The following is a 107,020-nucleotide window of genomic DNA, read 5'->3' as shown; positions in this document are numbered from 1 at the left end:
GGCTGAGGGCAGCTCCTGCGTTGAGCATCTGCCCCCTGGTGGTTAGTGCACATCATAGCGACTGGTCGTTCCACCATTTGGTTGATTTACATATTAGGCTTTTATTATATAGGATAGCCAAGATGTGGAAGCAGCCTAAGTATCCATTGATGGATGAATGGATAGAAATGACGTGGTAATATATACAATGGGATATTACTCAGCCGCTGCGTTAGCCTGCTCACTCTCATCCTGTGACGCCTATGCCAGCTCCACCTCCTCCTCCCTTCACCTCTAGCTGCATTGCATCATTGTGACTCCACTACCATGTTCGAAGTGTGCCCCTGGTCCAGGGCTCCCTCTTGAAAAGGGGCTGGAGGTGCTGAAGGGCCTCATTGAGAGGCATCTTGGTGGCAGGCTTGAACCCCAGCCTCAGCAATCAATTTATGTGTCTCTCTCACATCGATGTTTCTGTCTCTCCCCCTCCCTTCTTTCTCTAAAAATCAATGGAAAAATATCCTTATGTGAGGATTAACAACAAAAGTCTCTTCTGTCACCAAATTTTTACCTCTGAATACATCCTATATAATAAAGGCTAATATGCAAATTGATCGAACGGCAGAACAACTGGTCACTATGATGCTCACTGACCACCAGGGGGCAGACGCTCAATGCAGGAGCTGCCCCCTGGTGGTCAGTGCACTCCCACAAGGGGAGTGCTGCTCAGCCAGAAGCCCTGAGCCAGGCTCATGGCTGGCAAGCGCAGTGGTGGTGGTGGTACCCTCTCCTGCCTCTGTGGCAGCGCTAAGGATGTCTGACTGCTCCTGGAGCGGGCCTAAGCCATCAGTCAGACATCCCCCAAGGGCTCCTGGACTGCGAGAGAGCACAGGCTGGGCTGAGGGACCCCTCCCCACCCCTGAGTCCATGAATTTTGTGCACTGGGTCTCTAGTATGTAAATAATGTTTTCTGTAAATAACCTATTTATTTTTTCCATTCTCTACAACTGGATAAGGTGTCAAGTCAAATCTGGTCTTGTTAACCCTACCAGACCGCTGTACCGATGTTCCGGTAATTTCTGAATCTGCTGCTATACTACTGTACCTAATTTTCGGTACTTTGCCTAGTACGTGAAAAAAATGCGTCACAAACTAAAAATAACCAACCAATCGTGGTCAGACCTCATGGTTAGCCATTGCAAATGTCTGCCCCCATGTGTTTGAATTGACTTTGTGTGGTTTGACGTGAAAAAATTCTGAAAATTCACAATGAAACGAGCGGCTGATGAACCAAGCACTTCAACAGGAAAGCGAAGTAGGTCTAGGCTGATCTCAGTCCAACAGGTGATCGATCCTTTGGTTGATTCAGAGTCTGAGGTGGAATACTGGCGCTAGATGAAAGGTAGACCTATTTTCCACAATGTCTCCAAGTTCCATCTTATTCTAACCACTTGTTTGCATGCAACTAACATTTTTCTATATCGTGTTGATTTTTTTCTCTTTAATGCTCAGGAGCCCAGATATAGGGGACAGTTAGGTTCAGGGCCTCAGGTCTGGTAGGGTTAACCTAGAAATACTCTTTAGGATTTTTATAACAAAGAGTTTTGGCTACTAATGCAGTTCTAAGAATTGTGTTTATAATTTAAATAAAAGTTATTTGAATTTCAAACATCACAGGACAATGCTTTCATCTGAACCACGACTGTTGTAAGTACCCCAGGGAATTCACACCTAATGCTACCTTTTTGTGTAGATGTAGTTTATTTTTCAGCCTAGAGCAGCCAGACATAAATACACTAGATTTAGCCGAAAAAAGTGCTCCAAGTAGCTGACAAGATATTTTGGGGGATTCATTTGCCAAACTTATTTTTTAAAATTATTTAAAAAAATGAAAAAATTTAAATTTATTGATTGGTTTTATAGAGAGAAGAGAGAGAACCATGGATGTGTTTCTCCACTTCTTCATGCATTCACTGGTTGATTCCGGCATGTGCCCTGCCTGGGTGTGGGGAAGCGTGGGCCTTGGCTGGAAAGTCTGTGAGGAGGAATCTGAAAGGTCGGGGGCCTCTGGGGACTTGCTAAAGGCAGCAGCTCCTGCCTTGACTTTTCCAAACAAGTCTGAGCCCCCGGGTGTTTTGCTAGAATCTTGTATGTTTAGATATTGAAATGTCCTTGCTTAAAGGACGCATGTGTCTTCTCAAGGATGCTTACTTGTTTGTGCAAAACATTTTTTCCTCCAGTATAAACAGCCTTATTTGGAACTTACTCCCTTAAAGGATGAAATGGCTTAAATCCCATGGATGTTGGATTCACCCAAGAAAAGGAAAAGGCCCAGCAGCTGGGAAACGGCCGTTTAAGCGTTCCCAGGACCTGTGCCCCCAGGCCACTCGCCGGCCCCTCCGCACTAGGGGCTTCATCACAGTCCCTTCCCCGCTGCATCTCGTGTTTGGTGGGTTGAAGGGCTGAGTCCAGTTCCTGGGCTGGGGGCTGTGCCGGGCTGGGGGCTGTGCCGGGCTGGGGCCTGTGCCGGGCTGGGGGCTGTGCCGGGCTGGGGGCTGTGCCAGGCTGGGGGCTGCTGTGCTGGGCTGTGCCGGACTGGGGGCTGCTGTGCCGGGCTGGGGCCTGTGCCGGGCTGGGGGCTGTGCCGGCTGGGGGCTGCTGTGCTGGGCTGTGCTGGGCCGTGGGCGGCTGTCGGGCTGGGGGCTGTGCCCGGCTGGGGCCTGTGCCGGGCTGGGGGCTGTGCCGGGCTGGGGGCTGCTGTGCCGGGCTGGGGGCTGTGCCCGGCTGGGGGCTGTGCCGGCTGGGGGCTGCTGTGCCGGGCTGGGGGCTGTGCCCGGCTGGGGGCTGTGCCGGCTGGGGGCTGCGGTGCCGGGCTGGGGGCTGTGCCCGGCTGGGGGCTGCCGTGCCTGGAGGGAGCCTGCCAGTGAGTGGCCTGATGGACCTTGGAGTGATGGAAGTATTTTATCCAGCCTGGTGATGGTTCCAACACTTTGCATTTGTTAAAACTCATCCAGTTGTACTTTACTGTATGTAAATTATACCTTAATAAATCTGACATTTAAAGAAAAGAATGAAATCTTGCCATTTTCAACAACATGGATAGACCTAGAGGTTATTATGCTAAGTGAAATAAGTCAGACAGAGAAAGACAGATACCATATGATTTCATTTCTATGTGGAATCTAAAATCAAAATAAATGAACAAACCAAACAAACTCAGTTACAGAGAGCAAATGGATGGCTGCCCGGTGGGCTGGGGGCTGGGTGGCGAGGGGGGGTTAGGAAATGCAGATCACCAGTTATGCACACGGTGGCACAGCAGTGACGCTCAGCACAGGGAGGGGGCAGTACTATTGTAATAACTGTGTGTGGTGCCGGGGGGCACAGACTGCGGGGTGACCCTTCATAAGGTGTGTAAATGTCTAACCCTGTGTGGTCACCTGAAGCTAATATCACATTGTATGTTAACTGTAATGGAAGGACACGTTTTTAAAACTTAAAACGACAAAATGATATTTTGAAAACCGTTAAGGGTATCTGTGCTGGCGCAGCAGGTTGTCTGTGGCGGGCCCCTGCGGGTGGTGGGCTCGCGCCCATCCAGCAGACCGAGGGGAGGCGCCGAAGCAGGCCCAGCGCCGCGGGGGGCCATGCCCCCGCAGAGGCCGCTGCTGCAGGCGGAGACGGAGGCGGAGGCGCAGTGGCTGCGCGGCGCCCACCTGCTGGGGGCAGACCCGCGGGCTCCCGCACCCACTGCACTGAGCAATGTGGACGCTCTACCTGTGTTTCCTGGGACATTGCCGAGTCCGAATCCATCCCCACCCACATTTCCCAACAGAACACTGCTGCCGCGGCAACCAGGGCCTGCCGGCTGAGCGCCAGGTGCGCTCTGTCCAGACCTGAGGGAGGGAGTGCCAGAGGCCAGGGAGCACCAAGCAGAGGGCGGGAGCCGCCAGGAAACCACTCAACACCCCCACACGCGCGGGCGGTGAGCGCTGCAGAGCGCCGGGCACCTGGCGGGCTGGCGGGCAGAGACCGGCCACTCCAACCCAGCTGGGCCGTCCCGTCCCCGTCCCCGCGGCCTTGCTCGCAGGGACCCTGGGCGCACCGGTGGACGAGGATGCGAGCCGCTTGGAGAAACTGCCCGGAGGGGCGGCCTGGGGCGGGGCGGGGGGGCACAGGCGCTGGCCACGAGGCTGGGAACGAGCAGTTGTTTCCGGTTTGGTTCTCTGCAGGCAGCATGCCGGCAAGCACTGTCCTCCACACCGGAGTCTGCGGCTGCAGGCTGAGCGCGGCCGGGCCCTCACCGCCCCGCGCGGCGGGGGAGGATCCGAGCTTCCGCTTTGGCAGCGGGACTCACAGCAGCGTCACAGCATCCGGGTCACCGCCGTGCAGGAAGGACACGCGCCCGGAGACGCCCCACACAAGCCGGGCTGCAAGTGGCACGTGCACGCGGAGCCTCATGGAAACGGGGCACCCCGAGCTCAGGGAGGACCGCACAGCCCTGTCCCCGGCGGCCACGGGGCCTCGGCGGCACTGAGGTCAAGGCCTGCTGGGTGGGCCGCCTTCCCCTGCGGCTCCTGGGCGCGGGGCTGGCGGGAGGGTGGGACGGCGCAGGCTCAGTCGCAGCAGTGACGCCGGCAGGAGGGGCCTGTGCTGCCGCCAGCGTCCTTGTGGGCCACCTGCATCAGGTGCGGTGACTCAGGTCTCGAGGGAGGGGGAGCTGGAAGAGCCGTCACATGCTGTTGGCCGCTGTCTTGGTTTTAAAATGTATATTTTTTATGGATTTCAGAGAGGAAGGGAGAGGGAGAGAGAAACACCAATGATGAGAGGCATGGATCAGCTGCCTCCTGCAGGCTCCACACTGGGGATCAAGCCTGTAACCTGGGCCTGTGCCCTGACCCAGGAGAATCGTGACCCCCTGGTTCATAGGTCAACCGCTGAGCCACGCCGGCCGGGCCGCGTGCTGCTGTCTTACCCAGTTTCTCTGGGAGGCCCGTTCCCGGCCGGGTGTCCTGCTTCCGCCCACAGAACTGTCACGGGTGAGCACCTAACTACAAAGGACCCAGCTGCTGCCACACGTCCCGCGGGCTCTTCCGCTCCAGGGCCCCCGCGCCGCAGGGAGCAGGCAAGGTGACAGCTGGGCCTCTCCACGGGCGTGGCAGGTGGCATCGGGCGGCACTGCCCCCTGGTGGCTAAAAGGTGTCCTTGTTACAGCTCTCCTGAAAGAAGAACATCTTTGAATTCCTGGCAGAACAGCCGGCCTCACGTCCCTCACTCCCTCCCCACAGACGGCCTCAGGTGTGGCCAGAGGCCTCAGTCTCCTGTCCTGTGTGCTCCCCCTGGGCCAGGAGGGACCCTGCAGGGAAGTAGCCTGCGGGCAGCAAGGAGGGACCTGGGCAGCTTTAACCCAGGACACCGTGAGAGCTGGGGTTTGAACTCACAGCTGACGGCTCCGCGCTGGGATCCATCGGGTCTGGCCCTGAGGTGGGGCCTCGCAGGGCCAGCCTCGGAATGCCTGCCTGCCTGGGTATTGGGAGGGGGCACGCTGCGTGGCCCGTGCCGCCTCTGGGGCCCGCCCAGCAGACCCCAGCAAGTGCTGAGGCCACAAGCACTGCTCTTGCCCGCACCCAACATCCCAACTGCCCGGGAGGTGGGGATGGCACGGGGACACGTCTAACCAGAGGCCTCTGCACCCACATCCCTCCGGTCCGTCTGACTTCAGTCTCCTGTGAGGGCCCCACCCCCAGGCAGAATGGGCCCGAACCATCCCACAGAGGGGCGCTGCCCGCAGGCCACGTACCCACACCTTCCTCCAGCTCTGCATCATGCGGCCGTGCTCCCCGGCCACAGCCCTCCAGGTGGCCAGCTCTCTGGTCCACTTCTCCTGGGGGGTCACCTCTGCAAGAGAGAAGGGACTCCAGGGCTCGGCTCTGCAGGCCCCGATGCGGGACAGAGCAGCCTGAAGCCGAGTGGCCTTGGGTAGGCCTTCACCCCCGAGGGCCTCACCTTCTTGCCCCCCTTGGGGCTTCTACAGCCAGTATCCCCCGCCCTTCCCAGGCCACCAGCCCCAAGTGCACCGGCCCTGCCCTCCCTCACTGGCACTCGGCACGGGCAGCAGCGGGCTAACCGCCCACACCCCTTGGGACCAGGAGGGACGCTGGGCCTCGGGCAGAGGGAGGCGGGGGAGGGGCTTAGGCCGCTGTGGCCTCCCCGGAGGGCAAGGAAGGACATCACCTGTGGCGGCTGCGCGGCCGCCAGCCTGGGCCTGGACTGTGAGGCAGTGACAGCAGGCTGTCGGAGGCACCGCCCTGAGCCAGCTTTCCTCGCAAACAAACACGAACTACGTCGCTGCTCTGGACAACATGCCACCAGTTTCAGAAATGGGGTCCGAGAGCCCGAGCCTTTGGCAGGAAGCGGAGCTCACACCTGAGCAGGCCGGGTGGCGCCCGACGACCAGCCCACGCCGCGGCCCTTGGCTCCGAGCTGCAGGCCCGCCGCCCCGCACAGCAGGCGGGACACACGGCACAGGAGTTGTCCCTCGCCCACCCTCCCGCCCCCGCCCGCCTCCCACACACGCGGGCAGGGGGGAGACCGCTAGCTCCCGTGCTGTGCCTGCGAGTTCTCCCACTCGCCGGCGGTCCGTGGCCGCCACCGAAGTCAGGCGCTGCTCTGTCCCAGAGCGTGACGGTCCACGTGCCAGCGGGGATAAGGGTTCCTGCCTCTGAACCCAGCACCTGCCCAGACGAGGCGGGCACAGGCCCAGGGCCAGGCGCCTGCCGCTGTCACCACAGCCACGCGCTGGGGGCTCTCACCTGGCTCTGAGTGAGCGTGTACGCCACGTTCAGCGGTGTTCTAATCCTGAGCACAGGCAGGATTTCACAGAAGGGAACAGAACAGAGGTTCCGGGGAGTAAACATTTACAATGATTGTTTCTGTTTCCCAAACCCTGAATAAAATGACAAAATTATCTATCTATCAATCAATCTATCAATCTATCATCTACCTATCTATCTATCATCTATCTATCCATCATCTATCTATCTATCTATCATCTATCTATCTATCTATCTATCTATCTATCTATCAATCATCTATCATCTATCTATCATCTATCTATCTATCTATCTATCTATCAATCTATCTATCAATCTATCATCTATCATCTATCTATCATCTATCTATCTATCCATCATCTATCTATCTATCATCTATCTATCTATCAATCATCTATCTATCTATCTATCTATCTATCTATCTATCATCTATCAATCATCTATCATCTATCTATCTATCTATCATCTATCTATCAATCATCTATCTATCATCTATCTATCTATCATCTATCTATCAATCATCTATCTATCTACCTATCTATCTATCATCTATCTATCATCTATCTATCATCTATCTATCTATCATCTATCTATATCATCTATCATCTATCTATCTATCTATCTATCTATCTATCTACCATCTATCTATCTATCATCTATCTATCATCTATCTATCTATCTATTATCTATCTATCTATCTATCTATCTATCTACCTACCTATCTATCTAAACACACACCTATACTCTTGAAAACAGTGACTCGGGGAGGAAACAGCACGAACATGGGAGGGGAAGCTTGCGGGCGGGCGGGGGGGGGGGCGGCGCACCGGGACACCTCCCTGGCAAACGCAGTGGCCTGGGCCGGCCCTGGGGACCCAAGAGGCAGCCTCACAGAATGGCCGGAGCCGTGGCAGCAGGCGCTCCAAGCCGCTGGCTCCCAAAGCTGGGAGCACGTGCCCCAGCCCTCCCCGCACCGCCCTGTGGAGCACCCCACCCTCGCCCAGAGGAAACGGGCCTCGGAGGCACGGCAGGGTCTCGGCAGCACGGCCGCGGGGCGCACAGGGAGCAGACAGGGTCACGGGCAGCACGGCCGAGGGGCGCACAGGGAGCAGACAGGGTCACGGGCAGCACGGCCGAGGGCGCACAGGGAGCAGACAGGGTCGAGGGGCGCACAGGGAGCAGACAGGGTCGAGGGGCGCACAGGGAGCAGACAGGGCCGAGGGGCGCACAGGAGCAGACAGGGTCGAGGGGTGCACAGGGAGCAGACAGGGCCGAGGGGCGCACAGGGAGCAGACAGGGCCGAGGGGCGCACAGGGAGCAGACAGGGCCGAGGGGCGCACAGGGAGCAGACAGGGCCGAGGGGCGCACAGGGAGCAGACAGGGCCGAGGGGCGCACAGGGAGCAGACAGGGCCGAGGGGCGCACAGGGAGCAGACAGGGCCGAGGGGCGCACAGGGAGCAGACAGGGCCGAGGGGCGCACAGGGAGCAGACAGGGCCGAGGGGCGCACAGGGAGCAGACAGGGCCGAGGGGCGCACAGGGAGCAGACAGGGCCGAGGGGCGCACAGGGAGCAGACAGGGCCGAGGGGCGCACAGGGAGCAGACAGGGCCGAGGGGCGCACAGGGAGCAGACAGGGCCGAGGGGCGCACAGGGAGCAGACAGGGCCGAGGGGCGCACAGGGAGCAGACAGGTCGAGGGGCGCACAGGAGCAGACAGGTCGAGGGGCGCACAGGAGCAGACAGGGTCGTGGGGCGCACAGGAGCAGACAGGGTCGAGGGCAGCACGGCCGCGGGGCGCACAGGGAGCAGACAGGGTCGAGGGGCGCACAGGGAGCAGACAGGGTCGCGGGCAGCACGGCCGAGGGGCGCACAGGGAGCAGACAGGTCGAGGGGCGCACAGGAGCAGACAGGGTCGAGGGGCGCACAGGAGCAGACAGGGTCGCTGGCGTTCCCACCACACGAGAGGCCCGTCCTCCCTCCCCCCTGGCAGCGACTGACCGTCTGCAGGGCCCGTGCTCCAAGGGTGGCAGCGGGACCCCAGCGCCCCCGGAGGGCACACAGGCCAGTGGAGGGGTGCGGGCACAGGAGCCCCTGGTAACTTCCTGACCCAGTGCCCCTCCCCGGGACCCGGTTCAGCAGCCTGGGCAGGCCTGGAGCGCTGCACCCCAACGCCCTTCCTAAGGCGCTCCCGGGTGTGAGGTGCCGGGCACTGACCGCACCGGGCAGAAAGGGCCCCACCGGAGCCATGCTTGGCCCCTGTCTTAAACTAGCCGACCATCGAGGGCCACGAGACTGAGGGAGAGAGAGGACAGAGAAACAAGCAGAACAGGCAGCTCGGAGGGAGGAGAAGTGAGAATGAGCCCACCCACACCTCGGAGTGAAGAGAGGACACTGTGCCAGGAAGCAAGAACGGGGTTTAACGAGCAAAGCACGGATGCAAAGCTCTTCCTGTGTCAGGTGGCAGTGAGCCGGGACAGGAACCGGTGTGCCCACTAAGAAGGCGCCAGGAGGGGGAAGCGAGAGGGCGGTAGCGAGGAGGTGAGGGCGGGTGGGGGTGGGGGCGGCCCAGCGGCCCCGCATCTTGGAAACAGGTTCAGAAAGAGAACAGAAGAGGGAGCGGAGGTTCAGGAAGACGGAGGGCGGGCTTCTGCAGGAGCTGGCGCCAGGCTGGGACCAGAGGCGCTCCGGAGGCCAAGGCCGGGGAGAGGCCGCAGGCGCGGCGCCGGAGCGAGGCCGGTGGGGCGAGTCATCACGCACCACGCGTGACTTTAGACAGAACTGCTTGCCCCGCCAAACTCATCTCAGCGTGCCGCCGGCCAGCCACGGGCTCTGCAGACTCTGCTCCAGGGCTGGGGGCCAGACCCCGGAACGCAGTGCCTGGGCCCGGACACAGCCCCGGTCCGAGGGGAGCCGCCCTCGCCCCGGGAGTGGTTCGGGGAGGCTGAGGACGTGACCCCGTATGACGGCAGAGCCTGGTGTGGAAGTGACCGCTCAGACCCGCGCAGACGGAGCTCAGCAGCCCCGCACGGGAAACAGAAGTACAGGAAGGCCCATCGGCCAGACCTTGGGCTCGGCCTCCGGGACGCCCACCCTCTGCGGGGGGAGGCCGGCGGCTGTGCATGGGGCGGGGGGCGCAGCCGTGAAAATGGACTTTCATCTTTCCTGTGAAAGGCAGGCTGGAGGTGGGCGCCCACGCCCTGTGGGAGACACGGTGGCCCGTGCGGGAGGGACCACGCCCAGGAGAGCCAGCCGGGCGGGCGGGGCCGCTTGGCGGGCGGGGCCGCTTACCGGGCTCCAGCACGGTGACCCGCACGCGGGAGGTCTGGCTCCCCGCCGAGGAGAGGACGGAGCAGCGGTACTCGGTGCTCTCGCGGACGGCGTCCCGCAGCCAGCTGAGCACGTGGGCCCTGCCATCGGGCAGCGCGTGGGTCTGCACGGGGACACACGTCTCCAGTTCGCGCCCGTTCTTCTCCCAGACAAAGTGAGTGTCCGCAGGACCTGGGGGCACACAGGCCAGCTCCACGCGTGTCCCAGGACCCAAGGGGGCCCACGGGAACGGCCCTGGGGCAGGGCAGGGGCTGGGCTGCCCAGATCAGGGGCTCTGCTGTCCCAGCTGGACCTGAAGAAGGACAGCGTGCTGCTCAGTCCCGGCCTGGCCCCGGAGCAGGCTGCAGGGCAGGCCCCCTGGGGTCCCCCGTGACCCCGAAGGAGCAGGCTCGTGCCCTCCCTGCCCATGGGACCTGCTGCCTAGCCCCCTCAGACGTCCTCAGAATGCACCTGCACAGCCGTGTCCCCCAGAGCCCGCGCCTAGGCCATCAGGGCCGCACCCCCTTCTCTCCCGGCTAAGCCAGTGCAGCGCGTGGGGGGTGTCTGTTCCGAACAGGGGGTTCTGAGCCTGGGAACTTCCATCCCGCGCCCTCCCGCCCCCAGCCCTGCTGCCAAAGGCAGGGCCTCCTCAGGCCACACCACTGTCCCCGCCACAAAGGCCAGAGCCCTGGCCCTGACAGGGCCTGGCGGGGCCGGGATGAGGGAGTGGGAGCAGCTGCCCGGGAGCTCCTGGGGGCCGGGGCGGGCGCAGGGCGCTGGGAAGGGCTGAGCCCGAGGGCCTGGAGGACTCAAGGGCAGTGGGGAACGGGCCTTTCTCCCACCCGGGCCCTTGCCGCTGGTCAGGGTCTTAGCTCTGCTGGGCCAGACTTGAGCCGGAGCATAGCTCCCGGGCTCCCTGCCTCAGGCGGGACCAGGGACGGGTGTCCAGCCAGTGCTGAGGGGAGGATGGTGGGCGGGAAGGCAGGGGGCAGAGAGCCAGAAGCAAGACCGGCTCTGGCCCGGGGCCGGAGCAGCCCGTGGGGCCGCCTTCTCATCCCCAAGGAGCAGATGAGCCCGGGCCGCGGGCGGTGCTGAGGCAGGCCCGCCTCCCCCTGCCGACGGCAACCGGGCCAGGACCCCGCGGACTGTGGGCCGGCTCCCCTGGGTCTGCCGAAAAGGACCAGCACAGGCTCACCCGCGGGTGCAGACCTGGTGCAGGCGGCACAGCCGAGGGGAGCAGCGATGGGCCGGATCCTGCGGTGTCTGTCCCTGCCGCTCCTGGTCACAGCACCAGGGCCGGGCCAGGCCGCACCTGCGCACCCTGCTGCTCCCCCTCACTTCTGCCTGGGCCCAGCAGGCACCCCAACAGCATGGACGAGGGGACACCCTCTAGCCTCCTTGCCCAGGAACCTGACAAATGCCTGATAGTCCGTGTGGACGCCACCCCTGCAGGTGGGTGGGCTGCGGGACCACCCAGCCCAGGGCTGCCCCGCCCCCGCCCCGTGATCACCCCACTACCTGAGACTCGGTTTTCCAAGGCCAGGTTCTTCCCACCGACCTGGACAGGATAAATAAAGGGCTTCGTGCAGGACGGCCGCAGAGGGAGGATTACTCCTGCCTGCGGTGGCCAAAGTGCGCTGAGCAGACACATCTGAGCCGAGGACTAACCAGCCAGCACAGACGGCAGCAGGCGTGTGTGGGTGCGCGAGTGTGTGTGTGCGCGAGTGTGCGTGTGCGCGAGTGTGTGGGTGTGCGAGTGTGTGTGTGTGTGTGTGTGTGGGTGTGCGAGAGCATCCCCGCCAGACACAGGGGGCGGGGGGCACACACTGTCTCAGGAGGGCGAGGTGGAGGGCAGAGACCAGCATGTGCTGAGTCTTTAGAAAGAGGGGGACTTCCACTTTAACCGAGATTCCTTTCGATGGCTCCCCAGCTCCACCAGGCCTCTGTCCCTTCCTCAGCAATCCTCCAGGGACAGGCCTCAAAGAAACTGCCTCCCCAGGGCAGTCAGACCCGGACCAGTCAGTCCCGGGAATGATTCCGAGACGATGACGGACCGTGTGGAGGAGAAGGCGCCGTGCCTGTGAGTGAGACGCTGGGAGGCGTCCGCCGGGGTCCGTCCGTAATGATGGGACAGCACTGTGACATCATCCATCAGGAATCACGTTTAAGAAAAAAATTAGCAACAGAGAAAAACTGACGTGATGTTCAATGAAAGAATACACGTGCGTGTGCACCTATGTACATGAATGCATAAATGTGTGCATGTACATGCGTGTAGACACATTCACATACATGCACAGAGAAAAGGCCTAGAGGTGCTCTAATGCTGCTGGTGGCTACCTCTGGATGGTATAATTTTAGGTCATTCAGATTTTGCTCTTTATACTTCCCCAGAGTTTCTAAATTCACTGTAAAAAACAATGCCTTTATAATAAAAATAAAATGCGATAGAGGAAAAAGAAATGTGCCGACTCGGAAGGAAATTCTGAACGCAACCAAGTACTATACGTGGCCCTGGCCGTCGCCGAGGACGGGCCGTCGCCGAGGACGGGCCGCCAGGGGCAGGTGCTCTGTGTGCTGGATCCTCATTGTTTGACTCCGTCTCTATAGCTGTGTGTGGTTTTGTTCTCTGCCCACAGGTAGCTCTCTCCACACACGCACGTCGTGCACAGGTGGACCGCATGTACTTGCTGCCTCTGCACACGCACATGCTCACACCTGACCCCACAGAGGTCCCGTACCGCACGGCGCCTCCCACCCCACGCTCCGGCCACTCCCCGGCTGCCAGGCATCGTGGGGTTGTAACTTCAGCAACTGATTCTCGTGAGGTGCTATGATCAAGAATGCGAGACTTTTCTGTGGTGGACACTGGAGTCAGTTCCAAAGGCCCGTCTCCTTCCTCACCCCCAGCACTGCCTGCTGATAGGATGGGTGCAGCAGCTTCTGGAGGGCTCCGAGGACCAGCGCTGGGCGAGGCAGTGGTGGCTGAGCTGACTCAGCAGCCCAGCCACATGGGCGAGGCGCTCTTTCAGGAGCCAACTCCCCACAGCCCCCCACTCCTGGGTGTGAACAGCGCGGGAGCCCCCTAAGCATCGCTGAACAGTCTTTAAATGTGTGGTAAACGCAGCAAAACATCAACATGTTAAAGAAGTACTTACGTTCCATTTATTCTTTACAAAAAACTATCCAACTCATTCTGAATGCAGAGGAAATCAGAGAGAGAGGGAGAGTGAAAGTTAGAACGGTCAGCAGGCCCCACCCTGTGACACCAGTGGGGACCCGGGCAGCCCAAACCAGTCGCCACGGGGCCGCTCCTGAGGCTCAGCAGGCGGGCGGCCCGGCTGCCCGAGCTGGCCGCGGGGGTGGAGCTGGCAGCCTCCGGTCCTAGCCTCCCTCAGGGCCAGGGCCTTCCTGCCCGTCTCCCCCCACCCCATTGTCCGAGGAGAGCAGTGGGGCAGAGCTGATTCTTTCTCACAAAACCAGAGCCTGGGAGCCATGGCCTCTCCCCGAGGAGGGGGCACCATCCTGGAGGTGGGGGCCCGAGAGCCCGAATGGAGGGGATGTGCTGGGCCATTGCCCAGGGGCGCCCAGGCAGCAAGTCCTCAGGGGCCCGTGCACGTGGTCCACTCTGACCCCCAGGCCAGTAGCCAGCGAGCTCGCCACCTCCCATTCCCGTGCCCAGGGTCCTGCCAGCACCCCCTGGGGGGCCACTCAGAGCACCAGGGCTGCGTGCACCCAGGACCCCCATGCCGGCCCCCCATGCACTCCCTGCAGGCCCCGGAGCCGCAGAGGCACAGAGGTCGGGCGGCCCCAGCGGGAAGGGAAGGTGCTCTCCGGGTCTCCAGCACCCCGGCTGCATCGCTCTCCTCCTCAGAGTGTCTCGCGCCCGTCACAAAGCTGCCTGGGACCAGCTGAGAGCAAACCCAGGTCCGAGCTCCTGGGGCCCGAGCCGAGCTGTGAGGGGTGCGGCAGGCGCCTGCACGGCCCCCAGCTCCATGGGGAGCCTTCTGTGGGTGACGCTGCTGAGGCAGGAGGCCTCCAGGGACCCAGGGTCAGCCCGCTCTGTCGTTAACAATGTGGATCATCACTCCACAGAGACGAGAGAGCTTCTGGGAGAACCACCCCAACAGGCACGCTCAGCACCGAGGCCAACATGGTGATGGGACACCCCACCCCACCCAGCCAGCATGGTGATGGGACACCCCCACCCGACCAAGCCAGCAAGGTGATGGGACACCCCACCTCACCCAGGCCAGCAAGGTGATGGGACACCCCACCCTACCCAGCCAGCATGGTGATGGGACACCCCACCCCACCTAGCCAGCATGGTGATGGGACACCCCCACCCGACCAAGCCAGCAAGGTGATGGGACACCCCACCTCACCCAGGCCAGCAAGGTGATGGGACGCACCTACCAAGGCCAACAAGGTGATGGGATGCCCCCCAACCCACCCAGGCCAGCAAGGTGATGGGACACCCCCACCCCACCCAGGCCAGCAAGGTGATGGGACACCCCACCCAGGCCAGCAAGGTGATGGGATGCACCCACCAAGGCCAACAAGGTTATGGGATGCCCCCCAACCCACCCAGGCCAGCAAGGTGATGGGACGCCCCCGACCCTGTGGCGGGCTGACCCTCCAACTCATGAGTCAACTACCCTCACAGCTCAGCCTTGGCCTTCCAGGAGCCCCAACACACACACACACACACACACACACACACACACACACCACCTCCACTTAAGAGCTTGGGGACCAGGATCCTCACGAGACCCAGGCCTCCTGCTGCCCCTCTGACCACGTGGCTTAAAGGGCTCCGATGCTAACACTGTAGTTAATATATAAAGGGCCTCCACACCTGCATATAAAATGCTAAAGTGTGTGTGATGTGTGTATGTGATGTACACAGTGTGTGTAGCATATGTGGTGTATGTATGCGTGTGACACGTATGTGGCGTGTATGCATGTATATGACATGCATATGTGTATGTGGGATGTGTCAACACATGTGCTGTGTGCAGTGTGATATACGAAGTGTGTGTGTGATATGTGCAGTGTGTTGTATATTTGTGTGGCATATGTGTAAGTGTATGGTGCATGTTTGTGGTATATGTGTGATGTGTGCAGTATGTGTGGCATGTGCAGTGTTTATGGCATGTGTGTGATGTGTGGGTTGTGTGCAATATGTGTGGTGTGTATATGTGTGGAATATGCGTATGAGATGTGTACAGTGTTTACGGCGCATGCGTGTGTGGTGTGTGCAGTGTGTGTGGCATGTATGTGTGTGGGGTGTGTGATGTGTGCAGTATGTGTGGCATGTGCAGTGTTTATGGCATGTGTGTGATGTGTGCAGTATGTGTGGTGTGATGTGTGCAGAGTGGTGTGTGTGTGTGTGTGTGTGTGTGTGTGTGTGAGAGATGTGCGGTTTGACCCTGAATAGAACCTAAACAGCACCCCCTCTGGATGGACAGGACACTGCAGCTCCCTGGGAAGGCAGTCCCCCCAGGATGCCCCGCCTCAGGTGTGGCCGCGGTAAAACAAGGGGCGGTCCCAGGTGGGGCAAGCGCCTCTGAGCGAACGGTGACCGCACAGCTGGAGCCCGGGGAGGGTGCTGCTCCCGCCTCCCAGGTCACGGTGCCCAGGTGCCGACCCTCCCGGCTCCTCCCTGCTCTGTGCAGCACAGCGTCCCCCCAGGTCCTGCCCTGGAGGCGCTGGCAGGGCTGGGAGCGGCTCCCGGAGCCCCTCAGCAGCCTCGAGCAGTGCAGGACCACGTGGGAGGCGAGGCCTGCGCTGAGTGACCCCTCACTCCTCCGCACTCGCTGTTCGGGGATCCCTCCCTCCCTCGGCCCCCAGCCCTTCCATAAGCTTTGCAACTGACGTCCCTGCACTAAACACCCACGTCTGAAACACCCAGAGTGCTTCTGCTCTAAGCCAGTCCCGCAATCTGCTCTCCCAGGCCCACTCCTCTCCTCGCCCCAGAGGCCGTGTGCACGACCACGCGTGCGCACACCGGCGAACAGGTAACACCGAGGACTCGCCCGTGCAAGTGCCTGGCTCCCAAGCTCACCTGTGTCCATCCGCCCCAGGTCACGGGAACCAGCACCGTCTTCCCCTTCCCCACTGCCTGTGGGGATGGGCCCGCGGGCTGGAGCGGCTCCTGGTGCTGCCTCAAGGGAACCACTGCGGGAGCGGCCGGGGGGCGGACCCGGGCCATGAGGACCCACCCCTGTGGTCTGGCTCCACTACCTCCATTCTCAGGCAACCTCCCCGCCCAGCACCGGGGCGCGCAGACCGCCAGTGGCCACAGGGCTGGTCCGGAGCAGAGGGAGGGCGAGCCAGGCTGGGGTGCCGACCCAGCGGGACGCAGGCAGCAGCCTGACATTCTTAGCGGCTCGGTGTTTATTTAAAATCTCAAAACTGAACGGCTGGCCGGTGTGGCTCAGTGGATTGAGAGTCAACCCAAGCACCAAGAAGGCACGGCTCGATTCCCGATCAGGGCACATGCTCGGGTTGTGGGCTCGATCCCAGCTAGGGGGCGTGGAGGCAGCCGACTGATGTTCCTCTCACATCGATGTTTCTCTCTCCCTTTCTCTCTCTATAAAATCAATAAAAACATATTTTTAAAAAATCTAAAAACTAAACAAACCAGGCTGTTTCATTCCTCCTCTCTCAGCAGAGGACGGACCCCCAGGCCTGTGACGTCTCTTCTCTTTGTGGCTATTTAGACCCGGGCTCCCAGGCACTGCCCGGAGCCTGGGACACGCTCCAAAGTGGGCGAGCGGCTGCCCACCCCAATGCCGCCCGTGAGCCTCCCAGTCCGCGGGCGCCCACTGGGCCCGGTCTTCCCACATGTAAACATCATCAAGCAAGTCGTGGACACAATTCCCACTCCAGAGGCCCTGAGGTTAATTCCTGAAATGCCCGCATGCCTCAGACCCACTGTTTTCAGACACAGACGTAACCCTACAGACCAGCGATTTCAGCCGAGGAGCCGCAAGTTTTCCAGTGTGCATACCTGACTGGTCAGGGGCACCGACTGCTTTTCTCTGAGATTGTCAGGTAGGAAATGACAACCATCCGGTGTGAATGAATCAAAATTACACCTATTTCTTTCGTCACAGTGGAAAAAAGTACTTTTGTAGTGCCACAGAACTTGTCATTAGTTCATACGTGCACGAGATGAAGAAGGTTGACCATCGCTGCCACAGACCAGTGACTGGCCAGCCGTGTGGCCAGAGGCCGGTGTTGGTAAACGCCGTTTGGTGGATGCACAGCCACCCCCACCCCCGGGCAGCTCACGGCCATCGGGGCAGAGCTGAGCAGGTGTGGCAGGAACCCTGCTGCGGAGCCTCGAACAGCTAACACGCAGTCTCTGCGGAAAAGCCGGCTGTCCCGGCTGTCCAGAGGCACAGCTACAGGCTGACCATGCGGCTCACTGGGGCTGCGGGGAGATGCAGCCGAGGCCCCTGCCCCCCACCCCACCTCGGCAGGCGCCCCGCTCACCTGTGGCCTGGCAGAAGAGGTGGAAGGTCCCCAGGGCAGGCACGTGCTGGGCCTGGTCGCTGAGGAAGGGCGGCAGCAAGGTGACCCGCAGGCGGCTGTCAGGCCCAGAGCCCGAGGCCAGCCAGGGGCTTCGGGGAGAGGAAGATGAGTCGGGGCCCAGACAGGACAGGGAGGACCCCGGAGGAGGGGAGGGCATAGGAGACGAGGCTGCGAGACAGAGGACAGAAAAGAGAGGGCACTGAGGCAGGAGTCGTCACGAGCAACGCCGCATGCAGAGACGGGCAACACGGTTAGAAAAGACGGGCCCACACGGTCCTGCCTGCCAGGCTGTTCCAAGAGGGGCCAGGAGACCCCACACCTGCACCCCCCACGGCCTCAGCAAATCACGTGCCCACATCAGGATATAAGCTTTTCATTTATTCGGTTACTTTTCAAATGTATACAATTCAAAGTAGAAAAATAAAAACAAAGTAAATCTTATAAAACACAAATGTTTACACCAACACAGTGGAACCCTATCACGCTGCCCGCACGGGACCAACATCCAGGTTACTGCTCTTTGCCACGGAAACGCCTCCTCTTGTGGGCGTGTGGACAGCGGAGGTGGACTGCGAGGTCCGTGCTGTTAAACCGCCCCGCCCGCCCGCCCCACCTTACAGACGCGGCGGCCACCTTGGTCCGTGGGCACGCCCGCCCTCCCTGCTCTCTCTCTCCAGCTGTGGACGCTCAGGTCGGCCAAGTGGGAAGGCTGGTGCATAAGAGGTGTGGAATGGAAGCCAAAAGAAACAGATGTCCGGGTGACCGGACTCCACGGGACAGGAGGCTGCGGCCAGCGGCCATGGGCAACGGATCGTGAAACACTCGTCCCTGTGCTCCGGGCCAGCCCGGCTCTCCCAGGGGCCACCGTCCTCGCTCAAAACCCTGCCGGTGGTCACGGGCAGTCCCCCACGCCTGCTCCTCTTCAAGACTTAAAACGAGAAAAATGGTACAGAAAGAAATCTTCGCTGAAAAGGACGCCTCCCTTGAGGAATAAAATGTTTAAGAAGTCAGTGTGCTCAAGAGGCGGCCTTGTCTGCATTTCTAAAAGCAGAGAGAACGCATTTAGCAAAAGTAAGTTTATCCCTGAGAATCTCCAGCAACGGAAGCCATGTCCTATCCTAACATACAACACAACCCAGAAGATGCGCATCTTCTAAATATTAAGACGTCTGCTTTAGTGACTTAAAAAATAAGTGACCTAACACTTCAACTCAAAGCAAAATCCTAAAAACAATTACGTGGAAGAAGAGCTTCGTGCCAACCTGGACAACAGGCGACCCGTGACCCATCTGATCAACCACACGTCCTTTCCACCCGGGAGTGAGGTGGCCTCTCGGGCTGCTCTCTGAGGTGGCGCTCTGGGCGGCCGCCCGGCCACCGCCCCGCCCGCGGGCACGTCTCCGGCTCCCACCGACCGACGAGGAGGCCCAGCTGGGACGCTCGCCGTTTTCCGAAAGGACAAAGAGAAACCAAGTCACGAGTTCACCCCAAGAGAAAAGACACAAGACTGAGGTTTGCGGAGGACGGGCTCCCAGCGGCACGGGACGAGGTGACGGCACCGGAACACAGGGCCCTCCGCGGCCGGCCTCAGTCCCCGTCCGCATCCGAGTCGGCGAACTTCAGCTCGCACTTGACGTCGAACGGCTTGTCCCTGCCCGGGAGCTCATCGATCCTCTGCGAGTCCTCCCTGTCGGTGGGCGCCCTGCTGGCCGTGGTGTCCTGCTCCGTCTCGTAGCCGGTGTCGGGGGCCGGCCTGGGCTGCCCCCCGTTCTGCTGGGAGAAGCTGCCCGGCTCCACCAGCGTCTCCTTCACGCTCTGCTCGCCGTCGGCGAAGTCCGAGGCGGGCTGCTTCTTCCCCAGCAGCAGGGAGGAGCGGACCTGGAGGCACCGGCCGGGCAGGAAGCCCTTGTAGCAGTTGTAGGAAAGGAGGCAGAGGCAGAGGACGAAGAAGAGGAGGAAGAGGGACAAGAGCAGGCGGTCGTTGCTGGACTTGAGGTACAGGGTCTTCTCCGACTGGACCTGGGGGACGGTGTGGATGACGAGCTCTGGCTCACAGGGTGTGCTGGCGGGCGCCGGGCCGGGAGGCGTGGTGAGCCGCCCCGCCGGGGTCTGGGGAGAGGAGCCTCGGACGGACCCCACTGACACGTCGGGGGGGATCCCAGCACCCTCTGTGCGGGTGGCCGGCGAGGAGAAGGCCCCTGGGGCCCGGGGGACCGTCCTGACCTCCAGCACGTGCTTGGCCACCACCTGCGAGACCGTCTTGTTCCTGACCCTCTCCTCCGACAGGCACTGGTACACCCCGCTGTCCCCTGCCGACAGGTTGAAGATGAGCAGGGTCCCGCCCACCAGGCTGTACTTGGGGCCCTCGGCCCTGAGCACGCCGCTCTGGAACCTCCACACCACCCGCGCCAGGTTGGACTTCGGGGAGCATCTGAGCTCTGCGGTGCCGCCATGCTTGAAAAAATGCTGCCGGAAACTCCCCTTACTTTCATCTGGAACATCAAAATAAACGTGCACAGCGTCAACAGCCTGCTCCCCCGCAACTGCTGTTACAGACAGCCAACACGCACGAGAGGACACAGGAGTTCCACCCACAGGAGCGACACGGACTCTTCCAGAACCACGAAGGAGATGAAGACATGCATGAGCAGAAAGCGAGGATGAGCCCTCGGTGGCAGCGCGGGGGCAGAGCCAGAGGCACCGCTGGCAGCAGAAACCCCGTCTCACGCCCTGGCTCCTGGGAGAGAACGCACCCGGGGGGAGGCTGGGCGCGGCCAGGCGCGTTCTGACAGCCACGCTCGAGTCAGACACGACGCGCTTTTGCTAGCGGCTACCGCACCCCGCAGCCTGGCACGCCCTCCTCCTTGACCTGCCTTCCCGTCCACAGCCTGGCCCCGCAGCAGTGGGGTTGCCCACGGGAACGCCACCCGCCTGGACGTGACGGCTGGAGGACCAATCCTTCCCGCGTGCAGAGGGGCGGGCTGTGCTCCAGGAGCCAGAGCCGAGGAGAGAGCACCTCCAGAGTGGGCGCCACGCGGGACGGTGCCTCCGGGACACACACACTCTGGGGGCCGCGCCCACCCTCCCCGCAACAAGAGGTCCAGAGAAGGCCACCAGGTCTGCCAGACACGGGCCCTCCGCTCCGGCAGAAAAAGGAAAATGCGCAAATGCCACAGCCCCAAAGCACCGTGAGATGGTCACGAGAAGGCCATTCCTCAAGGGAGCAGAGAGAACGAGCAACTTACCGGGGCAAGCGGACACCTCCCCGCTCATGTCCTGGATCAGAGCCCTGCAAGACAAGGGCGGAGTGGGCGCGGGCTCCCGCGGGAAGGCGGCGGAGCACCTGCATGCGCCCCCCACGCCAGTACCTGCCGGGGCTCTCGGCCTGGTGCAGGCCCACGCAGGCCGCCGTGGCTGGGCTCCAGGCGCAGTAGGGGTCCCGGGCCAACACGCAGTCCTCACAGGTGCCGTGCTTCCCACAGAAGGCCACGGGGGCCTGGACCACGCCCGAGTTGGAACCGGCATAGATGAACCTTCTGCCCTGTGGGTGTAAACTGATGAGAACGGGTGGGCCCGGAGCCAGCGTCCTGGCGGGGGCCCAGGCATCTTCTCCAGCCTCAGGGAGCCCCGATGCAGTGCTTCCTGGGGAGGAGGAGCCCCCGCGCTCAGCACTGAGGCGGGTCCCACTCCAGGTGAACCTGCGTGCAGGTGTGACAGCGCGAGCAAGCGCCCGGTTCGAGCAGAACCTGCCAACGCAGAGAGCACGGGCCTCGGCCCGGACCCTCCCTCGTGCCAGGCACCACTGTCACCCCGACCACCGGCAGAGCGCATCTCTCGCCCAGTCAGCCCCTCCGGGAGGGAGAGCCCAGCCGGCCACGCCAGGCCTCACTACAGGCCCGAGGCCACGGGGCACGACCTCAGAACCCGATGTGGGCACCGGAGCGCGGAGCCGTGTCTGAATCCTGCATGGCCCGGAATCGGAGGGCAGACAGAGGTCAAGGAGAGTGAACACAACGCCAGGAAGCGGAACAGGAGTCCGAGGCAGCCGCCTCACACGCTGCACTGACGCGGGAGGGCCGCGCAGACGGGAACCTGACTGCCGCGCTCTGAAGCAGGCTCGGCAGGCCCCTCGTTGGTGTGGGAGTGCCACCCTCTGACCCTCCTCCAGGGCCCGGGCTGGCAGACCGCTGGCACAGGCCACGGCCAGCTGATGCTTCGCCGAGCTTGGCTGGAACGAGGCCCCACGCAGGCCCCCAGCAGACCCAGGGCGCGCACCCCGGTGCTGGCGCTCACCCGCCTCTGCCCGGGAGCCTCCGTGTCGCCCGACGCCTGGTCAACATCAGAAGGCTCCACATCTACACAGATGCGACATGCAGCCGCCGCTCTGAGGGACCAGGTCTGAATGAACTCAGGTCCCTGGCGTGGCCCGACCTCCGGCCTGCGAGGCATCAGAGGCCACGAACCCTGCGTGGCAGGCACCGCCGAGACAAAGGGCAGGGCCCTCTGCACGCAGCCGCACAGGGAAAGCAGGCCCCGCGGCCGTGCACGTCCGTAGACACCTGGGCATCGAGGCCACGGGCCGCCTCAGTCTGAAGGAGTGAGGGTGTCCAGGCCACGGTGCTGGCGCCAGGGTCCAGGGAACCACCTGCTTGCACAGTGAGCACATTCCTGGGGCGCAAGGCCAAGGGCCACTTCTAAAGCCCGCAGCACCCAGGAGGACCCGCGCGAAAGCGTGTGCTCGCACACACAGCACTGGGGCCTGGGCTGCCGGGAGCCCCCGACACCGGGGACCCTGGGGCCCAAAATGACGTCACGGGCAGGGGGGCACCCACCGTCTGGCGCTCAATGAGCGCCGGCCAGCAGAGCCCTCCAGGTGAGGCAGTGTGCCTGGGGAGGGGCCTGCGGGACTCCCCGCACTAGCCCCTCTTTCTTGAGTTTAAAATGATTTCAAAATAAGACATTTTTAAAGTAAAGGAAAAACACCCCGACGACGGCTGCCCAGCGTCTGTGAGGTTCGCTGAGAGACCGGTCCTCTCCTCCAGCCTCATCGGCCGCCCCTCTGGGGACTGTGCCTCACCCACAGCACTGGGCTCACATGCCCCGGGCCACGCACCCCGGGGTGGGGTAGGGCGGATGCGGGCCGAGCGGAGAGGCTGTTTAGGTGCTCTCTCTCCTTTGCCAGGCAGCCGTCTCCCCACCGAGGGTCCTCGTGGACACGAGACGCCGCCGGCTCTGGGAGCTCACAGGCGTCTTCCCCAAAGCACTGGGAGCAGGAGCCCAGCAGGCGTCTGTCCTCCGTCAGAGCACCGTGGTCACGGCGGCCCAGGGTGGGGCAACCCACGTGCCCGTCAACGGGAATGGTCCCTCCGCACAGTGAGGTATGACTCAGCCTTAAAAAGGAAGGCTGACGGTGCAGCATGAATGAGCCGGGGCATTCTGCTAACCAGTCCCCACAGGACAAATGGGTGACTCCCGATGCAGGTTCCCAGGAGAGCCACGCTCACGGTGGGCAGCAGATGGTGGGTGCCAGGGCCCAGGGGGGTGGGTACTGCGAGTTGGGATTTAGTGGAGACGGAGGCTCAGATTTGCAAGATGAACGAGTTCTGGAGATGGATGGTGACGGCGGCATGACAGCGTGAGTGCGCGCGATACCACTGAAGTGCACACGAAACGTGAAAGTGGTAAGTTTTATGTGGTGTGTGTTTGTCACAATGAACAGGCAGCTGCCCTGCCGTCGGGGGAGCGGAGGGCTGTGCGGTCCTGCGTGCTCCCGCAGCCTGCGAGCCGCTCACCCGCTTTCTGCAGCAGGCCAGGCGCGATCGGTGCTGAAGACCTGGTTGGCGGGGAGCACGGGGGCTCTTTTCAGCCCTGAACACCCGCTTCCTGCCGCCCCACGGCACTGCTGGCACCCACCACCCTGAGCCCACCAGCCCGCCGAGAGGCAAGGAGGCCACGGCGTGCCGGAAGTCACACCTGTTTTAGGCAACAGACCATACCCAGATGCAGAAGGCTCTTGTGGGGTCAGGCAAACTGCCCCCCGGGTGCCAGGCTTCCTGCATGGCCAACCCCCTCCAGGCGTGGCCACGTGACCAAGTCCTGGCCGAAGGCAGGTGAGCACAGGACGGACCTGTAACCACCCATACCTGCCCCGCCCCTTCTCCCAGCTACGGACCAGCATCCCAGCGCCCGAAGCCTTGGTTTTATGCCGCAGGCCCGCCCAGGCCCCCGAACGACACTGAGGAGCAGAGCAGAGCCAGTTCTCACCGCACGTGTGCGCTGGGTGACTGACAGACGCTCACCAACGTGGAGGGCCCCAGGGTGCCGGCCCCGCCCCTGAGCAACATGTGCTGCCAGGACGGCTTCTGGGTCTCCTCTCAACAAGGCCAGCGGCCCACTGTTTGGAGCCGAGGGGGGAGTGGGTGCAGTGGGCCTGGCCCACGAGCTGGCTGGAGACTCCCGCCAGGTGCCAGGCAGGGCTGTGATGTTCCCCCCACCCCTGCCTGGACAGGGAGGGCTGCTGGGGTGCACTCACACCAAAGTGCTGGCCACAGAGCAGGGTAGGAGACGGCGAGGCTCCGAGACAGGCTGCGAGCGAAGGGTGTGCCTGCAGCCAAGGGGAAGAGGACACACGGCCCACCTCCAATTTCCAGCATTAACCCTGGCACTGCCAAGGCCCCGGGGCCCATCAGCCCGGGGTCAGAGCGTGGGGATACCCACAAGAAGTGAGGTCCTCGGCCACAGTCACAGAGTGGGGCTAGGCTAGGCTGCTCCTACATACGGTCTGCTGTCCCCCTGTGCACATGAGGGAACTGAGGCAGGACGGGCCTGCTCAGGCTCACAGTCAGGCGCTACGGGGCTGGGGCTTGGACCGGGCGACCTGGTGCTCGGCCTGCACTGTGCTGCCCACAGCTCCCCTCCAGCCATGAAATGGGCACACCTGCCGGCCACTGCGGGGGACAACCCGGGGGACCGCCTGCGGCCCACAGCAAGTCCAGCCCCTGCTGTTTCTGTTCAGCCCAACTGCTAATAATTGGCTTTGCATTTATAACTGGTTGAAGAAAACTCAAAGGAAGACTTGTGACGTGAAATGGAAATGTCATGACCTGCAAGCTCAGCGCCCATTACCGAGCTTTGCAGGAGCACAAGCAGGCTCGCGGATGGGCCACACGCCTGTGCCACGGCAGGACGGAGCCGCGTGGCCCTCAGAGCCTCACAGGCTTGACCCTTTCCAGGAGAGGCCGCTGACCTGGCGCAGGAGTCCGTGCCGTCGGGGGGCGGGGAGCGGTGCCGGAGGGAGGCCCTCTGTGCTGATGAGGAAGCGCAGAGGCAGGTACTGGGGGTCTCTCCCGCGCCACGCTCGGGCACGGAAGTGTTTTTGTTGCAGGCCAGCACGCACCGCACACACATCATGTGGTGCCCAACAACCCAGCGAGGTTCTGCCAACTTTCAGGAGAAAGTTAATCTCCCCAGACTGCCCTCTCTCTATCCCGACCCCACGGAGCAAAAGACTCTGTGAGAGCACAAAGGTGGCTCCTCTGGGCGAGATGGACAAAGGGCCTCTGGCCCAGCCCAGTGACCCCAAGACACGAGGTCACCGCCCCCCCAGCCCAGGGACTGCTGAGACACAAGGCCACCCCCCAGACCAGGGACCACGGATATGTGAGGCCACCCACCAGCCCAGGGACCCCAAGACGTGAGGCCACCCCCCAGCCCAGTGACAGTGAGCCTACCACCTCAGCCCAGTGACCACTGAGACACAAGGCCACCCCCCAGACCAGGGACCACAGATATGTGAGGCCACCCACCAGCCCAGGGACCCCGAGACGCGAGGCCGCCCCCACCACGCAGTCCCGTCACCTTCTGGGAGGACAGCAGCAGGGTCTGAACTGGCTCCAGGTCCTGGAAGAGCTGCGTCTCCTCGATGATGTGGACGTCGCTCTCCAGGCTGATGGCCTTGTGCAGGGCGCCCCGGTCTGCAAGGTCAGAGCCCGGTCAGTGACCCCGGAAGGGGGACGTGCTGCCAGAGCTGCCAACGCCCCCCTCTGCCTCTCCACTCCTGCCCTCAGCCGAGGACGGCGCTTTTGCATTAGAAACGGAAAAGGAAAAGCCATGGCAAAATGAACCACAGGAACCAAGTGGCATCGCTTCGTCCCGGCGTTTTATGAAGAATAAACTAAGGGCTCACTGTTGACACCGGCACCCTCACCAGCACGGCCAACACGGTGCCATCCGTCCAACCTGCAGCGGTTTCCGGGCCCCCAGTCCTCTGGGGCGCCATCCTGCACGGTGGCCCGGGGGAGGGCGGGCCCTTCCTGCTGCTCAGAGGCACGACTGGGAAGCACCCAGGCCGGCCCAGCTCCTGCCAGCTGCCGCGCCTGCCACTGCGCCCAGTCCGACACCCGTTTCCTAATCCCCGGGCCTCCGGGGAGCAGTGCCCCCTGCAGGTCAGGGCAGGCGGGAGGAGGTGCTGCCCACTCTCAGCCGGTGCCCTTGGCGCCAGCCCAGACTTACTTACCAGACCTGAATTTCCAGGGCTGGGCCAGGACCTGTTTCTCACCAGGGCCCAGGGGGTCTGAGGTCACGGACATGAAGCCACGGGTGAGACTTCTCAGAGGTGCACACTGCCCCGGGCACCTGGGAGGTGCGGGCTCCACTGGGCAAGGGCAGCGGGACTTACCAGGTTGTGACCAAGGCCCGGGACCCACCTGTGCTGACGAACATGACGTCGTAGGCAGTCCCGTCCAGGGCCTGGGTCCTGTCCACCACGATCTGGGTGTAGTTCACACCGCTTTTGACCAGCCGGGGCCTGTTGCCTGTCGGGGTCACCGAGTCGTCCATCAGAGGGTGGTCTTTGACGAACTGCAGCGTCTTGTCGGGCAGACTGAGAGAGCTGGAGAAGTTGGCGGCCCGCGCCTCGCGGTCGATGCACTGCAGGGAGCAGACCGGCCGTTACCAGTGACACACGGACGTCGCGCTCCGCACAAGGCCGGGCCCGGGAGGCGCAAAACCAGGGACTCCACAGTGGATTTCTTGAAAACGGGGAACCAAGACGGCCCTTCCCTGGATCTGAAGACAGTTGTGGCATGTACAAGTGCAACTGTCCTTTTACCCACAAGATATAATTACGTTTCATGATACATAACCAGTGAGGCAATTTTTATCTATTTATCAATGAAAAGAAGGGCTCAGATTTTGAGGTTAAAAAATAAACACTTCTTCTGTGACAGCTCTCCCATCAGAAGAGAAGACCGGTGAGAGAAGTGGAAAAACGGTCCATTTCCAACCAGCACGAAGGCGCAGGAGTGTCCTGGCCCCCGCCCTGCACAGCAAGACCTGGGGCCCCAAGAGAACGTGTTTTACTGAATGAGGAGCCTGAGGACACAGCAGCTGGTGTCGGAGGAAAGGCAGTCCGCGGGGCCACACGCCCAGGCACAGGACGAACGGACACCCCCATGCTCGGGCACCCCCACGCCCGGGCACCCCCATGCCCGGGCACAGGACGAACGGACACCCCCACGCCCGGGCACCCACACGCCCAGGCACCCACACGCCCGGGCACCCTCACGCTGGGGCACAGGACAAACAGACACAACTGAATCCACCTAGAAACTGGTTTCTACACAAAATGCACCACTTTTAAGAGACAACGCGTGATTCATGTTAGTGAATGGAGAGTACAGCTCATCTCTTTGCCAAGAAATTGTGTATGTCTCTACAGGAAACAGAAAGTGAAACAGACCTAACTATATCATGCACAGCTAATGCCACAGAACAGCCCTGCAGCCGGAGGAGACTCCAAACAGCGGTCACACGCGTGCCGAGGACGGGACACAGGAGGAGGACAGAGTGCCCGTCGCCCTGCCCAGTCCCAGGGGGAGGCCTGCTCCCACGGAGACACACTCAAACTCCGCGAGGCCCGGCGGTGTGCGAGGCGCAGGCCCAGCACGGCTGGCCCCACACCAGGTGCCCACGGCCCGGCCCCTCACTCACCGCCCCGGGCCTGGGCGAGGGCACCGGCCCGCTGTAGCGCACCCACTTGGTGTGGGACTGCTCCACGGTGGCGCTCTGCATGTACTTCCCGCGGGAGAAGACCGCCTCGGCCGCGGACAGGTTGTAGGCGCACACGGCCGACAGCCCCACGTTGTTCCTGGGGAGGAAGGGCCATGTCATTGCCGGCAGGGGCGGCGGTGAAGCGCCCACCCCCTCACCCGCACTCACAACTGCGGGGTGAAGACCCCGTACAGCACGGGCTCCTTCAGGTCCGGGGCCCTCAGGACGAAGACGGCGCGCAGCACGTTGAAGAAGAGGCTGCCGTCCGGCCGGGAGCAGAGCAGCCTGGCCTTCAGGAAGGTCGTCCACTTCTTCTGTAAGGTCCGCAGGCCGCCCTGGTCGCCCTGAAACGCAGACGCGCATGGCAGACGGGCAGACGCCCCATGCGGGTGCCCAGCCGGCCGGGGCCCGTGGCGGTGCCTGAATGAAATGCAGCCCCGGCTGCAAGGGAAGCCTCTGCAGACACCCCGTGAGCCCAGCACCCTTCCCCGCAGCTCGGGTTGTGGGTTCCCCCAACCACAGAACCCCGCCCGCTGGGGAAAAGCCGCCGGGGCAGCCGGACGGTGCCGGAACCTGCCCACGCTTGGCGACAGTGGCCCCCTTGCATGGCCGCCCGCCCGTGACCTGCCCACGAGGGGCCTGGAGCCAGGAGCAGCCCACGCACTGGCGCCCCAGTCATCCTAGGCCAATGGGTGTAGGTCTGGTCTCCCCAAATGTTCCTCACGGGAGAGCAGGTCTGCACTCCCTCCCTACCCCCAAGTGTTCGCGCAAGTGCTTTGGACCTGCCAGGCTCTCCATGAACACGTCAGGGACCATGGGAAATCGCAGCTGCAGCGACCTGGCCCTGAGACTCAGACACGTGGGTGCAGAGGGAACGAAGCCGAAGCGTCCTCACCCGTCGTGGACGCAATAACCACGGGCCCTGCCCGTCTTTCCCCCGGAGGAAAGCCCCAGTTCCCGCAGCCTGCGGGTGCTCGCTCCTGCTACCGGGCGGGTCTGAGGACGGGGCGCCCAGGGCAGACCCTCTGAGGCCAGGGGGCCAGTCAGCGGCCACTCAGAGGAGCCAAGCTCCGATGCCCGAGCAGAGGGACCGCCCACCTGACCTCTGAGCACTGAGCGGGGAGTGTGGGGCCTGGGCGAGGTGCCGTGTGCACAGGTGGAACCAAGAGAAACGGGAGCGGCCTCACCTTGCACACCCGCGCGACCCTGGGGATCATCAACTTGGAGACAAACTCGTACTCCACAGACACCTCCGTGAAGAAGAAGTAGACCCTGTCGTCCCCGCCCTCGGCGCCTTCCGGGCTCGCTCGAATCACTTCGGCATGGACGAAGCTGGGCTCTGCAGGGAGAGACCGGTTATTCCCAACACTGAGGAGCCGGCCCCTGCACGCAGAAGGTCCCGGCATGTCCCTGCACACATGGAGGGACCTGCGTATGTCCCCGCACACACAGAAGGTCCCGGCATGTCCCCGCACACATGGAGGGACCCGGCATGTCCCCGCACACACAGAAGGTCCCGGCATGTCCCCGCACACATGGAGGGTCCCGGCATGTCCCCGCACACATGGAGGGACCTGGGTATGTCCCCGCACACACAGAAGGTCCCGGCATGTCCCTGCACACATGGAGGGTCCCGGCATGTCCCTGCACACATGGAGGGACCTGGGTATGTTCCCGCACACACAGAAGGTCCCGGCATGTCCCCGCACACACAGAAGGTGCCGGCATGTCCCCGCACACATGGAGGGACCCGGCATGTCCCCGCACACATGGAGGGACCTGGGTATGTTCCCGCACACATGGAGGGTCCCGGCATGTCCCTGCACACATGGAGGGACCTGGGTATGTTCCCGCACACATGGAGGGACCTGGGTATGTTCCCGCACACATGGAGGGACCTGGGTATGTCCCCGCACACATGGAGGGACCTAGGTATGTCCCCGCACACATGGAGGGACCTAGGTATGTCCCCGCACACATGGAGGGACCTGGGTATGTTCCCGCACACACAGAAGGTCCTGGGCACGTCCCTACACATATGAAGGGACTGCCCCTACAAGACACGGAGGGTGCATGTCTTGCCCAACCACACTCAGGGTCTGGAGTGATGAGGGTGCCCATCTCGCCCTCCTCAGCCTAGCGGTGCCCTGGATGTGGTTCTGATGCATACTCGCCTGACCCACCCCCAGAACTCGAGGCTGGGCCTTCCAACCGGCAGGCAGCCCGGGCCCAGGAGCCAGACCCCCGCCCCCACTTGTGGAGAGCCGTGAGCAGATGTGCATTTGCTGGTTAAACAGCTCGTGCCTCAGACACTCCTGCCCGCACAGAGGAGGAGCCGCCGTCTCTCAGACCGCCCGCCGCTACGAATCCAGCTGAGAGTCCAGGAGGCTTCAGGGCCCAGGCCTGCTGGCCGGCACCCACGAGAAAGGCCTCGTGAGTGGCCTCGAGCCATCTGCTCCATGAAGGTGACGTGGACACGTGCCGCCTGAGGTGACACGATCCCATCCCAGGCGATGTGACCGGCCTGAGCTCCCTCAGAGCCGCTCCGTGAAAGCCGCTGCATGTCCTGGGCGCGAGGAGGTGGCCTTACGCAGCCGTACAGTTGCTCCGTGGACGCCCATGGAAGCCCCGGAGGCTGGCTGTGCAGCCTGAGCAGGCCCAGAGCGCCCACCGCACCAGTGGTGAGAGCGTGGGGCCCACATGAGGCTGAGCCGGAAGAAGGTTCTAGAAATATAGCCCGTAGGGCAGTCCCGGCGAGGCGGCTGCCCGAGTGGACACACGCCTTGGGGGACCCGCTGCTTACCGTTGAGCCAAGGTATCGCGTACTCCGTTCTCAGAGGACTGTGGGAGGAGTTCCGGGAGATGATGGGCTCGCTGCCCAAAAAGTTGTATGACGTCCCAGAGTACAGCTCTCCGTCTTGGCCCAGGAGAGAGGAGAAGGGCGTCAGCACGGTGCGGGGGCGGGGAGCTCGGCACCTCACTTTCCTTCGCCCGGACACCTGCTTCCGTGCCTTCCCTGACATGGAGTCCTAGGCTCCTGGTCAAACTGCGCTTTATGAGTCAGGGACAGGAAAGAGCACAGGGACAGCGGGCGCACGTGGGCCAGGGCCTCCCTGCCTCCGTGCGAGACCCTCAGGGCTCAGCCACAACCCTCTCCTCCCGGGAGCGCGACTCCACGTGGCCACGTAGCCGAGGGTCTGCCAAACAGGCAAGAACAGCCTGGGGCAGGCCGCGCTGGCTGGCTCTCCTCTGAGCAATGAATTCAGGAGCCGAGCAGGGTCTCTGCAGAGGCGCCGGCGCCCTCTGGGGACGGGCTCTGGAAGGGACGCAGGGGACCCGAGAAGGGGAGGCGCCGTGTCCTGTCCTGTGCGTCTCAGCGTGCCAGCACAGCCCTGCCCGCGACAGGCACCGCCGACTTACCGACCATCACCGACGTGTAGCTCTGCGCCGGGTCGAAGGGACATCTTCCTTTGCCGTCTTCGTTTCTCCCCAGGAACTGAAAGGACGCCAGGTCCTGCAGGCGAATGGAAAGAAAGTGTCATCGGACGTCTGCACTGTCAGGCGAGGCAGCTCTGCTGCGGCACTGCTTTCCGAGGGAGCGCGCATGCGCAGCGGGACGCCGCCCGCTCCTGGCTCTGACACCCTCAGGAGCCAGTCAGGAGCCCTGCCCGCACCCTCCGTCACGATGGTCTGCAGACAGGGCTCCGGGCCGAGGGAGGCAGAGCCTGGGTTAGGACAGCCGGTGCCGAAGGCAGCCCTCGCTGCCGGAGCCCCGCTCTCGTTAACGCGGCCGGGGCCTGGCCTCACCAGGTGGTCACAGGCTGGCTGGAAGGCGTTGGTCCCACACACGTAAAGGGCAGTGGTGCCAAGCGGCTGGAGCACTCGGATGTAGTTGAGACATTCGGTCTACAAGGAAGAAGAACGCCCAGTTAACCGCCACCAGCGTCCACCGGACGCCCTCCACGTCCGCACTGGTGGCACCGTCCACGCCCGAGCTCGGAACCCGCAGCGGTGCCGACCCGGCTCCTCGACACGCAGCTCTGCCCGTGCACTGGCTGTGCCCTCTCACCCGGGCCACAGTGCCCATCTTCCCGCACCAGCCCCGCCCTGCCAGCTGCGGGAGAGCAGGCGTGGAGACCCCGCCCCGCCCCGGGCGAGCCTCCTCTGCCGCTGGACTGACCGAGGGCTTTTCCCTGCAGTGCCCACAGGCAGCTGTCAGGTGCCAGGAGGCGTCACTGCAGTCGCTAATTTGTACCCAGAAGAGATGGGCTGGCCACAGCAGCAGTGAAAGCTGACCCCACAGAAAAGCAGTTATGCCCACTGGACACAGACCATGCCCTGGTGCCAGGCCTGCGGGGGCACGCTGTGCAGGTCCCTCGGCCCTCCTCTCGGCGGGGCCCCACCCTCCCGCCCCAACCCATGAAACTGGAAACGGCGCTTGGGGTTGGGCTGTGTCCGGCCGCCCAGCCCAGGGGAGAGGCTGGACTTCGGAGGGCTGAGCTGGCGCCACATCAGAAAGGCCGCAGGGAAGCCAGGTGCCACTTAAGGACCCACTCGCTATTTTAGGTGCAATGTGCTTGGGCTGTATGTGCTCTCGTCTGAAGTTATGCCCACGGGGGAAGCTGTTTTGCGGTGACTGCCTTAGATCTGGTTGAAGTAATTCGTGCCTCCGGCAAGAGCGGGAGGGACCACTGCGCCCGCCGGCGGGCGGGCGGGCTCTGCTGTAATTTAGCTTGAAGACAACTCGGCGGAGCCTGCCCTGTTCCCTCGTTTCCTAAAGGAGCTTTAGACACAGCGACCTAGTGACAGCACGTAGCGTTTTGCTAAAAAGGTTTAGCAAAAAAATACTGGTCTTTCATTTAAAAAAGTTTTGTTTTGAAAATAGCCAACAACTGCTGAAATTTACCATAACCGGCTCGGCTGTCCTCACCAACTACCACAGAAGATGGGGCTCTGAGACCCCCAGACTGACACCTGCCCAGCTCCGGTGGGTGGGGTAACCCAGAGCGACCGACACGGAGCTTGGCCCGCGCTCCCCGCACGGCCAGCACACGGAGGTGCCAGCACCCCCTGGAGAGGGGCAGATTCCCGAGGGAGGAGAGGTGCCCCAAACCCAGGGATCCTATGGCAACCCTCCAGGCACCAGAAATCCCTTCCCAGAGCCCAAGTCTCAGGCCCCATGAGTAATTTCAATTCAGTTAAACTTTAAAAAGCACTCCTCAAATCCCACTCTGTTGGATTCTTTCTTTGAGGGACCCAGTTTGGAACAGAGGGGGCGGTGAGCCGTGGGAGACCTGACTCAAGGCCCAGGCTGCATTCCAGAGGCAGCAGTGTCCGGGTTGAAGCGGCCAGCATTCACCTGGGCTTCTGGAGCAAAAAAAATAAAAATGAAAAATTACCTGTTTTGACTTCCCCTTTTCTGCGCATTTGGCTTGTTTATCTTCCGAGACCTTCCAGTATGCCTGTGGGGGAATGGGAGTCACTCCAGTGCACAGCTCCGTCTGGAAGCAGACGCTTGCACAGAATGCAGTTGACGAAGCCGCACGGCAGGGCCGACGCCTCCGAGACGGAAATCCGAGACTGCACGCGAGGCCGAGAGCGGACGAGGCCGGGGGGGTTCTGACCGGGACCCTCGGCTCCCAGTCCGCGGGGCCTGGAGGGCCCGCCCAGGCCCGTTACTCACTGCAAGCAATAGCAGACACTACGCCACTGAAAGTGGGCGATTACACTTATCAACAGGTAGACTGGAGGTGCTTTCAAACGTCAAGGAGGGTTTCTTTTTTCCGTTTACAGCGACTTCTGAGTCCAAGGGAAGAAGCCCTGACGCTGCTTCCCTGTCCGCACAGCTCACAGGCAGGGCAGCTGCGTCTGCGCGGCTCCTGCCTCTCACAGCAGGCGGCCGGTGAGCAGCGGTCCCTGGCCCTCCAGATGGAGAGCCAGGACCGAGGGCTTCCACCCCGCCTCTCCTTTCCCAAGTTGCCCCATCTCCCCAAGTGCTATTCCAGGATTGATGCCAAATATATGTATTTTCTGCCAGAGAATCAAAGCCGGCCGTCCAGGTCAGGAAGCGCGGCGGGGGTCCCGTCCTGGGGGCGGGAGTTAATAACCATGTGTCCTCTGCACTAATGGCTTCCGGCGGGCCCGTGTTCTCAGAGAAATGGAGCCCGTCAGACACATGGAAGCAGGACCAAGTCCCATTTCCAACAGCAGCTTCCTTCAGAAATGAGGCTGCAGGTAACTTCATCATCATCTACGGCCGTGGTCGGCAAACTGCGGCTCGCGAGCCATGTGCGGCTCTTTGGCCCCTTGAGTGTGGCTCTTCCACAAAATACCACGGCCTGGGCGAGTCTATTTTGAAGAAGTGGTGTTAGAAGAAGTTTAAGTTTAAAAAATTTGGCTCTCAAAAGAAATTTCAATCGTTGTCCTGTTGATATCTGGCTCTGTTGACTAATGAGTTTGCCGACCACTGGTCTACGGGAATGCACGAAGGCGGGACGTGACCTCGCTCACGGGTGTGGCTTCCACTTTTTCCTCTTCTGCGGAGAGGAGGCCCGGAGGCCTCTCCCTCGCCCTGGGCCACGGCGATGCCACGCAGAGCAAGGCCAGCTCGGCCCCAGCACCGCGGGCCACACCTGCACCTCACTTGCGAAGGGCAGGGACCAGAAGCTCAGTTACGTGTCTAACAGAGACTGGTTCCATGCTAGACTGTGGAGATTGGGACAAAACAAAACAGAACATAAAGGGAGTGCCGTGTAGCAGGAAGGACACACACGGGACCTGGCCACCTTGTTTTCTGAGACTGAGAAACGGACCCCAACACTAAGGCCGCTCAGGCCAGAGAGGCTGCCCTGGTCAGAGAGGGGGCCGTCTGGGCCTCAAGTGAGGTCCCAAATGAATGCCGATGATCAAGGGGCTTCAAACACGTTTAAATCCACGAGTCCATGGTAACGCTAAAAAATCAATAAAAACTCACGGTCTCCCTTTAGATAGACGTGACTAGCTGGCGACAGGCATGTCCCCTTTATTTATTAATTTTTTTTTTTAGAGAAAGGGTAAGGGAGATGGCTAGAAAGATAGAAACATCGATGAGAGGAACATCACCGATCGGCTGCCTCCTACATGCACCCCTACTGGGGGTGGAGTTCCTGGGTTGACGCTCAACCTCGGAGCCACACCGGCCAGGCCGTTTCCCCTTTAAAGGCAATTCCTGGCTCACAAATGGAGAAGGAAAACTTTGGAAAGTCCCATTTCACAATCCTGGATGCACAGGTGCTCTGGCCTGCAGTAGTCGAGGCCGGGAGGAGCACCTGCCTCGGCGGCGGCCCCCAGGACTGCAGCTCTCCCAGCAAGGGGACCCAGGGCGGTCCGGGAAAGGGCCCGAGGAGAGTGCCGGGGCACGGTGGCCTGATCGCCACTGGACTCAAACTGAAGAGTCAAACGTCACTATGGGCGCGTCTGTGGAGCTGAATGGGGCTACGCGACAGCACTGATTTTTGGATGTGATCATGGTGTTTGGGTTATTTTGAAAAAAGGAGTCTTTCCTTTAGGAGATGCCCAGGGAGACACTTAGAAGATGAAGACTCTGTGTCTGGGTTTGGCTTCAAAGCCTCGTGGGGTGAGTGGGGATGTGGGGGAGGACGGGCCAGCCCTGCCCCCGGAGCCGGGGGGAGGTGGCGAGGAGGGGGGGTGGAGGGTCCGTCACGGCACTCCCTCTGCTCCTGTGCACCCTTAAGATGGTCCTTGATAAGACCTTCAGAAACCCCAGCTGAAAGAGGTGGTTCCCGGTGAGGATGTGGGGGCACCCGAGCTGGGGCTGTGTGGACACAGCAGGAAGGAAGCTTCCGGATGGCAGGGCCCGCGGCCCTCGGACAGGAGTCTGTGAGGCCCGCCAGGGGGCGAGCACGGCCAGGAAAGGGCCTGACGCCCGGGGAGGAGCCCGTGTGCCGATTGGAGGAAACACTGGAAGGGTCTGCAGCCCAGACCGCACGGGCAGGGCGCCCGGGCCATACCTCGTGCCGCTTCTGGGAGACGTTGAGTGCGTTCACAGCAAACACGGCTTCCCGGGCGCCCACGTACAGGGTGTCCTCGTCCTCGCTCAGCAGCAGGGCCGAGTAGTTGAAGATGCCCGGCTGGTGAAACTGCGCCAGCTGCACCTCTGGGGAGAGGGGGGCGCATCAGGCATTTCTGAGCCTGGACATACCTGAGCACCTGTCTCACTCAGGGTGGCCACACTGCCAGGGCGGCGTGGACCCACTGCCACGGAGGCCGGCCCGCCAGCCCGAGCTCGGGCACCTCTGGGTGGTGCAGACCCGCTGAGGCAGCCACCAAGTGCGTGGGACCCCGGAGAGGCCCCGAGCCACCGCGCTGAGCAGTGCGGGGTGTGGCTCCCTAAAGCCCACGGTTTGAGTTCCAAACGGTGCACCCAGCGTGTCTCAGGCAGCGTCACCTCCCAGGAGCACGACCTCGACGTGTGCGAATTCTCGGGAGAGTGACCCCACTGCAGCAAGGCCCTGGCACCATGACCTTGTGACCTCCCAGGAGACGACTGGCCAGGCACCTCAAGCTGCTGACCGTGGCAGCTCCCTCCCCCTCCTGCCGAACGCTTACCTCTGGGTGTTGAGTCACCCACAGATTAGGTGCAGACAGAATTTAACTATTTAGGATTTTCTTATTCAAGAAAAAACAGAAAGATCTACCTTTAATAAATCGACTTCAATGAATATATCCCTTAACCAAGCATTGTTCAGGGATAACCGGCACAAGCTGGTAACACGGGAGAACGGGCACTCGCGCTTGCGAGGCCTATCGGAGCAGAGGCTGTCTGGAGCAGGAGGAAGGCATGGCTGGCCACCAGGTGACACGGAGATGCCGGCACTGCTGCCTAGGGAGCGGCTTCCTACCCACCCAGCACCAATGCGAGTGCTCTCAACTTGGCTTTCTGTGTCCCCACGCTCTGCTTTCCCTCCAGAGCTAGGAGTTCACGCCTCCTGCTGTCTGAGAGCCCGTGTGGGGACCGAGGCACACGGATGAAGGCCCCCCGCACACCTGCTGCCCGGAGCTGTGCGGGCTCCCCTCGCTCGGCCAGTGCGCCTGGAAAGCTGGGGTCTCGGTCCCCAGACACAGCTCCCAAGAGGAAATGAATACAAAAGAAACTAATAAACAGCGAATGGGAACCACTGGCCAGAAGCTCAGCTGCACGCAGTTAGCATCCTCCAAACAGACACAGTGGCTGGTGCCCGGGCAGCGGGCACTGACTGTCAGCAGGCACGAGGCGGCTTCCTTCAGGGGCCTGACTTAGAGACCAGGTCAGCCGGCCCCTGCAAGCCCAGGAGTGTCTCCAGTTGCCGAAGCATCTCCCGCCGCGGCGTACAGGCCGCCTGCTCACATACAAGTGCAAGAGCGCAGAGCCAGCGGCCAGAGGTGTGCACATATGGGCACGCATGTGGGCACCACGAGCAGATGCCGTCAGCACCGGATGCACTTCTGTCCTCACCTCTGTGCTCCCAGGTGATCCTAGGTATGGGTGCAAATGCCACCGCTGCCCCAAACACCATGGCGAGGGCGGTGAGCGGCCCCCCAGCGCGGGCACACATCCTCCTGGGCAGGGGCCGCGGCAGGGCTTCAGCGGCAAATGCCTGTGGGCAGCGAGGCCGCTGCAAGTGTCCGGTGGGTCACTTAGAGCCCCGGGGCCCTGACCCGCAGCACTGCCTGGAGCTGAGGGGCACCGTGACCCCTGAGGACCCACATTTCTCAGCACGCTTGGGGGGTCAGGTGACTCGCGCCTCTGCAAACGCCACGGGCCTCCTGTTCTTGAACAGCGGGCTTCTTTCCGACCTTCCGGAGCAATCTGGAAGAGAACAAAAAGGAAGGGCTGCCAGTCAGGACGCGTGGCAATGGTGCCTGATTTCTATGCTCAGTATCTCCCACACCTCGCCAGTCAGGGGTCCGTCTGCGGGGTCGCAGGGAGCTCCGAGGGGGACAGACACCGCACCCCAGGTGCCCTGGAGCAAAGCCAAGTTGCAGGAGTCAGTGCTTCCCGCCCTGAGCTGCCAGGATCACAGGACAGACAGGGGTGCAGACTGGGACAGACGCCGCCTGGCTGCCCAGCTCATGCGACGGAAGGAACAGTTTCCGTTTCCTCGGAGACTCCGGCTCCCCAGGTCCTGTATGCTTGTCCAGAACGACAGCCCGCGTGGAAAGCGAGGGGGCAGCAGAGGCTGAAATGTGTGGGTGCACACACGGCCGCGTGTGACCTCGCCCTGCGGGGGTGGGGCCCCATCCCTCCAGCCTTGCAGCAGTGGTCCTGGGCTGCCTGTCACCGAGAAGCACCTCGCTGAAAGCACGGCCTGCGGGGCTGGGGTCCCCGGCCTCCTGGCACCCACACACCACCTGCCCCTGAGCTGTCTGCAAGGTTCCCTGCAGTGAGCCGCAGGCCAGCGGCTTCAGGCCAGCGAGAAGGCCGTCCGGTGGGGGTTTGCCCCAGGGCCCCCCAGGACCGCAGTGACACTCAGAGATGGACCCCCGACTTCTCAGGAAGGAGCTCCAACCACACAGCACCGAGCAGAGGCCGGCCCCTTGCCCAGCACAGCGGGAAGCACGATTAAGTTACAGCGGAACCCACCCTCACTTCCAGACACTCTGCCCCAGGAGGCTCCAGGGGCCCACCGTGCTCCCCTCCTCACTGAGCTCCCTCTTCCCCAAATGGTGGGGCAGCGCCCCCCCCCCCCCCCCCGCCCCAGCCGAGGCCCGGGAGTTGGCCGTCACCACCCCCTTCTCTTCCTCCCACCCCAAGCCAACACACTCCAGGTCTGTCAGTCCAACTGACATCCAGGCTCCTCTCCAGAACCTTCCCCTCACCCATCATCACCGCTAGGCTCCTGACTTGGGCACGCCTCAGCAACAACTGAGGGACAGCCAGCTTCCTCACTCACTCCCCCACGGAGGCCCCACACCTCCCATACACAGCACTGGTCCAGCCTTACCCCCCCCCCCCCCCCCCCCCCGCCACACACACACACCAGGCCAACCCAAACCTCCCAGAGGGTCTGGAAGAAGTTTTGGCTTCTGTTCACCCATTCAAGTCACCGCCTCCAGGAAGTCCTCCAGGGCCCTTCCCTCCTCCCACCCGGAAGTCACCTTTTGCGCTCCCCTTGCTCCCTCAGCGTCCTTGTCTGGCCCCCAAAGCCCAGCAGGCAGGGCTTACTAGGTCTTCTTTTCTTTTCTTTTCTTTTCTTTTCTTTTCTTTTCTTTTCTTTTCCTTTTCTTTTCTTTATTTTTACATGAGGACATGGGGCTCAGCTCTGCTTCATGAGGGAAGCACTCACGGGGACTTTCACTGCAGGTGCTTGCCACTGGGGAGCCTAAGGCACCACGCGGCCTCCTCTGCTCCCGCCTGCCTCACCCGGCCCCTCTGCACTTCCTCTTCCTGGCCTGGAGGCCCACCCGGCCAGGCCCCCCGCCACCCGCATCTTTCCCCATCCTGACCAACTGTTGGAACCGACGTCAGGGAGCACCCAGTTCCTCACTCTCTCCAGGGACTGGCACATGCGGGGTGGGGGGGCACCCCTTTCCCACAAAGGCATTACCGTCAGCTTTTCAAGTCCTGCAGTGTCGCCCAGCTCCTGGGGTCCGCCCCGGTAACGCGTGGCTGTGCACCAACACAACTACGCACCGACAGCGCCCGTCTGCACGCCACACCCACAGCCAGGGCTGACCGAACTCTAAGTGCAACACCCGATGCGCAGGAGGGAGAGGCTGGGAAGTGGCCCCAAGGGCGTGCTCTCTGCAGAGGGGCTCTCCCCAGGGGGAGGGACACTCGCCCTCGGCCCTGGCCTTGGGTGGGGACCTGCCGTCCTGCCCTCCGCAGGGGAGTGAGGCACCAGGTGCTCCAGAAGCCCGGCCCGGAGAGGTCTCTCGCTCTGCGCTGTGCTACCAACGGGAGCCGCTCCTTAAGCAATCCGCGTCCCGCGAAGGCGAAACGCCCCGCAGGAACTCCGCACGGCGCCGGACACAGGCTCCGCGACGGCCTGAGCAGACGCCGCCGGAAGCTTGGGCACCGGCGGGTGCCGCCTCGGTCGTCCCAGGCCCCTGTCCAGCACCACCACGCCCATCGAAGCAGCGCCCACCTCCGTCCAGGCCTCCCCTCGCCTCCGACCCCCACCCTGCTTCCGTTCCTGCTGCCAATGGCGCAGATGGCCGAGCTCTGTCCCCGCGTCCAGGCCCGCCATTCTCACGGTCAGGATCTGGATTTACCTGGGATGCAGTGCGGCCACCTCACGAATCCTCAGCTTCCCCCGGGGCAGTTCTGACCAAACTGTGGGGTACGGGGGGAGACGGGGCGGGCTGTGCGTGTGGGGTACGGGGGGAGATAGGGCAGGCTGTGCGTGTGGGGTACGGGGGGAGATGGGGCAGGCTGTGACTGTGGGGTACGGGGGGAGATGGGGCAGGCTGTGATTGTGGGGTACGGGAGGAGATGGGGAGGCTGTGTGTGTGGGGGGTACGGGGGGAGATGGGGCAGGCTGTGTGGGGTACGGGGGGAGATGGGGCAGGCTGTGCGTGTGGGGTACGGGGGGAGATGGGGCAGGCTGTGATTGTGGGGTACGGGGGGAGATGGGGCAGGCTGTGCGTGTGGGGTACGGGGGGAGATGGGGGAGGCTGTGACTGTGGGGTATGGGGGGAGATGGGGGAGGCTGTGATTGTGGGGTATGGGGGGAGATGGGGCAGGCTGTGCGTGTGGGGTACGGGGGGAGATGGGGCAGGCTGTGATTGTGGGGTACGGGGGGAGATGGGGCAGGCTGTGTGTGTGGGGTATGGGGGGAGATGGGGCAGGCTGTGATTGTGGGGTACGGGGGAGATGGGGCAGGCTGTGTGTGTGGGGTATGGGGGGAGATGGGGCAGGCTGTGATTATGGGGTACGGGGGGAGATGGGGCAGGCTGTGATTGTGGGGTACGGGGGAGATGGGGCAGGCTGTGATTGTGGGGTACGGGGGGAGATGGGGCAGGCTGTGATTGTGGGGTACGGGGGAGATGGGGCAGGCTGTGCGTGTGGGGTATGGGGGGAGATGGGGCAGGCTGTGTGTGTGGGGTATGGGGGGAGATGGGGCAGGCTGTGTGTGTGGGGAATGGGGGGAGATGGGGCAGGCTGTGATTGTGGGGTACGGGAGGAGATGGGGGAGGCTGTGACTGTGGGGTACGGGGGGAGATGGGGCAGGCTGTGTGTATGGGGCATGGGGTGGGTGCATGAGAACTCCATGCACTTTCTGTTCCATTTCTCTGTGAATCTGAAACTTCCCTTTAAATAAAGTTTATTTGGCCCTGGCCGGTGGCTCAGTTGGCTGGAGCATCGTCCTGTACACCAAACTTTTTTGGGTTCCATTCCTGGTCAGGGCACATCCGAGGTTGCAGGTCAATCCCCGGTTGGGGTGCATGCGGGAGGCAACCAGTTGATATTTCCCTCTCATACCGATGTTTCTTTTTGTCCTGTCTCCCTTCCTCTAAGTCAGTAACGTATCCTCGGGTGAGGAAAATAAATAAATAAATGGACCAGCTCGGAGAGTCCTCCCCGCACGTGTGCCCCCGCCCGTGCGGGAGAGGGGAGGCTGCTGCTTCCTTCGCCTCCGGCATCCACACGGAGCTGCCTGGTTGGAGGGAACCGGTCGGCCAGGCCCACGACGAGGACGAATTCCCCCTCCGGTCCCCGAGAGCAGCCACTCCTCTGGGCAGGCCAGGACCGGCGCTGCAGCCAGGCTGAACGCCCAGACAGGGCGACGGGGCCATCCCTCTTTGGATGGGGGTGCCCACACAGGGCTTTATCCCCACTCCCCCAAAAGCCAAAGAAACGGCACGGAAAGGACAGAGACCCTGAGGGTGACGGCGGGGAGAGGAGGCAGCGTGAGGACAGGAACGGACCTCGGAAGCTGGAAAGTGAACAGATGAGCACACCCGGCGGTGGGTGTGCTGGCAAACCTGAACGGCCGGCTCGGGGTGGGGTCCTGCCCTGCAGCGATGCCGATGTCCGGGTGCGAATGCTGCTTCCCAGCTCCCGACGGGGCCCCGGGCAGCGCAGGGCGAGGTGCATGACAGCATGTGACACGGGAGGCAGGGAGTGTGAGCGCGGACGTCACCGTTACTTTTAACTGGGGACCCGTTGCAGGAATATTTCCTGCAAGACTTCTGGCGGGCTTCCCTCCCCCACAGCCACCTCTCCCGCTGTGGCGGGCCCGCCCCGCCCCGCCCACCCAACCGGGCCCACCCCGTCCCGCCCACCCAAACGACCGAGCCCGCCGCCACCTCAACCTCTGCAGCCACGCGGGGGACACAGCCACTGCCGCTGCAAGCCTCGCCCCGCACTCCCGACCCTCGGCGCCCGCTGACGCAGCTGCCTCCTCGGCTGCACGCCCCATCCCGCCCACCCGCCCGCCCCACCACGCGCTGCCACGCCACGCCCTGCCCGCAGCCACCATCGCCTCCGAGGCCACTGCGGCCTTGCACACCGCCTGCCACTCCCAGCCCGCCGCCTCCGCTGTGCGCCCCGCCCACCGCCACTGCAGCCACCGCCGCACACACTGCCCGCCACCGCCTCCGAGGCCACCGCGGCCGCACACACCACCCACCATGCCCCGCCCACTGCCACCACGGCCTCAGAGGCCACCATGGCTGCGTGCTCCACAGCCGTGCCACCACCCGCCCGCACAGCCGCCTTGCTTTATGCTTTCTTCACTCCTCCCTCCCTCAGTGTATGCAAATTAACCGCCATCTTGTTCGCTCTGATTGGCTGGGCATAGCGAAGGTATGGTCAATTTGCATATTACTGTTTTATTAGATAGGATAGCTTACTGAAGTGTCCATAGTTCAGTTTTTGGTAACAGCTGTGTTCACCCCTGTTGGTAATCAACTGAGTTTGTGGACCAGAGTGGAAACCAGAGTCAGTGAGGGGAGAAGTCACGAAGAAACAGCCCCGGGAAACGAACGGAGCTTAGGACTGAAACTTTTGACTGAAGGAAGGACATGCTCCGTGAAGGACTGGAGGGGAGTTTCCAGAGGTTGGGCGACGGGACAGAGATGAAACCGGGGAGAGAAACGACAAGGAAGCTGGATCGGATCAGGGACCCGCATCTAACTGACAGGAGCTCCAGGAGAGAGAAAACAGGAGGGTTTATCAGGGAAATAATAAAAACGCATAAAGACGTATTTACACGTAATAAAAGGAAAACGCCCAGCACACAGGGACACAGAAGCGCCAAGCAGCACGACGAGTGGCAAAGCCCTGCTCCCGGCACGCCGTGGGGAGATGGAGACGCCAGGAGGCCCGGAGCTCCGAAGCCTCTGAGCCACGTGATACTGCGCGGAGGCACAGAGCCACGTGATGCTGGGCGGCGGCACAGAGCCACCTGATGCTGGGCGGCGGCACAGAGCCACGTGATGCTGGGCGGCGGCACAGAGCCACGTGATGCTGGGCGGCGGCACAGAGCCACGCCGATGCTGGGCGGCGGCAGTGCCTTAAAGTCCTGAGGGAGGAGGATTCCACCTAAAATTCTCCATTGAGACCATTATCCATCCTATGAGTGTCACACGCAACATGTGTCAAACATGGAAGTTGTCTCTACTCTCACTTCTTTCTCGGAAAGCGACTTAGGATACGCTCCACCACCCCAGGAGCTTTCCCCAGGCCTCCCGAGGAGGGCAGAGCGGGGACAGGGGGCAGGTGTGCGCCTGGAGGGTGGGCTAAGGGCGGAGGCCAGGCCCAGAGGGTGCAGGAGAGGTCACCCGGAGCCGTGGGCTTGTGTGAGGGGCAGGGCAGAGTCTGGCAGAGTCTGAGGCGAGTTGGTAGCCCACACCCAGACAGAAAACGAAGTGCACACACTCAGCATGAAGCAGCCGCCACCCAAGGGAAGGCAAGAAGTGGGGCGTGGTGGGAAGTGTAATCAGCGTGTCCCGATCACCGCCCAGCCGGGACCAGCCCTGACGGCCCCATAACAAAATCTGCGGCAACGCCATAGGGAGGGTGGGGGCGAGTGAGAGGACCCAACCCTCACCTTCCATCGCGACATCTCATCCAAAAGAGAAAATCAGGAAATATCAGCACAAGCAGTTTGAAGGCAGACTCCCCAAAAGGCTACAACAGCTCAGCTGGCCGCCGCCGGGACAAAGGGACAGGACCAGAGGAGGCCCCTGTTCGCACACCCTGTGGAAGAACTCTTCACTTTGAACCTCGTGCACGGCCCGCCGGCGGGGCCCAGGGTTTGAGTGTCGACCCTGAACCAGGAGGTCACGGTTCAACTCCCGGTCAGGGCACATGCCCGGGTTGTGGGCTCGATCTCCAGGGTGGGGCCTGCAGGAAGCAATCATCAATGATTCTCTCTCCTCACTGATGTTCTATCTCTTTCTCCCTCTCCCTTCCTCTCGAAAATCAATAAAAATAAAAAACAAATTAAAAATTTTCCATTTAAAAATCACGTGTATTGATGGGGCTGATACAAATTAATGGAACTGTTAGAGGAAACGCATGCCCAGGTTGCGTGCACCTGGGAGGCAGTGGCTCCGTGGGAGCTGAGCTGCAGAGGCGCCGGCGGACGGAAGCGCCGTCTGCACAGCCGTGCGGGCCCCACACGGGCAGGAACCGGATGACGTGCTCGACCACAGCTTCCAGGCTGGCAGAGCCGGCCTGACAAATGCCCAGGGTGCTGGGTGGAGGCGGGGGCCTGCTGTCCCCGTGGGCTGCCCACACCGGTTTAGGAGAAAAGGGAACACGTTCTTCTTAAGTCGCCTTTCGCCGGGGCCAACGCTGACCCATTAGGACCGGCGCTCCCTCCGGAGGCAGAGCAGGTCTCTCTGCGGAAGCACGCAGGCTTCCCCCGCTCTGGGCCTCACGTCCCTCATCAGCAGATGCCGGATTCCTGATGGCCTCCATCGACCCCGCCTCTCCTTCCCAAAGGTCTTCAAGAAGATCCACAGGAACAGCAGAAGCAGGAGGGCCCCACCACACAGACACCCCTCCTACAGGAGGGCCCCACCACACCGACACCCCTCCTACAGGAGGGCCCCACCACACAGACACCCCTCCTACAGGACAGCCCACCACACAGACACCCCTCCTACAGGAGGGCCGGCGTGGGGGCTGCCTGGCTGCTCTATGACCTCGGAAGGGCTGGATGTCTTATTTTCTGCCAAGAACGCATGGTTCTGTGTAACTTTCGAACTGCTGAGCAGAGCACGGCCCACACCTCCATGCACACGCTGCCACAGCGCAGGCTCCAGGGCGCCGCCCGCCACCTCGGAGGGGAAGCGCCTTGGGCACAGACCTGGTGTCCCGTGGGCACAGCAGGATGAAGTACGGGAGCGCGTCAGCCCTAGCATTCCGCCTTCCCGTGTGATGTCCTGCCTTCCATACGAGACAGGGCCCACCAGGAGGACAGGTCACACATGTCACTCCCGTCACCTACCCGGAATTGTCCCGGTTCCTGGGGAGTGCACGAGCCCACCTTCAATGCAGGAGCGCAGGCCCGGGGGGCCCTGAGCCCATCACTGCCGGTCACAGCGCAGCTCTCCACCAAAATGGCCGTGAAGCACGCCGGGGCGGTGGCAGGGGAAACCCGCACCAAGCAAACAGCTAGCAGCAAGGGGAAGGGCTAGTTCACGGGATGGCATACATGCATGTCTGTGCATACACATGTGTGTATACGTGTATATGTGCATCTATGCACACCTGAGTTTCTGTGTTTGTGTGCATTTGTATAGGTATGACATGTGTATATGAGCACCTGTGCTTGCGCGCACATGTGTACATTCATGTATGTGTTCATCTGTGTGCACGAGCATGTTTTGCATGTGTGCATATCGGTGTGGTCATGTGTGCGTGCACGTGTCCACATGCATGTGTGGTATGCATGCACTCTGTTCTGATCAGCATAAAAATTGTGATCTGGTGTTGCATTACATGTGACCCGCGGACTGCAGGTGCTGCCCGGGATCGGTCACCCCGCCTCATGCCGTGGCTTCCCTTCCTGGACCAGCTGCCTGGGACAGTGGGGGTGGGTCACAGAGGGGACGCCACCCGCGACCACACATGAAGCGTCGGTGCTCCTGTTAGCAGCAGGATGCCAGCCAATGCTAACGGCGCCCTCACCAGAATCCCAGGGACCCGTGAAAGGGGATCCGGCTGACGGCGGTGGGCAGCTGCTTGGGCAGCCGAAATGGGCTTTCCACGAAAACAGGACGCTGAGCCCTCCTCCCCCAGGCCACGAGGCGGGGACAGCGGAGGGCACCACCTGCCCCTCTTCCCTTCCCAGCCGGGAGCAGAGAGTGACGCAGCCACCAAGATCGGACCCTCCCGATGCCACCCCGGCCTGTCCCCACACCATTTCCCCTCTCCCGCCCCGGCCCTGGCTATGGTGCTGACGTCACCACCTCCAAGAAATGGCCTTGCCCCAGGAACCAGGATGGGTGTCAGGAGCTGTGTCAGAGGCCCCCACCACGAGTTTGTTGTTTCAGCTGCAGTCTCCGCAGAACAGAGCAGATCCCCGGGAGCAGCCGCCAGCGGCGCGGGGACGTGCCCAGCCCTGGAGGTGGCTGGACCCACTCTGCAGAAAATCCCCCAGGACACTGTCCCGGGACACCTGCTCCCCTCCAGCCACCTTGAGGGGCAAACAAGGAAGTCAGGACGCCCGACACACCTCAACCAGACCCCTCACCCAAATCTGGCACACGTGTGCCGTGAGTGCTGAGGGGAGCTGGGAAGGGTCAGAGGGCAGCAGGTGAGGGACGGACACACACACTGACCACTCGACCATGAATCGACCAGCAGTGATGACGGGCAGGCGCTGAGAAGGGCATAAGCCAGGGGGTTACCCGGGGCAGCGGGACCCTCCTGGCCCTGTAAGCTAACAGGCGTGGCACGCAAGATCCAGAGACAAATGATCTGGGGAGAAAACAGGAAAAAACCCTGGGATCATAAATGCCAGGGCTGGGAATTCCTAGTTAATGCAGCGACCTAACACCGGTCAGAAACCCTGGGGCGGCCCGGCACACCAGGCCGATAACAGAAGACGCGTGTCTGTGACCAGCCCCTTAACAGACAGTGCCAAGTGCCCGGAAGTAAAGTGCATCTCGACCGCCCACCAAACTGGCACGGCCAATGCCCGGCCCTGTGGGGGCACGGCCCTGTGAGGCTTTCCTTCCGTTTTCACAAGTTAAACTGGCATTTCTCTTCCCTCCTAAACGGAAAACACTTGGTTGACCATGTATTACCTGACCAAAATGAAAACCAATCACAAACGACCCCAATCTGGGGTGACACTGAGAAACCGCTTCCTGCACTGCGCCTCAGACGACCCCTGTGCTCCCGAAGAGCAGGCGGCCTGGCAGGGCTTAGACGGGGGCTGCCGGCTCAGAGAGCAGGGGCACAGCACAGGCGGGCGCGCGATCGGAGGGAGAAAAAGCAGGCGATGCACGGAGGTCCAGGCGCCAGCACCCACTGCACGCTGGGCTCCACCTCAAGCCACCCAGGCACGGGGCCAGGCGAGGTCTTTGCCCCCGGAGCGCGCTGCGACCAACAGCCAACTTGCTGCTGACTCTCAATGAGGCTTCCACAGATGTCAACTTTGATTCACTGGATACAGACTGAGAAAAAACCGACCGTACCTGTGTCTTGGGGGTCTCGAAACTTCCCAATCGTCTCTAGGAGGAAGTCTTCAGAAAGCTCTGCTCTGGAAATAATGGGAAATGAGGACATTAAACACTGAAATCGTCTGTCCACATAAACTCAGCATCCGTTCTGAAACACCACTGAAAGGAAACCTGTAGTTCTTTTCAACTGCTGGGCCCCTGGCAGCTGACTCGGACCCAGGATCAGGGTGGCATTCGTGCAAACAGGAGGGCGTGAGTGTGCAATCACTCACCCACAGACACGCGAGTCGGCTGGTCACCCCGGTAGAGGAGCTGGTCCCCAATGGCTGACGGCCACCACTCAACGGTGAGCCACGGTCCCAGTCATTCACCAGAAAAGGAACCCCTGACCTGTCCACGGGCTACAGAGCCAGCCGCAGCCCTCACCTTCCCTGAAACCGAAAGGCGGGAGGCAAAGCAGGAGGAAGCAAAGACACGCACACAATACTGACGAGGAGAGGACTTCCTGAGAGCCTGCTCGCTCCCACCCTCCTGCTGCGCTGCTGTCTGACCAGGAGGGTCTCACACTGTGTGTGCAGCGAGTTTCCGTGGTGTCTGTCCCCGCGCCCGTGCAGGGTCAGACGCCTGGCGGCCGGTGAAACTGTCTGACCCCTGTGGCAGCAAACGATCCAACAGATTTTTTAAACTTCAGAATCCAACTCCAGCGCTTTTTGTAGTTGGAGCATCATTTTCCTTTGCCTTGAGAGCTTCTACAATCCTTGCCATTTCTCTGAAGACAACTGAGAAGTGGGGGGGCTCCCCAGGACCACGCTGGTGCCCCATCTTTCCCTCCCAGCCCCGAGGAGTGGGACCAAACACGCTCACCAGCTTACACTCCACTCTTACACGTCCACCCACAGCACACAATTTCCAGCGTCACCCGGGGCCTGACCTGCTCCCCGAATCCTGAGCAAATACCTCAAGTTAGCAAATGAGACCCCAAAGTGGCAGGTGGGAATGGTTAGGACTCGCCAGGACCTGCCTGGTCTCCCGGAGGTGGCTGCCTCTGAGGGCCACGAGTCAGCAAAGCAGCGTCCCGCCCGAGCAGGCAGGGAGCCGCCTGGACAAGGCCCTGTCACGCAGCACACGGAAGCGTCTCCTAGTTCAGCGCTGGGGAGGCGCTGGCTTAGCGATGGACACGTGGGAGCCTGAGAAACCGTGGGGTCTCCTGTCCCGCAGGCCGGGGAGCCGGCAGCCACCTGGAGGCCGGAAACGCTTACGGGAAAAAGGGTGGTTCACGCAGAGAAGAGGTGACGGTAAACAACACGAATACCAAGAATGACAAAGAGGAAGCGTCTCTTCCGGAAGGTCAGTGAGCCTGTGCCACTTTCGTGAGGAAAAGCCCAAGCTGCTGGCTCTGTGGCTGGACAAGCAGGCACCCTATTCACCAAAATCTCACGGCGATGAACACACGGCGGCAGTTAGGGGTCGGCACTCTCGACCTCACTCAGAGCACCGGCCCGGCACCCTCGTTTCCTCCTTCGAGCAAGTCCCCGTCCCTCCCCTGGCCCCGTGGTTCCCGGGTGAAAATACACACTTCCGGCCTCGGCCGACCACGGAGGCCTCGGGCCCCATTGTCTGCAGCCTTCATCACCACAATTTCTCTTCCTCCTCAAGGTAACCCACGAGCTATAATTAGTTATCCCTACACTAAAGACTGCAAAGTACGCATTCCTCATGCAACTACCACCATGTAGTTTTCACTAGGCTTTCCCTAACTTATCCTGGTATCTAAGACAGAATGCAAGGTCCATTTGCAAAATAAAGGAATGAAGTTAAATCAGGAAATAAGTATTTCCCTCTCCGGCCTGAGAAACATGCCTCTGTCCCTGCACCGGCCCCAGCCGAGCAGGGGAGTGTGGGAGCCTCAACGCCCACGCCTGGCGGCCACTCCTGACGACAGACAGGCCCGGGTGAAGCGGGCCTTTGCCTTCTGGGTGACCTCTGCAGCGGTGACCTCCCCTTCTGAAGGCCCCTTACCCCCGCAGCAGCCAGTCTTCGCGTGAGCAGGTAGAGAGGGCACAGGTGGGACGGGGCCAGAGCATGGCCTCTGTGGTGGGAATGACCTGGGTTACGGGTCCGGCTTCCATTGACTAGCTGTGTGTCCTTGGGGAAGTTCCTGGGCCTCTCTGTGCCAATTTCCTTATCCAGAAAGTGGGCATAACAACAGTGCCCATGACACCTGTTGTCCTGAGGACCGGAGGGCCTGTGAAGAGCTTACCGCAGCATCTGGCCTGCAGCCCTGCACAGGCACCCTGCCCGGGACCCTTGCTAAGCGGGCTCCGCAGGGTATCAAAGCAGGATTGGCTGCCACACCTTAACCCCTCTTGGGGCTCCACCAGCGCCCCCTGCCCACGGTAGCTCGAGCTCAGTGCCCAGAGCCCCTAAGCCCACGGGCACACTGCAGTTATGGACCGGGAGGCCTCAGGCCCCTTCGGTCCAACCTCCTCGCCCAGCCCAGACTGCCCACAGGTGCCCCCGTCAGGGAAACGGAGATCCTCAGTGGCAACTGACCTCTACCCCACTTGTCCTGTGTGGGCTGAGTCTGTACATTATCGCCAGATGCCATCCCCCACCTGCGAAGGCCGCATGAGACAGCCGCCATCGAGTGCAGTGAAGAGAGGTTCCCTGCCTGGGGCACATCCTGTGGCCTGGGCAACACCAGCAAGCGCCTCTGACCCAGCAATTCCCTGCCAGGGACCAGGGTGGACATACCCCACATGCGTGTAAGACACCCGAGTACAAGGAAAACCGCAACACCTAGAGGCCCATCTTTGTGTGTGTGTGTGTGTGTGTGTGTGTGTATGTGTGTAAACACACACACATATATAATCCTATTAGTAAAAGGTTAGTATGCAAATTGTCCCCTCCACCAGGAGTTCGACTGGGAGTTTGACCAGTGGGCGGGGCCAGCTGGCCAACCGCCTGTGGCCCCTCCCCTCAGCCCGCCCAGGCCCGATCGGCCCAATTGGGATCGGGGTGGGCCGGCTGGACCCCACCCATGCACAAATTCGTGCACCGGGCCTCTAGTTGTAGATAAGCACATTTATTTATGTATGAATTGTGGCACATCCTAGGTTGGAATACTATGTGCTGTTAAAAAGAATAAAGCAGCTACTGAGATGGAAGGATGTCCAAGGTACTGTACTTAGTGCAGTAAAAATTCACGCTCTCAGCGGTGCTACGGTGTGTTCCCTTTGCACAGGCATGTGGCAGTGACCAACTGTGCACGTGCACACTTCAACCAAAGGGACCATGTGATCAGGTCAGAATCTAACCTTGGGCCTGCTGCCACCAGACAGTGGCTCTGGTCTGGAGGGAGCGTACTTCATTTTTTACTGTTTGTATGTTTTAGTACTATCTGAACTCTTGCCTTAAGCACATGGTTTCCTAATTAAGTTATTTTAAACCTGATATTAAAAGTAAGATAACTTAAATGAAAAAAACTTGGAAAATACAGAGAACACATTTCTGACAATTTCAAAAAAGGGCTGTTGTAACTTTATTATTAACTAAAGGCCCGGTACACGGATTCATGCACTTTGAAAGGAAATTAATTAGAAGAACTATTTTAGAGGCTGAGGAGGGACCGCAGGAGGGCTCCAGGGCATGTCCGTCCCATCTCGCCCAGTCCCAATTGGCCAGACCCCAGCAGCAAGCTAACCCTGGTGGCCAGTGTGTGTCATAGCAACTGGTCAAACGGTCGAACAGTTGAACGAACGTTCGGACACTTAGCATATTAGGCTTTTATTATACAGGATATTTATAAATATAATTATCATTTTGAAGTTTATTACATGGATTTCATCAAAATGGAAGTTTTTAACAGCAGACAGACAACATCATTTCTGGTCCTGCGATTTTGTTGGAACTCCTTATAAATAACTGGAACAGTCTGTTCACTCATGACCACCTCCGGGGGGCGGGGCTACAATGTGTGGGTGCACAGGCCCTGGGGAGGCAGGCTGCAGGCAGGGAGCAGAAAGAGACACCTGGAGCCCAGGAAGGAAGCCAGCACTTGCTCTGACGGAGGCAGGAGGCTGGGCGGGACCTGTGTGAACTGTGCGGAGCTCCTGCGAGTCTGCGTGCGACACCATCCATGTGTCCAAGGCTCCCACGCATGATTTCATGGCTGCGTGATGTTCCAATTAAACCTGACAATGTTGGAATTCAGAACATTGCCAATTTACAATGTAAAATTCATTTTAAAGATGGATTTTAACTACCGCAAAACAACCAAGAAGCTTTTCAGTCTAGAATGCAGAGCCTAATGCAGAGGTCCGGGGTCACCCAAGGTCGCCGTGGGATGGTGGCGAGGCTCTGCCCTTGGGGACAGGCTCAGCACCCGGACTCGTCACAGTGACAGCTTTGCTCCCTTCTGCTGGGGTTTGTCCTACAACTTCCAGGACTATGTTCACACAACCGTCTCAGTTTTTCCAGTTAGTGGGGCTATTTTTGAAAAGGCATACACATATGTTGTCTGCTATAAAGCACAATCAAGTCATGTAGCACGAACACATTCTATACTTATTTCAAGTCAATTCAATGCTCTAATTCAGTTTGTGTTTATTCTCCCCCTAACAGGGGAGGCAGCCAAGTGTCCTGGCCAGATGTGGGCTCTGAGGCCAGCCTGCCCAGGTTTAGGTCCGGGGCTGCCCCTTCCCAGCTGTGTGACCTAAAACAGGTCACTGCTCCTCTGCTGCCCCCAGCTACTCCCCCACCCCCAGCTACTCCCTCAGCCCTTCATCCTCCTCCAACTATTCCCTCTGCCCCTCTACCTCTCAGCTCCCCTATTCCCTCAGCTACTCTACCTCTCCAGCTACTCCCTCAGCCCCTCCTCTTCCCCAGGTAATCTACCTCCTGAACCACTCCCTTAACCCCCACCACCTTTCTAAGCTATCCCACCTCCCCAGCCCCTCCCTCAGCCCCTCCACCTCTCCGAGAAATCCCCTGGGGAGAGCGCGGTGTGACTAAGCCCACGTGCTACAGAAGGGGACTTAATGCAATGGTGTTGGGTAACGCAGCCACACACCACGGCCCTGTGCCCTCGTGACACAGACGCAACACTCCCCAGTGCAGAAAGAGGTCTGACCAGAATCTCACGGCCACGGCCACGGCCACATCCCAACAGAAACTAGTGGAGGAGGGGAGAAGCGGGCTTTCTTGGGCACCTGGGTCCTGCAGGGCCCTGATGAGACAGGGTTTAGGGGCTGCTGTCAAGGAGAGACTCACAGGACCAGTTAGAGCCACTTGCCGGCTGAGACTCGCCTCCAGGGTCTTGCAGTCGCCTGCAGGCCACCTGGGCCCTGGGGCTGGGGGCATCGGGGAGCAGGGCAGGAACCACGCCCTGTGCACGTGTCTCCACGGCGCTTCCCGCTGATGCGCCTGGTGCCCAGCAGCCCCACTTCCTTCCCCGGGAACTCAAGGCAGAGAGGAGGGGTGTCTGGGCCCCACTGCAGGCCCTTCAGAAACGGTGGCTCCTTCCTCCTCCTATTTGCCAGGTGGTGACGGCGTCAGTCTGCCCAGTCATCTGGAAGCCGGGGCTGTTCAGGACTGCACTCCGGGCCCCTGTGGCAGCACCCCGCACCCCAGGTGCCCACGGCCCCTCCCAGTGGCCACAGCTGGGAGCCGGGGCAGAGCGTGTGCGGTGCCACCGGGACCGGCCTCCTCCTGCCTGGCTTGGCCCCCAGACCCAGCCCGGCTGCGGAGGGACGAGGAAGTCCCCCCACGGCAGCGGGAGGGACGGCCGTGGAGCCTCGACAAGCCCAGGCCGGAGACAGGCTTTTTTTAAAGTCTCAAAACCACAAAACACCCCTCTCTGCCTTCACCTCCAGTAATTCCCTACAACCACACAGCGGGTGCAGTCGGGCCAGCTCAGCCACAGGCCGACATCCACCCTGAGCCGGCAGGCCTGGGCCAGCACCCGCCTCGCCCTTCAATCCGGCCTCCCCAGGACGTGGCCAGGAGAACCCACACGCAGGCCCCAGGTCACCTCCCTCCTGGCAAGACAAAGAACGGCCCCAGCTCAGATGATGTGAGACTTCTGACCGTTTCTGTTTTGTGCACTGCTCTCCGCACAAACCTTGTATCGGATTCCCCGGCGTCCACACCCTCCAGTGACCTCCAGGAACCGGCTCGGCCCCTGGTGCCGGCTGGGCACCTTGTAGCCAAGACTGCTGCCTCGGAACCAAGGTCAAACCGCAGCAGCCCACACCCATCCACGGAGGACCTTTCCCAGGGACCGTATGGCAGGACGAGGTTGAGACAGAACGGGGGTGCCATTTCCTGCAAGGGCACTTCCTTATGCCCCTCGCGGTCACCAGCTCAGGAAGGGGCCACCCCACTGTCTCGGCTTCCCTCAGGGCCCCACACTCAGTGCCAACCAAGGCTGCCCAGTCACATCCCTGCTGAGGACCCCGGAGCCCCGCGAACAAGTCCAGGAAGGGCCGTGGCCAGGTCTACAAGTGTGGGCCTGGCCATACCTGAGGCCGTCCAGGTGGGCGCTGGGCTGCAGGGGACAGACGGAGTCGTCGGCCAGGCACAGGTGCACGTGTCGCTCAGCAGTCCCGGAACCCCTGCAGCCCTCCTGCCTTCGTTTCAGACAGGAGGAAACTGAGGCAAAGACAGCTCCCTCCCAGCCCTGCCTGCCCTCCATCTCCACCTCCTCCAGGATGCGCTCCCCCCGGCACTGGGACCCCACCCTGCACTGGGACCCTGACAGCACGCACACCAGCCTGACCTCCAGGAATGGGGTGGGGGGCGCCCTGGAGAGGAAGTGCCACCCAGAAGAGCAGGAAACGAGATCGGACCGGGCCCAGCGGGGGGACCAGGAAAAGCAGGGTGCTCGTCCTTACGTTTGACCTTGCAGAGGTCAACGCCTCTCCCCCGCTACTTCCACCCCTCCATGTCCCTACCTGACCACCAGAAGCTCCGGGGCCGGAAGCCGATCTGCAGCCGGGAGGGTCGGCGGGAGGACATGCAGGGACCCTGGGTGCAAGTCTGCCTGTCTCAGGCCCAGGAAGCACCCACAGTCAGGGCACACCCAGTGCCTTCCGAGACAACGACCAGGCACCTGGCCACCTGACCGGGACTGGAGGAAGTGCCTCCACCCAAAAGGAGCCACTCCCCCACCCAACCCCTGCCTCTCTGCTTCCTGTAGTCCTAGCCGCACTCAGCCCTGTGAGCTCCAGGGAGATAATCTGGGCAGCACGGACTTCCCATCACTGGACACATGTAGGGAGCACAGACTCCCCATCACTGGACACATGTAGGGAGCACAGACTCCCCATCACTGGACCATCTAGGGAGCACGGACTCCCCATCACTGGACACATGTAGGGAGCACGGACTTCCCGTCACTGGACACATGTAGGGAGCACAGACTCCCCATCACTGGACCATCTAGGGAGCACGGACTCCCCATCACTGGACACATGTAGGGAGCACGGACCTCCCAGCACTGGACACATGTAGGGAGCACGGACTTCCCATCACTGGACCATCTAGGGAGCACGGACTCCCCATCACTGGACACATGTAGGGAGCACGGACCTCCCAGCACTGGACACATGTAGGGAGCACAGACCTCCCAGCACTGGACACATGTAGGGAGCATGGACTTCCCGTCACTGGACACATGTAGGGAGCATGGACTTCCCGTCACTGGACACATGTAGGGAGCACGGACCTCCCATCACTGGACACATGTAGGGAGCACAGACCTCCCATCACTGGACACATGTAGGGAGCACGGACCTCCCAGCACTGGACACATGTAGGGAGCACGGACCTCCCATCACTGGACACATGTAGGGAGCACGGACCTCCCATCACTGGACACATGTAGGGAGCACGGACCTCCCAGCACTGGACACATGTAGGGAGCACGGACCTCCCAGCACTGGACACATGTAGGGAGCATGGACTTCCCATCACTGGACACATGTAGGGAGCATGGACTTCCCGTCACTGCAGCAAGAGCCTCCCGGGTTGGGAAGAAGAGTGAGTCAGGTCACCCAACGGCACCAGGGATGTGCTGACTCCTCACAGAGACTCTTGTAGCAACTCGCTGATCCAGGAACCATTCATCATCATCTCCACTTCCCAGACAAGAACACCCAGGCTTAGAAACTTCCAGAAGTCACACCAGCAGAGGAGTCAGTGTCCAAAACCCAATGTCTGACCAGGGCCTGCTCCAGCTCCTTGGGGCTGGGGAGCTGTACTAGTATTTGCCTTCCTATGTGGGGGACCCTGACCTAGGGGACCACCAAGCGGGTGGACACATTTGGGTCTCACTAAGCTCACCTGCACCAGTTTCTTATCAGATTCTCCAACCTGCTCCAGGGGAGCCCAGCAGGGACTGTGTAGGATGGAGGCGTCCTCCGGGAAGTCTGGGAGGGCCCTGCCAGATACACGCAGCATCGCCCAGCAGGCCAGGCAAGACGGCACACTACTCACTTTCCTGCCAGCTTAAAACAAAGCACACAAATGAGAGAATTCACAGGGAGCGCAGTGCACACTCAGAAGAGGCACAGCCTCAGGAGCGCAGGCTCCCGGCTTCCACGCACAGGGGGCTCCTCGGACGGACGGGTAAACGGAAGCCATAAATGACGGCGACACCTCACCAAACACTCTGGCTGAGGCACCTGCCTGGACGTTTCCGAAGGTGCTGCTGCCCTCTGACCTGTGGTGGGGAGGGGACTGCTCACGCCAGCGGCCCAGGACAGGCTCCACAAATGGCAGAAGGTTCTAGAAACATTTAGCCCCAGGGACAGGGACTACTCAGAGGCAAGGACATACACCACAAAATCTCAGAACTGGCATGTTTCTGCAAAACTCTCGCAGCTTGCAAACCAGGACTCGAAGCACCTGCTCCAGCTGCCCAGCCCGCCGGCCGCCCCACTCCAGAGACCCCGGCACCTCTCATACTCCTTCTCCAGGTGGACGCTCCGTCTTCAGCTGGACACGGTGACCACCACCCGGCACAGCCCGCACCTGGCCAGCGGCAGGGCCCATGGGCCACATCTTCCCAGACGGAGGAAAAGGCCGCGGAAGCGGCTGGCCCGGGGCGGGCGGAGACGCCGGGGCGGGCGGAGACGAGCGGGCCTTCCTGAAGAGCCTGACCAGCCGGCCCGCTGTGTGCTCGGCTCAGCAACCCCGCAGGTTCAAAGGGAAGTCAGCCGGAATGTTTACCTCCACGTTGCCTACCAGCCTCACAATGAAGACGCGCGCCGTCGGGAGCTGCCTGGGGAAGTGCCGTGCGAGCACAGCCACCTGTGAACGCTTCCTGCCGAGCACGGATGGACGCAGCATGTTATCCAACGCCAGGGGACGGCGAAAGGCACGTAAGTGGGAGCTTATTCAGGTCAAACACGTCAGGACCACTCACGCCCAGAAGGACCGCCCGCAGCACGGCACCCCTCACCGCGGGCATCTGAGCCCAGGCGCTGTGCTGAACGCTGGCTCACGCGCAACCTAACGCCCTTATGCGAAGCAGGAGGACTAGACGGTTTGTCGATTACACAACCGAGGAAAGCCAAGGCCGGGAGGGCATTCCCCGCGGGGCACCAGTGCCTGCCCAGGGCCCCAGCACCCCAACGCCTGGGGAGCGAGGCCCACGACAGGGGCAGTGGGAGCAGTGCAGGACTCAGACCTGCACACCCACGTTCACAGCAGCATTATCCGCAACGTCAAAAGGTGGGAGCCACCGAGCGTCACCTGGTGGGTGAATGAGGGATACACAGAACGGGGTCCAGACACACAGAGGAACATCATTCCCTCCCGCAGGGAAGGGTGCATCGTCCCCATGCCGCCGATGCCCTGCCGGCCACCCTCCAAGGTGGCCCAGCCAGCGTCACCACTGACCCAGCACTGCACCCGCACCACCAATGGGGCACCCCTCAGGGGTGCACAGAGCTGCCACCAACAAGCAAGCACCAGCGTTTGGGGACCTTCCCGTGGCTCGTGTCCACGTGACACCGGGGTGACAGGAGAGGCCACACGGCGCCCGTGCACGTGGAGCAAGGTGGGCGGCCGGGCAGCGTCTGGGGTATCTGAGGCAGCACTGGGGCGACAGCAGCTTGCTCCCCTTCTAGAACCTTCACGGTCCCACAGCGAGCTGGAAGGAGATCTGTACTCAGCACAGGGTCCAGGACGGTCTTTACCCGAAAAGTACACTCAAGGCCAATCGCAGCAGCTCCCCTGGAGAGTGAGCCACCTCCCCTCGCGTGGCTGAGAGCACAAGGCCACACCCGCCACAGGACTTTAGGCCTCGCCCCGAGGGTGCGATGCAGCGCTCTCTCCCAGACCTGACGGGGCAGCAGGCCCAGGGCCCCTGTGCGTCCGCACACGCCTCACCCTGCCCCGCCCCGCCGGTGACTCGCACACAGCTAAGCCTGAGCGGCCTGCAGCTGCACATTCACCTCCATCCACACCCCCCGCCCGGGGTCTCATTTGTGTTCTCTCTCGAAGCCGTCCTGAAGCTCCTCTGAGCACAAGACCACACCTTAAGGGCCCTTATCGGTTTCCTTCGGCTGCTGTACAAAAGTAGCACAAACCCAGTGGCTTAAAACAACACACACTTATTATCTGAACAGCTCTGGAGGCCAGACGTGGGGCTCAAACCCCAGAGGTGGCGGTGCTCCCTCAGGAGGCCCTAGGCGGGACCCGGCTCCTCGCTTCTCCACGGCCTGCATTCCTCCCTCCTCCACCTGCAAAGCCCCGCACAGGCCACGCTGGCTGAGGGTTCTTCTGGGCTGCAGGCATCCCTGTCCCCCCCCCCCCCCATGTGCTTAAGCAGGCTGTCCGCTGGCTTGTGAAGGTGAGCCGGACACACACGAGGAGTCCGCATGGCAAACCTACAAACCACCCTTCCCACCATGTCCCCCGGTCACCTTCCCAGTTCACTGCCCAGGCCCAACCCCCTCCCCTCCGTTACAATGACGCATCGCAGCAAGACTTTTCACTTGTTTCCTGCGCGGCCCTGTGCAGAAACAATGTTAAAGCAGGCATGGCGTGCCCTTTCTCTTGCCAACCTGCCGTTTGTCAGTTTAAGGCACAGGCCCACTGACAACCTGTGCGAGGGGCGGGCAGCGTCCTCCCACACCAGCAGCACTGCACCCCCTCCTCCCGCCCTCCCGACTCCCCCGCAGTGAGGAGACAGAAGAAGGCCAGGGGTGGAGAAGAATTAACCCGGGAACCCAACTAGGCAGAGTTAGTAAGACGCCCCAACCGGGCGGGGAAGGGAGGGCGTGTGTGAGAGGCATGAGATTTAAAATGTATGAATGTTGCTAAGACAGGCAGCTTGCAGATAACCAATCACAAGGCTGTAAGGCATATAAACCAATCCCAAGGATGTCGCTAAGGCAACATTCTTTGAAAGGACCAATCAGGAACTAACAAGCATATCTATATAATCTATATATATAAAAGGCTAATATGCAAAGTGTCCCCTCGGGAGTTTGACTGGGAGACCAGGAGTTCGATCACTCGCTATGACGTGCGCTGACCACCAGGGGGCGGCACGGAACAAAGGAAGGCCCCTATCGGCCCTGATCGCCGGCCAAGCCTAGGGACCCCACCCGTGCGTGAATTCCGTGCCCCTAGTATACCAGTATATATAAAGCGCGCCCTCTTCCCCTTCCCTCTGCCTGGCACTAGGTTCTTGGGTTGGTGGCAGGAGATGCGCTTCCCGGCGCCACGTGGCTTATGGCCACTGGGCCTCCACACACAGGCTCACGGACTTCAGGGAGCGGGATGTGAACTGCTCCCACTGTCACAGGGAAAGGAAGCCTGGGCGCCGGCTGCTCCTGGAACCCAGCTGCCCGTTCCAGGACTGGCTTCTCCCAGCAAAGTTCGGGTCCACGAACCGTCTTTGTGACTCATTCTTCACTTTCACGAGACAACGAACTGGGACTCAAACACCGCCATTTTGGTTCCAACAGGACCTGTGGTTACAGTGAAGGCCCACAGGCCATCCTCATCGCCTCACCTCGAGATCCGGGATCATCTGCCCAGTCCCTTTACCACGGAAAGTACCACTTTCGAAGGTTCCAGAGGTGAGGATGTGGACGTCGTTAGGGGTCGTGGTTTTGCCTCCTGCAAGCCCCGCGCTGGCCCTGCTGCCATTCAGGGACGTGGCTCAGTGAGGGCACAACTGCTGACTTCATTTTCTTCAGAACGTTAGGTTTGCAGGTGGCCTCCCAACTCCTTGGTGCTGAGCAGTAGCTCATGCAGTATAATGTTTGGTCCGGGGAAGTCCAGACAAAGCCTGCCCGCTGCTGAGGGCTGGGAGCTGGAGGGAGCTCCGAGCCCACCTGCGGGGAGGGCCGGCCAGTGCTGCCCCCTCCAGGCCACAGTGGGAGGTGCCAACGCAGAGACCCGCGCTGGGAGAGGGGGGTGAAGGCAACCTGAGGTGGCACTGAGTTCAGAATGCTGGCTGAATAAAATGCAAATGGCTGTTAACAGAAACTGGAGACAACAAGGAAACCAGAACATTCCATGGCGCTGGATTAGATTACTCATTCAGATGCAAATTTTACCCCAATTTTGGAAGGATCACAAGCACCCCTGATCAGAGCCCAGTCCACAGCTCAGCACTCCCGCCGCTTTCTCTTCATGAGGCCCCTCCCTCACACGGAGGCGGGCTTCTGAAGCAGGGGCTGTACCGTTTCTGGTGCATTTTTTGTCCTCCTCACTCACCGGCCCTGTTCCCTAGGAACAGCGCTCAGCACCCACTTTCACACACGTGGGCTACCCTGGACACGGTCCCGGCACGCGTCTCACCACCAGGGCTACGGGTCAGAGGAGACGGCGCGGCAGCACACCTGCTTCTTTAAACGAAGCCATCGGGGCCCTGAGCCAGTCCCACAAGCCCCACCCCCACCCGCCTCGCCGGAGGGCGCACCCCACAGCCACCACACCGATGGCAGCTCAGCGATGCCCACCGCCTCCACCTGCTTCCTCCCAGAGTGCAGGGGGCACGGAGAAACCCAGCGATGGAAGCAATCCAGACAAGGAAGGCAGGCTGCCTACGCTCCAGCCGCCACATCGCTGCCCAGGAAAAGGCCCCGAGCAGCCCAGGCCAGGGCAGCGCTGCCGGAGCCACAGCCTCAGCCCTGCTGCCACCCGCTGGCCAGCTGCCCACAGACACACTCTCAGACACGCCCCGGGCCTTGGAAGGGGCCGGTCCCTCGGTCCAGTCCTCTGGGCGGGGGCAGAAGGACGCCTGCTTGCTTCCTCACTCGGCCTACTCCACTGAGCCCGGAGAACCGGGAAGAGAAAAGCCTTCCCGCGAACAATAAGGAAGCGCTTATTACTCCCGAATGATGCGCTGGGTGCGCAGGGTCCTGGCCAGTAACGTGGGCCGATTCCAGTCACTGGGGGGAGGAAACAAGGTCCCCACATCAAGCACTCGGAACCGAAATCACACCCCGACTTCTCCATCCAGGTGCCCACCAGTTTGTAGATTCCCCTGGATTTTTCTAGTAAAAATAACACATTATACCATCTGCCAAGAAAAGAAAACAAGCAACGCTGGGCCTCTGGCAACACCCAGCAGCCGGGCCCGTGGCCTCACCTCTCGGCTGGCCACGCTGGTCTCCTGGCCACGGGGACGACGGTGCGCAGAACAGGCCAGCCTGCCCGGCCACCCTCCTCATGGGCCCTCGCTGCCTCGGTGCCGGTCCCACACCCGGGGGCTCCAGCACAGCCTGGGTGGGGCCGTGCAGGCAGGCCGTGGGCAGCTGGGCCCACTCGGCCGCGACAAGGCTCTGTTCAGCAGTGGACAAGGCCCCGCAGTGAGCCTCCCTTGGGCCTCGGGACAGGCTGGCCCCATTCTCGTCCCTTTGAATGGCAGGCTGTGCAAGATGTGGGCCCGACTGTTCTCCTGTGTGGGCTCATTCAGGGCAGCAGGGCAGGGCCCAGCCGGTCAGGGCCGGGGGCGGGGGGCGGGGGGGAGAGAGAGAGGAGGGGGGTGGGTGGAAGGTGCTGCTGTGCCTGGAGAAAGGGGCTCGGGGCCCGCGGGAAGGAGAAGGGTCCCGCCAAGGCCATGGCCCCTGGGTCCCCAGGGCTCCAGGGAGAAAACGGTGAGCTGCCCCTCCCCCTGGCTCGGCTGCAGGGCCCTGAGCCGGCCATGGGGCCCCGGGAGCGGCAGTCCAGCCTTGGAGACGGGGAGCAGTGCAGTGCCCCGTCGCCCTTGGCAGAGGGTGAGGAGGTGCTTCCCCACCGAGCCCCCAGCACAGCTGGCGCAGTGAAACCGAAACGGGAAGCGGGTGCTGGCAAAGGCACCTTTCTCTCCGCTGCCCGCTGCCCGCTGGCACGTCTGCCCTCCCTAAGTGGGCCGAACCCAGGTCACCTGCAGGGCTGCGGGGAGGCACAGCAAGGGGACGGTGGCGCCCACACACGGCGGGGAACCACCTGGGGGGACGGGCAGGGCAGGGTGTCACACGGTGTCGGTAAGACACGTGAGCCTGCTCTGCAGAGTGCATCCTGGCCCCCACCCGTCCATCACTGCCACCTGTGAAGCAGGCTGGGCCACCTGCTTGGGACAGAAGGACCGGACAGCCCCAGGCTGGCAGGGCCCACGCCCACCCCGCCCCGCCCACGCCCTGCTGAGGCTGTCAGTTGTCAGTCGGGTGTGGCTGAGTGTGTGAGCCTCCAAGTACACCTCCACCTGCAGCATGGGCGGGGCCAAGGCCACCAGAGGGTAAACCTGACCTCACTGGGCTCCCAGCGTGGGTGGGGCCAGTCCAGCTTGGGCAGCACAGCGGGAGCTCAGGCAAAGAGGGCATCTGGGGGACACAGGGCAACTGGGGGACACCGAGGGCATTAGCAGACACAGGGGGCTGCCACCCAGGGAGCCTGAGTCAGTGCTCAGGTGTGAGCCCCTGAGGGCAGCCAAGGTCAGACACGGGCACCTGGAACAGCAACACCTGCACAAGCCAAGGGTACACGCACCCCGCCATATCTGCACGCCCCACCATGCGCAGAGCAAGAGCACCCCGGCCCGGAGGGACCCACGCGTGCCCGCCGCCGACGGTGGGGAGCTGTGCAGTGCGTCCTTTCTCTCCCCATCACACACTGGCCGCCGTGTGCCCTCCCCACCTTCCTCTGCCCGGGAGCCATGAGAAACATGTAACACACGGAGTCACGAGTGCACGCGCAGGAGGGCTCCGCTAACTTCCGTGCAGCGCACAGAGCACACGGCTCCCTCACCGGCGGCACCTCACGGCTGCTGCCAGTGTGAAGCCCTGACGACCAGCTTACACGAGACCACAGTCCTCCCCGAGCGGGAGCTCAATTCTCTGTCAAAGAACGGGTCACTGAATAGTGCTGGCCCAGGAAGAAGGTCAAACTGGACTTCCCTCCCTCAGAGGTCTTATTCCATAGGACGCAGAGCATTCTGGATGTTTGCAAGGCTGAAGGGAGCCACCCATTTCCTAACAGACGGCCACTACAAATGGAGAGAGGAGACATGCTGAGGGAAACAGTCCAAGAACACACGCAGCGCGTCACAGATGGAGGAACGCAAACCTCAGCAAAGACCCGACGCCCCAGGACTCCGGGAGACGCACGCAGGTAAGAAGGGTGCCTGCCAGGAGGACCCTGCTCAGGGAGCGTGCTGGATCAGGGTCCACGTAGGGAAAGGCCGGCGGTTAGATCTTTCCGAAACCGTTCTGGCAGCGCCTATAAAACAGAGGCGCCCCCTGGCCCAGCAGCGACGTGCACGGCGAGTGGCCTCAGGCCGCGGCCGGGCGCCGACGGGGGCTGTTTGTGCCGGCTGTGCTCCTCTCCTGGGGCAGCGCTGAAAAGTGACCACCAACTGGGGGGCTGAGGACAGCAGCAACCCCTCCCAGGTCTGGGGCCAGAGGTCTCACTGCCCTGAACGCCCTCCGGAGGTGCTGAAGGAGACCCGCCTGCCTCTTCCAGCTGCGGGGGCTGCGGGCACTCCTCGGTTTCTGGCCGCTGTTATTCGTCAGGATCCCCAGAGAAACAGAATCAATAGGATGTGGGTATAGATGTCAGCGGCAGACACAGAATACTGGGACCAGCTATAACGTAAGGAATATTCATCCCGCTCTGTTAACCGTGACTGTCTTGTTCTGATTACAGAAGGCACATGCTAACCGGGCTGGGAGGTGCATGTGGGACCGGGGAGCTCACCTGGAAATGCGGCCCATCCTCCACACCCGGAAGCTGCCTATCATCATGGAGAGATTGACAACCTTGTTGCAAAACCAGAGGCGCCAGTCCTTTGAAGACCCCCAGCCCTTTGCATACCCACAGGCCTTTGCAAACCCCCAACCTGCACTGCCTGTAAACTGCCCATTTTGCATACCCACTCTTATCCCTTGTGCCTAGGTCCCCGGCAATCGTCATCCTTCTACCCACTATAAGCAGCTGGCTTACGGTGGGGTGTGGAGCAGATGTTTGTGGCTGACCTGCTGCTCCCCCTTGCTGCCGGGATTACTGGAATAAAGGCTCATATATGATTCAACCCTGTCTGCTGAATTGGCTCAAGTAGTGACAGGCAGCCTGGATCCATTGACTGTCCGTTACATAGAGAGAAAGATTTATTATAATGAATCAGATCATGTGATCGGAGGCTGGCAAGCCTTGAGACTGCAGTGAGCAAACTGCAGACTCAGGGCAGCTAATGGTGCAAATCCCAGCTGGAGCCCAGATCTGAAGGCAGGAGAGGACCAATGTACCAGCTCAAAGGCAGCAGGACAGACGGAGTCATTCTCCCCTCCTTTCGGCTCTTTCAGGCCGTCAACTGATAGGATGCGGCCCACCCACAGGAGGGAGGACATCTGCTTACTCTGCCCACAGACTCAAATGCTAATCTCATCCAGAAACACCCTCACAGACACACCCAGGTCATGTCTGACCGGGTATCTGGGCACCTGTGCCCCAGTCAAGCCGACACATAAAATCAACCTCCACGCCCACACCACTGTAATCTCTACTTCCCCGTCTTCCCATCAGCTTCTCCTCATCTTTCCACTCTCCACCTGCCTCCCTCTCCGGGGGCCTTGTAGAGGCATTTAGGGCCCATCATGTAACTCACCATCACCTCCCCATGTCAAGATTCCTAACGGAGTCCCTTGCCCAATATGGCCAAGAGGGTAAGACACATGGTCTTATCTCTGTAATGAACACCACGGGGTCTCTCGGGTGGGAATGAGGACAGGGGCTAAACTGCTGCCCACAGCATTTTCCTGCAAAAATGAGTGCCCCCCTTTGACTCAAAGGTGTGGGCATCCTGACCCTGGGCCACCGTGCCTTTCCAACGAGGCAGCGAAAGGGCGTGATGAAGGCAGGAAGTGTCCTTCTGAGGCGTGCATGGCAGGAGGGCGGTGCCACCTTCCTAAACCCACTCCTGCTCCCCACACCATGTTGTGCTGAGTCCTCCGGCATGGGGGGGCTCTGCCGTGCCCACACTCCGACCCCTGCCTCCAGCTGCCTGAGCGCCAGCTACTCAGGGGTACCCCACAGGGTTTAGTGGGGCGCACCCCAAGACTCGTGTCCCTGAATGCTGCTACATCCTCTCCTTCCCCTGCCGCCACCCATCAGAGTCTCCCACCCGTCAGAGTCTCCCATCCGTCAGAGTCTCCCACCCGTCAGAGTCTCCCACCCGTCAGAGTCTCCCATCCGTCAGAGTCTCCCACCCGTCAGAGTCTCCCATCCGTCAAAGGCCATCTCACCCCCGAGCAGCCTGGCAGCCTCTGGGAACCTCACCCCTCCCCACCCTTGTATGCCTTCGTCCTCATCCCTACAAACTCGATGGAGGCTCCCCCAGGGCTGCGCCCACTCTGTGTCCCGCACAGCCAGCCTCACTCATCTAACGGCAGGTCCATGAGGCCTGTTCCCAGGGGAGGTGGCCCGTCATCTGCCCTCTGGTGGCTCGGTGCCCCAGCAGGGACCCACCTGGGGCTGGTCCTCGAATGTCTCCCCAATTCTAAGACCTCCTCCCTGCCACACTCCACGCGCCCCCAGGCCTTGCTGCCCCAGGTGGAGGCTCCTCGACAACCTGGGGAGCTGGTCTGTCTGTGGATCCTCACCCTTCCAGGTGCTCAGCCAAACCTAGGCTCATCCTCGACCCCCACCCAACTCAGACCCCACATGGCAGCAAGTCCCCTGGGCTCCGCCTCCCAATAAACGCCCAATGGGCTCTCCTCCCACCCGTGTGGCACCCGGGCCCGCACCCCCCTCCAGGACCGCCTCGCAGCCTCTGCACAGGGCTCCCCGCACCCTCCAGGGCCCATTCTCCCCAGAAGCCTGCGGTCCTGTCCAAACCTGGGACGCGCACCGCAGAGCGCCAAGAGGTCAGACGCTGCTCCCCGTCCCAGGGCGCTCCTGCCCTGGCCTTCGCACCGGCCATGCCCTCTACCTGGATGCTCCTCTCCAAACCCAGGCCCAGCTCCTGTTTGTCCTCAATCAACTGCCCCTCCCAGCAGGGCCTCCTGCTGCCCCCTCTCCACTTGGGTTCTCTCATTTGCTCCCTCACCTCTCACTCCTCGCCTCTGACTTACTCATCCACTGACAGTCTGTCTTCCCGGCCACCGGAAGCTTCTTCCACGTGGAGGCCCCAGTGCCCAGAGCATGCCGGGGGGAGGGAGGGCGATCAGTGTCCTGGAGAGCTGGGCCTGAGGAGACCTGTCCCACGGTGTCGGGGGGCTGGGCCACATGGGGCCACACTCTCCCCAGGCTCCACACGTGCAGCCAGACGGCCGCGGGGCAGACCCGAGACCCGGGCCGCTGCACGGGACGAAAACGCGCTGCGAGCACCAAAAGTCCTTCGATGAAGGCTCGTTTCACGGGCTCCCCCGGGTGATGACAGCATCGCCACATGCCCGCTCCCTGCAGAGAAAAACGGGCCTTTGTGGCCATAAATAGCCTGGCCAGCGGTGGGAGGCTGCGGTGCCTTCCCAGGACTCCCACGTGCCCACGGCTGCACCCACAGCAGGGCCCCAGGAAGCAGCTGCGCTTTGGGCAGCAGAGGGTTAACGGGTGGAGCCTGCTCTCTCAGGGACAAGGCAGGGCTTCAGCAAGGCCTGGCCATGCAGGCTGCTGGCCACCGGCACGTGCAGGACACGCCGCGGGGACGGCCAGGCTGCAGACTGCATGACTCACAGACACCAGGGAGACGGATGCCGGAGAACGGGAGTCGTCCGGGGAGGCACCCCCACCCCCGGCAGAGTACTGGGCTCCCTGCGCAGGAGAACCATCCGAGCAGGGCACCCCGTCCGACAAGGCCCAGCTGTCTGGTAGCAACTGTCTGTGGACGTGGGGAGACAGCAGCAGTGCCTGCGGGCTTGCAGCGACGCCCAAAGCTGGTGTGTCTGCTCCATCGGCCTCCCCACCCACCCAGGGCTGGGCCTGGAGGGAAGGGGCTCAGGCAGAGAGCACTGGGAACCTGCTTTCGCTCCCAACAGAAGCACGGCTGAGCCGCACATGCGAGCCCCAGGCGAGTCTTCCTAGAAGCCAGTTGGGAGAGTAAGAACAAAGGTGAAGCCAAAACATACTGTGTTTAACCCAAGAGGAAGCCACAGTGAGGAACAAGCACAATGGGCTGCCCACCCAGTCCCGAGGCTGCCTCCTGCCTGCGGTGTTCCCCACCCGCAGTGCCACCCGGCGAGCCACCCGGGGCGGCAGCAGCCACAGCAGTGGGCAGCGCATACCACGGTGGCATCACCAGCTGCAGCAATGCCACAGAGGCTCCGACGCAGGAGCCGGTGCAGGTCCGGGTGTGGCTGAAGGTGTGAAAGCTCCCGTCATGGCAAATGGACCCAGCAAGCCCGCGCTGCACGAGTGTAGGGACCGAGGTCCTGGACGGCAGCCCCTCCCCCTGCGCCCAGGCTCCTCCCCCTGCGTCCAGGCTCCTCCCCCTGCGCCCAGGCTCCTCCCCCTGCGTCCAGGCTCCTCCCCCTGCGTCCAGGCTCCTCCCCCTGCGCCCAGGCTCCTCCGCGCCTCGTCTTCAGCCGATGGTCAAGCACCAGCGCCGGTGGATCTGTCACGAGGGACTGCCGGGCTCTGTCCTGCTACGGCCCCTGGGGACTCACTGCTGTGCACAGGCCTCCACGTTAGGGGCTGCGGCTCCCGTCACACAACCCAGACCGAAGGCCTTGGATGGTGTTGGCTCATACATCACACAGACCGGGCGTGAGGGGTAACACGGGCTTTACATGCACGAGTCATGAACGTTCAGTGCCCCATGCCATCTTCACGGCTCAGCTCAGACCCCTCACCACTGAGGAGAGCAGTGCCCACGGGACCCTGACCCCCTCAGGTGGGCCTGGCAGTGCCCAGGTCCTGACACAGGCGGAAGTCATAAACTCCCGTCCCAGCGCCGCTTACTCACACCTGCAGTCGTCCCGCTCTCAGCTCCACAAGGCACTGAAGGCCACTCGCTGAGAACACGGCACGCTGCCCACGGCGGGGGCAGCGCGCGGGCACGAGCTCGGATGCTGAAGAGGCAGCTGCAGACCACAGCGCTCGCAGCCGCGCCCTTCCTGCCCTCGAGCTCTCAGCACAAGGTGTCCGGGCTTCCAGAGTTTGGGCCTGAGAGAAAAGGTGCAGGTGAGGCCTAAACTTCCTCCTGTGGCTCTCTGGCTCCCCAGACGCACGGCCGCGCGAACCCTGTGCTGGGAGACTGCAGAGCTCCGCGTGGCCCCTCACGTTCCACGCGTCAGGAAGGCTCACCAGCAGGCGATGGCCTGGCGGCGGGCTCCCTGGCACCCTGACCACACCGTGACCCGGAGCCAGGCCCCCCGAGCCGCTGGTCCCTGCGCTCGCAGGAGGACACAATCCCACGGCCAGCCACTCGCCGGCGCACAAAGCCGCTCTGTCCTCACACAAAGAACCCGGAGGCACCGGGAAGGCGGCCGTCACTGAGCTGGTGTCCCGCTTTGCGGCAAGTTCCAGAATACATTTTAATCCCCTAAGCATTTTGTTTTCAAGTGCCTTTTGTAAGCACATTCTTCATATTGAGAAAGGTAAAGCCATGGGGAGCTTCCTAACCCAGGAAAGTTGGGGAGGGCCCCTAGGGCCAGGGGTCACAGACGGAACCCCAAACACCCTCTCCCTTCTGGGGGAGGCGGGAGTCACAGCGAAAGCAGAGTCCCTCCTGGGAACTCCTCCTCAGGCCTACACGCTGCAGGCGCTGCCGGGCTGAGGGGTGTGTCCCCTCCGAGCTCTGGGTGTGACCGACAGGCACACCCCTGCAGGCACCCTCCCGCCTGACACCCACCCCCTCCTCACTGCTGCACCCAGAGCTACCGGGAATGGTCCTGGCCGCTTCCCCGACTCTTCTGGAAGCTAAGGCCTCGGCTGCTGGCCCCCACCCCAAACCAGGCCACTCCCTCTGCGCCCTCTTCTCCCCCCGCTTCGTCATGTAAGCAGACGCCACGGAAGCTCGAGGAGGGCCCTGTGCGTCCCGAGCTGACGGTGTCTCCAGGCCACCGTGGGCGCCGGGGACGCTCGGTCAGGGCTGCCAACCCAGCTTACGTCTGACGCCCTCCCAGCAGCTGCAGGGTATGGCACTGACGGACACGGGGCTCGACCGCCTTGGGCCGCTGACCCCACGCAGAAGCAGCAGCGAAGGCAGAGGTGGAGGAACGAGGGAGGCTGGGGCCTGTGCTCACGCTGGCATGGCCGGTGGTCCCGATCCGCAGCGCCAACCCCTCCCCGCCCACCCGGGGAAGCCGCCGCTGGCCCCTGGGCACCAGTCATGGGCTCGCACCCCAGCACTGCCTCGGGGCCTCTCACCCTCGCCACCCGAGGCACCCAGTCCGCTGTGGCCACAAGGCCCACTCGGGAGCCAGTGCTAAGACCACACCCGCGGGCAGACCCGCAGGCAGATTGCCGCCCGGACCCGACGACTGGCGTCCTGGACGCAGCCTCCCCGGCGGCCTGGTGACGGAGGGTCCGAGGCAGAATTTAACTCGGCCTGTGAGCGAGGCCCGTGGGAGCCAGAATCCCTCCCCGCCCCTGCCCACAGCCCCCCGCTGAACGGCTCGGCCACCTAACAGGCCAAGTCATGGGGTGCAGCTCACCTGGCCAGGCAAGACCAGATGCCGCACCAGCGTGAACTGGGAGTGAGGGTGTCGTCTGCACCCTGGTTCCATCCGCACCCCTCCCCGGCCCAGTTCCTGTGACATGAACGCGGAGTGGGAGCTCCTGGGGCACGGGGAGTCGCAGGGCTCAGAGCTCGCAGCATCGGTGCGGGTGAGAGTCGGAGCACAGAAACACCTGCTCGCACAAGCGGCCTCAGCGGCCGAGGCAGACGTAGTAAGAGAAGCTGCTGTCCGAGCTATTTCAGCAGCACTTACGTTTTAAAACGAACATGGACATAAAAACGCCGATCAGAAGAGGAAGAGGGGGCGGGGGAGGGTCAAAGAGCGCAGCAAGAACGGAAGAAGCCACACAGGTACCAGAATTTGTGAGGGCTTGACTAGCCCCGAAGCAAGGCGGGCTCTAAACACTGCACAGCGAGGGGCAAGAGGAGAAGCCAGGCCGCGAGGCTGCGGAAGCCCCTGCAAGGGCTCCTTCCTTCCCTCCGCAGACTCCCGGCCGCTGTGGGGAGGCGGCGAGCACCCCAGGACCCCAGCAGGGCCCGGCGCCCTCCGGCACAGCCCCGCGGATGCCTGCTCTGCCCCCAGAACGGCTCCTGTGCAGCAGGTCCTTCCCCGGCGTCACAGCCCAGCTCCAATGCGACCTCCCCGAGAAGGGGGCCTCCTGGAGGGGGCGCCCTGGGAAAGGCCTGGCCAGGGCAGCCCAGCTGAGGTTTCGGGACCGAGGTGGTGGGAGCACGAGGACCACCCAGGGCAGCGACGAGTCAGCCTCGGACAGACCCTCGGGCCGCGGGCCTCCACGCCCTGCAGATTCTGCTGGCAGCCTTGGCGGTGCCTGGCCCTGCAGGTGGCAGCAGGACCTCCTGGTCCCTGGGTTCCAGAAAAGGCGCACTGCATGCGACTGAGTCAGCCTCACGGCCCCTCCCCCGTTCACCTAGGGCAAGAGCAGACCACCCGCGCCCCTTCCCGAGCCTTCTCAGGCAGAAGCTGAACGGCATATCCCGAGACCAATGGGAACAAAATGCTAGTTATCCAAACTCTGGTTCCGCTTCACTCCTTCCCAGGACCCTGACCCACCACCGGCCTGAGCGCTCGGACGCCCCTGAGAACAGACCGGCCCCGGGGCACATCCTCGATGACTACCCTTCGCTGCGCCCTTGGTCCCACTGCCCCTGCCGGGTCCTATCCACACCCCTGCGAAGGGAAACCCGGTGCTGGACCTCCATGTGCCGGGCGAGCTCATGGTCACACGCCCTTGTAAGGTGCCCTCCCCACAAGGGCCTTTCTAATAAAGCCTCTTCTTACCAAGTCCGTGTCTGTTTTCATTTGACAAGTGATCACACACGACTTCAAGCTCCAAACACCAACCAATGAAGGCCCAATGGACAGGTGACCTGTGACTTCCACCTCCTGAAGGTCTCACCAGATCAGGGTCATGGTACAAACAGGGACTGGTTCGAGGCGTAGCGCAGGGCACTCCTGTCACAGCTGCTCCTGGGCCCACGGGCAGGAGCGGGGAGGCGGCTCAGGGGAGCCTGGCACCGACTCGTGTCCTGAGCCCCACGGCCCTGGAGACACTCTCCCTCCAGGAGGCGGGCAGGGCTCTGCGGGACCATCGAAAGCAGCTCCCACAGCTACCGGTGGGTGCCCAGGCCCCTGGCCCAGGCCCGCAGGCACCACGCCTTCCCCGCCTGCTCCAACCCTGCACGCGGGCTGCTGACTGTCCCGCTCCTAAAGGCCGACAGCCTCCTCTCTGCAGGTGCCGCAGCGCCTGGGGAGATGTTCTCACTGGGACCGGAAAAGCAGACAAAGCAAGAGGCGCTTCCCCTGCAGGATGACACAGGGAAAAGGTAAGGCTCACGGGCGGGTGGGAGCCGCTGTTGGCAGGGGTACCCTGGGTCAGCCGAGGGCGCTGATGGGAAACGGGCCCCGTAAGCACACAGGCGTCCTCATACCAACGTCCCAGAGGCCAGTAATGAGGGCAGAGAGGACCCGAGTGGCACCAATTGTGGGGCACGTGGCCTGGAGCAGAGCGCTGCGGCTCAGTCACCCACACCCAGGAGGCAGCGGGGACGCCACCACCCTGCAGGACATGCCGGCTCACGGGAACCGTCAAAATCAACCCCTGAACGCTGCATCCCCCGGGTGTCCCCAGGCGGGCAGCAGCCAGGTGTCCTGAGCCTCTACAAGCCCCGAGTCCTGGGTGGCGGGGTCGACGCGCTTCAGTAACAGTGGAGCTGACGGACTGGATCTAATAGGAGGTGGGGGGGAGGTTTTGGCAAGGTGCTCTCCTGGCAGCCGACTCCAGAGATCCGGGCTGGAAGGCTTCGCTGCGCCAGCAGGACCCCCTGCAGAGCCGGGGTCCGTGCTCTGAAAGCTGACTTCTCACGAGCACGGTGCTGGGGTCTCACCAGCTTCACTCCAAGCTTCGATGTGGTGCCTGATAACTCACAGAAACCAGGACCGCCGGCCCATGTTACTGATGACAGGAAGCCCCACCAAGCTGGCTTCCGCGGAGAGGGGCCCCGGGGAGAGTGCTCCCCGCACTCTTCCCTGCAACACTGATGCCGCGGCGGCAGGGGCTTCTGATAAGAAGCAGGACGTGGTTTCTGTGATACCTACATAATGCCAAAGCCCGGTTTTCTTTACAAAGCAGATGTATTTGTAAGATGATGAAATGTCCTAAATGTGAGGGAGTGAAAATGCCCCAAATACCAGCCCACAGGAAACAACCGATGCCCACCATCCGGAACTGCGAGCCGCCGCCCTGAGGGGAGCTGCCCACAGCGACCCAGCAGCGGCCTGTTTGGGGGTGAAGTCACCCGAGGCTCCCCTCGGTTCAGCAGGGCTTCCTGGGGGCTCTCCACCATCAAGCCTTGACCTTACTCTTTCGGCTCAAGGTCACAACCAGCTCTCTGTTGCTACTGGTTTTGGGGAGCAGGGATGCGTGGGAAAAGCCGGGTTGCCGAGGGCAGGCTCGCACCTGCGGGTCCCACTGGAGCCAGGGCCCACGTGGAAGACGGCCAGGGCTCAGGCCGTTATGGGTTCAACCTTCACAAAGTGGAGGCCTTAAGGAAAACCACAGCTCCCCATTCGGGCGCCGGGGCTCCACAACCCGCTGGGCAGGGCAGGGCAGGCCACGTCCAGGCCACCGCACAGGGCGAGGCTGTTCTGGGGGCGAGGGCCTGCGCCCTGCTGAGCTGACGGGACAGCTGTAACAGAGCCCGCTCAGCCAAACTGAACGGGACGTCTCTATTCATTGTCGGTCTGTCCTCGGCTGGGGAGGGGATGGGGGGACGGCCTGATGGGCGGGGTTTCCTTTTGGGGTAAAATTAAATCTTGGAACTAGATAGAGGTGGTGGCTGTACAACACCGTGGATGCACTAAATGCTGCTAAACTGTCACTGCAGCTAATTGTGCCATGTGAACGTCAGCTCAGCTTCACGCTATACGGACTAAAGGAATACCGAACGGATCTGAGGAGCACACACCTGGCTTTTCCGCGGCGGCGGTCAACGGGCAGAATTCGTCTGCGTGTCTGCAGACGCGACTGTGCAAGGCTGTCGACGTGACGACCTGCAGAGCTCCAGGAAGCCACACTCCGGAGGCTCTAACCCTCCGCTGGAAGGCCGCTCACTCCTAATCCCAGCGGGAAGAGGAGAGCGGGGGCTCCGAGGTTTAGGAGGAAGGGGCCGGGGCCAGGGCCAGGGGACGGTGTCACGCTGAGAGCACGTGCTCCCGTCTGCAGGGGCCACACTCAAGAAACATCTCCCAAGGCCCAGGTTAGTCACGTGGGTGCAGAGCTCCTCCGGCAGCCAAGCCGCACCCCTGCACCTCGGTCAGAGTGACTAACCAAGGCCCACGCGCTCGGCCCTCCACACTCGGCGGGCCCCACAGTCAGTGTGGTCAGCTGAGCTGCTCCCATGTGAGGGAGGGGACTGTGACCGCCAGGCCACGGGGTCCTCGCTCGGATCACATGACAATGACAAGTGTGAGCTCCAATCTGTAACCTCCTGCAAGGACACCTCACCCTCCCATTCCTGCTGCCTCTAGTTACCATGTGACTATCAGGTTGTAAGCCGTGAGCTCTGGAGAGCATGGCTCAAGAGAGTTGTGTTACCCTTCACAAGCAATCAGAACAGAAACCAGAAAGTCCCCAATCTCCTGCAAGGAGACTGCGTGATTACTCTGAGGCTGTCACGGCTGACAGCCCTCCGAGAAGAGAAGTGGGCCCGGGCACTGGGTCCCGAGGCCTCGCCCACGGCCCGCATCCTGGCTCTTCCTGGGCGAGCAACTCCATGCCCTCCCGCCCCCACCAGCCTGGCTGCCGGCTTCTGACCCCTCAGGACCGGTGACCCTGCGGTCCCACACCAGCACTCAGTCCTAGAATCAGGCCCGAAGGAGACGAGGACGGCGAGGTCTGAGGGGATGTACCCCAAACTCGCTCACTGGAGCGGCTGACTTGAATTTCCCTTCTTTCTGGACCTGCTACGCTAAATATGCATGACTTTTACAATTGGGAGAAATCACACCTAGGAAGGTCACAAGTCTTATCTATTGCTGCAGGGTCTGACCGCAGGGAGCACACCCCACAGCCCACGGACAGAATCAAGCTCGGCCCCTGAGCTGTCCCGCACCTGAGCTGTCCCGCCCCTGAGCTGTCCCGCCCCTGAGCTGTCCCGCCCCTGAGCTGTCCCGCCCCTGAGCTGATCCGCACCTGAGCTGTCCCGCACCTGAGCTGTCCCGCACCTGAGCTGTCCCGCACCTGAGCTGTCCCGCACCTGAGCTGTCCCGCACCTGAGCTGTCCCGCCCCTGAGCTGTCCCGCACCTGAGCTGATCCGCACCTGAGCTGTCCCGCACCTGAGCTGTCCCGCACCTGAGCTGTCCCGCCCCTGAGCTGTCCCGCCCCTGAGCTGTCCCGCCCCTGAGCTGTCCCGCCCCTGAGCTGTCCCGCACCTGAGCTGTCCCGCACCTGAGCTGATCCGCACCTGAGCTGTCCCGCCCCTGAGCTGTCCCGCCCCTGAGCTGTCCCGCACCTGAGCTGTCCCGCCCCTGAGCTGTCCCGCCCCTGAGCTGTCCCGCACCTGAGCTGTCCCGCACCTGAGCTGTCCCGCACCTGAGCTGATCCGCACCTGAGCTGTCCCGCCCCTGAGCTGTCCCGCACCTGAGCTGTCCCGCACCTGAGCTGTCCCGCACCTGAGCTGTCCTGCACCTGGCGATGCAGCCCCCGCACCTCCCCTGAGGTGTCCTGACCAGCTACGCCGCACAGCCTGCGGCAGGCGGACGAGCAGCGCTGACAGACTGACCGCCACGGGACAGTGAGATGCACAGCAGTCAAACCCAGCGATCACTGCTCCAAAGGCTGCATTCCAACCCCAAGCCGGATCATTCCCACGCCGTCCTGTGCCAGGCCTGGTCATCCGATGCCTCACATCACCTGGGAAACCACGCGCACACTGCTAGGGCTCACACGGGGCGCGCTCCCCTCTCCCTGAACAGGGATTCCCACACCCTCCTGCGCTGGCAAAACCTATTCTCCTTCTATTGCTCATGCCCCCTCTCCTGTTCTAAAGCCCCGAGTGACACAGACTTTTTAATTAAAGGAAGCCACGTTAACCTTACTGAGAAATGACTAAACTGTGACCTTCCGCTCAGACAGGAAGATGCCACAGTGCAGTGAGGAACGGCTGCGGCCTGCATGTCACGTGTTGAAACCCTAGCCCCAGCGTGAGGGTGACCAGGACCTGCGGGGCCTCAGAAAGGCACTGGGGCCTATGACAGCGACCAGAGAGCCCGTCGCCCTGCCCCCTCATCAGGACACGGCGAAGGCTGCGAGCTGGAACGGGGCCTCGGCCGACTTCCTGCACCTGAGCTCGGCGTTCCAGCCGCCAGGACGGTGGGAATGGGTGCTGTTCATAAGCCACTCAGTCTGGTGTTTTGTTACCACACCAGCGCTCAGTTAGGAACCCAAACCCTCAGCTCTGCCATTCCAAAAACGCCTTCGTTAGGCTTCACGCCGAAGGAGACAACGTATCAGAGAACATACCTGACTCTCGTCCATTCTCAGCTCTGCCGGGCAAACACCCAACAACCTCTGCTTACCCAGGGCTGGCGAGGTGGGCATGTGTGGCCTGATGGGAAACAGACGGAAAGCATCGGTGCTACCCACCGGCCGCTGGGAACACTGCCCTTAAACAGCACGAACAGGGGCCCTCTCCACCTCAGGGAGAGTCTCCTTGTGCGAGACGTCCCTGGCGCAACCCGATGCTTCCGGGCAGGCACTGGCTGCCTCGTATCAGCTTCCCACGCCTGGGCACCGGACGCTGCCCTAGCGGGCTAAACGCCCTAATGCTGCTCTAACACATCTCATTTGGGGCTCCCCGGGGACCCTTCGTGAGCCCTGGGAATCCAGCCTCGGGCCGTGCCCTTGGCTGTGCCGATTGCCGCTCCAAAGGCTGCATTCAAACCAGGTCTGCTCATTCCCACTCCCAGTGCCGGGAGGTTCCCACCGCGGACTGGAGACGCCAGCGACTAAGGAGTGCAGCCGACACCTTAGAGGGGCACGACCCAGTTTCCCAAAACCCCCAGCCCTGCCCCCAGGATGAAACCGATAGCCGGAGCAGTGCTCTGATTAAAGACACTGAATTCACCGCCAAACACCTTCTGAAAAGGAGATCCCCAGGCCAGATGGCTCTACCAGCAAATTCTACTGAGCACAGAAATGACAATTCCACACAGAAAACAGGGAAGGAAAAACGTTTCCCAGCTTCACTGTGGCCAGCATCACCCTGACAGCAAAGCCAGACACAAGACCAACATGCCTCGTGAACAGACGCAAAATTCTCAACAATACACCAACAACGTGGCCCAGTGATTGATATATATATATATATATGCATACTAGAGGCCCAGTGTACGGATTCATGCACTGGTGGGGTCCCTCGGCCTGGCCTGCGGGGATCAGTGGACCCCTGCACCGCCACGGCCCGGCCTTACCCGCCTGCGGGTCGGGCTCCAGCCTGCTGCGCACGTTGATCCGCACAGTACAAAGTAGTGCGCGAAGCAGCATGCGGCCAGGGAGGCGCCGGAGCCCAGACTGGGCGCCGTAGGGCTCCTGCTCATCCCAGCCCCACTGCGCCTGCCTCCACCACCCCTCGGGCGCGCAGGGCAAGTGTCTGCGGGAGAGGCTTGCACTGTCGCAGCTGCGCTCAACAGCCAGGAGCCTGACATCTGGCGCCCATCTGTCAGCTGAGAGGCGCTCCTTCTGTGGGAGTGCACTGACTACCAGGGGCAGCTCCTGTGTTGAGCGTCTGCCCCTGGTGGTCAGTGCACGTCATAGCTACTGGCCAGTCACCCAGTCTTGCGGTTGCTTAGGCTTTTATATACTAGAGGCCCGGTGCACGAAATTTGTGCATGGGTAGGGTCCCTAGGCCTGGCCAGCGATCAGGGCCCATCTGCAGGGTGACCGGCAGGGTGATCGGGGGCCCCCGCTGGCACCCGGCTTGGCTGGCCTGGGGCCTGCAGGCAGCTCCTGCATTGAGCATCTGCCCCTTGGTGGTCAGTGTGCGTCATAGCGACCGGTCGCACTGCCGTTCAGTCGATTTGCATATTTGGCTTTTATTATATAGGATGGTATCCCACAACCAAAGGCGTTTATCTCAGAATGCAAGGCAAATGCGCAACTTGCAACAATCAATACATGCAATCCACATATTAAGAGTTTAAAGAATAAAAACACACAGAAGCATATCAATTTATGTAGAAAAAGCATTTGAAAAAAATTGGCATCCACTCATGATAAAAACTCTCAGCGAACTAGGAACAGAGGAGCCCCACTCTGATAAAGGACGTCGATGGAGAATCCCACAGCTGATGGGGTCTCAGTGGTAGGTGACTGGGGGCCTTCCCCTGAGACCAGACCCCAGGCAAGGACGTCCCCTCCCTGCTACTGCACTGAAGGCCTGGCTAGTGAGTGAAGAAAGAAGGAGATATAAAAGGCATACAGATTAGCAAGAAGCAATAAAGCAGCCTTTCACAGACAACATGATTGCCTATGTAAAAAAAAATCCCATAAGGAATCCGCCAAAAGAGAAAAGCTCTTCGAACGGACGTGCACTGAGCGAGGCCGTGGCGCCAGGGCCAGGAGCGCGCTCTGACAGCGCGGGGTGAGCGGGTAAACAGAGCGCTCACCACTAGATGTGATGCTCCGTGAGAGCCCCGCTATGAGAATGAAAAGCCAGCCACAGGCTGAGAGAAATATTTGCAAACCACAGGCCTGACGAAGAACTTGTATTCAACATATGAAAAACGCTCGAGACTCAACAGGAAGGAAATAAACCACCCAATTAAAACACGAGGAAATGTTTTACCGAAGTGGATAAACGATGGCAATAAGCACATGAGGAGATATTTAACGTGATTAGCACCAGGAAATGCAAATTAAACTCTCAACGAGACACTGTACACACATTAAATAGCTAAAAATAAAACCCTGATTAATATGACGTGTAGCTGATGTCCTCGGTGATGATGTGAAATAGGGCAGCCAATCCAGGAACACTGTGGAATTTTTGCGTTTTCTTATTAGGTTAAACACGCACCCACATACCGTACGGCCCACTCTGGAGGGTTTATGGCAGCTTTGCTGTGTAGAGTGACACACTACTCAGGTCAAAGAACCAACAGCTTGAGCCTTGAAAGCATTATGCCAAGTGAGAGGCCACCTGGAAAGACGACCTGCGGCGTGACGCCATCTACAGGACAGTCTTGAAAAGGTAACCTGCAGGGACAGAGGGGCAGCAGTGTGCAGGGCGGGCAGAAGCGGGTGTACAGCTGTGAGTGTGCTAAACACGGAGTGCATTCTTGTCTTTTACTTATTCCTACTAGAGGCCTGGTGCACGAAATTCATACAAGGTAGGCCTTCCTCCCCCCGGCTGCTGGCACCGGCTTCCCTCTGGCACCCAGGACCTGGGCTTCCCTCGCAGCCCGGCTTTGTCCAGAAGGTCGTCCGGTCTAATTAGTATATTACGCTTTATCATTATAGATTGTATTCTTTTCCACACGACACTGTCCACCTGCTTCTGCCCACCCGTGTGCAGCGCTCTGGGGGCCGGAATGTCCTGACTGTGGAGGTGGCTCCCAGATCTATCCTGCGTTTCACTCATGGAACTGCGCACCAACACGGGCATTTCTCCCGTGCGCTCATTTAAACAGCAGGAAAGAAGAGTAAGAGGACTACACCAATTGGATCGGAACGTTTTAAAAAATAGCTTTACTTTTAGCCAATTACAAAAGGACCAATTCTGTGCGATTTGCTGGGGGGAGGGGAGGGTGTGTGTGTGGGTGTGTGTGTGTGTGTGTGTGTCTCCACTCAGGGCTGACTCTCAGTCTGGATGGAGACCAGCTCTGGAGAGGGAGGGCGGGCGCACGGCAGTGTGAGTGGCTCAACGCCCCTGAGCTGTGCACGGAAACGGCTGATTTTGTTATGCATATTTTACCACAAAAAACGCCTTTATTCTTCATCAGAAAAGTAGGTGTACAAAGCTGTACTTGTATAAAAACAACAACAAATGGGGAGTTCTAAAAGCAAGAAACTAAAGACCTGAGCGCCGCTCACACTGTGGCTAAGCCGTGTCGGCCCGTGTGTATCAGAACAGACGTTCCCTGGGCACACGGCACCGTGACGCAGGGGCGGCCACTCGTCCCCGGGCCAGCGCAGGAGCGAGGGCGCCGGGCTCAGTCTGTCCCGCCCCTGGGGCTTTCGAAGAAGCATGTGTCTCTTCCCAGAAGAGGTGACCACAGTGTGTAAGATGCATCCTGGGCTGGAAGCAGAGCTTGCAAAGTGAGCCGTCCCTGAGCCAGCCAGAGCCTCAGACACAGGCACACAGAGGGCCACGGAGACTGGGCCAGTCGGGCAGTGACGGAAGTGTGGGCCCTCCCCCTCCTCCCTCCGAGGGCTTCCCAGAGAAGGAAGTTACCCCAGGCAGTGTTTGTGGGTCCGCGCTGCACTGTCCACTAATTCAGAGGCGTTTCAGCCGCTCTGAGGACGTAGGGGTACCAGCTTCTGGGCACACATCCTCCCACCTCCTGCCCCTGGCTGCCCACAGCCCCAGCCCCAATGATGTCCAAATGCAGACTGCAGCTCTAGACAGCTGGCATCAACAGACTCCAAAGACAAACACAATCACTCCCTCGCCAGCCCTGTGCACCCACATATCTCGGCAGTAATTAACCTTCGTTTAAACTTTGTGTTGCTGGTTGAGTCAAGCAATCACTGGCATTTTAATCCAAATAAGAACATCACAAAGATCATGCTGGACAAATCCTATATAATAAAGATGTAATATGCAAATTGTCGTTACGCCGTGAAGCATAACGACCGACCGAGTAACAATGAACTAGACATTCCGGTCCCGGGCCTGTACCTGGGGCGCATGGGGTCGGCCGTGGAGGCCCTGGACGCCCGCAGGGCCAGCCTGGGAAGTGGCACTTCTGAGAGCAGCAGGCCTGGCGCTGCCACACTGCCCTGGCACGCCTCGTCAGCGGGCCCGCCTCCAGGGCCAGGCCACCAGCAAAGCAGCTCTGGCTGCCAACGGCGCCCTAGGCCGTCAGGCGCAGGGTGCCCACAAAGCCTCTGCAGGAGGACCGGGCCCGGAGGGCGAACACCGGGCAGCTGCAAACTCAGGCAGCCCCAGAAGCCTCGCTTTCCTTAGAACCAGGAGGCCCCCACGGGGAGCCCCACGGCGGAGCCCCGCACCGTGCCAGGGCGGTGTGCGGGCGGCCAGGACAGGCCTGTGGTCAGGTCCTCTCTGAGCTCAGCCAGCGGGGAAGCCAGAGCCGCGTCAGTTCTCCCTGGGTCACAGCCCAACACGCATGTCCCCCCACCCGCCCGGCACTCTGCCAGCCACCCCGGGACCTTCCAGCCTCTGGGACTGGCCCGCGCACCGTCCGTGCGGCATCACTCACGCACTCATCCGCTCGGTCACGCATCGCTCCCCTCAAACACGCCTGCTGGGAGAGAACCACGCTCCACGGCCCGCAGGGAGCTGCTCTCCGCTTCGTCACTGACCACCAAGCACCCATTTCCAGCCCCCGCACGGCAGGCTGAGCCCGCGGGCCCGCAGCACGCTCCCGCTTCCCGTGACATTTACCGTCGCGTTCGCGGGGTGGCCCCGAGGCCGGAGCGCGGGCGCCAGGAGGACAGGAGGCCGACGCCAGCGGCTCACAAGGCAGGACAGGGTGGCAAGACCAGGACTGAAAAGTGTTTTTTCCCCAGAGAAAGAGAAGACGGAGGCGGGCACCAGGCTTTCTGTTCACAAACACCTCTGGCGCGCGGAGCAAGGAAAAGGATTCTCTGGAGGGAGGACAGGAATCACCCAGAGGCCCAGCCTACCCGTGGGGGCGGGCGACGGGAACGCAGCTGCAGTCCCAGCGCGTGGGGGGCTCAGTGGGCCCAGGCCGGCCGCCTTCCCGGCACCCCCACCGATGCCAGCCCGTGGCCTCCAGGACGAGCCAGAGCCCTCCCTGCTCGGGGAGCGCGCCACCCCTCACCCTCACAGCCCACGCGCACCTTACTGCGGCCACCACGGGTCAGGCACTTGGCGTGTGGATCAGCACGCTGGCGAATTCTACCGGTCATCTTGGCTGGGCCGTGCCCAGGTGGTTTGGTCAAACATGACTCCAGAGGCTTCTGCGAGGTGTTTTGAGTGACGTTAACATTAAATCGCAGACGGTAAGTCTCCAGGTGCCCTGCAGATTGCAGACTTGCCCGCCTCCCGTCATGTGACTAATACAGCCAGGGACGCAGCTTCGGAGAGGCCACTGGCCTCGGCTGCGAGCAGACCCCAGGCCCTCGCTGCAGAGAGAAACCCCCGCCCCGTGAGCACAGGGCACCCCAGGAGGGTCCCAACGGAAAGCCAGGTACAGATAGTACTGGCGACACGCCACCCTGGGCGCACAGCACACTCCCAGGGAAACGCTCTGGTGGCCGCCCGGGAGTTACACCCGGGTCACCATTCCCGACCAGTGGAGGGGGAGGGAGTGGGGCCGAGTTTTACCGTTCGGCTAAAAACCAGTGAAGACTTAAGGAGAATAGTTCTGGAAGCCTCCTCAGTCCATGGAAGCCTTTGGTAATGCAGACCTGGAGCTGTGCATGCACACACATGCAGTGCACACACGTACACATACGCACGTGTACACACACACACACACACACACACACACACACGGCTGGCTACCAATCTCACCAGTCCCTTCTTCCAGCCCTCCATTCATTCCAGCCCTCCGTTCACAGGGGCCACTGCAGGCCTGCGGCAGGGCCAGCTGGCCGTCTGAGCGCCGGTCATGAAAGGGCTGCCCCTTGGGACACCCCCCCCAATCCCCGCCCCCCCAAACCCCGAGCCCCAGGAAGCAGTTGACAGCCCCCTGGTCTTCAGTCAGAGTTCATTCATGTCTATTTAAAAATTCACAGATAATTTAAAAAACCCTAAAATGAATTTCTTTCATTTTAGAGTGTTCTAAAAAGGAAAGCCTACTTTTAGAACACTCTAAAATGAAAGAAATTCTTCAAATCAATAAAATTAGTAAAAGAGCAACCACCCAGTGTATAGTAATTATAGAGGGCGAAGCCCAAGGACAGGCGCTGCGGGAGGAAAATACGAGCGACAACACGTCACCAACAAGGGATGGGACACCCATGACCTTCCCTTTTCCTGATCACACCGGTGAGGACCGAACTCCGGGGACGCCGTGCGGTGGGCACACGCTGTCCTCCCACAGCCAGCCACGCAGTCAAAACTGAACATGCATACACCCTTAACTCCACTATTTCAATCCCCGAACGCTTTTATAAAAATATTCCCTGAGGTACACCAAAGAAAACGGTCAGGGATGTGACAGACTGGGAGACACCCAACTTCCACCACGGCCGAGGGACACAGGGCGGGCACGCGCCCCTCGGGGCAGGCCGCCCTCACAGAGCTGTGCCCAGCACACAAAGCACGCACGTCTGTGCCACAGCGCCAAGGGAGAATAGCACGTTGCAAACCCTCCAGGGTGGTACCACTCCTTGGGGAAAGCACCATCCATGTGAACATGTCCTGTCATGTACACACGTGTCTGAGCTGCATGGAGAACTCCTGAGAAACACAGCAATCAGAGGCACATACGTACCTTGGACCCGCAGCTTCTACTCTGTTCTGTTTATTTTCTAAACAAGGAAAATGCCATTAAAAATAGAGGAAGGGTGAGTCAGCATGTCTGACTTCCTGTTCACACTAAAGATTCCAGGAGTATTTTTGTAGAAATTTGACTGAAAGAAAAGGCCCCACCAGCAGAGATAAAACTCCCACAGACAGACAGAAGGCCCTTTCCTGCCTCCCCTAAGCCAATGCAAAATTACCTAAACAGCAGCGAGTTCCCACTATGTCCTCTCTGTAACTCCCACGAACGGAGAGCAGCTCTGGTTCCCATTTTCCTGCTGATAAAGCCTCGCTGGAGCACATCCTGGAGAAGGCGAACGCCTGCCAGCCCTGCCCCCTCCCCCCAGGCTACTCTGCCGCCGCGCAGGTGCCACAGCAGGCTGCCAAGCGCGCCCCAGGAACAGGGCGGGCCTGGGCGTGGCCGCGGGGGGCTGGGCGCCCCGTGGCGGGGCTCCGTTTGTGAGCAGAGCCAGACTCTGTGCATGTCACTGCAGCGTGTGCGAACATCTCGCTGAGGGGGTGAAGGTCACGGAAGATGAACACGGAGGAGCAGGGCAGGGCAGGCCATCGGGTGGCGGTGACCTCCCCTAGCATTTCCAAATGGAACAGGAAGCAAACACACGTGTCACTGCCCAGGTGGGCGAAGCGACCGGCGGCGGGCAGCCGTGGAAGAGGCAGCTGGAAGCCGGGGCCTGCTGGGAGGACCTGGCTCCAACAGGTCTTCCCGGCCACGCGCTCCCAGGCTGGTGTCCCTGCCCCTCAGGTGCACGCTCCCTGCTGCTCCCCTTAGTTTCCTTTGCCCGAGGAGATGCATCCGTAACCATGTTGCTACGAGAGATGGCTGAGATTTTGCGGCCTATGGTTTCTTCTAGGATTTTTATGGTTTCACTGCTGACATTTAAGTCTCTTACCCATTTTGAGTTTATTCTTGTGTATGGTGTAAGAAGGTAGTTTCATTATTTTGCATGTATCTAATTTTCCACCACTTATTCAATAAACACCACTTATTGAAGAGACTCTATTGACTCCACTGTCTGCTCTTGCCTCCTCTGTCAAATATAAATAGAGCGTAATAGCTGGGGTCGATTTCTGGGGTCTCTGTTCTGTTCCATTGGGCTCTATGTCTGTGCCAGTACCAGGCTGTTTTGATTACGGTGGCCTTGTAGTATAACTTAATATCTGGTATTATGACCCCTCCCACTTTATTCTTCTTTCTCAAGATCGCTGAGGCTATTTGGGGGTCATTTTTGGTTCCATATAAATTTTTGGAGTATTTGTTCTAGATCTGTGAAGTATGCTGTTGGTATTTTAATAGGAATTGCACTGAATCTGTAGATTGCTTTGGGTAGTATGGACATTTTAGTGACGTTGATTCTACCAATCCATGAAGACGGTATATTCTTCCACTTGTTTATATCTTCCTCTATCTCTTTTTTCAATGTCCTGTAGCTTGTCCAGTACAAGGCTTTTACCTCCTGGGTTAATTAAGGTATCTTAATTTTTTTGTTGCAGTGGTAAATGGGATTGTTTTCTTAAGTTTCTCATTCTGAGAATTCATTACTGGTGTATAAAAAAGGCACTGATTTTTGGGGTGTTGATTTTGTATCCTGCTACACTGTGAAATGCATTTATTAAATCTAGTGGTTTTTTGGTGGAGTCTTTAGAATGTTCTAGGTACAATATCATGTCATCTGTGAATAATGAGTTTTACTTTCTCCTTTCCAATTTGGATGACTTTTATTTCTTCTTCTTGTCTGATCGCTGTGGCTAGGACTTCCAGTACTATGCTGAATAAGAGTGGTGAAAGTGGGCATCCCTGTCTTGTTCCTTTTCTTAGGGGAAATGGTTTTAGTTTTTGCCCATCGAGTATGATGTTGGCTTTAGGTTTGTCATATATGGTCATTATTATGTTGAGGTATGCTCCCTCTATTCCCACTTTGCTGAGAGTTTTTATCAAAAATGGGTGTTGGATTTTTGTCAAATGCTTTTTCTGCATCTATTGATATGATCATGTGATTTTTGTCTTCCAATTTGTTTATGTGATGTATCACGTTTATTAATTTGCAAATATTGTACCAGCCTTGCATCCCTGGTATAAATCCTACTTGGTCATAGTGTATGATCATTTTAATATATTGCTGGACCCCATTTGCTAAAAATTTGTTGTTGATTTTAGCATTTATTTTCATCAGGGATGTTGGCCTGTAATTCTCTTTCTTTGTAGTGTCTTTATCTGATTTTGGAATCAGGACAATGCACGCCTCATAAAAAGAGCTTGGAAGTGTTCTTTCCTCTTGGATTTTTTGGAATAGTTTGAGGAGGATGGGTGTTAGTTATTCTTTGAATGTTTGGCAAAACTCCCCTGTGAAGCCGTCTGGACCAGGGCTTTTATGCTGGGAGTTTTATTTTTTTAATTTTAATTTTTTTAAATTTCTTTATTGATTAAGGTGTCACATATTTGTCCTCATCCTCCCATTCCCATCCCACACTCCTCCCCACGGATACCCCAACCCCCTGTTGAACTTAACCATTGGTTAGGCTCATATGCATTCACACAAGTCCTTTGGTTGATCTCTCCCCCCTCCCCCCACCCTCCCGTATCCTCCCTCTGAGGCCCGATAGTCCGATCGATGCCTCCTTGTTTCTGGTTCTGTTCTTGTTCATCAGTCTATGTTGTTCATCATTTCCCCTAGATGAGCGAGATCATGTGTCACTAGAGATATACTTGTAAGAACTGAATGTGAGACGAGCAATAATAGTTATGCTGACAGGCAAATGAATCAGTCTGTAGTGAGTTTCTTTCTGGACCAACAGTTCTTTTGAGACCCAATTTCAATGTCCACCAGTTCCTTATGTGTACATGTCGGCACTGACTTTTCAGCTCTGGATGGTGGACAAATGGTGGTAACGGAGGTCCGACTCCCTCTGGTTTGGTCTCGGCCGGACCCAGGGGCGCGTGGCCTCACCCGGACCTAGGTGCGCGAGGCCTCACCCGGACCCGGGACCCAGCCTCACCCGGATCCAGGGGCACATGGCCTCACCCGGACCCGGGATCCAGCTTCACCCAGACCCAGGGGCGCGTGGCCTCACCTGGGCCTGGGACCCAGCCTTACTCGGATCCAGGGGCACACGGCCTCACCCGGACCCGGGCTCCAGCTTCACCCAGACCCAGGGGCGCGTGGCCTCACCTGGGCCTGGGACCCAGCCTCTCCCGGATCCAGGGGCACATGGCCTCACCCCGACCCGGGATCTAGCTTCACCCAGACCCAGGGGCACGTGGCCTCTCCTAGACCCAGGGTCACGTGGCCTCACCCGGATCCAGGGGCGCACGGCCTCACCCGGACCCGGGACCCAGCCTTACCCGGATCCAGGGGCACACGGCCCCACCCGGACCCAGGATTCAGCTTCACCCGGACCCAGGGGCGCATGGCCTCACCTGGACCCGGAATCCGGCTTCACTCGGACCCAGGGGCGCGTGGCCTCACCCAGACCCAGGGGCGTGAGGCCTCACCTAGACCCAGGGGCGTGTGACCACACCCGAGCGCAGAGGCGCGCAGCCTCGCCCGGACCCGGGTCCCAGCGGGGTTTCGTCTTCTTGATCCCAATTCCTGTTGGTCAATTCCCTCTCAGCAATTCCTTCGGCCATTTTCTCAGAGCTCCAGGGCGGCTGCCGCAGAACTCGTTGGGCGGTGGGCTCAGCGAAGCTCCGGTGTGCCCGGTGCGCGGCGGCGGGCTGGTCCGGTGTCGCTGCGTCGGCCCTTGGGTCTGCAGCGGTGGCCGGTCGCCGAGCGTGTGCACCTGGCCGCTTCCGGGGTGTTGAGATTCTTGAAGGACTCGGAGGTCAGCAAGCGCGGAGTCTCCCACCCCATGTCTCCCAGGGGCTCATCTGTCCGTGCTTGGCAGCGAGTGGAGCCGTCCCCTCAGCCGGAGACCGCCGGGGGAACTGCGCCGAGCACGTTCCAGGCCGCCATTGTGTCGCCTGAGCCGTAGTTCTTAAAGTGTGGACTTTGGGTCACCGGCATCAGCATCATCCCGCATACCCCTCTTTTATTCTAGTTGTAGAGCATCTGCTCAGCCAGCCCTCCGGTGGTCCTGGATGGTGTCTGCTCTGCTCTCCCGTCGTAGTCTCAAAATTGTTGTGGTAGGCAACGATCAGGCTGCCGCCCTATGTCTCCATCTTGGTCCTCCTTTGTATAGTTAAGTCTTGATTGTCGTTGGTGTCACTGGGAGGAATTGTCCTCCAGACCAATTGGCCGTGAGGGCCCTCTTTGTCTATAAAGGAAGAGTTGCTGTGCAGGAGACACGTTTATGGGCCGGGTCTTGGTGCAGCAAGGCTTTGGCACTCACTGAGTCTGCCTCTTGAATGTGTCCCTTACGCGAGTGGTTGAAATCTGGTGTCTTCTCACACTGACCACTAGATGCCCTCGTTTCTGGGTCTCCAATGGAGTGTAGGTCAGCTACTGCCTGAGGCACTCAGCAGGGATTACAGCAAAAACTGCAGTTTCCTCCTCCTGTCTGAGCGGCCCTGGAGCAGTCCGACTAGAACCGCAGTTCATCTGGTCAAGCTGCCACAGGGCAGGCCACCCACATGCAAAAGCCGCTGCTTGGAGCGCAGGTGCGCCTGCAAGACTTGGGGGGCAGGTCTTCAAAACGTGTGGGGCGGGTCCCAGGGCGGGGCGGGGTCTCAGGGCGCCACCAGGCCATGGTGTGGCGAACCGCAATGGCTGCAAGTCTGCTTTTTCTGCTTTCCACGTTTCTAAGCCCCCTCGTTCCGCACTCCAGCGCAGCAAACACTGATTGCTGGGCGCACCTCCGCAAGGAAGCCACTCCCACTCTCCGACACGAAGGCCAAGAGTCCAGCCTCTCCCCGCAGGCGTCTGGGTCTCCCGTGCGTCCCCAGAAGCTGGATTTCAGGGTGATGGAGAGCTAATCTCCCCTAGGGTTGGAACAAAAGCCGCACGTCCCTTCCCCTGCCACCAGCCCGACGCACGCGCCTCCGCACCTCATCCCCTCCGAGTTCGCTCTTTCCTCTTCCCTCTTAGCTGTAAATCCACCATTCAGCCAGCTCTCCTGTGGATCTGGGTGGCAGACGCTCTGTCCTCCAGTTGTATTTTTGAAATTGCTGTGCGCGGCGCAGTTCATTTGTTTAACTTTGCCGCCTTCTTGGTTCTCCTCTGTCAAAATGGCTAAAGGACTTGAATGTAAGATGGGAAATCCTAAGAATCCTCCAAATCGGTGTTGGTGGCCTCCGGGGCCCCGAGGATCTCACTGGGCAGCTCGGCCAGGTCGGTGACGCGGATGGGCCCGTCCTGCAGAAAGATGGTCTCTTCCTTCACCGAGAGCCCCTGTGCCGAGTCTGGGGCCGCCGCCACAGCAGCTGCCGCGGCACCCACGAGCCTATGGCCCCGGCTGCGGTGCTGACTGAGAGGAGCAGCCGCCCGGCCTGGAGAGACGCGAGCAGGAGCCGCGCTCACCAGTCCATCTTTTAGTTATATTTCCGAAACTGCCATGCGAGGCAACAGATCAGCCGTTCACCTCCGCCGCCATCTTGGCTCCTCCCCGGAGTTTTATTACTGCTTCTATTTCATCAGTTGTTACTGGTCTATTCAGGTTTTCTGATTCTTCCTGATTCAGTTTTGGGAGATTGTATTTTTCTAGGAATTTGTCCATTTCATCCACATTGTCCAGCTTGTTGGCACATAGTTGTTCATATTATTTTCTTACAATCCTTTGTATTTCTGTGGTGTCCGTAGTTACTTCTCCCCTTTTGTTTCTGATGTTATTTATTTGAGTGCTCTCTTTGTTTCTTGATGAGTCTGGCTAACGGTTCATCAATCTTGTTTATCTTTTCAAAGAACCAGCTCTTGGTTTCATTGATTTTTTTTTTTTGTATTGTATTTTTGTCTCTATGTCATTTATTTCTGCTCTAATCCTCACTGAGTGGCCAGATTATTATGATCTCTGAACGCATAATAATCTGGCCACTCAGTGTATATCCTATATAATAAAAGGCTAATATGCAAATTGTCCCCTCGACCAGGAGTTCGACCAGCAGGCAGGCCAGCCAACTGCCCATGTCCCCTCCCCCTGGCCAGGCAGGCCGACCCCACCCATGCATGAATTCATGCACCAGGCCTCTAATATAAAATACTACACACACACACACACACACACACACACACACACACACACACTGAGTGGCCAGATTATTATGCGTTCAGAGATCATAATAATCTGGCCACTCAGTGTATGTTATTTCATTCCTTCTACTTACTCTGGGCTTTTCTTGTTGCTCTCTTTCTAGTTCTTTAGGTTGTAGGGTTAAATAGTTTATTGCTGATTTTTCTTGTTTTTTGAGGTAGGCCGGTTGTGCTATGAACTACCCTCTCAGCACTGCTTTTGCTGTGTCCCAGAGATTTTGGGTTGTTGTGTGTTCATTTTCATTTGTTTTCAGGAAGTTTCTGATTTCTTTCTTAATCTCATTGGTAACCCATTCACTCTTTAATAACATGCTATTTAGCTGCCATGTGTATGAATGTTTTGGGGTGTTTTTACTGTAATTGATTTCTAATTTCATTCCACTGTGACCTGAGAAGATGCTTGATATTATTTCAATTTTCCTGAACTTGTCGAGACTTGTTTTGTGTCTTAATGTGTGGTCTACCTTTGTGAATGACCCATGTGCACTTGAGAGGAATGTATATTTTGCAGCTTTGGGGTGAAATGTTCTATAAATGTCAATTAAATCCATCTAATCCAATGTGTCCTCTAGAGTCACTGTTTTCTTAATTTTTGTCTGGAATATCTATCCGCTGAAGTAAGTGGGGTGTTCAAATCCCCTACAATGGCCATATTGTTGTCGATCTCTTCCTTAAAGTCCTCTAGAAGTTTTTTTTTTATATATTTAGGTGCTCCTATAATGGGTGAATATGTGTTTACCAGGGTTATATTCCCTTGTTGGATTGATCCCTTTAGTATTATGTAGTGACCTTTGCTGTTTCTTGCAATGGCCATCCTTTTGAAGTCTATTTTGTCAGATACTAGTATGAGTATTGATACCCCAGCTTTTTTGTGTTTTTCTATTTGCATGGAAAATTTCCCCCCCATCCTTTTACTCTCATCTTGCATGAGTCTTTTGTCCTGAGGTGGGTCTCTTGTAGACAGCACATAGTTAGGTCATGTTTTTTTTGTTTTATCCATTCAGCTATCCTATGTCTTTTGTATTTACATTTTAGGTTGTTATTGATAGGTACTTATTTATTGCCATTTTAATTCTGTATGTCTATGTTTCTCTATTTCTTCTTCTTGTTATAGCAGTCCTTTCAGTATTTTTTGCAGTGCTGGTTTGGTGGTGATACACTCCTTTATCCTTTTTTTGTGTGTCTGGGAATCTCTTTATTTCACGATATATTTTTGAATGACAGTCTTTCTAGATACAGTAATCTTGGTTTCAGATCCTTGTTTTCCATTACCTTGAGTACTTCATGCCAGTCCCTTCTGGCCTGTAGAGTTTCTGATGAGAAATCAGCTGACAGCCTTAGGGGAGCTCCTTTGTAGGTAACAAATTTGCTTTTCCCTTGCTTCCTTTAAGAGTCTCTCCTTTGTCTTAATTTTTTTGGCATTTTAATTATGATGTGTCTGGTTATGGGCCTGTTTAGGTTCTTCTTACTTGAGACTCTCTGTGCCTCCTGAACTTGTGTGATTTTTTTCCTTCACCAGGTTAGGAAAGTTTTCTACCATTACTTTTTCAAACACATTCTTTATCCCTTGCTCACTTTCTTCCCCTTCTGGCACACATATTATGCGAATATTGTTACGTTTAATGTTGTCACACAGCTCCCTTAAGCTGTCCTCCTGTTCTTTAATTGTTTTTTCTTTTTGGTTCTCTGATTGAGTGAATTTTTCTACCCCATCTTCTAACTCACCGATCTGATCCTCAGCTTCCCCTAATCTGTTTTGTATTCCTTCCAATGTGTTCTTTATTAGTGTTATTCATTCTTTATTTCCAACTGTTCTCTTCTCATAGTTGCTATATCTTTACTCATGCTGTTGAGCATCTTTACCATCATCATTCTGAACTCTATATCAGATAAATTTCATTTCTCCATTTCATTTATCTCTTCTTCTGGAGAATTTTCTTTGTCTTTCATTTGGGTATTTTTTGTCTCCCCATTTTGGCTGCCTATTTGAGTTTGTGACTACGTATTATGTAGTTCTACTGCGCCTCCCAATCTCTAGTGAAGGGCAGTGTCCAACGCTGTTTCTGACAAATTCGATCAGCAAAAACACAAAGCCTCCAGAGACCAGCCTCTGCCTGCAGACTGACTGGATTCAGTCTTGAGTAGCCCTCAGGCAATTGTCCACAAGTGTGGTGAAAGGGTTTCCAACAAGGTGGGACAACTGCTCCTGCCTGGAGGCTAATTGTTATTCTGTTTCTTAATGGGCCTCAGAAACTCCAGTGGTCAGCAAACTCATTAGTCAACAGAGCCAAATATCAACAGTACAATGATTGAAATTTCTTGTGAGAGCCAAATTTTTTAAACTTAAACTTCTTCTAAAGCCACTTCTTCAAAATAGACTCATCCAGGCCGTGGTATTTTGTGGAAGAGCCACACTCAAGGGGCCAAAGGGCTGCATGTGGCCCGAGAGCCGCAGTTTGCCGACCACGGATCTAGACCATGGGGCAAGGTGTTTCCCAAGACGGTGGGTCAACTTATCTGCCCTTCCAGGTGAAAACTGCCTGGAAAACAAAGGTCTTCCTGAGAAAGATGACCTCTGTGGTGTGAGGGAATGATTCAGCCCAGGAAACCGGGGTGTCTGCCTTCTGACCTCTAACCCCCGAGCCCCCAACCCTGGCTTCTGCTCACTCAGCTCCAGTCCACTCTGCCCTCCCTCTGCCAGAGCCCAAGGTGAGTGGCTGCACATGCAATTTTGTGCACTGGCCCTTTAAGAGGGTGCCTGCATTTCCAGCTGTCTCTCCCTAGCAGACAGCAACACTGCCGCTTTTCACAGCCAGATGTTATGTGCACCTTCCTCAGTTCTGGTGCTCTCTGCTGGGGGCCCAGCTTGGGGATTAGACCCCAGAGTTCTCAGTGGCGACCCCCCACAGCTGAGATCTCTCTCCAGAACTTCAGCTGCTGTCTGTGGCCAGCCCTTTCATACTTCCACCGTTCCTACCAGTCTCTATTTGATGCTCCTTTTCATCCATGATTCCTCAGGGTAAAATTCTAGATGTTGAGCCCCAAATGGCCAATGGTCCACACATGTTTAAAATATTTAACTTAAAATGCCCTGGCCCGTGGCCACCCTCAGTGTGCCTGCCAGATGCTGTGAGCTGGAAAGCGTGCCTTCCTGCAGGCTTCAAGCCACAGCCTTGGGCTCACAGCATGCCTGACCCTCCTCACCAGGAAAAACGACAGGGTTATGGTTAGGATTCCAGAAAAGGCATCTCACACACCACTTACAACAAGGGCCCCATGCCCTTCGCCCATCGTCCTTTCCTACAACAGCCCCCCGTCTCCATCCCTGCCGTCCAACTCCACAGGCACCAGTCACCTCTAAGTAGGGTCTGACCGTGTTGGTTACCATTCAAACACCTGGACAGGAAGGCTGACTGAAGAAGCTGGGCTCCGATCCGTGGGCCTAGGGGTTGGGGAAAGGGTCTGACTCTGGAGGGGCACACAGGAATGTGGAGATTTTCCGTATCTTGATTTGGTGGTGGTTACGTGACTAGGTGTCAAAACTCACAGAACAGGACACTTAAAAGGGTGAATTGTGCTGTATACAAATTATACCTCAGTAAATCTGACTTAAAAATAAACAATCCCGCAAAAAGGAAGTCTACGTGGTATGATGTGGCGTCCTAGGACTGGTCACCAGCCCACCTGCTGTCCTTCCCGTCTTGAGCTCACTCCACGTCCACGTTAAGCATTAACTCAACACCCTCTATACTCACAAGTCCAACCACAGCCTGTGTGAGTGCCACGCTCCAGCCAGGGCCAGCACCAAGCGGCCTTCTCCAGACAGAACCTGTGTTCAGACTGAGGCCCACATCCTCCTCTACTTCTCTGATCTGCCTTCTCCCCTTTGGGACCTGCCTGGACCACCAGGAACTAGGTATTTTCCCTCCTGCCTCCACCTCAAAGGCTCTCAACTCTTGTCAAAGCTGCTTGTCAAAACGGGGCGCATGTGGGGAGAAACTGGGGTTTTGTTTTGCTTTTTTTAAAGGACCCCAGGCTCAAAAATGAGAGAGGGAAGTGTGATCACAGAGCCTATAGACATTAAAAGGATAATAAAGAAATATTTTGAACAACTTCATGCCAACAAGTTTGATAACTTAGATGAAATGGACAGATTCCTTGAAGCACACACATCATGAGGACTGACTCAAGAAACAGTACATCTTAGCAGCCCTACGCCAAGAGAAGGAATTCATAAGTAAAAGCCTCCCCATAGAAGACCCTACCCGGCTTCCCTCGTGAATTCTAGCAAACATTTAAGGAAGAAGCAATACAGACCTACACAAACTCTTTTTAAAAAATATAAATGGAGAGGGAACACTTCCTAAATCATTGTGGGAGGCCAACATTACCCTGATTCCAAAAGCAGAAAGAAATGTCACAAGAAAAGAATTCAAGCCTGGCCAGGTGCTCAGTTGGTTAGGGCTTCGTACCGACACACCAAGGTTGTGGGTTCAGTGGCCAGTCAGGGCACACACAGGAATCAGCCGATGAATGCATGAATAAGTGGACCAACAAATGATGCGTGTGTCTCTGTCTCACTGTCACTCTCTCTCTCCTAAGGGTGGTTGTGCCAGGAACGCAAAGTTGTTTAACATTCAAAAATCAATCAATATTTATGAAAAACCGTATGAACATCTCTATAGTTAAAGAAAAAGAGTATGACAAGATTCAATATCCATTAATAATAAAAACTTTGAGCAAACCAGAAAACTTCCTCAATCCTATCAAAGGCATCTGTATAAAACATTCACCTAACATCATATTTAATGTAAAAACATTATGTTTTTTCTTCCTAAGGCCGGAAACAGGTAAGAATGTCGACTTCTACCACTTCTGTTAAACAGTGTATGGAAAATCCTGGACAATGAGATAAAAGAAGAAAAAGAAATAAAAAGCATTGGAATTGGAAAGAAATTAGTAAAATAGTCCCTATTCATAAATGTCTCACACAAATAAATGAATATAGAAAGGTCACATAAGCAAACAATATTTAAAAATAAATTATATTTCTATACAGTAGCAATATAACTTGGAAAATAAACATACATTATATCCATTTATAATAACATTCAAAACATAAAACACGTATGAATAAATGTGATAAGATTGTGTGTGACCTGTACGCTGCCCACTACAGACCACCAGGAGGAGTGCGGGGAGAACGCAGGCGCGAGACAGCCCATGCTCACTGGCTGAGACTCATGTTGGAAGTCAGTGTTCTCCGCACTGAGCTAAGGAATTAGTGCCGGGCCAGTCAAAACCCAGCAGGCTTTTCTGTAGAAGCTGACCAGCTGATTTTAAATTTATATGGAAATGCAAAGGACCTAGAACAGACAGAATAACTGAAAACAAGGCAGAGCTGCAAGGCTCACACGTACTGACTCCAAGTTATGATAAAGCAACCGTCCTGAAGAAGCATGGTGTGGGGCTGACGGGGAATAAGCCACGTGGACCAGAATCGAGTCCCGGAACAAAGCCACACAGACACACTCACTCACTTTCCAAACATGCCAAGGGGGATCCATGGGGAAAGGACAGTTTCCTTCATAAACAGTGCTGGGACCGCAGATAACCGTATGCAAACACGAACCTTAATCCTTAGCTCTGTGCAGGTAAACACTGACTCAAAATGGATAGTAGATCTAAATATAAAAGCAAACATTTTCAGGAGGAAACATACGAAACAATCTTTATGACTATGGATTAGGCCAGGATTTCTTAAACAGGGCACAAAAAGCACAATCTACTGAAAACAGCTGATAAAACTGGATTCAGTCAGAATTCATTTGTATGTCCTTAAAAGATAGCATTAATAAAATAAAAAGGCATGCCAGAGACTCAGAGAAAATACCTGCCATAAAAACATCTGGCAAAAGACTTGAATTCAGAATATGTGAACAACACTTACAACTAAATATAAGAAGACAGCCCAATTTAAAGACAGAGGAAGATTTGATCAGATACTTAAAAGAATATATACAAATAGCTAATAAACACAGGAAAAGATTCTCAACTAGACCTCAATGATGCAGCACGACAACATATCCACTAGAACAGCTAAAATTAAAGACTGACGACAGCAAGTGTTGGCAAGGAGGCGAACAACTGCACGACACATGAGCAGTGAGGGGGAAAACGATACGTCCACTTTGGAAACCAGCTCGCAGTTTCTTGTGCGTTAAATACGCAGCTCCCGCACAGCCCGCTTCTTGGGAGGTGCTGGCGAGAAAAGAAACGCATGTCCACGCTAAGCTTTGCACACAAGTGCACAAATCATTTTTATTGTGATGAGAAGCACGTACAGTTTACCATCTCAACCGTTTAAAAGTGTTCAATCGGTGACACTGAGTACATTCACAATGTTACGCAACCACCACCACTGTCTATTTCTAGAACATTTCATCATCTCGAAAGGAAACCCTGTGCCTATTAAGCAGCCTCCTAATTTTCCCTCCTTCTAACCCTGGCAGCCCGCTTTCGGTCTCCATGAATTTGCCTATTCTGGACATTTCACACAAATTAAACCGTAACTATGTGTTCTTGTGTGTGTTTTCGCCTGGCACGTTTTCAGTGCCATCGGCTGTAGCATGTGCCAGTGCCCCATGCCTGTACGGCCAAGTGGTGCTCCACTGTCTGACGGCCCACATTTGGGTATCCAGTCGTCCAGTGATGGACCTGAGGGCAGTTGTTCACGTCCTTGCCAGCTCTGGCTGTTGTTCATAGTGCTGCCATGACTGGCTGTGCGAAGTGTTTACCTGAACATCTGCTTTCAGTTCTTTTGCATAGATGCCCATGAGTGGGATTGAACTTCTGGAGGAACCTCTCAACTGTTTTCCGAAGTCGCTGTACCACTTTATGTTCGCACCAGCATTGCAGGAGGGTGCCAACTTCTCCATGTGCTCACCAACACTTACTTCCTTTTTTTAAATAAAAGTCATGCTGGGAAGCGGGAAGTGGTCTCTCACTGTGGTTCTGAGTGACATGTCCCTAGTGACCAATGATGTTAAGCATCCTTTCCTGTGCTTACTCACGTAACTGGCTCTGTGTCCTTCTGTGTTGGCTGGTAGCTCACAGCACTTACATTCACAACAACACTGAACAGGAAGCAATCCAAACATCCACCAACAGGCGAATGAATCAAAAAGCCATTGCACACCCAGAAACAATACAGGAGTCAGCAATAAAAAGACACGGTAGCCCTGGCCAGTTTGGCTCAGTGGCTAGAGCGTTGGCCTGTGGTTCAATTCTGATCAAGGGCACATGCCCGGGTTGTGGGCTCAATCCACTGTAGGGGATGTGCAGGAGGCAGCCAATCCATGATTCTCTCTCATCATTGATGTTCCTCTCTCTCTCCCTCTCCCTTCCTCTCTGAAATCAATAAAAATAAAAAAATTAAAAGAAATACAGTTTATCAACAAGGTATACTCAGCAACAGGTAAGAGTGTCAGGAACATCGTGCGAGTGAAAAGCTGGACACAGGAAACTTGAAGAAACAAATCTCACCTACAACAATCTCATCTCAGCAGATGAGTGGCTGCCTGGGGAGGTGGGTGCACAGAGGGAAGAGGGAATTCTGGGAGGGCTCACAGGACACACAATCCCTGTCTCCAAGGCTCAGCTCTGGTGCAAGAGAACTGCAACGGCCAGGCCGATAAATGAATGGGTGAGCGGGCGTGGCACAGCTGACCTGCAGCCGGAGTTTATCAACCCGCCTCTCTCAGGATTACGGTGGCAGGTGCACAGCTGTATGCGTTCGTCAAAACTCACTGAACAGTATATGTAAAACAAGTACCTTTATTGTATGCAAATTATACCTCAATAAAAGTGGTTGATGAAACATTGCTTCTACAGACCAGCATCACAGTCTAATGGGAACCCAGAGTGAGGCCCTCGCCCTGCCTGGCCCTTCCTGTCAGCCCCAGAGACGCACCAAAGGGTGGCGTGCTTAGCCCCAGGCTCTTACCCCGCTGGGGCACTTGAATCCCCGGTGGGCTGGGAGCTCTGGATTCGGATTCGGGGCAGGGCGCTGGGGTGGAGCCAAGAACCTGCTCCTCCTGCGGTTCTGAGGCCTCGGGGCCGCGGCAGGGACCACGCCCCGAAGTGCTCTCTCCCCTGGAGTTCAGTGGGTGTGGAATGAAGTGAGTTGTAGATAAAGCCCGGCCCTTGCTAGGGGCTGCAGCCTCAGGCAGGAAATGACGGCTAATGCAGAAGGGGATGTTCACAGCCCCACTGGCTATAGGACAAGGCCTCACTTCAGCCCGCTTCCCACCCCTCCCCCAGAGGGCCAGCCCCCCTCTCCGCCCCACAGGGCTGTGCTCTCCTTAGGGAGGGCATCCTCCCCTGCCCAGGGGCCTGGCACACTGGGTCCTCCAGGACTCCTGAGCCCGCCCACCACTGTGCTCAGGGCTCCACCGCCTTCCTGAGCTCCCATAACCATTCTCAGCCACCCTGGCCCGCCCCTGCCTCCAGACCCCAGGGCCAAGCAGAAACACCCCGACGCTACAGGCCAATCAGCTTGTGGGGGACAGGAGGCCTGACCCAGAAACCCCTCCCATCTGCCTATTCATCTCCTAGGTGGGAGGACCCTGGCCGGGGCCCTCCTCCCACCGCTTCTTCCCTTTGCCCATCAGGTCCTCCCCTTCTCATAAAGTCTTGTCCGGCCCACCCCCTTCCCCAAGACCTCTCCACAGGTCCCCAGTGACCTCCAAGCACAGGTCCACCAATTCTCAGTCCTCGCCTCACTGGGCCCTGGCCTGGCAGTCCTTCCTCCCCAAGCACCTTCCGCGGTGCTCCGCCCTCACACACATGCCGTGGCTTTCTCCTGCTCCCTGGCCATGCCTTCCTGGTCCATCAGCGTGGGACCCCTCTTCTCCTCCTCGACTCACCCACCTCCCTGGCGTCTGAGGCACAGCTTTAAAAACATCCCCTCCGTGCCGGCTTCACCCGGCCCAGGCCGCTTTCCCAACTCCTTTCAGTTGTGGGGCGAGCCCCACACTGCCTCCTCCTGGTCGGCGACGGAGCTTACCCGGCGCTGTCTGGAGAGCTGGCCATCCTCTGGAATTCTCTATGTCTCAGGGGATGTCTGAGCCAGGAACCTCAGGGTCACCTGCTCCTCTCCTGCTCCAGCCACCCAAGCGGCTCCGTGTCCATGTCACACCAGCATCTGGCCAGCCCCTCCCGGCGGCCCTGCCCACGTGTGCTCCGCGGACGCCTGCCCCTCGCTCCCCGTCACTCTGCCCCTCTGCTACACCACCCGCTCAGGGAGGCCCACGCCACCTGATTTCCAATCCCAAACACCCCCAACTCTTGGCTCCTTGAGGGTCTGGACCCCACACTTTCTCTCTCCAGACACTAAGACTTCATAGTGACGTGATCTAATACATTTCTCTCTGTAGTCGTCCATCTCTTCAACTTGTCTGTCTCCTCAACTTGACCGTGAGCTCCCACAGGGCAGCCCTTCTGTCTCTTGGTTTCTCGCTGTAATTGGTGCTCAGTAAACATTAACGGGGAGCAGGGAGGCCCCCGAAGGGCACAAATCTACATCACCTACCCGGTCAGAGACCTGCCAAGTTCCCTGACTGCCTGCTGGCTCTGTTCCACCCGACCCCAAAGCCCTTCAAAGAACTGGGAGGCAGGGCCCGAGCCAGAGGAGAAGGGGGACGGGGTGTGCGCCCGCACATTCTCCAGCAGGCGGCTCAAGGCCACAGACACCACCCCAGGCTCAGGGTCTAGCCCAGCTGTGCCCTCCTCAGGCCACGGAAAACAGTGGTCAACAACATGAAAACTCCCAAAGGGAGGAGAGAACGGAGGCGGCTGCAGCCCTGACTCTGGGCGGCCGGAGGGTCCTGACAAAAATCCAAAGGCACGTCCAGCCCACCCTGCGGCCGGATCAAAGCGCACTGTATTCTGATGGGAAAGCAACGCACACTCCTTGCACCAGGATAGGAAAACAGAAAAACAAACACTAGAATTCCAGGCAACTTCTACTTTGCGGACTTACCATTTTCATGCTTTTCCTGTCCGTGTAGATTAAGGTTCAGTAACCCCCCTCTACTACAGGAAAGGAGGGAGAAGGCTCCCCAGGCCGTGGAAGCGCGCGAGGCTCCGGCCCACCGTGGCTTTCGCTTCTGCCAGGGAAAGGGCTTCTCCCCTAGAACTAGGACTGCGGGGTCTGAGCGGAGGCCTCCCACCCGCGGCCAGGGGCCCGGGCCCGGGCAGCACAGACGGCCCTGCTCACCTGCCGCTGCTGGGTGACACGCTGCTGTTGGACTTTCAGGGCTTGGGTCTGGGCTACCTTCGCCCAGGGCAGGGATCTACGGAAGCCCGTGTTTTCAGGGCTCACAGAGTGCTACTCGCAGGGCTGGTGACGCCTGCTTCACTGAGGGCTCCTGTACACATCGCCTCTTCCTGAGGTGTGCAGGAGGAGGAATTCCTGCGAGTCCAATGCCATTAAAACAGTTTAAATTCAGCTACAGAAATTTAGAATTTTAAAATAGGATATTATGTTACCCTTCTTAAAATTTAATTTTAAAATTACAAAAATAATTCCATTTATAAAAAACAAAACAAACAGAAGTGTATATAAGGGAAAAGGTATAGGTTTCTCCCCTTTTCCCCCTCCACTCCCTGCCCCTCCCCCAACACACATGCACACACTCGCACACCCGTCCCTCCCACCCGTTTCTAACACCTTTGCTCCGAGCTGTGTCCCTAGAGGCTGGAGCCGTGCCCGCCCCACGCGTCTGCAGCCGGCTCTCCATAATGATCTGCTCCATTAAGTGTGTCGCCTTCCAGACCAGTTCTGTGCGAAGACGGCCACACAGGGACACAGGGTCACTTCGTGCCTGTGACACCAAGGAGGGGCGTTTGCACGTCTTTCAGAGTAAACCCCTGAACGCTTCCATGGAGTGAAGGGCCCGATGGCATGTTTCTGGCGGGAAAATGGGGTACTTAGGTTGTTATTAACGTTTTATTATGGAGAATTTTAGAAATACACAGAAGTGGACAGAACAGCATAACCAATCCTCAGGCACCCTCAGCCAGACCCAACAGCCGTCCATACGTGGATGGATCCCAAACAAAATATCATTTCCTCTGCAAATACTCCAGTACCTACAGCTAAAAGGTAAAGATCTTTTTAACATGACCACAGTGCTGTTATTCAGGAATACAAGTACCCTTTAAAATCATTTGCCCGACAGATGTCCAACTGTCTCTTAACTACCATAATTCTGGAGAGGAGTGATTCTTGGGTCAATCGCTGGTCCAACCGCGTTTCAGTCCAAGCTGCGGGCCTGGCGTGCTGCTGGGAAGTGATCCAGGAGAGGGGTCAGCCTCTGCTTCACGGACAGCTTCTGAGCTTTCAAGCCAAATAACGGAGCCCGTCCCACCAGAGGGAGACTCACACAGGCGTGCGGGCGGGGGCATGGCACCTGGCTGCTGGAGGAGCCGGGCAGCAGCGGGAAGCCGGCCCAGGCCTGCACGAGGAGGGCCAGGAAGCTGGAAAGTGACCACGCCGAGGAGCGGGGGTCAGCTGGTGTGCTAGTCCCAAGGAGGCCTTGGCTGGCGTGCGGAAGTCCCGCCGGCTCCGGGCGAGGCCCACGGCAGGCAGGCTGGGAATGGCTCTGAGTCGTGCCATCCTAAGTGCAGGGCAACACCCCAACCTGCCTGCTCTCGCCCCGGACTCGCCTCGAGACAGCCAGAACGAGACAGGGAGAGGACCTTCCACCACGCCTCTGTCGCTTCTGGGCCACTTCCCCTCTTCCCTTCTATCCTCCCTCCTGGAATGGTGAAAGGTCAGGGGAGAAACAGCTGTCCCCAGCGGAGAATTTCAAGGACCAAAGCTTTCTCTCAGGGACAACCCTCGACAGTCACCGATGATGAATTCATTTGTACACTTTTACACAGCCAGCCACCACCCTGCTCGCCTGGGCAGGGAACAGCCACCATGTTGCTCCAAAAAACACCTGGGGGTAGAGCATGGGGCCCCTGCCTGCCACCTCCCCTTCCTAGGAATTCCCTTAACCAAGCTAATTCTTAGCGTGAAGGGGAAAGTCGCTGTGAATGATGACAACAGGAAGCTAACTCACTTGTACAGCTGCAGGGCCGAGTCCAGGGACACGGGGACCCCCCAGACATAGGTCCCGTGAGCTCTGGCCCCAGGTTCACTACACAAGACATCAAGGCTCGGGGCAGGAGGCATCTCTGCGGCGCTCTCCAGCCGCTCCCAGTCCCGCCCACCTCTCCCCTATCACCGAAATGGGACTCAGGGAGGGGCGGGCCTGGGCCTGGCCCTGGGTGCAGGGGGGTGGACTCCCTCCGGAAGCAGAGGCAGCCATTGATCTCCTCGATGCATTATTGATTGATTGTGCTGTGTGCTGGCCCCGGGCGCGCCCTCCCCTCGGAGCGCCATCGTGTGCACTCCCAGCTCTGGCCTGGCTCCCTGCCTGGTGTGGAGACGGCACCTGGACAAAACTGGCCTCAGACTGCCCGCACGGTGGGGTTGCTCTCTTCCCCCAGGCACACTGTGTGGCTGGCCTTGCACCCACACCTTAGCCCAGGGCTGCGGGCCAGGCCACCAGAGCCCCGACCCCGGAGGAGAGGTCTCTGCAAGGTCCCATCTTCCAACAGACCGGCGTGCTGGCCAGGAGGCTGGGCAGGGGCACTCATGGCACCATTTCAGGGGCACAGGATGGCGGCAAAGCCCACTACAGGGTCAGTCTCCTCCCACAACAGCTCCAGGTGCTGCCACACCCTGTGAGGGAGGGACCCCGAGGGGAGGGGCCCAGCAGAGCAGCCTCAGTTCGGCCAGTAGCTTTTATTTCTTGATTTGATTCCCCTGCTGGATGTGCTACAGACACATCAGCCTAGGGACGTGGCCCCCAGGGGGGCAGTTCTTGCCCCCAGAAATGCCCCGTGTGTCCCTCACTCCTGCCTTTCCTGCTGGCAGCACATGGAGCCGGGTCCTCGGAGCAGGCCGCTTTCTCCTCCTTCAGTCTGGCAGACCGTGCGCACAGACACCAACAGTTCAAGTGACAATCGGGGCATTATCTCTTCCCGAATGCTGGCCCGCCACTGCCTGGGTCGGCCTATTTCTGGGACACAGTGATCATTCCCCATAACGGCCCAGCCAGCAGCAGGCCGGCCCCAGGCCTGGGGCAGACAGGAGGTGACCCCGGCATGTCACCTCGCCCCCTGGGAATTTCCACTCAGTGGCACCTAGTGGGTTTGAGCAGACTCAGAGCAGGGGAGGCTGCTGGGCCCCAAGTGCGGTCTGGCCGCAGGTCTCGTGGGGCCGCAGGGCCTGGGAGGTGCTCGGTGCAAAGGGAGGGTCACCCACCGGCCAGAGCCCCTCCGTGTGGCACGCTCCAAGCAGCAGGCCCGCCTGCAACCACAGGCCTCCTTTTCAGCGAGCCACCCACCGTGGCTCCCAGGCACCCACCGCAACACTACGCCCAGCTAAGGCACAGGACGCCCGGACCCACCTCTCCCACGTCTGCACTGGCACCCCCGTACCCCCTCTACCCGCCCCCCACCCCCCCACCCCCCCGGGACTCAGCCCTCGGCGCTCACCCGGCGGTGGCAACAGGTGCAGCGCGCCAGGGCTGGGGATCCGCCGGGCTGTTCCGGAATCACTCAGCCCAAACCCCAACCAGGGCCGGGGGAGCCCGGCTGAAGCGCCCCCGCAGGCCGACCTGCCGCGTGGCCGAGCGCGGCCTCCGAGGCACAAACAGCCGCGGCCCGGCCTCGCCCGGTGCCAGGAGCGCGCAGCCCCCGGCGTGTCCGCGCCCGGCCCCGCCCGCCACCTGCGTCCCGGCGGGAGGGGACCGGGAGGGAGGGTCTGGGGGGCCGAGGGGGCCGCCGCCCCGCGCACCTGCCGGGCCCCGCGCGCTGCCCGCCTCCTTACCTGGCGCGGTGGGTCCCGGTGGGGCGGCGGCGCGGGCGCAGGAATGGCGGCGGCGGAGGAGGCGGCGGAGGAGGCGGGGCCGGCGCCCCGGCCGGTGTGCTGGGCGGCGGGGCTGTGCGGGAGCGCGGGCGGCGCGGGAGAGCGAGCCAGAGGGCGCGCAGGCTCCGCCCCTGCTCCCGCCTTCCAGCCCGCCTCCCCTCCCCCTCTTCCTCTACCCTCCTCCCTCCTCCTCCCGCCTGGCTCACCCCTCCTCCTCTCACCCCCTTTCCCTCCCTGCACCTTCCTCCACTCCTCACCCCTCCTCCTCTCACCCCCTTTCCCTCCCTGCACCCTCCTCCACTCCTCACCCCTCCTCCTCTCACCCCCTTTCCCTCCCTGCACCCTCCTCCACTCCTCACCCCTCCTCCTCTCACCCCCTTTCCCTCCCTGCACCTTCCTCCACTCCTCACCCCTCCTCTCTCACCCCCTTTCCCTCCCTGTACCCTCCTCCACTCCTCACCCCTCCTCTCTCACCCCCTTTCCCTTCCTGCACCCTCCTCCACTCCTCACCCCTCCTCCTCTCACCCCCTTTCCCTCCCTGCACCTTCCTCCACTCCTCACCCCTCCTCTCTCACCCCCTTTCCCTCCCTGTACCCTCCTCCACTCCTCACCCCTCCTCTCTCACCCCCTTTCCCTTCCTGTACCCTCCTCCACTCCTCACCCCTCCTCCTCTCACCCCCTTTCCCTCCCTGCACCTTCCTCCACTCCTCACCCCTCCTCCTCTCACCCCCTTTCCCTCCCTGCACCTTAACTCCCCCCTCCCCCCTCCTCCTCTCACCCCCCTTTCCCTCCCTGCACCTTAACTCCCCCCTCCCCCCCCTCCCCCAGGCCTCTGCTGGGCCCAGCACTAATTCTGATGAAGTACCTACTTACCTCCCTACCCCTGCTGATGGACCAGCTTGCCCCTCTGGGAACCAATCTATACCCACCCTTTCCAGCCCCCCCAAATCCCTAAGGCTTGGACACCCCAGGCCTGGGAGGGCTCTGCTGGAACCTCCTGCACAGCATGAGCCAAGCACGTGGGCAGCCAGGACACTTGCGTTTGCTTCTAATCAGACCTGAGGTTGGGTAAGAGCGTTTCAAACCAGCGCCCCCCGCCCCCCAGCGCTTTCTCAGGTGAGGACAGCAGGCCCTTCTCCCATCTAGGTTTTCCCGAGGCCCTCTGCACCCCTCTGCACCCCTCTGCACCCCTCTGTATCCCTCTGCACCCCTCTGCACCCCTCTGCACCCCTCTGTATCCCTCTGCACCCCTCTGCACCCCTCTGTATCCCTCTGCACCCCTCTGTATCCCTCTGCACCCCTCTGTACCCCTCTGTATCCCTCTGCACCCCTCTGCACCCCTCTGCACCCCTCTGTATCCCTCTGCACCCCTCTGCACCCCTCTGCACCCCTCTGTATCCCTCTGCACCCCTCTGCACCCCTCTGCACCCCTCTGTATCCCTCTGCACCCCTCTGCACCCCTCTGCCAGCTGTTTACAAGTGCTCACCACCTTTACACCTGGTGGCAGGTGCCCCGGGCAGTCCTGGGGACACGTTTATAGGAACCCGTGGGTGTGAGGCCCTGCTGCGCGCTTCCACCTGAGGGAGACGTGATGGGCCTGGGCCGTGGCGGCCCGTGAGCAGGCCTCTGAGGGACACTGGCCTGAGAAAGGGCACAGTGCCCGAGTCAGGGGTCAGGGGTCATGCTTATCAGGCCCGGCACTTTCCTGAAGACCCCTGGCTGCTGGGAGGCGAACAAGCGTTTTCAAATGAAGTCGTTCCTACACGACCAGTGACGGCCCCAGGGCCTCGGTTCTCTGCAGGGGCCTCTTGCCTGCCGGTGCCGGGCCACCACACCCCCCTCAGCCCCCAGAGCCAGGGCTCAGGGCCTCAGCACCCGGGAGCCGACAGGCCAGCAAAACCCCGATGCTTAAGCTAGAGCACACGGCGCAGATGGGTGGGTGGAAACTCGCCCCTCCCTCTGTGGGTGGGGTCCTGCCCTGGGACCTGACAGACTCCGTTTGCCTTGGCTCTGATGCTTCCAAGGTGAACCCGGGACCCACCCACTGAGGGTACTAGGCCAGGAGCCCAGCTTCCCCAGGTAAGGAGAGGGTGGTGTCTCCAGGTCAGCCACCTACGGGAGAGGAATGGCCTGGGGGCCTGAGTCCACAGCGCCCGTGCAGGAAGTGGGGTGCTGTTCTCCCCAAGCTTCCTTCCAGCTAGAGGAGCCTATGGATCGTGTCCCCATCCCATTTGGGTTAAACATCATGGGAAGGAATTAGGGCAGAGCTATGTTAAATGCATCCCATTCCCCAAAGAGGGACCCACTGTTACGATGGGTAAAGGCAGGATTGCAGGGGCGGGGCGGGGCGGGGCGGGGCACTCTCCTGTGTTCTTCCCTGGTGGCACCCGTGTAGAACATGGTGCCCTTGCTTGGTGTGTAAGGACAGCCGCCAGCAGGCCGCGGGAGTGTCATTGACACACGTGGAGCCTTCACCTGGAAATGGCTGTGCGGAGCACGGGATGGCGGAATCCAAGTATTTGCAGTCTGTCCTGGGAGGAGGGTTACCCTGAGAGTGAGGAAGGGCAGAGGAGGATGGCTGGCTGGAAATTAGATGCGAGTTCCGCCCACTGGGAGCCCTTCTGGCAGGTCTGTATGGCAGAGGATCCCGCCGTCCTGAGAGGAGTGTGTCCTTCAGGGTCAGCGTCTAGACAGGTCTGTGCTGCCACGGGGGGGCTGCAGCAGGGGCTGGCGGCTGGGGCCTCTCCAGCTCGGAGACCAGGCCATGCTTTCCCAAAACCCCACCTGCGGCAGGCCCTGCGCTCCCCCACTCCCTCTGCAGAGCAGGCCACCTGGCGGGGAGGAGGCCTAGCTAGTTAGGGTACCAGGCCTGGAGCCAAGCTTCCGGCTTCAGGGCCTTCAGTCCCAACCCTCTCCTGGCCTGTGTCCTCGTGTCCTCGTTTGTGTAAGGGGACGGGAGGCCCTGCTTTCCTGTGGCCTCACTCGTTCACACAAAGGGATCCAGTGTGTCTTCTCAGTCGTCACCGTTCTACACTCTACTCTAGGGCATTTTAAACACGCACGCAGACTCCGCTCACCCCACGCGTGGGGCGGCGGTCCTGTGTCACCCACCCTCCACGCCCGCAGTACTAGTTTGAAACACACCGAAGACCAGGAGGAGCCAGGCTCCCAGCTTCCCCGGAAGTGCTGAGTGTGGGCACTTACAGCGTCTCCGTGTTCCCCCGGCGGGTGGGCACCACGCCCGTGCCCCTGAGCACGGGACTGCTAGGTGATGCTTCCATTCCTTGTGACAAGGAACGCGTGGCGGCTCGGACTGCACAGGCGACGCAGCTTCCACCATCGCCCCAGGGGACTGCGGGGGAGGGGCGGGGGGAGGGGAGCACCCTGGTCCTGGGCCTCTGCTCCTCCGTGTGCAGTGGAGCGTGTGGTGTGCGTGGCGCAGTTCTGGGTTGTCCACAGCGGGCATCTGAGCAAAGGGAGGACAGGGCTTAGCACACGGGCTGCAAGGCGACGGGAAAGCAGCCCCTGGAGAAACGGCTCTGGCTGAGGCAAGGCCTGGGCCTGTGTGCCTTCCAGATCTGGGAATGTCTTTCAACTGTGACCACAAAGTGCTCTTCGAACATGCGAGTGCTGCTGTGGCTGCAACCCCCCCACTGCCCCCCACCGCAGAAAAGGCCCACCTCCTGCAGCCCTCGGGGCTCCCCCTCCACCCCCCCCCCCCACCCTGCGCCTCCCTATCAGAGCAGTCTCTCCAGCTAGAGAGGGAAGCGTCTGGGTGCCCAGTGGATGCAAGGGCTCTCTTCTTGCCAGCCTTGTTCCGGCATGTAAGTGAGGTGGCGAGCTGGCCTGTTGTTCCGAGCTCCTGCCTGGTATTCCAGCTGTGGGACCGCTGAGTGCTGGCTCTCTGTGGCGAAGTCTCCGCACACTCTCCCAGGGCGTCCCTGTGGCAGAGCGCAGCACACTCACCAAGCCCCCTGTCTTACTGGGGAGCTGGGCTGCAGGCAGCAGGCTGGAGAGGGCTGAGCAGCGCCCAGCTGGAGCCGACCTGGAGCCGAGCTGGAGCCGAGCTGGAGCTATGGGGGAGGCAGAGCGGATGCTGGCGAGCTGCCCAGCTGCCCTTTTGCTTAAGCGGAGCAGGCATCCTCATCGCCCGCACCAGCAGTGCCTTCCGGATCCCCAGAGGCCACCCATG

The 107,020-nt window shown here is 59.7% G+C and overlaps 1 protein-coding gene across 1 annotated transcript; it reads right to left on the bottom strand.

Annotated features, from left to right (window-relative positions):
- Positions 1-18,012: 18,012 nt before the first annotated feature.
- SEMA4D (semaphorin 4D) lies at positions 18,013-102,885 on the bottom strand. The gene is made up of 16 exons (XM_054727225.1): positions 102,789-102,885; positions 47,344-47,408; positions 37,199-37,552; positions 35,715-35,860; positions 33,105-33,167; positions 31,513-31,611; positions 31,126-31,219; positions 30,509-30,622; positions 28,893-29,044; positions 27,874-28,049; positions 27,646-27,802; positions 26,361-26,583; positions 25,513-25,628; positions 21,024-21,196; positions 20,901-20,944; positions 18,013-20,147 (listed from the first exon to the last, which is right to left on the bottom strand). The coding sequence occupies exons 3-16, from the start codon at positions 37,296-37,298 to the stop codon at positions 19,243-19,245; spliced, it is 2,562 nt and encodes an 853-aa protein (XP_054583200.1). The 5' UTR covers positions 37,299-37,552; positions 47,344-47,408; positions 102,789-102,885; the 3' UTR covers positions 18,013-19,242.
- Positions 102,886-107,020: the final 4,135 nt, after the last annotated feature.

The sequence above is a fragment of the Eptesicus fuscus genome, chromosome 15 (assembly GCF_027574615.1).
Source record: "Eptesicus fuscus isolate TK198812 chromosome 15, DD_ASM_mEF_20220401, whole genome shotgun sequence".
Taxonomy (NCBI): Eukaryota; Metazoa; Chordata; class Mammalia; order Chiroptera; family Vespertilionidae; genus Eptesicus; species Eptesicus fuscus.
This window is presented reverse-complemented; position numbering and strand designations above follow the sequence as displayed.

Bases quoted from the DNA above. Each gene is read 5' to 3' on its own strand.
- SEMA4D (XM_054727225.1), bottom strand. From the start codon at position 37,298: ATGTGTGCCCGCGCTGGGGGGCCGCTCACCGCCCTCGCCATGGTGTTT. The intron at 31,220-31,512 runs GTGAGGCCAGGC...ATTCGCCTGCAG, and splicing joins AGCCAGCCTGTGACCACCTG to GACCTGGCGTCCTTTCAGTT. The intron at 20,148-20,900 runs GTAAGTTGCTCG...TTGATGTTCCAG, and splicing joins GGAGGTGTCCGCTTGCCCCG to ATGAAAGTAAGGGGAGTTTC.